The following is a 142,829-nucleotide window of genomic DNA, read 5'->3' on the forward strand; positions in this document are numbered from 1 at the left end:
CAACAAAAGAACCTGTTTGTCGAGCATTGGACATCTCTAAAGTTACGCTAGACACTCGTTTTTACGTTATGTTGCGTTGTGCCAAAGAAGTAGGTGTATCAAACGAACTAATTTCATTGTACCAGGCAAGAATTTATCCAGATGAACCTGACACGTGGTGCGTTTTTCGTTGCTTGGGAATGCGGCTCGGAATTTATGACGATACAAATGGTTTAAATGTAGATAAACAATACGAGCGAGTAAAATACATGCTGCCGATGGACGAGAAGGCGTATAAACTAGGTATAAAGAATTGTATTCGAAATGTGGAGGAAGGCAGAAGGCTTGGAGTCTGCGAAAGAGCGTTTCTTCACATCAGAAAATGTCAAGGCGATACTGTTGATAAAATTCACGAAGCGTTATTGTTTCAAATAAAAATCAATTAATTTCCATCCAATTTGTATGCATGTGCATGAACGCTAGATGAACGCATCGGAATAGTAACTGCAAGAAGCCATTTATTTTGCAGAATCACATTTGGGTGTTATTAAGGTTGTTTACCAGCCGTTAAATTGTAAATTAGGATTATCACATTAAAATTAGGAAACAATTTATAAGAGAACTGAAAATAATAAAATATTTTCCTATCAACGTAGGTTTTACAAAACTATTCCATAAAGTTAGCAAGACTTCGTACTGTATCTTTTATTTCTGATACATTGATCTGCAATATCCAACACTGTATGATTGGCAGATAACCTTGTTTCAAGATTTGTTTTATTTTGATCAATTTCCTCAGAAATTTTTATTTCAATCGTTGAAATTTACTTTTAGTTTTACTTCATTGATTTGTTGGCGTGAAGTTTAGGTAAGCTTTAATCACATTTCCACTGGGGTATATGTGAAGTTAAAGATGATCACATACTCTTGGATGAGTTCTTGATGAGTTGGAAAATATCACATATTTAAATAAACATATTGCATAAAGTTTATTTAAAATATTTTTACATGATTAGCCGGCTTACAAAAGTTTGTACTAATTTTATTTATAGAACGATAGATAAATATTTATTACTTATCGAAAATCTTTTGGGTAAAATTGTAGTAAAGCTCAGTACATTATGTGTTTATCAATCGAAACCGCCTTAAGTTTGATAGTGCTACGAGCTGTTACTAAATACGCCTGGTACGACATAGCTATTTGTACATTGCATACTTTCAGGATAACTCACTAAGTATGCCGTAGCTCGCCCTGCACAGAGTTTGAATACTCTATGTGATCTATTTTGCGGAAGTTCTATGCAACGTTTGCTCAATAAAAACCATTTAAATTATTTTGTATCCTGCTGTGGCATAACGCAAATACGTAAGATAAGCTCCACTAAAGCTGTAATTCAAGTGCATAATTTTCAGCCACATTTTGGTACTCCGAACTCATCCACCCGTAATGTAGATGACTTGCTCCCTACGTGGTTCCACAAGCCCCACTCGTCCCAGTAGCGGCATAATCCTTTCGGTAGCGTCGCCGAGCGGCACACAAAAGACGCTAGGATATTTGAATTCATCATCTCTGCTCCCTTCGGTCGGTGTTAGCAGCTGCCGATTGAACGAAACAGCATCAACAGTAAAATCCGTTCGCTTGAAGAATCGCAAATCGTACTTTTTGACTTCTTTTAGCGCCATTTAGAACCGAGCGGCCTAGACAGCAAAAGGGCGAGGGCCACGAACCTTCCCAAGAGTCGTAAAGTTATACCGTTTTCGCAAGCCGCCATCCTCGCCAGCGCAAAATGTGAGCTCTCGGGAATGAGGAAAACCCCTCCCGAACGAGCACGTAAAAGAAGGCCACTTTTCGAGGACCATCATTGGTAAGGGAAACGCTTTCTTCCGATCGTTGTTAAAAGTAAAATGACTTTTCGACCGTGCCTTTCCCTATTTGCTTCGCGTGGTTGCAAAGTAAAGTTAAAGCTTTTGAGCCCTTCGTATCGTGGGAGCGCATCGTTTCGAGAGACGCGTTGAAGCCGAAGCGGCTGTTTGAAAACGGGGTATATTTTCATTGCAAGCCATCGCGAGGGCTGCTCCCCATAGTTTCGAGCTGCAGTACGAAACGTCATAATATCAGCAAAAAGTGTCAACCCATCGAGCGGTTGGTTGGTGCGGGCGAGGGCCATCAACGACACTTTTACGGTTTGCGGAAAAAGTTACCGCACAAACACCGAGGCAATGAACGGGGCTTGGCGGTTATGGATGAAGCACAGCTTACCGTGCCCATTCCCGAGCGGGGAGGCTGTGTTTGCTCTGTGAATGGCCTTTCAACGAACGATACAGCCAATGTGATCGTTTTGCGAATGAGCTGAGTGGATTCGGTCGAACGTAAGAGGCGCAAGGGCTGGCCAAGTTTAAAATATTTTTAAGCCACACTACCCACTGCATCAATAGATCAAGGGCGTGCGTCCTGTTTAGATTTCATCGAACAGAGGGTCGTCTGCATTTGCGAGAATACCGATTGAATTCGACGCTCCAAAACGGACCGCTGAACAAGACGTCGTCGTCGAGTCGGCGTCGTGACAGTCAGGCAAATTCCGGACCGCCCATTCCGCTCGCGTATGCAGATATATGCCATTTTTCTCCAGTTGAGGAAATCGATTCGCCACCAGCTGAATGATGAAAGGATGAACAAAAAAAAAGAAGCACAACACCACACGACGCAAACGAACGTTCCCCTGCGCATTCGGAATTTCGCTCGAGAGCTGTTTAGGAACTGCGTTGCGCTGCACCGAGTGCTCGTTGCCCGAGCCCGGGCCAGGATTCTCGAGGAGACGAAATCGAATCGAACATCATTAAAATTCATTTGCGTTTAGCCATGCTCCTTTTGCTTCCGTTTTGTGGAGGTATCAGAAAAAAAATAAAGAACCGAAACAGCATGTGTGCTTGGGTGGGAGGGAGAGTTGGGCTTTTGCGTCCTTGCAAGGATCCGCCTGCAAAGTCATAGACGAAGGAGTTTCGCGGTAATCACTGGCAGGCAGGTGGTGGGTCTCGTCAAGCCAAAGCCCTACAATGCTAAGGCACAAGCCTGCCACGAAACGACTCGCATTTTTTCGGAGAAGAGTCAAGAAAAGGAGCAAGAACCCCGGTGTGGCGGGAATGAAAATGGATTTTCTTTTATTCAAATGTGTGGCCATTTGATTCAGGGCGTGGAGCAGCGCGTATATAGGCAAATACGTAGCCCCGAGGAAACCGGAAGCTCAAAAGCAGTCAGAGATAAGGCGTAAACGATCGCGATGACATTTGTACCTTTGCATTCACGAATGAGGTTACGTGGCACGTGTGTTGCGCTGCGTTCGATACGGCGTAACGATTTTGTTTGAAAAGTAAAATCCCACCCTCAGGGCGATATAAGTGAAAAAAAAATCCTGCCGATCGATTGACGTAAGCTGCGTCTTTTAGTGAATAAACAAACGCGAACTGTCTCCAACAATCGTTCGGGCTGCGTTAGGCTTTTAAGCGTTAGAGCGTTCTTTGAAAATCGGAATCGATAGGGGTAGTAAATAGTAATCAAGCTATCAACACGCATTCGATGGATGTTGATGAGAAAAAAGCGCCCCAGATTTAGTTGGAACAAAATAAAAAACAACACCAATAAAAAAGCTTGATAAAGTTTGTACGTTAAATAACAATAAGTACAATGCGTTTCAATGCGTTAGATTATGGAAAATTTACGATTGATTTTTTTTATTTTGTTGCTTTGAAATATGCCAGTTACAGTTGCTGTAAGCCACATTCAATTTTTATGATATCTTTGTCCGATCTTGAACTTTTATGAGTTAGTATAGGTTTTTGTATAACTATTTAACATGTACACTGTTGACTTGTATGTTCAATGTCGTTGAAATCTTAAAACAAATTTTAGGCGATATTTTGTATATTATAATTTTTTTTATTATCTATTCAATGCTATGCAACATCTAATAGTGGTGATTATTTCACATATAATGTACATAATACTTTCAACCATTCGTTGTACAAATTCTTTGACCAAATACACCATAAGTTGATTGTAATATAATTGTATACATTACGTAAATGTATAAAATATATTGGGAAATGAATGTTGATTGTTTGATAAAATCAATATAAAACCATCAAAAGTATTGTGTAATATCAGGCTTCTGTAGCTCACTGAAACTCACTATATAATTATATACTTTATACTTGTAAAACAAACATATTTATAGGGCATTAAATTAAGCAAAACAAATTGGATTTGGCTTGATTCATGAATTGAATCGAATTCATTGAATTCAGCTTAAAACACACGCTTTGCATTACTCAATAGATTCCCATATCTAGTATTTTTTTTAAATTTTCTATACCAAATAATCCAATGTCAAATTATAAGGAATGGAAATTCTTCTCATCAACTCGATTTATAATGCATTTCACTCATTTGCTTCATATGTTTATTTTATTAATCGCCCAACTGATCTATTTGATGTCTGCACATTTCTTCGTGATTAGAGTTATTGCTACATCCGCGCAGAGAGTGTTTCCGCGAGCCGCTTAAACTAATCGCTTATTAACAGGTCAGGCGCCCTCGCAAGCCCGCTAGCAAAAGTCCATGATTCAGCGTCGAAGATCGTTGTCTGTTGGCCATCGTCTGTTTGCTAGGCGCTGTGCTTCTTTCATTCGGGTCTGTAATCAATCTTGCACTCTTGTCGTCGACGGCAGCGCATTGCATAGTCCAGTTAACTTCCGTGTATTTTGACCACAGCGGTCGAGTTGCGCAATTCCCGATCCGTGCCCCGGCTGACCGCAGAAAGTGCGCACATCGCAATCGGTTATCTTTCTGGGTTAGCAGCGGCAGAAAGAGCACTTTGCGAAGGGATGGCATCCGGCAGCTGGGTTGATTTTTTTTTTTCAAACAAAAAGACGGCGCCCATACTCACGATGAAGACTGCTCCAAGACGATCAATCTGGAGCACGAAGCCGAGAGGGTAAACTGCCTACGCTGCTGGCTAATGATAGGAGAAGCATGATGACATGTCGAATATTCTGCTCCAAGCAACAGCGAGCGAAGTGGTCACCCGGATTAGGGCCGGTTCAGCGGGTACAAGTTTGGTTTTGAAATAATTATGATCCGCATGATCGGTGTGGCTTCCGGGTGCGTCCGGGAGCCTTCGGCAGGACTGCAAATTAATTAGCAGCATCGTCTTCCCCAGACTTCACGCCAAAAATAGAAGAGAGAGCGATAGAGTGGCTACCAGACGAGCTGACCGGTTTCGAGCGGGTTGAAATATTGTGACTTTGAGTGAACCCACGCGAGCCACAAAGCAGGATGGCCGGTGGCACGATTAGTTTCATGCGCTGCACGGGAAAGGATGAAATGATGTTTTATGCAAACGCTGCGACGCCGTGCGTCACATGTCGCAGGCTAATTGGAATTAGCCCCCACCGGAACAGCATTTTCCCTCGGACCGTCTCCGGTTCGAACCCTTTGCTAGCTGAATTTCTAATGACTCATCATCAGAAGCACGATCTTCCGCAAATAGCATACCGGTGCCGTGAGGCGTACGTCCAGTCCAAAGCCGTAGTCCCGGTCACTGGGTGAAACCTCGAGAAAGGAGCGTAAACCGACTCCGTTGTGCATAGGTAATGCATGACGGGGCCCAACTAAACGTCGCGGGCGGGCTTGATCCTGTTGCTGGGTAACCGAAAGCGGCTTATTTCCCAGAACCGCCGCTCTCGAACCGGCCACGTGTGGTGCGGCCGAAGGATGCTGTTGGCTCGCCAGTCCGAAAGCCGCAGGATGCTGTTGATGAAATGAAAATGGTCCATCGAGGCTCGGGAGGAGTCACTCACCGCGATGGGAGGCGAATAATTATGTGTCATAATAGGAAACCAACCATTCGAGAGTGGGCCCGTGTTGCCGGTGGTTGCCCTTTCAAATGGCTTCACAATTAGGCACCCATGACGACGACGACAACAACAATGAAGCCCAATGATGATGATTATGGCGCTGACGTCAAGATCCTTGCAACGGGCGTGGAGTTGATTCGTTGGCACTTGCAACATTGGTGGGTTTGAAAGGATGAATTTTGGATGTGGTCTGTTTCTGGGGGGGGGGGGAGACCTTCTATTTGCTCTGGCGGTGGTGCCAGACGTGGCGAGATGGATTTCCATCGATTTGGTGCGCTTAAGAAAGCATGCGCATGTTGGCTAGCATAAGCCAGCATAAACAGGTAGCGTGGGTTGTAAGCCGTCAACCGACGAATCGCGGGATTTTGATGAATAATAAAACTTCATTGGACGTTTTGGTGGTCGTCTGTTGCCGTTGCTTAGTGCTTAGGATAGTGTTACACAAGGTTTTATTACATCGATCTTCCATCAACTTGACGGACATACTGTCAATGGCTTTCATTTGACTTTAAAATCCACATTTTAAGAGTGTTCGGTACGATTGTGACCTCATTTCATTTAGCGCGCTTCTAACGCCAATAATTTCGACCAAATTCAACCGACCGTGACGTTTCAAATCCACCAGAAGGCGCACCTTGTAGGATGCAACTTTTGCCGTGTTATATATTCATAGCCCAGAAACTGGGTTATCAAACTTTACGTTCGCGCAGATCTGCTCATCTGCTTTTTTTTTGTTGCTGCCTTTGCTCATTCCTTCGCTGCCCCAAAAAATCATGCGCAATCATGAGCGCGGTAAAAATTAACGGTCATTACAGCAGCAAAGCGACAGGGCGGAATGATAATCTAAACCCCCCAAACGACACTCGACACGACACCGCTGACGATGTAGTAGCCACTCGCGACGTGCATGTCCCATTCTTGCCGTGTGCTTTTCGTTTTCGCCACAGCTCCATCAATTTATATTCCCCAAATGACGCCTTCGCGAAAGCATTGAAACCACCACCGATTTCGATCGCTCGGTTGCTCAGTTTTAGCCATTGGTGGCTTCCCGCCAACAGGATGCTCGTCGGCTGCCGTCCACCGGCTTGGGAAAACTTTCCCATACATCCAGGAACGCTTCCACCCACCGACCGGCGAACGAGTCCGGTGTGTGTGTGAAGCCCTTGGGAGTGATGCAGCGGGACGCGGAAAATGTGAGCGGTTCGCCACAAAAAGTCCCTCAGGGTCGATGGTGGCGCTGCGGCTGGCGGTTCGGCTCGTGCGGTCGGTGCGTAATTGATATTGAGTTTCGCGAAAAGTTTCCCCCACTGCCTTGGGGTCGAGCCACGGATCCCGCGCCTGATGGCCAAGGACACGGGGCGGGGGGGATGCAAAGAGTGGAAAGAAGCCGGACCAGAGGGAAGAAACTGCCAACTCCGGGTCGGTTTGGTGGCTTAAACGCGACGAACTCAAACGTAATTTTAATGAAGCGCCGTGTGGCCTATTATGGCAAATCGCGGCATCGGCATGATGCAGCTGCTAGATCAACGGTGGGATCAACGCAAGTTTAAAAGAGCAAAAAAGTAAAGCCACCAAGCAAATGAAATTTAATCTCTCGCGGGACGACACACACGCACATTTTGGCCTAGTGACCGATTATCTTTCAAGCGAGCAACAACAAACAAACGACACGCTATGATGCAAACTCCACTAGAATGATGCAAAGAATTGATGTTTACAAACATTCACGCCTCGGTTCAATAAGACCGACACGAGAGTTAATCGAAAGTGGTGTAAAAACGCGGTTCGATTACACAAACTCGAGCAGCGAACGACAAACAACATGAAATGCGCAAAACAAACCACTACGCATTAGAATTAGAACGGTTTTTCCGTCTTGTGCATCATCCGCCGAGCCGAGTTGATTATTTCCGTAGCCTGTGCAATTAGCCAGTCTCCGATCGCGGGGTGTAATTCTATGGCTCTGTGCGCCGAGTGCACTCTGTTTGGCGCTTATTATGAAGTTACTGAAGGGTGATTATTCATTCTCCGAACAGCTTGGTACACGGGTTGCACTATCAACGATGCTATGACTTGGAATTGTTGCAATTCGCTTTAGCTCGACAGCGTGATGCGTAGAGAAATATCCATGGTACAATGATCGACGTTTAGTCCTAGTGTTTTGCTTTACAACCAACAGTCATAACATGCAAGTGTAAACCATCGATAACCCGATTCATCGCGATTATCAATCCCGGTACCAGCGAGCACTAGAAGTCCCGCTTGTGCTGCATCTCGGGATGAAATGCATTTTACCCATTACCTTCAAGCCGAGCTAAACGGCAGTTAGGGTCATTGAGTATGCCACAGTTTGTGGGTATCGTGGTACTCTCGTGCAACCCCAAGCTACCCCGGGAGCATATGCAAACAAGTCGCTCTTTCGCTATTCATTCCGTTTTAACACTTCCTCCGGCAATCGCTTTCGTTTTCTCGCTTCTTCCCGGTGCTTATCGGCCGATCACGCTGGGAATAATTTAAACATGGAACCCCTTTTCCGGTAGCGCTGGATATGAGGCGAATGAAGAGAAATTACGGCTTCCGTGCAGAACGCAGCGAACCGAGCTTTCCCGGTGAGACTGCGAATAAATTAAGACAAAATGGCGCGCGCCCTGCTCTCGTCCTTTGGTGGATAAGCATTCACCAGTTTTTCTCACACCGGATCCAGCGGGCTCTTGGGCCGGCCGGTAGCTCGTGCAGAATGTAAGCAGTTGGGAACGGAACAACGAGGATTAATTTAATGCTTGACCACCATTTGCATCCAATCTCGCAACTTCTAACATCCCTTTATTTGTTTTAATTTGTTCCAACTTTGGGCTAATAATGGTTCCTTTTACTGTAATGTGGAAATGATTTCATCTGGTTGAGCAGGAGCTGTCTGGTGGTATCGAAGAGGAAGGTTAGATCAGCATATGAAGGCAGCTTCACAAAGCCCTTTTGCATTAAAAAAATCCAGGGCTTTTTTGAAAATTACAACCGTTCTTGTGATGTGACAGCCAACGCTCCAAAGCGCCATACAATCACTTGAATCGACAGTGCATAAAATAGTGTTTTCATCTTCTCACAAGAAGAACAGGAAGCTTCTTGTTCGTCACTTGAATCAAGTCACGCAGGAGCACCTTGCGCTGGTTGTATTTTACTTTCAACAGCTAGCAGGGACAGCTTTTCATATTCCGTTGGCATCGACGTTTGGCTGGTGGTGCGTTCCAGAAATGCTAATCATGTATGGGGCGCCCCACGACAAGCGCTCTCATCTTGCTACATACCTTCGTGGGATTAATATACAGGGCCACCAAAATGTGCAGATTGAAATGTCAAATTCTAAGCCGCAGCGTAAGACATGTGGGGGATGCTTTGCTTTACGTGAAAGGGTTCTCGAGGTTACGGCCCGTGGGATGCCAGCGCTTGTCTTACATCTTCAAAGCAACATGTATACCGCCGTCAAGGATCCCTTGATGGCGGTGAGAGAAAAGGAAAAAAAACGCAGATATTTTTTCATATAGAATATTTTTTAAAATTTCCCTCGAAACAGGAAAACTCCGCTGAGATCCATCGTAAATTCGACCGGCGCGATCCTGTCCCCCTATGCGAGTACTCTCCCACCCCGGAAGACCTGCTCGATCGACGAATGTCCCCAAAGGCTGTTCGTTATGGTCGCATAAGGTTCCTTGCCGTATCGCTTTACCCTTCTGGCTGTAAGCTAGACATTTCAATAGCTTACCTGCCACACATTGTGTCGATGCAAGCACATGACACCATTTTCATTTCCCCGCGGATTCTTTTCTATTCGCAACAACGCTTTCAATCTCGCCGCGCATATGACTCGAGACCGACGGGTCGTCGTAGGCGGGCTCGATCGGATCAAGTTTGCGAATGAACAGTCTTACCCGGACATCCAGATGGCTCCCGAAGGCTACCGCGGGGGTTGTAACAAAACACTTTTGCCGGGGTGAATATCGGAGGGAGGTTTTCTTTTTAGACCCACAGATACGTGTGTGCTGCTGGGAGATCCATCCATTCCCGGCGTGCATGATTAGCATACGGTGGAATAAATTACCAGTGAATAGGAAATTTAATAAGCAACAAGCGACGCGAACCAAAACGAGCACTCAGTGGAATGTGCTCCGCCGGGTATGGGGCGAAAATTCCCGAAGATTTTTCCCAAAGATATCCGTACGCGTCCAAAGGCACCGAGGAATTGTGGATGGGTGAAACGGTTTTCCGCAGGTGTCACCTGCTAAGGGCGACTGACGGACGGTCCGAGAAATGGGAGATCCGAGGAAATGTGCACGACTGCCAAAAAGCTCGCCCCTGGAATTCATCTCGAGAATGGACACGGTGGGTGCCGATTTTTAAAGCAACGAAATGTGCCGCGTAGGCTGTGATGTCGTGAATATTTTATGCTTTATCACCCACTGATGTCGCTGCTTCCGCATGATGAGCCGGTGACAGAGCAGAGCTTGCTTTGTTCGTGTTCCGTACGAATGATGGCTATGCTGCCACCGATTCGTTGCCAGGTGACGATAAGCTTGGAAGCTTCAGCATAGCTACTCTCTCTTATGAAAATTGGCATAATGCCCGGGACAATCCGCCGTTCGTTTCTGGCGGTGTGAATTTCGATGCGATCCAATACCACCAGTGCAGTGGACTATCATCTATTTGAGTGTTATCGATAGACGAAAACTTCCGAAAAGAAGTTTCGGATTAATTTTCCAATGCAATACAGCGTACATGGATTACACTTGTTGGTCTATTATCCTGAAACAATTGAATGAAAAAAAAATCATGCATTCAAAGCCACGCATCCCACCGGTTTACTGTTTGTTTCTTAGAGCACAAACATGTGCTTCCCATACATTATTTCAACAATTGTTGCATACATCTTTGACAATCGGAATCCCTGCTACGCATGATAAATCTTAGCGGAATTTAGTTGAAATCTGATTCGAGCTCACTGTCAGGCAGCATTATCTGCTCATGTTCGCATTAGACTCCCCGCCGAGCTCGTTCGAGATTCATATTCGTGACGCACCTGCGGGGGTTTTGTCGCGAGGAACTTTTTATTTTATGTTTTGTTTTGTTTTGTTTTCCATCGCACGCGCCTACCCGTGGAAGCGCGGCTGCTCACAGGTGTCTGATGGCATTCAGCGTTTGAAGCACGCGAAAAAAAAAAAGACTCCCACGAGCTTAACAACGGTGGAGGACCGAAACACAAGCACATGTAAGGTGTGGTTAAGTTTATTCCATTTTGACTCCTCAAAAGCATCTCCTACGGCACGGCGGCCTACGGCGCTGAAATATGGAGTGGTCTGCGCTGAGTAGGAGTGAAAAAAGAGAACACTTTTGCCAACACACCATCCCGGCGTGGAAAAGTAGACACCAACCGGGTAGGGCACAACACGTTGTGGAAGCGTCGTTGACATTGATTGAATTTCTTGTTCCGTAAAAGATAATCCTCGCGTCCGCCCAGGCGAGCTTCGGCCCACCGATTTCTATCCATCCAGCGCTCTTTCGGGTTGTCGCTATAGATTCGTTGGTCTTTTTCCGAAGGGACCAAAGATGAATCGTGTTCACTTTTCGCTCCACAACCACTTCAACACGTCCGGAAGCAAGTTGGTAGATAGATGTCTTTCTTTTTTCTTTATCTTCTTCGCTTCTCCTCCTTCGCACTCGCACTTGAGTGAAGGGGCGCAGGGAAGGAGAAAGTGTCCCCGGCCGCGGTTGTGCCGGTACAAATGGGCGTAATGTGCGTGGGGGGGAAAAGTCCGAAGTTGTTTTACGGTTTTATTAGCAAAATCGAGAAGCATGAAGAAGCCACACGCACTCCTTGCGCCTGGTGAACGTAATCATCATCGTTCTTCTTCAGCAAAGCGCGCCACCGTCAGCCGGGAAACAAAGTTTCCGTACTAATGATGCCCTAACATGTCCGTGTGCTTCGAGGACTTGATCCGATTTTCCACCACCGGCCGGCTCGTCACCCCCGAACAGGTTTTTCCGCTGTGCGGCGTTTTTTCGGCACACTTTTATTTTGTTGCATTCGAAAACAACTTTTTCGGCTTGAAATTTATATATATGTCTCTTGATATTTTTTTTTTTGCTTCTGAACCCTCAGCTTTCCCGACTTGGGGGCTAGCTTTGTGCGCTCCCTCGACGAAGGTGGCCAAGCGAGGGAAAACTGAAGCAAAGTTTAGCTGTATATTTTTCGAGTAGCTTTTGAATCACTGCCTCGTAACTTTTGCCGTCGTTGGTTTGAGTGCACCAATGAACCCCGTTAAATGTCAATTAGTTATCGAGCAAAACTCATCATGCCTCTTGTAAACTATTCATTTACTGAGCTTTTAACCGGCTGAAATGCGAGTAACACGTGAAACGCGTACGTATTAGATTGATGAGTGAGACAGGTGTGAAATAATGTCTTCTCAACGTCCCACTACAGCGTGTGATCGTGCAGTATGTCTTGTAACTTCTACATTTAGTACTTAGCGATCCTTAACGATTGATCACCATGTGCTGCAAGTTTTCGCGAAGTGATTTATCAGCTCACATTCCTCGTGTACGAAATGTATCATTATTGTCAGTCGTGAAAAGCATGATAGATTGGCTGGTTGGCAGGTAGGATGTTAATTAACAAGCCCAATAAACTGCACACCAAACAAGTACGTACAGAGCGTTCGGTTAACTTCCATAAACATTCAGAAACAAAGGGAGCTTTCAAAGCAAATTTCTAATTGGAGCAAAAACATTGTCCAGATACGAATTTCTGCTGTTCGCAGAAGCTAAATTGAAGTCATTGCGGTAAAATGTTTTGGCGAAAAGGAAGCAACGTGGCAACACACTGAGTCAACGTGGCGCGCACAAACCGATCCCAAAGACCAGTGGGCGAATAGAAACGGAAGCATACGGGCTCTCTCTCAGCTCGAAAAGCGAGAGAGATCTACTAAAACATTGCGTTACCGAACACTCACAGGCATTGCCAGGACTCTCGTGGGCGAAACTCTTCCCAACCAGCGTTGCCAGCAAGGCCAGGAATATGTCGAAAATGTTCCCTCAATTTTTAACCCACCTAACCACGCTGTCGTAGCCAGGACGACACTTTTCGTCCGTTTTTGCGCGTGCATGTGTGCGTTGTATGTTGAAACGACGGTTGCTATCGCAACGCGAGCTTCGTTTGGTTGAAGATTCGCTCGCAACCTTGTTATCATCTCGCATAGATATTCAGCACGGATGCCAGGGAAGCACTGCCATCACTAGAGTGGACTCTCACTGGAAATGTGAGTGACGGTCTGTGCCGTAGCAGCAGAGCTTTGGAGCCATGTCACCTGGAGAAGCGCGTAACACCAGCGAGCAGGTTCTTCATTTGCGGTGAAATAATATTTGCGCCTAACGTACAGATGGAGCCGCCACCATCGGCTGATTGCGCTGGAACGTGTGTGCCGCAAAAAAATAACGCCACTGCGATGTTAACTCATTCACAGCGTCGCGAAAACTATGAATAGATGGCTCAGCTGTCGCCAGTGGGGAGGAAAAACCGGGCCAACGAGCTTCCATTTACGGGCTAACACGGGGATGCCGCTCGACGCAGCAAACCGATTTGCTGCGGGAGTTTGAAACCCCGTACGGCTTCGGTACGGCGACGATGGTCGCGATCCGCCACCGGCTGGCCCTTCCATGCGTTCATGAATAAATAATTAGATTCAACAGCTTGTTTGACATGTGTTTCGCTTGTTGTGTATCTGTTTTGGGATTGTAGCTTTCTCTTTCATTGCAATTGGCCTAGAGCGTGCTTTCGTATCGGTTCGAACTAAACACCTGCTGGCGAAATGCGCATTTAAACGCTTTGAATATAATGCCAGAATAGATCGGCTTATAACATCTTGGCTTTTATGCTGTGAACGTTTTTTTTTTGGCCACACTATTCACTCATGCATTCGTATGTTGAATTTCGCGCCCTTCTCCGGAGATGGCATTTTTTTTTCAACGCCATAATGCGCTACTTGCGGCCACGTGCGGTGCGACTTGCGATTAGAAGGGCTCCTTTTTTTGTTGTTGCTCAGAAATCCCCGCGTAACTGGAACCATTTTCGCATCCGTTTAGCCGAGTCACTCAAAAGGGCCGCCCTGGAGAGCGTGTGCAAAACAGGCACACGATTCCGAGGTCCAAACGAGTGCCCGAGAGCAGCTACCGGATGGATAAGAGCACGAGAAAGTGAACAAAACCCACGAGAAAGCGCAATACAGAGCGCTCTCTTGCTGATCCAATTTCCGACAGCACACAGCGCGGTGGGTCTCTGGTGATAACGCAGCTGAGGCTTTTGGCTTTCCTCGAGGGTTTCCGTGGCAAAAGCGTACGTAGAGATTTCGCAGCCCCAACAACCACAACACGCGGTTGTGGCCCTTCGAGCGAGAACGCAAAGGGCCATCGAGGCGAGCCAAAGGGCTAGGGAGCGATGCTATCGGTGCGTGAGAGCGCTAAGTAGAGCATCGTTCTAGGATGCTGGGAGCTGCCCGGCGTGAGAGCACGCGTCCGTGAGCGCACGAGTGGGATAAGGCAGAGAAAATCGATGATAAGCGTTGTTCCTGACAGCGGGCAGCCCTTGCGGAGGCTGCCGAGATCGCCGAGGACGACTACTACTCAGTCTACTAGAGCATCTCGTGGCGTAATGACACACACAGCTTCGTTCAGCAGCAGTGGGTTTTCCGCACCGTGTGAACAACTCTGACTCGTGTGCAGCCTAGTGTCGGTGGAAAGGCCTGGAAAAGGTGCGCGCGTACCCGTGTGTTCTTCTATACTGCCCAGCTGCCCGATTGCGTGGGGTGTTTCCGGTGGAAAATTGGAGCTTTTCTCTGCTCGCCACGCGGCTTCGGAGACATTTTCCGGGGAGGGCCTATTTTTTAGCCCCGCTGAACCGTGTAAACAGCTGTGTTTGCTTGCACAGGTAGTGCGTCGAAGGATCACTCTCCTTCCCTTTCGCTTTTCGCACTGCAACGGGGAAGGAAAGCCCCGGTCGAAGTTTTCCGCCCGACACACTCGGCGACTGTCAGTTTGGCGACGTGTAGCGACTTAATTGCATCATTCGGCGGAACCGAACAAGACTAGCGCGCGCTCGCTCCAGTTGCGAAAGATTGATTAATTTTGTGAAAGTTGTCAAGCCCGCCGTTCGCCCAACGCGTGCCCACACCATTAAAGGGTCGCAAGGGTAGGGTTCGTGGTGGGGGGAAACGGTGCACCCTGGTCTGCTTCCTGTTCGCGTGTTACCACACCGCGTGGTTAGAAGGTGAAGAAGTGCGACGATAAGCACCTGTGAGGAAAAATATTGCAAATTTATTGATAACAAATCGTGCCGTTCGTTGTGCAAGCGATCTTGTTTTGGGGAATTTGTTCGCGCGCTCGCGTGTGTGCGTGTGTGTGTGGACCATTTCGACACCGCGGTGGCAAGCGTAACGAAACGCAGCGAACGCAAAACACCACCCAAAAGGGTCACCAAGGGTGACGAGAAGGTTCACGCGAGATAATTCGCGTGCCAGCGCCAGTTCATCGTCCGCGTGGCCCGCTGCCTGGGCAAAGCAGAGGACCCGTGATTTGAAGGAGCTTTAATCGAACCCAGTCATCGCTATCGCGCCATGTTGCGTTTCGCCATCGCGCTTACCCTGACCGGCATCGTGCTGGTCAGCTACGTCCAATCTGCCATCCCGATTGCACCGACTACGGCCAAAACGACGACGACGACGACAACGACGGCAAAGGGCATCGTTTTGTCGACGCCCACGGTGGTGCCGTCGGTCAGGATTTTCGGAAAATTGGCGTCCTCGAGCGAAGGTAGGTTGGCCCCGTCGACGAGTGCGAAAAAGCACTTCTTAAGGGGGGATTTTTTTCTGTTTTTTTTCTCGTGCCCATAGTAGCTGTCACTACTGTCAGTCGAGCGCGAAGAAAGAGGAGTAAAATAAAAGCAAACCTCGCTGAAGGTTGCGATGTCTTGAGGGTGTACTCGCGCGCCAACTGGGGCATAAAATATTCACTCGTTCGCTGGGGCTCGCATTCTCGCCCATCCCGTTTTGCTCGGAAAACTAATATCACTGGACGTTTCTTAACGCTGCACCGGGCGCAAATGTAGTGCTGCTAACGCTGCTGCTTAAACTGGCTGCCAGGCGTTGCTAGGGAATTCTTGCGAGTATCCAAGCAACTAGTCGAACTTTCTTATCGCCAGCGTTGGTCCGAGATCGAGCTGCTATGATCAAAAACAAACCACCACGAATTAATACCGGTCGAGAGGCAAGCTAGCAAAGGCAAACAAACAAAACATGTTCAAGCGAAAAAGCAAAACTTTGCCGTTGGCAGGCGCGACTGGCCGTCTGCCGGACTGGAAAAGCTCCAGCTCGCAGGACCATGTTGTTGTTTTATGTTTTCCCTCCGATCCATCCCTCGGCCGAGTGCTCTACAAACCCCCTTCTAATGCTTTTGGCGTAGGGAAAACGGGACCAGCAGCATTAAGGACGCGCGCGCGCGCACGCTCGCATAAAAACAACGAACATTACCTAAACTAAAACCTCGTCCTCGAGCTCCCAGACCCAGGAGCTTCGGATTCGGTTTTGTAAATGCTGCCAGCCTCCACGTGTGTTCATGTTCACTCGCGTTCACCCGCGTGTCTGCTTGACAGCAAAGCTCGGTTTTCCCTCGCTTTTCACCGCGGCAAGCTGCGCGTCCTTGTACCAGTGGCAACTTTCAACGGCACACGGGTCTCATGTCGAGGGAAAACCCAACCACCCACTCGTCCGCCGGGGTTTTTTTTTCGGTAGCCTGCCGCCCGCCTACCGAGCCGTCAAACTTCAGCAATGAATTAATTCGTCAAAATCGAAAAACTTTTTTATTAAAACAAACACACCATGCCGCCACCGTGCTGCTGCTGTTGCTGCGTTCAAATGGAGTGCTTTTCTTTGTGCTTTTTTGTGTACGTGTGTCTCGTACAATATCCCCTCGTACGTTTTTAGCTGGTGTTTCATACCGACGATGTTTATGGTGTCCTTGCGTGGGCTTTTGTCCATCCGGGGGTTTGAGTTGATATGTGGGCGCTCAGCTGCGATCAATCTTCCATCGAACCATGCTGACCTGCAGGAGGTTGGTTGCTTCCGTGCACAACGGTGCTGCCTTCGCGAGGTGGTGATTGAAAAGTTTTTCCAAGATATCCTTCCGACCTTCCGGTCACTCGTGGCAGCCCTCGAGCCTAGTTGACTTTCGCTTCCGAAGGAGACCAGCTGATGGAGGGCCATTTCGATGTCTTCGCTCTGGACGACATTTACCAACAAATCACTTCATCAAAAGCGATTAGTCATCGTTTCGATGTGCCAAGCTCGGGGACCAGCGGCCTGTTCGGCTAGCGCAGTGTCTCCCCTGCGAATGCAGATCTCCCAAACGCAATCTCCAGCATGGCTTGAAGCTCGAACTTTGTGCGATAGCTACACCGTGCCCTTTAATACCATCGATGGCCTCCGATGGCTCTTGTATCGCCTGTCTGTCTGTCTCGTAGCACGAAACAAACAAGCACTGAAAGGCCGGCGGGAGTGTGCGGTAAGCGAAAAACTTCGATATTAAGCATAATGCATGATTTGGCTTTTCGGGCGCAAAGATGGCCAGTTTCCCAGTCCAAAAAAAAAAAACACCGGCTATACACGGGCACAAGTAATGGCAAGCGCCGGTGGCGGCCAGTGGTGACCGGACACGGGAAAACTTGGGGCAATTTCGCTGCAAAACTTGCCCTGGCCGAAAGCTGTGGTGTGCGTAGTATTGGGAGGGGTTCTTTTTGCTCCCATTTCCATTACCGAGTTTTTTTTTTGCTTTCGTTGCGTTGAGCACAGCACCATAATAAGTTCCAGTGGCCCGCGCTCGCTGCTGGCAGCTTGCTTCCGGCTTCCAACCGGCAGCTCAAAAAACCGTTGCCGGTACGATGAGGATGTAAAATGAAGTCTTCTGTTGGCAAAGTCGTCAGCTCAGCGATGGTGCGAGATATGATAGCGCCCGCTCGTTCGTGGCTTTCACTTGGCTTCGGTTAGGGCGCGTAAAGCGTTCGATGCGGTAACATTTACTATCGCCGTGGATAATCTACATTTGCGAACCCGGATAGCGGATAGTATTAGCATTTAGTGGCGCTGGTAGCGCATAAAGTGTGGGGCCAATTTTTGCGCCAATCTCTCGCGAGCGCTGCTGTAACATTATACTGTGTTGGTAGAAAAATTAGATTACGGATGTGCGCAGATATTGCACGCGAAAGAACGGGAGAAGTGGCTTTCCTTGCGACTCGGAAACAAATCCCGCCCCGCCCGGAATAGGCTGTTAATTTTCCACCGAATGTTCCGTGTGCGTATGAATCGCTCACGTGAGCTTCGATTAAAACCAACCGACACAACCAACGACCGACGGGGGATCCCGGAGAGGTCAGGATGTTTTAAAGAACTAAAATAACAACCGCAAAAAAAAAACAGGCGAATGGAAGTTTTCTCATTTCATGTAGCTGTCCAATTTGATTGCGAGAGGTAACGAGTAAACTTTTGCCCTTTGACCCGTGCTAATAATGGGGCAAATCGCTGTGGGAGTGTTGTTGCGTAGCCTGCACGACGAGTGCACGATGAAAAAGTTGCTGCCGCAAACCTGTTGTTGTGCTGGAGCGGTGGAATTATCGCAACGAATCGCCGTGTGTGTGCGTGTCTGTCGCGCGAAGCTTTGAGATGCAAACGAAATCCAAACAATAAACATCCGGCTCTCTCTTGGATGCCACGCAGAATGGAACCGTGACCCCGGATGCGCCGCCGGAAGCCCGGAAGAAGCCCAATAAATCACATCAGCCCGTCATCGGTTCTACCACACGCAGTGTGGACCCAACGGATGGTGCACCAACGCTGGCCCGTGTTACAGCTTCTTTCCGTACCGGTGTGAGCCTCGAATTGATCAATTTGTTCATCCTCCACTCTTCGCGCTCGAGCTATCGCTTCGATCCGTCGTAAATCTTCACCCGGTTTGCGAATGGGGTCGCCATTGGGATGTTGAAATGTTTGCAGAAGAAACCCATTCTGTTTGCCACCCTGAAAACGGGCCGGTTGCTGTTGTTCTCGCGGGAAAACCGCAGCCTTCTCGCTACGGCTCGCAAGGTACCTGCAGGATATGTTGCATCAGACAGGCGACGCCCTTACAGGTGTGATTGGGGCAGCTGCCAGTTGTCGTTCACCTTGCAGCACTTAATCAGATTCGATTAAAAGCACAGCGAGGAGCACGGAGAGCATGCAAACCGAACGACAAGCGAATGGGTTGGAAATTGCAAGAACTTCATCGAGGTTCACCCAAGGATCGGAGGGGTTTGTGACGACCCGTTTTGTGTAAATTCATTGGACATAATTGCGGCATGGGGTTCCGTTCGCACCTGACCGATGTAGACGCAAGCCGGTGTGATAGAGAATCGGGGTAAACCCTTGACGATCGTTCAAGCGCTCGACAAGCCGCTTACGTGCAGAATGCCGGAAAATGGACTATAAGGTGCCTAAGGGACAGTGAATGGTGTAATGAGCCTCCCTCCTCCCCCCACCTCCTCTTGGAGCTTTGCCTGATGTAATTCTCGCCACCAGTTGAGTGTACTCCGGCAATCATCTTGAAGCTCCACCTTTTTTTTCTCTCTCTTTTCTGTCTGTCGTTCGCTGCACCTAGCGTAACCGGTATCGCTCAGCTCGCGGGTCCCATTCAATACGGTTCCGCTTCGGCGAGCTTGCCGAGAGTGGAAAAATGTTCAAGGACACGAGAAGCGATCGTTATTGAACTTAATTTCGCGAACCATACCGGGAGCTGTAATGGACTCGTCGCGTCGCAGGGGGACAGTACGGCAACCGTTATTAATGCCGTACTGCTGTTGCTCCTGCTGCTGCTGCTGCTGCGGGGAATTAAGTGTCGAACTGACAAAGTTTCCCCCAGACGATGCCGACGCCTGGAGCCGTAGTTACCGCTCCCGTGGTGGTTGAATCAACACACGCACACCCAAAAGAAAAATGGCAGAGGAGCTCGATAAAATTTGCTGCCCTTTTTTGTCGCGCCCAGCCAGTGACAACCATTTAGTGGTAATGGATTCATTTGTTCTCCTCTTTTTTTTTGCCACTGATCCATCGATTGCTTCGATCCATCGTAGCGTGATCTGATTGTGGACCACTTCTGGTCCATCTCTCGGCCTTCATCCTGCTCGGGGAGGTTTTGCAAAATCTACGAATCACTTCCCCGATGCGACGGTTCCGGTTGTGCTCGCGAACAGAAAACTACGAAGGTCACTATCGCTTATTGGTTGGGCGTGACTTGCGGAATGGAACTAGTCTCGACGGTGAGGACTTCCTTATTATCAGTGATATATTGCGGCGGAACCAGTCCAACGTGCCGGGCGCGCAAGGATCGATGAAGGGGAAGATGGTTTTTATTAAAAGTTTTTCGTTGCGCTCGAAAGCTTTCCGCGTTCGATTCGCTTCCGGCGATGGACTTGGTGGTACGGAGGTACGAAGTTCGATTATACGTAAATTGATTATTAACTTCCGTGCGAGGATCCGATGTAGGTGAAATGTTTTATTAACTTTTACCTCACAAAGCTGTTCAGCACATACTGGGTCGATTGTTTGAGCATGATGTTGGAAGAGCAGAAGTGTGCTTGCTTGCTTGAATAGAAAATTTAGTCAAATTTTTACGTTTTACACCATGCTTTCTATATATTTTCATGTTAATTTTTATGATAAAGTTTTTATTCGATTGCTTTTTATAACTAATATTTACTAATACTAGTATGTTTTCGAAGAAGATTATTGTACATCAATATGCAGTACTGTATCACTTTCAATTTACCTTTGCATAAAACTCATTAATATGAATGCGTCAATAAATAATGCAAATGCTGCCTAAGAACAAAAGATGCATGCTCCTTTCGACCTTTGTTTATATCTAAAGATAATACTTTGATTTCTCTCACAAAGGGATTAAGAGCAAATCCTTCTATTTCCTGTTGTGCTCTAGTGAGTGGCAATGCACGTATCTGGGCCACTTGATTAACCGTAATAGATTGGATTTCTAGCTCGAATGTTTAATCAGTGTCCGCAGAAGCGATCCATAGCAGTAAATGCATCGATAAGATGCACATAATTGTTGCAATGCTGATGGTTCCAGTAGCAAGCGAAGCAAGCTGCTTTTGACGCAACAGAGGAAAACTTTCAATGTGCATTCTACTCCCCAAGGGCTATCCCTAAGCTCTTCTGTGGGTGGAGAAACAATGTGGGTTTAAATCATTGTCGTTCTCGGCACAACCCTAACGCGAGAGACGAAAAGGACATGTTATAAAATAAACTATCGCAAGTTAGGCTCCGCTACTGTGAAGCGCATCAGGCTCAGCGTCCCGAACCCGACAATAGGGATTGGGTCGAGTGGACCACTTCGGGATACCCGGCGTGAATATCCATACCGTAAGGATTAAGCTTTTAATTTGCACAAAGCTATAGCTTGAATGCATAAATCAGAGCTTAAAGCAGTCCTATCGTGCTAGTGTCCGCACGCATCGACCAGGAGTTGGGCCCTTCACTCTCTGCACATTTGCTTCCACTGCGATGTCCTTTATCTTTTATGTATGTGTGTGTGTGTGTTTGTGTGTGTGATATTGTATGTGAAATGCGACCACAATTTGCAGGGCTCTCTGGTCGGGAAACGATTGGCCCGACGATAGGGAGGATTGTAACTATCATTTTGCTATGCGAAAGTGTTCCCATCTCAGGAGGAAGCGTAAAAATCTAGCTATCGGTCGGTGGTCAAGCTAGGACGAAACATTTATTTTTGCGTGGTTCCGAAAAGGGCAAACGAATGCATCCAGGATTCGAGCATTTAACGGCCTCCGACCGCTCCGTTTTTGTGGTGACTATTTTTGTAGCACTTCCTAACATTACGTCACACGTCCTCCGACCCAATGGGCCAAGGTATATCCTACCGTAACCACAGCGCTTCTACCCCAATTTATCATACCGCCGGCGGAGTAAGTACGGTCCGTTGTAATAAGGGCCTAAACGGGGTCGATAAAATAGAGAATGTTTGCTCGAAAATTGGCAAAGCTGGTTATGAATTCGGTGCTGGGCAGAACGTTGCGCACTGATTACTACTGTCCCGAGCATCACCAGGTTCGGTGTAGGAGCAAACTTTGAGTGGTGTTTCAACCGGTTTTCCCACATTGCTCTTTTTCATGCACATTTATTTGTACACTGAGGATGTTTGTGGTTTGTATGTGTTTATTGATGTGCACTTGCAGGCATACAATAAGCTACGGAAGCATATTTGCTGCATTCAATCAATACAGGGGAACATAGATATGACGTGTTATGCATACAAAGCAATGCTACCGCGACTAAGTAAATAAAGTTTGTTTACATACCTAGCATAATGGAAATATGTTTATGAATTATTGTTTTTTATTTTATGAGTTTTCAATGGTTTTTTTTTATTAAATTTCACACAAGCTTGAATAGTCGCTATTCTGCTGCATGCATCACTTAGTTTTTATGCGTCATTTTGTGAGGATTTCAATGTAAAGTCACTCAAAATACCAATGCGCCTCAATGGATAAACAGCAATTGATATTATTATAAACAAACACAAACGCAAGAGTCAGTTCGCCCCAAAACATAAATGTTTAGCTAGGGTAAGTTGAACAGCGAGTCATGCGCGATAAAACCACAACATCTAACACGCAGCAAACAAAGTTGTAGACCCAAAAAAGAGCAATGAAGGCAAGGTACATTGGCTTATTTTTCTGTACGCTTTTTTACGTTTGAAAAAGTTGTTTAAAGTGTTCCCAATGTGAATAAAATCACAGCTTGTCAGTAAAATTCAAAAACCTATAATACTAACCCTTTGGCTAACCGAGAGCAATGACAGTTTCATTTGAAACGCTGAATAAAACAATTAATTCGGGAAATTATCTTCCTTGTTATCTATTTCACGGAATTGAAAGGGATAACGATAAAATAGCAAGGAAATGAAAAGAAATAGTGTTAAGCCGCCAACTGATTATTTTAATTCGTCATGTTCACGTTTATGTAATAACCGATCCGCTTTTATGCTCCCGAGGCCGGCATTTTAAACAGTTCCACCCCCTGCCAACCATTTATGGTGAGATATTAGGCTCAGCTGAAAAGATTTTTGCAGGATTTTTGTGTTAGATTGATTAGATTAATAATCCTTAAAGTGTGGCTACTTTCGTCGGGTGGCGCCGGTTCGCTGACCCAAGCAAAAACTGTGCGTCGTTCGAAGCTGGCTGAAAACGGTAGTGCCCTCACAATCAGGGCCATAAATTGTATTATCATTTTTTGGATTCCCATTATGCGGGAAAGTATATTTCACCATTTTTGCTGCTTGAGTATCCATTTCGTTATTGTTATTATGTTTTTTTTTCTTCTACCCTCCGTGTTATTTCTCCGTGCAGCTCTCATCCGCTCCATTAGATTCCGCTTGGCACCGATGGCTGGTGCTTAGTGCCATAACAAGCACTGGCAAGTGGTTTGTATGGAGCCACGCAAACAAGGGAAGGAAATAATAAATGGAGCATAACGCGAATGTTTCGCTAGCAAGTGTTTGCTGGACACAAGTCCTAAAACAAACGCATACTCCGGGTTTGTGGGATTTTCGTCGGGTAAAATCCTTCTGCTGGCAAAAGGAAGGATGTTAGAAGCAGGAAAATTCTTAGAAACACAGCGAGATCGTTGAGCAAATGGTATGGTTTTCGCAGCACGTTCTGGAAAAACTAAACGAGATGCTGTCGAATAAGACGATATGCTAAGTTAGATCATTGAAAAATTCTGGTTAGGTTCAGCGCGAGACATTTCCAGGTAATCAGAGCCTCTTTTTTTTTGCCGTCAATATTTTACCGAATGTTTGCACATTGTTTCAAATAAACGGTACGGCGAAAAGGTGCGAAACAAATCGAGTCACACGGCCCCGTAGCGGCTTTCATGCGAATCGAAACATTCTGGAGGCATAAAACACGGCGCATCAAAAGTTAAGTGGACGAGGAGAAAAAAAAACAACACATAAGATGTAAGGACTGTAAGGAAAGCCCCACTCGCTGAGGTGTGGGAGGTTTCTTATGATGTGAGAAAAATATCGGACGACCAAGCTTGACCGGTACCGGCACCACCAGGGGCACGTTCGGTGCGAAAAGCAAATGCCAAATTAGATTTCCGCTGATGGCTGCGGCACCATCGTCGAGAAACGCACACGACACGAGGGCACGTGTTCCCGGGTCCACCCGGAGCTGGGTGGCATCAGCCCGACGGGCATCGAAATTGTGTCCGAGAAAATCATATTGCCCGAGACCGAGCGCGCCGGTCCAAGTGGCAGAGTGGCACGATGGAGCCTTCGCATGGCTTCGTTTATCAAAAATTCCAGCACGTGAATCGTGGCTTCCTTTTTGTTCCACTTTTTTTTTTTTTGGTTGGGTTGGGTTCGCCCTCACAGAACGGCCCAGCATACCTTTCATGGTGGAGTAGTAGGGAGGCTTTTTTCGCCACGAGACGAGGGACATTATGCCGAGAAGAAATTGACCACCGAACCCCGTACGGGCCAGCGGCCGGACAGCAACAGCTGCGTCTGCGGGAAGCTGCGTCCGGAAATAAATCAAAGTCAGTGAAAGTTCCGCACTCAATAAACATTGCCCCAACAATATGGGGTGGTGGCCGAGGTTAAACAAGACGCCCAAACACAATTGGCAAACGGAAACCCCGGCCCCGTACCGGAGCAAGCTCAGGAATGCCTTGCAACGCAAACGCCCGAGCACGGGCACAAGGATGCTTCCGCGCGCGCGCGCCGGCAAAAGAGGCCACATTGAATTGGAGCTTTTCCAACTTTGTGCAGTGTTTGCAACGGCGGAGACCGGTGGATCGCTGTGTGGGAAAAGTCAAAGAAGGAAACGAAAAAAAACCCAAGCCCACGGTCAGTTCCGATGCAGCAATTGTGCGGGGTGCATGTAAGCGAAATGCAAGCTAAAATTTTGCAATGATGTGGTTTGCACTCACTGCTGTAACCCGTGCCATTTCTCGTGCACCACGCCGTTAGCAACCGCGTGGCAGCTTGCCGAAAGAGGGACGCCTCCGAAAGACAAACATCCGGACTGGGATGTGTTTGCGACCGTGGTGCCGAGTTGGAGGTGAAAACAGAACAATGTCCCGAACGGGCCACCACCACGGGCGGCTTGGGCGAATAAACATGCCCGTCTGGTCGTCAACTGCTGGGCCGGCTCTTAGACCCGCCCGGTATAGCCTCTAAATTGAGCACGATGTGGCGTTGTACATAGTTCATCAGCACCACTGCAGCCAGCCAGCCAGCCAGCTGGCCAGTGTTACAGCAAATGGGCTCACACTCGGACCGGGCCTACTAAGCGGCCGCAGTCCTTCCAACGGGGCCACCGAAGGTCCAATTTTCGCTCATCATCGTCGTCATCGTCGGGCAGGACATGGTGGAGCGTCTATTGTGTTTCCGTTCTCGGAAGCCCCATTTTGGTGGGAGGCTCGTGTCCTTGATAGCCCAGAAAATGGTCGCAAATGAACAACGGTTCTGCCGGTGGCCAGCGTGCCATTGTGCCGAAACACAATCCCTCTCGCAGGATCAGAAGATTTCTCACCATCGTTTCCGGCGAATCGGATAAGGTGCACTGTGGGCTAAAGTAATCACACTAACTGGCGCGCGCGCGCGCGTGGTTACGTTCACCGAACCGTGGGAAGGCGGATGAGCTGCTATAAATTATTAGATGACTGCGGGTATTATGGCACAGGCTTTTATGGTCACCGGCAAACGTGCGATAGTGAAGCCCAGTTGCTGCACAGCCCCGTAAGCTGTGGTCCGAGTCGATCCTTGTCAGACATTTACGCCGAAAGTTAGTGATCCCCGTGGGAACTAGCGCGCGTGTTGGAACCTGGTAGAATGGGCTTAGTTTTTGGTTGCAGAGCTTTTCCGCGTGGTAATCGACCGACGGAAAGGCGAAAGCGACCGCCGGGGAGTGGGATGCGTGTATTTAGCCGCGAAAAATGGTAACAACATCGGTTGAGTTCGACTCGCCGGGCCATTAAAACGGGGACCGAGCACTCCAGGCGCCGTTCGACGGCGTTGGCGTCGATTTTATCGCGATGTCGACCCGCGTGTGTTGCAAAACTTTATCACCAACAATGGTGTGACATTAAACGTGTACCAAAAGCATCGCAATGGGCTCCATCTCTCGGGCAGCCATATTTGTTGTGGAAATTTCTTCAAAATTCATTTCATCTCGTTTCATAGTCAAGGACCTTCAATAGGGAACCGCTTGGTTGGTGTAACGCGAACCGGCACGCGGAAGAGTTCATTAACTTTTCGGTGACCTTTGCGCGTGTGGTTTTCCTCCTTGACCGAGACCACCCAGTTTCGCGAACGCTTGCGTACGAAAACCCAAAAGCTGCCCTCACCATCTGTGGCATTTGTTCACAGCCCGAAATGGAGCATTCCTAAACCTTGCCTCGTTTCGATGCCCGCCGGCATGATGAATGTCACGCGAATCGCTCGTGAAGGTCAACGCAGCAACCCCAGCGTCCATTGTCCATTGGACTGCAACTGCCTTTTTGCCACGATGCATTGTGTGCAGGGTGCTGCTGCAACCGTCGCAACGGTCATCAGAAGCGTACGACAGCGAAAGGAAACCAAACCAATGACGATCGATACGCGACTCGTAAGCTCTCGCTGCCGGTTTTGCGCAATTGACGCAGGACCTGTCGAACTGGACCGGTCCCGGTTGGCTGCGTGATTACATAGATTAACCGTGGTCCCGGGTCGCGCTTTGCTTGTCGCTGATGGAGCGCGCGTTTTTCGTTGCACTTTTTTCCCTCGATCACGAGTACCCATCCGGGCGCGCACAGCAAGCGGCTGTAATTATGCTGTACGGCGTACGGTGTTGCGGCTCAGGCTGCCTGCCTGGCTGACATAAGCTTCCCTTGGCCAATTCGGGATCGCTACATTGTCCGTAATTACACCGCGACAGGGCCGGCTCAAGCGAGCGCATAATGCAGCTTCGCTAATTTATCTCACGCAGCACCATCCAAACAATCCTCTCGTGGATTGGATGCGTCGTTTTTTTTTTTCTTCTTTCTCTCTTTCTCTCTCTCTTGTGTTACGTTTTGTCACAACTACCGAGTGTACCGAGAAGAAACGAAATCGATGCCAGCGGTTGGTTGATTTTTACTACTAACGGTGTTATTTTATGGAACCCTAAAAAAACCCCTGTTCCGAGAATCACTTGAAACGTTCTGGTTATCAGCAGAATTGAAGGTTTAATAGCTTCCATTGAATTTTTACTTTCATTTTAGTACCTCTCGCTTCGTTTCGGGTGGAACGCGAACAGGAGCTCCATATTTATGTCCTTTTTTTATATTGAACTGATCATTCGCTTTCTGGATGGGTGTGTTATTTATTTATTTTTAAACTTCCTCGAAAATCGATTACACCAAAACGGGGTACGGACTGTTGTTACACTGCAGTTGTGTCACTTTTACCCTCGAAACCGTCAAAGCTCATTAACGATCAATACCGTCGAGTCGGTTCGGTTTCCAATTGAAAAGAAAAAAGCGCCTAGTGCTTCTTGTGCCCCATAAGCACACACTTTCGGTGGCCATAAAGAGGCGACAATAAAAGTTCGACCCCCGGGGAACAATCACACGCTGCGTGAGTGGGTATGAAGTTCGGTTGTATTTTTTTTTTTTTGGTGTGTGTTACTTTGCCAATAGAAGTCAATTCGAGCATCATTAACTCTGGACGGCTCGTGTGGTAGATCCCGGAAACTTTCTCGATAAAAACGTGAAAAAAACCGGCCCATTAGCAGCCACATCGAGCTTGTTCTCATCTCATCGATAGTCTCATCTTCGTATCGCCTCAACAATCACGTTTCGAGTGACGGTCAATATCCTAATTAAATGTACATTAAGCTCGATGGGGTGAAGTGCAACCCCGGAACGCAGATGCAGTCATGCAGCACGAGCGATGCATCGTTCGGTAAACCGTAGTGCTGCATCTCGTTTAACGAAGGCCACCGAGGGCGCGATGGCTTTATAGGTTTTCTCGAGCATGAGTGGACGAGACAAATGAGCCTAGAGCCTGCGCCCGGAACGTCCCCGGCATCGCCGGTATCTAGTCAATCAGTCAACCATCATCTCTTCATCGTTCCGGGTGGACTACGGGACGACACGGTGGTCGTAAATGGAAGCAGCCACCTGAACTGTCGCCTTGGTGTTCTCTCGACCATGGACGTACATGGTCACCTTTCCGATCAACGGACTTGCGGTGGGTTGCTCGATGCCGGCCAGTGATCCGGTTTTCTTGCGTTATCTCAACATCCGGATGAACCGCGGCTAAACAAACTCCCGGCGCAAGGACACGAGCAGCAGAGGAAGGCATGGAGCAAAAGTGTTCCGCTCCTCGTTTCGAAGCTTATGTGGACGAGTACCTCATTTACCGGTGCTCCGGCAGCGTGGCTGCACGGTAGAAATTGTTAATTTTCTGCATGAAAAGAGAAACCAACGGTTCGCATCCAGACCACGGCCGGGTTCTAGCAACGAGAGGACATGTTCTGGGAACCATTGGAAAGCAGCCCCACCCGGTTTCGTCGTCGAGAAGTGGCAGGACGACAAATGAAAGTGCATCTGGCCGGCGAGGAAAGCCGGCAGCAGCCGGGCAAAGGAGAAACTATTATTAGTGGATTACTGGAGATCGTCGTCCTTGAGCTTGAGTTCGTGCAACGGTAACGTCGCAGTTATGATGGCCGAATCGACGCGCACCGAGAGCGATTCGAAAATATTTGCCAACCACCGATCTGGCATGGCGACCGGGTGAGAGAAAGAGACAGAGCACCCATGCGAATATAATGGCAGTTTCAAGGGGGCTCAAGAGAGCGCTAGCGTAAAGACGGAACTTGGATTTCGGTCGTAATCCTAATGACAGTTATCAGATAATGAATCGTAGATTACATCGAACAAGCGCGTCGTTCGATATCCGTGCCCCAGTGGGTTTTACCGGATGCGTCATACGGATCCGGTGGCGCATCTTTGGCAATGCATTTAAGGCTGATCCTGTGTTCCGGGTCGTTGCGATGCAAAAGCTCAGATTAAGCGAAAAGTGGCTACGACCATTAACTTGTGAAACGAAATACAAAGTGCTTGGGCTGTACGGCGAATCCGAAGATAGTTTTGGCAAAAAATAATTAAAAGGTTTTTTTCTCTCATCCCATTAGCCTTCTTAGGGGGTTGCCGGTGAAACATTTTCTTTAACGGCGCAGGTTTTTGCTAACAAACCATTATACAAAATCATTTCAAGCAGCTGCGAGTTGCGCTCGAAACGGTAATACAAAGCGCCCACTGGGAGCGTATCATCGCCGCGCTCGATGTCGATTCGATCGATTCCATCAATTTGGCTTCAGCGAAGCAACCAAAGGGCGGCATTTCATTTTCCAATACCCAGAAATCCCGCTCGTCCCATCAATCTCACCAACCACCGTTGCGTTCGTTTCTCAGATCGCACGTCTAATTGAAATCGCAAGCAACTCGACTGGTTGGTGCTTTTGCTTCTTCTGCTACCGTTCAGCATCGAAACCGTATCCTTGGAAGTGTCTGGCTGACGTTCCATCTCCTACGGCCAGATGAGATCGAATGTGTTTTGCCCTGGCGGTTGCCGTTTGGCAATGATTGGTTAACTTTACGTTTCCCGGAGGAGTCGGATCGCGGGGAGTGTTTGCGCTCGTCTTTAAATCTAACATCCGCGCCGTTGACTATTACGCCCGACTAGTTTCCTGTCTGCGGCATTGCATCACTATCAGGCTTCATGGCTCCAAAGAAAGGCAGTTTATTGTCGCCGTTTCGCGTGAACTCGTGGTGTGACTTTTCGCGGAAAATTTCCATCGGCACATTCGGGTTCTCATGTTTCGTTGAGCCTGCGAAATTGAAATTGATTCCATTTTCCAGCTAAATCGCTCAGCGAGTGAAAGCGTTTGGGAATTTTTTTTTGCTTGTTTGCATGTCGGGGTCATTATTTTTTTTTCTATAAAAAGGAGTTTAATGGTGAGCGGAATGGGTTTGGCAGTTGTCAGCCATTGAAAAGAGTGCGCTTTTTGCTAGCAACCGGCAGATGTAAGCACACAAAAATAGGTTCAATTTCATTTACTTGGAACTACTGCGCTCATCTCATCAAGAGCATCGACTCTTTTTGTCCTCGTTTTTCCGTGCATGAGTTTTTCGTTCATGTGATGTCGGTATCGCTCCATAAATCGTGCGCTACTGGTTGCTTTTGGCTGTTCTGCCTTTTGGTTGGAGCTAAACAACGTATAGGCTTCACTTTATCGTGTCTGTTCGCTCATCCCTCGTTTGATTCTTCAGCTTTGGACACGTCCGAGATGGTGGTGAATTATTGTAGACACTCGTTCGGCTGCTGCCTTTTGCAGTTTTGTGCAAATTCTAGCGCCTCTGCGCACTCATCATAAGATGAAATTGAACAAAAAAAATGGAGTGCGCGTAGAAAACCCTAGCCGCGCGTCTTTCTGGGAGCACGGGACTCACTTTGTCCACAGCCAGAGCCACCGTGCCCGTTTCCGGTCGGTAGCGAAAGTGCAGCACTCGTAAACTCGCACATCCATTTCCCTTTCCGCTTGAGCAAAGTGACAGCACGAGTGAGTGTCACGAAAAACCACCACCGCGGTGGTATTGGATACATTTCAATGATGTACCCTGAAGCGCTCCCACTGAAAGGAAACGTACCCAAAACTCAGCGGCGAATGGAACGTCGCGAAGCGCACTTTTGCATCGTCACTGCGGGGATTGGTTTGGATCACTTAAGCGATCCACCACTTCTGGCCGGATTTATCACGAGCGGCACATCAGCGAACGTCGGTCACATTTCCCTTCGGCGGAAGGAATGCATTTCACCAGAAAACCGGGACGACTGCGTCCTCGTCGTGCGTCTTTTACGCCACACCCAGCAGCCTTTTGCTGGTGGCGCGCGAATCGAGTTTTCCGCCCGTTGCTAGTGTGTCGTGTGCCGTTCGGCAGGCCGTGCTATTTGGAAGACGAATGATTGTTTGCAAACCACCTCCGGCACCGGGGTTTCCGACGGTTTTCTCGCCTCCCCACTGTGGTGTTGCCTGCCAAGGCAAGGACTTGGTGTACGACATTCCGCTCATTCTTTTTGGCCGGGGAATGTTTTCAAACCCCGAACGGTCCCGGCCGGAGGATTTAGGCCACCGTTTCGCTTGCCTGCGAGCGGCGTGATGGTAGTGAATTTGATAAATATTTGAACCCGCCCCCCGGGGTTGGGTGAGAAAAAAAATGGAAAAGAAAAGGACACACGGAAAAGGCGAACAAGGAGCCCGGTTCGCCGGCAGGTCCGTTTGCTCTCACGCGGCTGATGTCGGTACACATCGCATCTCGGTGTGGTTCGATGAGTTCGGCAACGCGCATTTTCACCATCAACGGAAAAAAAACTAGCAAAAACATTTTTCCAACACCATACGTCGTCGGCAAATGCGTATGCGTGTGTGAATTGCTTCCGGTCGATCAACTGATCACGCGTTTCGAGGTGTCGTGTGGTTGTTTTGTTTCCTTTTCGACGACATCCGCAGTTCAGCAACGGCTGGAGCGCCATCTGGTGACAGCTTGCGGCGAATTGAAACGGACTGACCTCAAGCGGCAGTTGTTGCGTTGCTGCACACAACCGCAAAGTGACAAAACAATTACTCGCAAATCGGGCGTTCAGCACTTCTTTGGTTACTCACCGCGCCGAACGTCGAATAGACAAAGTTTCTAACCAAATATTTATGTTTCGCTTTTTCGTTTCAGGTGAGAAAATCGATCGGCCTGCGAGACGGTGGCGAATTTCAAGTGATTGATAATGGCTGCATATTAAAACGCAGGATAAGACTTTTGCGAATATTACCTTTCCTTCTTTAGCAGCGCCGCCTTACGTTGAGTGTTTACAAACCTATCTGCGTAATTAAGGATCATGTTTTACGCCGGGAATTGCTTACTTCTTAGTGCTTGACAATAATTTGCATCACTGTGTACCGTACATTCGACCGAAGAATGTGTGCTTTTTGCCTCAAGAGCGGCTCAACTTCACCCACCGGTATTCTCAGGTATCCACTTGATGGGTTACGCAAATGAATTCGTAACTCGATTACGTTGCTCGGAGCACCCCAAAACGGGATCCCGCATAAAAAAGCAATTCACAAAAAGCCCTCGAAACGTGCGCGCGCGTGTGTGTGATCCGAGTAAAAGACAAACAACGGCTCGGGTGAATGCTATCAGCACAAAAAGAAAACTATTCAAATACTTTAAACGATTGCTGGTCGCAGCGGCACGCGGTGCTGCTTCGGGCGAAGGAAAATACCAAATAATCTCCCACAAATCTCTTTGATGTACCCAACGCCGCCCCACACAAGACGCACAATCTATTTCGGGTGCTTGTCCCCGCCGACGGTGGGCTTACGTGGAATTTGTCTATTATTTGTATCTGCTTATGTTGAGCCCATACCCCTACGTTTGCCATTCTTGACTTGGCGTATTTGTTTTGGCTTATAAATTTTAACCGTCTGAATCACTGAACCCCTCACCGTAAACCTGTTCGGGCGCCGAACGAAAGGTAGTAAAACGGAGCGACGCAAAACTTGCACCCCACATGCGAGCACGGAAGTCCCAATTCTGGCGAATTTATGCTACCCTTGTTGTTTGCGCACAATGAGCATGAAGGATTTACCGCTTTTCTCTTTGCTAACGAAGCGCACTGCCCGCAGATAACCCCAGATACTGTCGTTTTCGTCGAAAGACGATTCTACGTCGGGGATATGGGAACCCTCCAGACGGAACCCCACATCAAATTAATCTATTACGGTCGGAATAAATATTGTGCATTCTTTTCGGCAAATTTGCCGCGACACAAAACGGCTTGATCAAATAAGCAAAAACGTCACCGTCTCCCTCGTGAAAAAGCGCATGATAAGACGCAACGTGTGGTTGTGAGATTTTTAATCGTCCAATTTGACAGTGCCTTCGCAGCAAATGGCGGCGTTCGTGGAAGCAAGCAAACAAGACGTGTTTAAATATGCATTATCGCACACGCAGATTGTGCTTTGTCGATTACATCGAATCGTGTTGCCGCAGAGCGTTGCAAACATTTTCTAATCACCAGCGCACACATCTCGCCACCGCACGGCTACGTCAAACGCGGTTCCCTACACGCGGACGATGGAGCAGCCTGGTCGCTCATGGCAGTGTCATTTCCTTTTGTGGGTGGGCGAGAGTTTGCTGGTTTTCTCATTCCTGCCCACGGCAGTTGGCGCGTTTTGTCGATGGGAATTTGTGGCTTATGTTTCACCGCCATCGGCGCCAGTGATCTGTTTACGTATCGCAGCGTATCAGTATCCGCATGGTACACGCACACACACATACACGCCTTTGTAACTGGTCGGTCACATAAGCTCCCCGCTCTAAGGCGATATCATCTACTCCAGCACGTTCGGTTTCTGGCTTCTGATGGACGCTTTGTGCTAAATTAATTCATAAGTGACACTCTTACGTGAACACTCCGCAAGGGTGGTTCACTTTCGCTCTCTCTTTCTCTCTCACTTTCTCTCACGTGTTCTTGGGCGTTTCCCTTGGGCGTGGGTGGAGGCTAACGTTCGGTTGAGTGGAAAAATGAAACCCAACCCACGGCAGTTACCCGTGCGAAGGTGAAATTGATCTAACCAACATCAACCAAGCCATCGGAAGTGAAAGATACACGGCAAGCCAGCGGAAAAGCTCCTGCTGTACCATCCGTGTGGAGCTCCTGGAGTGCGATTGTTGCGCTGACGAAATATTCCTTCACGTGCTCGACCAGAGTGCGGTTTATCCTCTTTTTTGTGCTACCCTGCCGTACGTGCGCTGGCACACGAAACCTCCCGGAGCAAGCGGTAGTTAAAACGATGGATGAATCGATAAAACCCGCAACATGATACGCTGTGCCGACGTGTGCCGCTCATTAGCATTATCGGCTTTAGCTTTAGCGACACGATAGCCACCGCGTGCCTTTACTCGACTGTGCGCTTTTTTTTGTGTTTGTTCAAACCCGAACAACACGGAGAGTGTCCGAAATTGGTCCCATTAACAAGCGCCAATGATTTTTCACCCTTTTCAAAGGAATTAGCCCCCGACCGCAAAGTGGCCCTGCTATCAGGACGTGCTTTTGAGATGTTTTTCACTCCAGCCCCCATGGGCGTTCGGGGTCTGTCTGTCCTGTCCTGGAGCTTCGTGACCGGGGACTAATTTTGCGGTTGGCTGTAGGGGTCTCGCTTTTTTTCCTTACGGCAAAACTCCGAGCCATTGTGCCATTGTCCGGCTAGTGCATTGTCTTCTTGGCTGCTTCTGCAAAGTTTTGGTGCACTTTCTTTCTCTCTCTCGCTTTTCCCTCTCACCACGTCACATTATCTCGTGCGCCTGCAGCTTCTCGTCATCCGATCGATCGACTATCGAAAACCGCCTCTTACCGGTTTGACCCCCACCGGGACAGTTCGTCAGGAGGGATTGCGGCGAGGGCACGAAACGATAATGGACTATCATTTACCACCGGCTAATTGTTCGTCCACGGGTCCGTGTGCATGTTCCGCCATTATGCAGCGATTTTTGCGCGTCTCCATTTCGGGGTCGCCATTCTTGCGTGCCCGAGCGAACGTGTCCTCCGGACGCGCGGAAACTTACAAGGGCAACTAGTTTCGTTCTTCGCCTTGTCGCGGGCTTTGCGCTGCTGGCACGCCAGTTTGCTTTCTTTGGCAACCCCGATCTGCATCGGCGGACAGCTCGACGAGGGAAAATTTAACCACCAGTTGAAAGCCTGCTTTTGTGACGGTAAAATCGTCCCCCTGCCGGGGACGGTTTGGGACGAGCTGGCAGGATCTCGCGACCGGTATGTAAATGAGTTTTAATTAAAACATAACCCCCCACCCAAGGCGTACCAACGTGTTCCACTGGCCGAGCGTTGGTGTGTTGGCGAGGCAAAGATGAGTGGCGTGGCAGGTGCCGTGATTTTAAAACATCGAAACATTTATACACCTAATGCGCAAGAATACGCAAATTCAAAAGAAAAAAAAAACACTAACGCCGAACGTGTTGCCGATCGAAGGAAATTGCATTTCGAAACCATAGTAGCCCATGGAAACTCGTTATAAGATTGAAGCAACATGTTTCTTCGAATGCAACACATTCATTACGAAATGCGCTCGGGCGTACGTTTTCTAACGACCAGGACGTCGTTACCGAACCAATTTGATTAGGAACTCGGTATTAAAACTGGAATCTCGCATGGAATTCAATCTCATCAAACGTTTTCTCGCTCTGACCGATAGCGCCCTCATGTGTGTGTGTGGAGCGTGTCTTCGAAAGAACAACAAAACCATCGTGCTTGGAAGGTAGCACCAGCGTCTTCTAGCGAACGAATCCTTTTTCCTCCGTTGCACCACCACATGAATGTGAATCAGAATGAATTAATTTATATTTATGCGAAATATAAATCATTCACAAATGACTCCCCACCACATTGCGTCTCACGTTTTGCTTATGGTGAGACAGTTCTCGCAAAACAGCCGTAAGCCAGCATGGGCAAACCGCACCGGATACAAGTTCCATCCGCTTCAGTGCCAGGTCCTGCTTCTCCAGCAGGACGAAACTTCTTGCGGGCGAGGCTATCTGTCATCCGCACGAGCGCATTCGAAACACGATGCTTGCGTAGTTTGTCGCTTCATTCGAAACCGGCAAATACGGCAAGGGGTTTCGTTCGTTCAACTCGCCATCGTCCTGTCTAAAGAAAGGGGTGAGGAAATTGTGGGTGGGAGAGAGTTGGGGCAGGGTGGTGGTTGGCCACAGCGCATGATAGCGACCGGCCGGCGTCCGAGCAAACGTGGGCTGAAATAATTCACTTTGCGAAATAGCCCGTTCGATGAAGCTCTCGTGTCTGCTGCTCGGTATCGGTTGAGTTCATGTTTTATGACAGCCGTTTCGGCAGCGTTTGCTTGTGTTAGGCTTTTTTCTTTATTTATTTTTTTATTGCCCCCAAAGTCCGTTCGCTTCTAATTCTTGCCTCCTTCGAATCGTGCCACACTCGAGCGGGTGAAAACGAAGCGATGCTTTGCACCTTTTGTTTTTTGTCCGCCACCATTCGTTTGGCGGAATGCAATTAACGATAAACAAATAATCATAAAATCACCTACTCGTCCCCGAATGCGGGTTTCGCTTGCGCTTTTTCACATACACAAGTCGCGAAACCCGTTCGCGAACCACACGGACGTGTCATTTGCAGGATGCGATGGTGCGCGAAGGATCGATGCGCTTTTCGTGTCAAGTTTCGCCTTTTTTTGTTTTGTTTTTTGGGCATTCAGTTGGGTGGGAAATTTTCACACAATCCCGGCATCCCTTTCCTATCGTTGTTTACTGCTTCGAGAACATGAAACGCTTCGCACCGGTCGCGAGTGTTTGCCGGAAAAGCGTCACATTTGCCACTCATTATGCACGACGGATGCCGTCCGTGCGTGTCGATCATCATTCGACGATCGCACGTTTTGGAACACGCTGAGTGATGGCTCGACATGTCCGGTGTATAAACCGGCTTCGGTGGCTCACTGGATTCTATGATTATTCGCGATTTCCTGCCCGACGCAGATGTTCAATCGATGAACGTGTACTCATCGTCCGTTTTCCATCGATTGTGTTGCAAAACTCTACGGATAAGCTTGCTGACATTTTCACGATATTAAGCTTCGTCCTCCGTTCGTGGTATGTTTTTCGCATCAAAACATCTCAATCTCAAACGAGCATGGATTCCACCCGAAGGGTTTCTGTTCGAACGACGATTGTGCGTTTAGGGGAAAAATTGTTCTCTTTTCAAAAGAAGCACCATCAATCTATGAAATTCACTTTGCCGTATCTCGTTTATCGCCGATCACGTTGATCATTGTCGCAAATTGTAAGAAAATTGAATTTACCGTGAGCTAGCAGTGGACAGTGGGTTTTTTCCTGGAGCTCGAAACTCTCGAGCTTCCCGCCGTTATCTCATCCCCATATCGCGCTTCCCAATCGTGCTGACTCGATTATCGCGCGTTCAAATCGTCTCTCCTTTTCGGTAGGGTTTCGCGGTTCTATTTTCCGAAACTCCTCGAAACCGACTCGAAGAGCGCGCTTTCGAGACCTCCCAAAACAGTGCAATCCCAGAAAGGGGGCAACCCAGCCGGCCGCTTGGCCGGTGGTTTGGAAAATTGCCCCAACCAAGAGGTCATCCTGGATGGTGCTCAGTTGTAACCGCATCGCTCTCCACGGCTCGGGTGAGACTTAGAAAGGAAAGCGAATCAAACCCCCGGCGTGGAGTGGCACAAAATAGTGCTCCTCTCGAACAATCGAAAGCGGTTGTTAGTTAACTTCCGTTCGATGGTCTGGCTGGAGAAGATCACCGCCACCGAGCCACTCGACCGGGCGCTTGGTTGAGCCGCTCGAGCAAAAAATTGAAATGAAACCAATAAAAGAATTTCCCTCTTGCACAGGGACGGCAGCAAACCGACGAGACGTTGGAAGTTTTGCTCTGCGTTTGTGACACTGCTGCGGGTGGCGCTCCCGGGGACCATAAGTGGTTCTGCTCATTCCGCGCATTGCGGCTTCTTTTGGTGTGGTGGTTCAGAACCCATTGCGTGCGTACTGGTTGGTGGGAGACTTTGAAAACGCCATCATTCGGAAGCGGTCGACACTGTAAAATACTTCGTTATTCGGGTGCCGTTCTGGTCGTCGTAGAACGCTACGTGACGGGAATGAGAATGGAATCTAATGATTTTATTATTGTGCCATTCTACGTACGAACTTATGACGGTAACGCGGTATCCCCGTGAGCCTTCCGGTCGGTGGAGCGGTACTAACAAAAGCAAAAAAAGGAGAAGATTCCACCCACCAGGACATCCAGTAGCAGCTAGCACGCTTTCGGGGAAGGCGCGGTCGCGCTCTATATATGTGTAAGTAATTCACAGGAACTGCTAAAGTTGCGCCCGAAGGACAAGGGCAGCCCAAGGCTCGATGAGGTGACACCGGTGTATGTGTGTGTCCCTAACGGGGTTATTCTGTGCGCTCCCGAAACGAAATTGTTAGCACAAATTTGTCGCCCCAAAACGGCCCACGGAGAAGGAGTAACCGGTTCCCAGGGCCGTGCTGGCAAGCAAAGGGAAATAATTGACTGTGAACAGGTTAGCAAATTTACAGCGTGTGCAATGGCACAAGTGCCATCGAAAGGTGTTCCGTTTCGGTTTTATTGTAACGTCGCCTGGAGTACGGTTTGGCACTTAAGCCCTAAACCCGGCCCGATCCGAAGGTCAGGGTGTGTCTGTTGGGTTGATTTAAACTTATTTCCTTGGAGTGGTTTTTTTTCTTGTTTCCGTTGCACTCATACGCTCGCTTCTACGTAGTTGGTTGTCTCCCAGAGGGTTTTCCCTCAGTTTCTACCTCAATCAACACACACACACACACACTCATACAAACGCACACAATCGACCCTTGCGCGGACAATCCCCGGACCAACAGGGAGAAACTTTAGCACAATCGACAATCAGCAGCACCGACTGATAAGGCGAGTACCAAAGCGAGATCGCAACCCGGGGAAAATCGTTCTGCCACCCCCCCCCCCCCCCCACGGGGCGGTTGAACTTTCGCCCTCCCCCTCCGTCGAAATGCCGTCGAAATGGTGCGGTGTCGAGAATGTCATTTTAAATACACCTCTTCATACACAGTTCAGTGCCGCGCTGGGCGCCTCCACCACAATCGAGCGCCCAATCCCAAGGGTGGCTCTTAATTTACAGCAGAATTTTCCATCCTCGCAGCCCCGTCGCACAAACGAGCAACGCGGGAGACGAGAGATGAAGGCGAAGAACGCGTCAAAAATTCTTGGCCTGCGCTTTTTCCCACCGCACGCCTCGCTTTGGCAGCTTTTCCCGCCCCGAGATCGGACACGCCCGAGCGAACGTGCGTCACGAGCCCCACCGGGTGGGTGGTCGGAATATTTACGGTGAAGTTTTAATCCCGCTGACATCTTGAAAATAAGTATTTAATAATGCAACCATCACCGACCTCCGCTCCGTCACATCCATCGCGCTTCTTTTTTTTTTCTTCTTTTCTTTGCGTGTTCTTTGTGGCTGCGTTTCAATCGCTCAAGCTACCTGTGCACGGGGGAGGAATAACCAAAAAAAAGAAGCTCCCGAAACGAAGCTAAAGCTTGGCGGTTTTAGCATACGATAAGCATAATGGCCATCGAAACTGCCACGTTTGCTTTGTGCCGTTTGGGGGGAAGCTGAAAGCTGCGCGGAAAGTTGAATGATGAGAAAATCATAACGCCGCGTACCCGTACCGAGAGAGGGAAGCTATTTGAATTGAAATTATAACTTTTTCACGATCCTCCCATTGACAGACGCCACCACCGGGCAAGGTTCATTCAACCAAAAGTTGCATTCGCGAACGCGTGTCTAGCAACAGCTGTGGTGGGAAGACCTTCGCGCCAGCCCTAAAATAAACCAACGAGGCCACTTTGCATCGTTGCTCAGGTTATCGGGCTTTTGAATTCATCCATAAGCAGCGCTCATATCACAACACGCGCCTTATGGAATGATACGCTTGACCTGCGTTATCGTTTCGCAATCGCAGGGAAATACAAAACAGCGCTTTTCTTCACAGCTCGCCCGTCTGACAGGTTTGCCAAACAATCGGTGTGCCGAATGAACGCTGCAACACGATGTGATGCAACGCGAACCTTCTAGACTGGGGCTGATTAGCAAATCACGAAATCAAAACCAAGTCGGTGCGCGCAATCTCTCGCTCGAAACACAACCCAATTTAAAGCCGGCTTTATGATGTGCCGCTTCGTCGAAGCGGAGGGGGCCATTTGCAAAAGCTGCGAACCGACCGAATTGGCCGGAACTGGAAGATGGCACCGAAACCGCCTGCCAGAGGAAATGCAATCAATCATAACCCAAAACAGGCGCACGGTTTGTTTTATTTTTATTTTCTTCTGCCATTCGATGCGCCCCTACGCGATGCCCGCCGGCTCTCGGCATTGGGTGATTGTGTTGTGTTTGGTTCTGGCGCTGCCAATCGATCGACCACCTGCAATGCATTGGTTGGCAGGCGAATCGGGAGTTTGGCAGGCGATCGCCTAAGGCAAGGTAAGAGAATGCTTGATTATTACGGACACATGATGATGATGATGATGTGACCGCACGGCAATGGCTAGAAGATTGATTGGCAAACTTTTGCCCGCACGTTCGCTCGCCTTTCGACATTCCTTCGGGCAACGATAAGCCTTAACAAAACACACAAAAACACCACACCGTCGTGCCTTGCGAGATACGCGGGATGAGTCTGTTTTATCTGCAAAAGGCGAGCCAAGGCGTTCCTCGAGAAATGTCGGTGAATGCGATGATTTGTCGGCTTCGTGCTGAGGTCAAATAATATCACCCACCGCAGGGCAAACGGATGTGTTGCCAACTCTAAAGCGTTTATTTTTGTGTGTGCATCTAATATTAAACATATTGGTTCGCATTTTAATTCCCGCTTCAACGCAGCATCGTTACTAAAGCTAACAACCAGGGTTTATTTTAAATTAACGCAATCTTCATTATTCGGACACTGGCGCCACGATGCGGTACCGATGCTATCCCGCATACACGAGATAGATCATTTTCCCATAAATTTCATCAAAATATTCCCCATTATCCTGCACGCTTCCATGACTCGCAGACTCTGAAAGGGCATCATCCCATCTGCAAAATAGCAAGCTCGACTATATCGAGCACATCCCGCCCGGGTTCGGCGCGTCGTGTAACTTGCGGCGCGCGAACAACACAGTTTTTAATTAAATACGGTGTTAGTCGGGTTGTTGTCGGGGGGCATCAAAGGCTTTTGTCCGTGCGATACTGAGCTCTCGCGGATCATCGTACGGGCGAGCCGGTCCAGTGGCCAGTTTCCGAGGAGTTTCACGCTCCGGTATCGCAAAGCGCATCGCCGGGGTGGCTTTATAAATGGCGGGATGGTTGAAGCGTGTTTCACATGACTATCCCCAAAATATGGACACCATACCCTCGGCGGCACGGTACATTTTTCGTTGACGACGAGTAGTCAGCACCATTTCACCGCATGTCAGCACCCGTTAGTGCCGTTAGTGTAGAGTGTGGTCGATAATGTAGAGTGTAGATAAAAAATGTGTATCACGAAATGCAGATCCGCAGGAAAATGTATCTCTTTCGTTCCATCCGTCAGTGGCAAGGGTTTTTTTTCGGTGCCAATTTAACATCCTCCCAGTAAAACGAGAGTTGCAATTGATTCCCTGCTTCCGTGGCCGTAACCGACAGCCGTAAAATTTATAAAATGCAATAAGTAAACCGCTCTGGTCAGCTCTCGCTTCCGTCGCCACTTCAAACGCCATGGTAAATATTATATTTACCAATCCTCCGTGCTGAAACGTTAGCGTGTGTACACATCCTTCGACCCAGGCGAGTCGGAGTGAGATGGTCTACGGTGAGATGTGCGTGTCCCGTCTGATGTAAGCTCGTTAATAACTCGCGCCAATTTGTCAGCTACGAAGTGACAATTTGCCACCATTATTGCGAGAACGTGCACTTGACACACGATGCTCTGCTGTTTGCGGTTTGGTTGGACTTTCAAATCGATTTCGGTGCGGTTTTAACAACCACCGCGAAGGGGAGTCGCTACCGGGGAGTGCGTCAAATGAACGCAGCGAATTAATATCCTACCGGGAGCAGGTCCTCTCGGAGGGGTTCTAGAAAATCTTTATCGGCATGTAGTTCAACAGCTCGCTGAAAACGCTGGCTGAAACCAACCTGAGTTGCAACCAATCACTACTGCAGGCTCGAGCCGTGTACGGAGAACTGCAAATTGACTGCAATTAGTTTCTGGGAATGTGCAATTAGTTTAAAATAATCCGGCTACATTATGTTGGAACAGGATAAATGCATGTTTCAACAGTTGTTGCGTTGTTTCAAATTCAGTATCAAGTTGTAATCAATTAGTCAAATGAACCTTTAAATGATCATGGTTTAAATATACTGATACACGACAATTACAAACACAAGCTCGCGTGCTACAAATAATCAGCACAGTCGTGTTATTGAAAAAAAAAAGATCCTTTTTGCCCAACATTATCGCTCGCTTTCTACCGGGAACAGCATTTCCTGACACTCACTTCCGATTTTCGGTCGATTTTTTCTTCCGCAGAGAGTGCCTGCCCGCCGGAAAAATTCCGCTGCAAGAACGGTAGATGCATCCTGAAACGCTGGCAGTGTGACGGTGAGAAGGACTGCGCCGATGGGTCGGATGAGGATGCAGAAAAATGCCGTAAGTAGAGAACCACCACCAGCATCGCTAGCGATCGTGGAATCGGTGGAGATCAGCCATCGAAAAACGCAGCCACACAATCGGTGCCCGGAAAAGCCATCATGGTTTTCCTTCGTCACAATCAAAAACCATACCCGATTTAGTTCAATTTACGCACCAAAACCAAAACCCCTCTTTCTGTTCTCTTTACTCGCTGCAACCATTCACTGCGCTTGCTTCACGAGTATGCATTGTCTATCCTCTAGCTCGGTAGAACAATCTTTTTTTTTTTCTCCCGTGTATGATTTTGTAAATGTTGCCTTTGGTTGCGGTTAGCAGGTTTTCGTTGCATTTTTCCTCTTCGTGGTAGCGTTCGTAGACATTAATTCGCTAACTAGCCCGGTGTGGGAATTGTTGACCTTATTTTCGTGTGGTTTTGGTGCCTAATATTTTACCCTCAACACCTCGGCAATGTAGTTGTTAAAACCTGCCCAACGAACGAGATGCTTTGCAAGAGCGCCGACCGCTGCGTTCCCAAGACGTGGCGTTGCGATGGTGACGCGGACTGTCCCGACGGTTCGGATGAGCAGAATTGTGGTAAGTTTTCAATGGTCCGGGGGCGATCCAAACCAGCGCCATCCAAAACAGGTCCACAAAACGTTTCGATGTTGGCTTTTCGGTCCCCCCCCAAAAACGGGGCTCGACTACGAAGCCGCACCACACACACACACAGACAACATCGTCAATCAGCAAGAAGGTACGAAGGAAACAGGAAATCACCCGCAAAATCCCGCCCCGGATCATCCCGTTAGTAACGCGAGCTGACGTCTGCACGGTCCCGTGGGCTTCGAACGGGCTTTGGAACACACGCAACGGCCGTCCATGCGCTTCATGCCAGCTTATCCCACATCATCGCCGTTACGTACATTGCACGCACCGCATTTTCCGACAAATTGATGGAGATCAATATCCGACGCCCGGAAACGCCCGCCCGGAGAAGGGGCTCACGCGAGCACACGCGCACCATCGTCGTGCGTCTTTGCTTAGCTTAAATCACGATCATGACCGTCCTCAAATGTTCCGACACAAGCACCGGCGGCAAGTGCGAGGGATTTAGATGCTTCCCAGGACCCGAGCGGTCCGTCGTATCTGTGAAGCGCATAAATCTTGTGAATCGTCTCCTTGTGCGGTTCGTTGCGGGTGTGACGTTTATTTTACGCACGCCTGGCTGCTACCTGCGTGCCCGGGAACTATTCCTGTACCGATAACAACCCCCCCACGGGTAAGGGTCGATCGGTTAAAATTCTACCACACCATGCGCAAAAATCCCAACTTTCGCTTCCGGAAAAAGGAACCCTTAAGCCAACCTTTTGGACTACAGCATCCGACCCGAAGGTGGTGAAGGTGGCTATGACTCGTTTTTTTTTTCAGCCACCCTTCTTCGCTTACACTCCTTCCATTGGATAGTCGACGGCAATTTACCGGATGACCTTTTCCGGTAACTCCCTTCGCCAACTATCGCTTCGGGACCAAAGGGAACCCCCTAAATCGGTCAGTTGATTCGGTTCGCCGGCACGGTGACGGTACCATGAGCTAATCCATCCGGAATTTTCACACCTTTCTACCATTTCCGTGTGCGGAATTAACACCGGATGTAGCGTGGGACATTTCCCGAATCCTGCCGAATCCAAAAAAAAAAGAGAGCAACGTTGTTCAACACGCGCACAGAGGATGTGTACGTGTTGTGCTGCTGCAAAACGAAACGCTGCATTCATTCGTTCCGACTTTTCGTGACCGCAACCACGACGTTCTCAGGCTCATGCTCGAAAACGTTCGGCCGCTCGGTGGTTAGCAAGGAGCAGGAAATGCAATGAACCATCCAACTGCAACATCCCCGGCACCGGCAACGACGGTTGGTGAAGGAAAATAACTTTTAATGATGGCATGTTTCATGATTATGCTTATTATATTTACACCAGGCACAGCGTGCTGCACCCACAGCCACCCGTGCATCGGGCCAAAAGGGCTTCCGGGAAGGTTGTGGCGTGATTTTGTTTGCAAGCGGCCGGAAACCGAATCGAAGGTTAAACAACCGCAAAAGGCCGATGCCACCGATGGGGGACTAAATGAAACATTTTGCGCTCGACCGTAGGCGGCACGGGCCAAGCATCCTTTTAGTCCCTAGTTAAGCGCCATTTTCCCATCTTACGATCCGGACAAAAGAGTCATGCTGTAAAGTCGTAAAAACTGCCAACAGCTAGCAACCGTGTTCGTCTCCTATTCGCCGTTATTCGTCGTCCCAACTCGCGCGAGATGCTATGCGATAAGATGGTGAAACCTGGGGTTTGCCTAGCGTAGAGCAACGTACGCAGCAACGTCGACTGATGCTAGATTTTCGGTGCTAAAGCGCGCGCACACGCCCAAGGCGGGTTGTAAAACCCCCGGTTGGGTCATCTAAATGGCGATCCTTTTGCGTTCTCGCGTGGGCGCTCTCTCGTTCGCGTCCGCACAATCGATGTAAAGCAACCGCTTTTCCCGCACCACACCAGCATGCCGGGCGTGCTGGACGTTGGATGATAAAATTCCTTCCGGGTTTCTTAACCGGTGCTCTAGCTTTTCTTTTCATGCTTGGTCCCGTGCAGGTTTCATTTTACTTCTTTTTTTTTTTGTTTCATAATGGCCGCTCAAAAGGACGCGATCGAGCGTGGCGATGGAACATTTTAAAAGTTTGCCCCGGTTAATTCATCCGGCGACGGTTTGGTGCGTCCGGCCAGCAAGCCGCCATCGTCGTCGTTGTCGTCGTCGTTGTCCGGTCACCATGATAGCGGCAACAGACGGTCAGCAATAATGGGCCGCGAGTGGGGGATTTTCGTCCTTTCTCGTGTCCTGAACCGCCGTGGGGAAGCGCGACCCTTCGTTGACCGCGCGAGGCCGCTGTTGCCGCAGGCCGCCCTGGCTGGGTATTTGTTGATGGCTCGACATTTTTATGGTTTGTAATTAAAGTTTGAACCAACAACCGCGCCCGAAGGCCGGCAAGCGCTGAAAGTGGTAAATGGGGCTCGCTTTTCGTCTTTCTTCTCGGCTGTACTTTTAATGACGGAACACAGATTGTTGAGGCTTTCCTTGCCGCGTGGATCGGTGGCGGTTTTTCAGCTCAGATGTTGATGATTATGAAACGTACGACCGTACTTGATTTACGGTGCTGCTTTTCAAGCGCATGCTGCTGTACTTTTTTTGTGCATAAACGGTGAAACAAATGCATGGTGGCAATTTGTACGATATCCTTTATGATGTTTATTTGCTTTGTTTTTTTTTCTTCTTCGATTATCCCTCTGAAATGTGCCACCAGCAGGATGCGTCTTTTGATCTTTGTTGAAGGAGTTGCCCTCCGTCTATGAAAGCTTGAAGAATCTTCTACTTAACCACGTAGCGTTCTGTTCATTGTTATTCTGATAGCTAAATGTATCCTAAGCTTGATTCCATCCATTTAGTAGTCAACCAATAGCAATCTAGCAATTAGACTTCCTCTTCTGACTAAACTATGAATGATGCTATAAGGATCTTTTTTGTCAACCCTTTGCTTTATGCATGCCTTGTGCTACAACTTCCTTGAATGCACTGGTAGAAAACCACTGTCACAGAACATGCATAACCAACAGATAAGCTGCACACACGAAAAGATCTGACATACTTTAGTTCGTACAAGTGTGTTGATCTTATCCGGCGTCAATTCTGCAGCACGCAACGGATACGATTCTCTTAAATAAGTTAGCAATCGTCAGGATCAAATGTTTTCATTTACTGCCGCTTCGTACACATACCAATTCTAGCTAGACTCATGCAACAACCACAGCAAACGCACCGACAACTGCATCGAGGCTGCACACAGGATCTTCACCGTATCATTTATTCAAATCAGTTCAATTATTCAGCGTTCTGTAGTGAGATTAAAGATATTCTCGAACCGAACAGATAGCGTCGGCACGATAAAGGTACGTTCGTGGATGCGTGTCGCCCGTCATCATGCTGCGTAATATGCCCTGCCACATGACTTCTTCGAAATTCAGTTACACAAATTCATTTCTGTAATTGTCACATCCGACTAATAGAGTAACACTCATTCATCGTAAACACAACATTTTCATAAAAGATGAGAACGATGCTGTAAACACAAGCGATCCAACTCTTTTTCATAATGAAATTTACTGATAAAACACATATGGATGCTTGAAAATGCGAAGCCCTACGGCTCTTGAGTCTATATGGAATTCAATTAAACCAAACGGTAGTGTAGTTTTACGGAATAATGTGTACCTGTTCGATTTTCATGATTTGCCGTGTATTCGTGTTGATTTACATGCCTTGTGTATCGAGTAATCTTGCTGTAATCAATGCTCACTGCTCACCAATCACGCCTACGTCAAATTCAAAGAACGCGTTACACTGCGTTTTTGTGTAATGAATTCTTTGATGTACATTTTTTCATGTTTTATTCGGTTGGTAGTGTTTTCCTGTCGTGTTGGATGTTCTTTTTATCTCCATACTTTTCGAGAAATTGCGTGTGTTGTTTATTTTTCTTCACAAAAACTCATTTAGATTAAACATAGCTTTAATACAAGCCATAGAATGCGTTGCTTGTTGCTTTTAATTAACATACGCCCGCTTATTATTTACTATAATCTCCGGTTTATTCATGCATGCTTTAAACACTTCCATCTGCATTCAACCTCAACCCTTTCTGCCCTTGTTTTCACATTAACCATTTTTTCAAAACTTAATTCTTCATTTTTCCCCTTCAATTAACTCCTCTTCCACAAGCCATTCCGGCCGCCGATCACATCATTTTACCAGCCAAAATGCAGGTTTTTTTTGTGCTGTTGAAGTTCGTCAGCCCTGCTCTTTTTCGCATACGATGCGTTATTTTAATTACATTAACGGGGCTCCATAACATAAAATACTAATTGGGTGTTTCATTTCTCACTGCCCCGTATCTTCAATCCTCGAACCCGCATCACACCCTGACTCCCCGAAATCACCATAACCATGACGCAACCGACTTGGATCGGGTTGGAAAATGTGTATAATACGACGGTACGAACGATCGGGCCAACGATACGCACCGCTGGAACCACAGAAAGCAAAGTATGCTCGTCGGAGGAATTTACGTGTCGCAGCGGAACCGGAAACTGCATCCCGCTGGGCTGGATGTGCGACCAAAATCGCGACTGTGCCGACGGATCCGATGAAGTGTCCTGCAGTGAGTACAATTTCTTTTTCATGCTTCCAGCAGATTCCAGCCATTTACGTGTCGAGTTTCCCCGGCCACTGTTCGCCCAGAACGTGGTGCACCCACGCAAATAGAGCATGAGCCGGGGGTAGTTTGGTCTGTCAAATAAATTTATTAAGTAACACCACTCTCCTGGTGCACGTATATAGGGCCCATAATGCACTCCCACAGCATGGTGCTGTTATCTCTCGGTTCCGCTCGCACTTTGGCAGCCGGTTGTAATCAAATTAAAAATAAGGTAATTGTATTCCGCATTAAATCAATCACGCCACTGCTGGGAGACCGCTATCGAATGGTGTCACGTGTCGTTCAGCAGGAGCCCAATGTGCTAGTATGAAAACTCCCTTTCACTGCTGGGGGAAAAAAAGGAAGCAGCAATTAAAGCAAGAGACGTGTATGTGTAAAGCTCAACGAGAAATCGATCGATACTTTGCATGGTGCGAAAGATAATTTAATTGAACGGGGAAGCTATAAGTTCGTCGTTCTGTTGCGCAGCGAGAGTGCTTTGAATTGTGCGCCTATGAACTCCTCCAATCAATTCTATTCTCGGGCACTCCTTCGATGGTTCCATCCCTCAACAAAAGGGATCCAACAATGGACCCTCCGGTCAGCAGGACGAATGCCTATGGCAGGATCTATTGCCTGCTGGTGTGCCAGCAGGCCAAACCGACGGTCCGAGTGGGCCCAGCGACATCGCGCCCGTACGTGATTGGAAACTAAAAATCTCATTTACTAACCGGGGCAAACCTCTTCCACTTACAGCCCGGGCTGGCCGTTTGCGAGCCTCCGATGGTCAATCGCGTGTATTAGTCGAAATGACATCGCCAAAACAACGCCTGCTGCATCCCCGATTCGGTCGTGATCGTCTGACCGGGGCGGACGGTCGTTTGATTGCGACTGATTGAGAGCGTTTCGTTGATGAAGTCGCATCGGTGCGGGTTTTCTCGAACCCGTCCGTTGGGGTTTGGACAGCAGCTAACTGGTTGGCCTTTCGAGGCAGTTTTTGGGACCGAATCGGCGTCCCCGAGGCTCGTTAGCCTGGCTCATTACCAGAATTGGGGTAGCCTGGTGATGGGATAATTTTCCGACGAAATGCTCCTGGTGCCCTCGGACGGGTTTTGGGTTCGGCAAATTAATCACTGGGCGCATCTGCCAGCTGAACCCACTCGTAAACCTGCACGAAGGGCTGATGTCGCCGTTACTTAGCTCGGGCTCGATGAGGCAGCTGCGGCCTTGCTAATCAGTGTAAAAGTGTTAACAATGCGCAAACATCACGATCCAATCTGAACCGATCGAGTCACCGTCTCGTGACCGATGGAGGTGATGATTCGCACTCCCCAGAAGAATTACTGATTGAACAATCCCTCTCTGAATGGTTGTAACCGAATCGTGGATAAACCGCGTGCGCCAGAGTTATAGCTTCTAATTGCGATAAGCCGAGGCCGGCTAATGCTTTCATATTTCCAACGCGTCCGGATAAATTTCATATTTTTTGCAACTTTTTAGAGTATATGGATGTACGCAACGAATTTATGGCTTGCAATTAAACCTTAACGGCATAAAACGACCCCGCAATGTAGGTCCAGCCGGATTGACCTCGTTAATTGCTGTTCTACAGCCAACCCTGTGGGTTCAAGAGCTTGCGTTTGATCTCGGATGGCCGTAGCAACGTTTAATTATGTTATTCAATTTCTGCTCACCACTGAGACCCATTTCGGAGTAACATGTGAAGCAGGATTGAATGTGCCGTGTGTTATCGTTAAGTGTTGTTGGGTGTGGGCTGCGGTTGCATACTGCTTTGAAACGTGAGACGCCTGGAGTCATGTAAGTTAAGCCGTCTGTGAAAGAGCCACCCACCGACACACATTTTATTGACAGCTTTTAATAGCTCATCATCTACCCATCACCACAGTGTGCCAGGAGTGTTGGTGAATCGTGACATTCTGCTCCACCGCAGTCGAGGGTTTTTAACCGTCGATTGTGCGTCAAACCATCAAAACGATCGAGTGCATATTGTTTCAAGTGCTTGCACGCCATCTTTGGTTTTCCATTACAATTCAACAACTATCATTACCGAATGCGGTGTGACTCAACAGCATTGCTTTTGGGTTTCTCTTCAAGAGGGGATAAAATGAGTTTATAAAGCAAGCATAATAACATAAATAGGGCTTGATGTAATTGTGTCGTTTGAGGCGCCCTGGGATTAAGCATTGCAATATCTCATTTGCCACGCTACCTTAGAGCAATTCGTTGGAAACTCTGACAAGCGGTTACGCGCCTTCCTGTAATCAGACCCCGACCGGTTACAGAATAATTCCAAAACAAGATCTAACGCGCAACCTCATTGCTGGCTCGCTATGGGTGGTTCGCGGTAACGAAAGGTCAGTTTCAATTTGCAGAACATAATCCTCATGATGAGAGGAGCACGTTAAACCGTTTTGGTGTCCCTTTTGCGATGAGTTGATTGAGTTTTATTTGGGTTGCGTTTTCTTTTTTTTTTGTTACCGCTTGATCGTGTTTTTTTTTTCTTTCACTCGTCCAGCGGCCATTTTAGGTGAGGGGACGACGACCTATAGCCAATTCGTTTCTGGGGGCATAAATCCTTTGTCATGCTAATTAACTCGCTCTCCACCCAGCGCCCATCCCGGAAGAAGAGCATGATTTATGGAACTGACCGTCGGATCCGGCTCGCGAATGGTGGCTTTCACGGTGTCGCGCCTTCACGGCGAGATTAAGGACGTGCTCCCAGCCTGATAGGCCGCCGTTTTGTCCTGCTCTTATTTTTATGCGAGGGAAAAGTTCCTTCCCTCGGCGTACGGGAGGCGACGCGTTTCGAGATAAAGTGTTCCAGTGGGGAAGCTCTCAAGCGCGCCGTTTCCGTCGTCAAAGGCATGAGCCCGGGCATGAAAATGAGGATCGTAATCTTTCGCCATCAAAATGGCACCGCGATGTACGGACGCCAATGGGGAGCTTACGGTGAGGAATCAGCTGTGGCTTAGGCGTAAGATGAGCCGCCCTGAAATCGTAACTGTCAGGCCTGCAAAGCGGCCGTGGGCGGCCGTCATCGACACCATCGCGCCGTGGAGCCACCGTGGGATTGCTTTCCGGCCATAAAAGTAATGAAAAGTCATAAATTTTAAAATTTTCATATTAATGACCCCATAAAAATGTGCGCCAACTCGCTCACTCGCTGCTCGCTTTGGCACACGAAAGCGGCATTACCCGTGGGTATCCGTGGAGCCGCCCATGGAAGCCAACGTTTTGCGCTTTAGGGTGTGCCGTTCTGTGAGTTGGGTTGATTTGTTGAAGTCACCTGACAGGTGAAATGTTCAAAAACAATTCTTCTCGCGCATCGTCACCGGCGGCAGCATCTCATACGCCATTCACCGTTCGCCATGGGGCACACCGACAGCGACCCATCGAACCACACCCAACCAGCGAAGAAGGTGCTCGTGAAGATGATATAACAGACCTATAAACGGCGCAAATTGTTTTCGCATGCCTAAACCCGTGCCCGTGGTGAAGTCGACGACACCATGGTGCCTGAACGGCCGACTGCAACCGGACGGGGATGGGTATGACAAAAAAAAAGTGGAGGAAAAGGATGGTTATGAAAAATGTATGCGCCGTTTCCTCGAGCTTCAGCCACTCGCATACACACGGAAGGACACTGGAAGCTTGGAACCCAACGGACGCTTGGCAAGCAAACAGAGCGCACACGATGGAGCCGACACAGGGCGCCGAATTCAGCGTTCGAGATAGTGCGGATGAAAAACGGCAACCCGACAGATTCCGGGCATGTGTGCGCTTGTGTGTATCTGCCTACGGGCACAGGACCCCTGAAAGACAATATTTCGTATTCAGTCCGCGAGCTGAAGGAACATGCCGTCGGAAAGATGAGCGACCCTGCGAGCCGATGCCGATGGGAAGCGATGAAGTTGAATGCAGAATATGAAACCCGAACGAATATTGGGTTGTGCAATTTTCAGTCCCACACAGTGTCACACCTTCACCGTGGTGGTGTGGCCCACGCCAGATGGTACCATCGAATTCACAGCCTGCACACGGCTGCTGACGGTTCGTCCTGTATGCACTCGGTTCCGCAAGTATCAGCATACGGCGACCCGTATTAATATATCATTCATATCACACTCGCACGCGTTCCTGTCGCCGGCGGTGCTGCGGCGTTTTCTGCCAAGGGAGCACCTGTGAAACTCAGCTCCGTTTGTCTGACGAAGGGCTTTAGGGAGCTGAGAATGTGGGCACTTCTCAAGATGCAAGTGAATGATCAGACAGGGAGCGAGGAGAAAAAGCGATTCTAAAACACGCGCGATGCACATGCACTCGTTTCCCGTTCGTTTGTTACGGGGACAAAGGAAAATAATGGATCAAGCTGCGCTCTTGACCCACGGTTTCGTATTGACCGAACCGGCGGTATGCTGCGCCTGTGAGGTATGCAAAGTTTATCGTACGAAAACTGTCCGCCTGAGAGTCAGGCAACTGTTATCTCGTTTTATTAATGTTGTTGACTTACTTTTCGTGCACAAAGTATTGGGCTGTTCAAAATGCGTCTTTCTTTGTACCGTCCATAAATTCTTTCCGGCTGTATAAACTCGCATGGACCTCTTTCTGGTTGGGTGGGATCATTTGGGAATAGAAAAGTTTTACATGGAGCGAAGGTTACCGGAAATGGCAGAGCTTTTTTCCCCTTTATCTTTCACTCAACTATTGCTATTAAGAGAGACAGTCATAGCATCCGTGTGATAGTTCGAATAGAATCAGTGGAAATTTGTGACATATTTGCATTGTTCAAAGTGGCTTGTAGCATATCACCATGATGAAAACATCCGCATTGAAAAGTACGATTTGTTTCGCTTAATTTGTGTGCTATGATGGAATTTGTAGAAAGTCTACTGAGCATAAACCCCCTGCACAAAAAAGCGGTGTAATGAACCGAGCCGAACCCATATCAACTTCCGTCGAATGAGCACGTGCATGAAGCCTTTAAAAAGAACCAGTTTATGTTTGCTATCGAGAATCCGCATCAATTTTTTTTTTCCATTACGGTAACTCAAATCTTTTATCCCTCTTACCTGTAAGCACTCAGGATACGAAGTATATCCTTGCTTTTGTGCTTACCCATTCGGTGTGCATGTTCAAAACCCCATGGGCAAAATCCAGTCCAATGCTTCTTCAGCGAGTGCGCTTCTTAGCGTCAGAATTACCGAATGGCTTCTACGACTCGTACAAAATTTATTTCCACCTACCACGCACTCTACCAGGTTCGTGTACCTGTTGCTTGACACACTGAACGCTTTGAGTCGTACCTTCCCTATCCAAGCTGTAGCTCACGAGTGATTTTTCATTTACCTAATTGAGCCCACGATCGACCAGAACTAGTAGGCCGTCGCTGGTTGCTCATTTAAAATGCTTTCCTTTTTACCTCACTCATTCAGCTATGCCTTTTAGGCGAACAAGCCCCAACTGTGATGCTATGAGCTTTTTTCAACATTGAAAAGCTTCATATCGGTGGGTGGAAAGAACGACCGGCTGGCGGTGGTGTGGTGGGGTAATTGGCACCAAACACGTTCGTTCGTTATTTGTTTGAGTGAGTAGCAAAGCAGTTGCGAAAAAAAAAACAAAAATGTATCCATACAACACGTCAGAGACAGGAACGTCGATCGATGGCGGTTGTGTACATTTAGCGATTGCTATCGGCCGATAAATCTCCCCGAGATGTTATCTAACAAAACGGGATCCAGATTATCCGTGTACGCTGCACGGGCACGTGCTTTTTCTTCTCCACCATTCTTTCACAAAGCTTTGTCGTGTTTGCAAAGTCCTGCAAGGCTCGCAACACCCAAAAGTGGGTGCGATTGCACCGTACGAACAAAACCGAGCCAGCACAACAACTCATTAACGTCGCTCGGTTAGAATACTTTTTCGGATGCCTCAAAGATTTGCACAGCTCCCGGAACGACGTGTTCGGAATTGTGAACGCTCGGGTGGGGCGAACCTTGCGCAGGAATCTCAATTTCTTTTTGCCTCCCCAGGTGCCACATCCGTCAAAATTATCTCAGCATAAACACCCGCGTTCCTTTCCGGTTGGTTTGCGTACCGAACCGTACCAACCCGTACGTGTGGTTTATGTGTGTGTTTGTGTGTGAGAGTTGGGTCGAGGGCCATGAAAGTTTGTTGTGTGTGCCCCGACCTGCCATTCCCTGGTTTGCTTCTCTATGCAGATAATCGCTCCAACGCGTGAGCATACCGTAGGGAGCCTCGAGCGCAAAAGGTGTAAGATCCTTTTCCCAGCACCAGCGAAAGCGCCCCTATCACGGGTCGTCCTCGAGCCCACCACCTCGCCCACCTACCACCAAAAGGCTTACCCATGTCGGGCCAACTCTTTCGCCTATTGGCTAACCGGAACGGCCCGGTACCATGATCTGGCAAGAATAATGATGAACTGTGTGTGGTCTCGTGCCGAGAATGTAATGAGCAAACAAGATTACTCGGCTGCCAGCCAGCCGTCTAGCGGTGCGTCCATACGTCCTGGTCAAACTCTCCGCTATCCTTTGCACCATTCCTCGGGCGTTCCATTGCCCAAGGACCCGTGACGGGCCGAGGGAGCAGGGCACAGTGCCATACCATGCATTCCGAACGACGGCAGGTGACTTCATGGACGTGAAAACTTCGGCCCCAAAAACACATCGCACGGTGAGGATTTATGGTACGCCGGTGCATGATGATCCGGGCCAAATTAAATGTGGGGCTAACTTCATCAAAGCGCCGACCGGTCAATTGAGCCCCTTCGGGGACGTGGCCAGGAAGCCAGAGTTCGCCCCGAAGGCCAAGTGAAAAAGCCACCATTTTGGGCCAGCTGTCAAGTGCATTTTCCGGCATGGTGCTCGCTCTCTCGCTCTCTCTCTCTCTCTCTCTCTCTCTCTCTCTCTCTCGTTCTCGTTCTCGTTCGACAACGCGACGGTCACGGTTCGGTTCGGTGCTCTCCATCATGAACAGGTTGGATAGGTACGGTATGTGGACGATTTTATACGCCCACCGGACGTAAAATCGAACTCCAATCACTCGAGATCGTTCAGATTCGGTGTTGCTGCCGGGTGCCGGTAGAAAATCCTCTTTCCTCCCACTCAAACCTGTGAGCTTTTCCGATTTTAGCATGCTCCGTGTGCGAGGACGAGCCATTGGCATTGATTCTTCGTGTTTTTTTCTTCTTCCTGAGTTTGCCACCACCGATGGTGTCAGGGTGTAGAGAAAGTTTTTCTCTTTTTTTTTCTCTCTCTCTCTCTCTACCTTTGACATCCCAACAGTTGCCAAAAAACAGGACGAAGTTTGGCATCAAATTAAAACTTTCGAGCTCTCGTGGCGCGTTACGACGCGCGTGTGAACAGCCGGACATGGGCCGCTGTTCCTATGCATCGGCTACATTAGTTTTGAATTACTCATCTCGTGCCGGTGGACGTATTATTTTCGTTTTTGGTTTTTCGGCTTATTTTCTACCACTCACCGCGTAGATCCGATACGGGGTGCTACTGGTCCGTCGTATCACCGCAAACCCATGGCTTGCAGAAGGCAGCCAATATCAAAAGGCCGAAAAAAAAGCATGCCTGTAGGAGGAAATTTAAATTACGTTTGACACTGCCCACCGTCCAGCAGTGGTGCGTCGTACCGGCCCTCGTTGTGCATTGACTGCGTGGTCAACTTGTTGGCTACAGCGGGTCGAGAACGTCGAAAACCTCCCCGGGGTTCCGTGTTCGTCCACAACGCCCGCACAAGTTACTTTAAAATAAAAAAAATCGAGAAAACACGTCCTGGCTGCCCTCAACCAGTTGAGCTGGTCCACCGTGCTGCCGTGGGTTTGTGGAAAAGTTGGGCCTTTCCACCAGCCATCGCTAGCCATCGGTTCTGTTTTATGTTATTTTATGAGCAACTTTCACGGTACATCATCAAAGCACGACGGGCACGATTGGTTGATTGGGCTGCTATAATCTTGGCAAGTTTTCTAATTTCCTTCTGCGAAGTATAATAAGTTTCCAACAATGGCAAGGATTCCGATGAAGCTCGTGAACTTCACTTGTGAAAGAGACCCCAGTGTGTGTGTGCATCTTACGGCTTCGGGAAGTTCGAGCTTAGTTCGTCGGCTTCCAGCAGCTGTCATATTTTTGTGCGATTTCGTGCAGCTTCGAAGGTCTTACAAAATCCTTGGAAGAGAAAATCGCACTCCTAAAAAAGGTACGGGGTGCCATCGAAAAAACGGCTTGCTACGCGTAAACCGTAAAATTCATAATAAGAGATTATCATTCGCCACCAACCTGCCGACCTGCCGCTGGTTGGTTGCCGTGAAACAAATGATTTAATATTTTATCGCCCGCCGGAAGCGAACCGGAACTGTCCGTAACAGGCCACACCAAGCCATGCCACCCACGCAATCCGCGACTCACCACTGACAAATAGAGCGTATCAAGCTGATTTATAACATTTCACAGGCTTCATTTAGCGCGCAACAATGGGGGGAAGGAGGACACCCACGCCAGAGCAAATCCCTTCCGCGAAACATTCCAACGCGAAAAGTAAACCCGGTCTCTCTCCCTCCAGGACCTTCCGGTGCTTTTGCCGGGCTGGAGCTTAGGATTTCTCTGCCGTGGCGGGCGCGATTCCGATCATCAATCATCGATATTGCGTCGGGTTGGCGGCGACACACCTGAGGTCAAAATCCACCGACCAAGGGCTTCCTGGCGGAAGTCAAAACCCCACCGAAAGCCACTGCAGCAATGTCCATAGTCGTCGGGTCGGGTAGCTTCCTTCGAACCGCTCGATTCGAACCACCGATCGGAACGGAGCATTATATCGACGGATGCTTCGCTATTCGCCCGTGGCCATCAATCTTCCAAATCACCACGGAAAGGAATCCGATTTTCGGAAGATTCAATCGAACGAAACCACGAACGGCTAAGAAAAACCGGCCGATCGGGACTCTTCCGTGAAGGGTGGGTTTTCTCACCATGCGCGGCATTACCGGCGATTTTTCTCCTCGGCGAGTCTAATTGACTTCGCCTCCATACCGTCAACGGAATGGCCCTCGTGGCCACGGAGTAACTCGCTCGGAAGTTTCTAAAATTGCGGCCCAAGAAGAAAGCCAATTTAGCCACACCCCGTGGAACAGATTTCAACCCAATTGCTGCGGCAAAGGCGCTTCGAGAACCGCCCGCTCTCACAAAACCCCGACAGAGGCGGCGGTTGCGAAGCACAGGTATGAAAAATGGTTCGAACGGAGTGATTTATGGGTTCTCATTTTCCCCGCAGCGGTCAGGGCCCGCTCGGAACCGCGCTCACGGCTTTAGCAATCAGAGCTCGCGCTGGGTTTGCCCAACCGGAAACCACCCAACCACCACCGGAGGCCAGAACCGTTGCAAACAAGTGGCCGTCTCTTATCTCTTGCGCGCTGAGCAACGGAAACCTGGTGCCCGGTGCTGGAAGGGATAGCTCTTCGGGTTGCCGTTGCCAGGCCAAGGCTTCTTCAGGGGTGGGTAACCCACGCCACACCACAGGGTTGGGAAGTAAATCTTCATGAAAACACCGCCTCCGAGTGCGGGTTTGTCCACGGGCATAAGAAATCTCCATAAATTCTGGTGAATTGAAACAATTTATGATGACTTTTGGATTGCGGTTGTCGAGCCTGACGGGGTCTGTGATGCGCAAAAACCGCGGCAACGGGTTTTATTGCGGACGATCGCGTGCGAGACCGGTGGGGTGGTCCCTTCCCATGTGGTCCTGCCGGGCGCTTCGGTGTTGCTCTCGCGTGGCTAGATTTATCGCTCCTACTTACCGGTCGTGGCAAAACCGCTTTCCCGCGCGAGCTTTCAGGTGATTTTTATAGGTTCATTAGCCCGCCCGTCGGAGGTTACAGCAGCTGGCTGCCAGAGCGAGAGCGAGAAAGAGATAGGTAGAGAGAGAGAGAGAGAGAGAGAGAGAGAGAGAGCGAAACCATGCGGAAGAGTGAGAGAACAAAACAAATGGACGCTGATGGGCGTTGAGCGTCGTTTTCCATCAAACGGGCGGACCGATTGGGTGATCTACTCGCAACGATGGAGCATTCTTGTGGCCACTTCTGCTTCCCGGTTCAACGATCCACTAAATAGCTCAGCGGTGCCGCAACAACAATAGCCTTAATAGCACGTGGCATGGAAAACACTGCCACAAAGACCGCAGGATGGCGATTTCAAATCCGTCAAGATTAACCCTATTTTACGATAATGGAAATTCGCGTGGCACGTCCATTTCGCGAGCGCATACCCCGGAAAATCCCCGTCTATTGCGTTATCGTGTTCCGAATTCCCGGGATTGCCGGATTTAGAGCTAGCCTTCCCACCCACCCACCGAAGCCCAGGCTGCTGGGAAGCTGTTAATCCATTAACAGCTCACACACTGCGGTTTGTGAGTGTTTTTGCCGGCGACCAGCGGGAAAAGGCGCCACACATGTGTGCCATTTTCCGTGCCCGAGCTTTCCGGGTTCTGATCTCGTTCCGCGGGCGAATGTTTTAGTTAATTGCCCGTCGTGCAGCCTCGTGCTGATCCTTTTGAGCCCCCGACCAAGGGCGAAGGTTAAACTAGACCGGTCTGGTCTTTTCCCGGTCGCAAGATTTCAATAATCAAATCACCTCCCAGTCATGCCAATTTCGCCCCACACATCGTCCATTTTCCATCGGTAAACGAACCGGGATGGGCTGGCTCCCGATCCCGGTGGCGGGATTACGGGCCATAATGGAAAATCATCAATTAAAGTCAAAATTGGCTCGTGCTCGTCGGCTTTTCGATTAATGCCCACTGTCGAGCCCGTGGGAAAGTCCGACACGTTCGTCTGCATTTTCCCAGTGGCTTAGTGGCAGACGACTGTCGCAGCGATCGAGAAGAACGTGTGAGCTTAAAAGCCCGGTAGTCCGGGTGGACGTTTGGGACCGAGAAGAAAACAAAATCAAATTAGAACTTTCAAAGATCCGACGGACGGTCGGACAGGCTCCATTTCGGCTCGTGGGCTACGATCGGCCGTCGAACAATCGGTGAAACACACGCATCGGGAAACGGTCCACCCCACCCGATAAGGACACTAGGGTGTTTCGTACGGAATGCCGAGAACCAATTTCCACCGGTCGAACCGGTGTCTTGTCTTCGTAGACCTCGCCATCTACCGAGGCCGGTCTGGTCACCGGAGGGATGTTAATGTGGAACTTGTGGCCGAGTCTCGATCGAACCACCCGCATACGTGCGCCATTTGCAGCCGAAAGTCGTTTTCTTCACCTGCGGCTCGATCTGAGGCTAAGATGCGACGTGTGTGTGTGTGTGTGTGCGCGAAACGGTGCAAAACTTCCTACGCGATGCCGGTTGTGTGCACGCCACGCGCACGTGTTCGGCAACCCCAACGATTGCCTATTAATTTTTATTGTATTTATGGCCGCCATTATGATCCGGAATTCGATTTGCTCCCGATCGAGAACTGTCTCGAAAGCGTCCGAAGGCTTTGGCCGTCCGAAGTTTGTACTGCTGGTGTGGTGAGCACTTCGACCCGCCGGGCGTACTCTCACGTGCGTGGTCAGGGTCGTGGGCATGCTGATTGCCCGGAACCATTTGCCGTTTTGTGCATATTAGTGCAAAAATGGTTCACCGGTTCAGAATTCTGACATGTACCGGGCGCGTATTGGTCCCACGGTTCTCGGTCTCGTAATAAGACCCGAGCCACCTTTGGGGGGCCGTCGTGTGTCGGATAGAAATTCAATTTCTTCCACTTACGCCTCGATTAAGCTTCTCGGTAAGCTGCTGCTGCGGAGTAATGTGCGCTTGTTGGTGGTTGTGGTTTGAGACAGCGTATATGGCACGGTGCTCTGTGTCTCATTCGGAATGAAACGTGCTGAATAAACGTGGGTAAATGAGCGTGTCATTTCGTCTCTCTCGCGAAAGCTAATTATGCGAAGTGTTTATTTATTTCAACAGACATTACTCATTATCAACAGGTTCGGGTATCTTATCCGTAATGTGCTCATCTTCGCGAAAGGAAAAGAACGTTTTTCTTATTTTACGCCCACATCTATTCTTTTCCCCTGTGGTAGCTTTTTCTTAGTCTTCAATGCCTCAAGCGTCTCGGAAAAAAAGCATATGTTGTTCGTTGCTCGAAAAGCCCGAAGCAACATTTTCTCCCAACATCATTCAAATGGGGGGAGAAACTGTGAAAAAGGCGTCGTAAGTTGCGTTTTAAAGCACGACGGGACCAAGGTGCCATATAAAGTAAACTAACTTTACCGCCCCACTCGCAAGGAGCTTGCGTTGAGATGAAGTGGAAAATTGAATTAATAATTTGTAACGATAATTACACATAAGTGCATATTTCCAGTGGCTTAATGCCGCACGTCGTTTCGCGTATGGCCACCCCCGTACCGTTCCGCTTTAGTGCGCCATTCGCCTCGCGAATGAAGAGCCGTTTTGTGAGGCTCCATTTCACGGTGGGTTGTTTTCGCAGCGTGCCGAAGCGAGACCCTCAGCCCGAGCTGTCGCGGTTCGTCTGGTGATTGTTCGCTTCGCCTCGATAAGTCATCCCTCGACAGCCGCGCCTCGGGGTGGCAGTTAATTTTCTTCTTCTGGAAACAATTAAATTTTCCCATCCTTTCACTCGCCTCGCGGCACACTGGCGTAGCGCTCAGGCGCGTCTTCTCACGGGTTGAAACGCAAAACAAACGATTCGAGGGCAGCTGGTTGTTGAAGGATTATACGGCTAATTCCCGCGGTGCACACGCCCATTACTGATGAAACACGCCACTCATGACGGCACTCATTGTCATCTTGGGATCCCTTTTTTGATGCATTTCAGGCGGTCGCTTACACCGTCCGTGAGCTTACGATGGTGAGGTAAATTATGTTTGCGTTGATGAAATTGACTACACAAACACTTCACTCGTGACAAACGGCGGCATTGCAGACATTGAAATAGAATTAACTATGCTGTGTGATTCCGGCATTTAATCCGAGATCACAATAGTCCGTCAAAAGTACCAGGCGTCTCCATCGATGCGTATTGCTGTGAAAAAAAGGTGATTGCGAGGCGATCTAAACCATATTTGCTGTACTGATTTAGTGATGAGCGGCTCAATTCGATTCCTTGAATGGCAAGCTCGATTACTTGCGATTACCGAGAGCTTTCGAATCCGTTTGTTCGTCTGTGTACACCTCTGGTGGTCAAACGACGCAAGCATGAGCTGGAGCGAATTTTTGGAATCGATAGCATGAAACGGATGGAAAGAAAACAACACGGTACAGTGTGCTCTTTTGTCAACAACTATGGCCGCATTCTATTTCAGCCGTAGAGCCGACGATGCACTCAACGCTCAAGTCATCGTTTTTCGTGTACGGTGTAGTTGTTGAAATGCATGGATATGGAATGTTTCACCAATTGGCAAAAGGCACAAACATGCCTTGAACGAATTCTGTTCTATTGATGATGTTGTACAAGAAATCGATGATGGGGTCGGTAGAGAAAAAATGTACGATGATAAATAACAACGCAGAGCGGTTGGTTGGAAATGGACGGAGTTTAACCACCCACCTGGGCTGGGTGATCAGGCACTAAAGCAGATTAAATCGACCGCAAATTGGTCAATCTTCTGCTTTTCATTGGAACGATTTCAAAATCCTTTCCCAACCTCAACAGTAATCACGGCCTCTTTAGTTTTTCTTCCATCTCGCTTCAATAGCTGCCCAATGTTCAGTATAAAAATAAATATATATGCTTCAATGGAAATGCTTCGTTTCGCTCATTGATTCCGTATGTTGATTCAATTTTCATTTTTTTTCCAACAATCTTATGAGCTAGAAACTCTAAGTATTCATTATGCATCGTTACTGAACGGGATTTAATTCGAATTTATTTGTTAATTCGATACATCCGGTCATCAGTAGAATTAGGGCCAGGATAACTAAAGCTTGTTAGCTTTGTTACAAGCTACCAGTGCCAATGAAGTGGTGCACGACTGGGCAAATTCTTCTCTTCCTCGAATTTTCTCCCAATCGCGCTTTTACTCAATCATCCAATGCGTAGTGTGTTTGGTTGCAGAATCATTTTGAGCCTGAAAATGGGCAAAAGTTTCGATGAAGCGCATGAGTGCTCTAGTTTCCGCTCTACATATTTTTACCAAATCCAAATCGAATTAGGCAGCTAATCGATGCGGAAAAGGCTGATACGAAGAAATCGCTCCGGCTGAGTGGTTGCTCTGAATGATTCCAATGAAATGCCATTCATAGGATATGGTTCCGTCGAAAGGAAAAACGTATTGCCCGTGGAATGATAACTTTGAATAGATTTTGAAGGGCGAACTATGCATGTCCATAAAATTTCAAAGAAAATCCAAGACATTGCGCAACGCTTTAGCCTCGCATTTAGAAGAGGAGAACTATGAATAATTCTTCAAATTACGCTGTGGCATGCGTCACATGTGTCGTAGTGGATGGATATGATTTCTATGAGATTCCTTCATAGTTGTGTAGTATGAACATTTAAACATTGGACGATTCATTTGCAAACGTATGAAAATTTGCTGAAAACGATGCTGCATATAACATTATATCAGTCAGTCAAGAGCCATTCCGCGAAGGTACTTCATTTTGCCGTACACAGGCACTACTCCGAATACGAGCGCATATTGAACGAACAGAAAATGAAAGATCAGTACAAATATGTATTCAAACCCAAGCACAACTGGCTCCACCTGTACAGCTAGCATAACTGTGTTTGTATGTGCCATTTGTTGCCAGTTTATTTTCAAATGGAACGCCAATCGAAATATGTACACTGCATTGCTGGAATGGAGATCTCAATTGGTGCCAATGCGGAAAACTGCAATCCAGCTCTGATGAACGAGCATCGATGTGCTACGCTGCCGTTGTAGTGTTTTAAGCGCATGCAAATAAAACAAAATAGCTCACACAAACATAGCATGTGAAGTAAAAAAGAGTCTGGTGCAAAACGACATATCACACTGCAATCTAAACATTCCTTTGCGTTGCAATTTAAATTTATTATTACAATTTTAATTTTTTTAAACGAATGTATTTAAAATCAATTTGCAATGTTTTGATGGCTGTTTGTTCGCTTCAATCGCCATGCTACTAAAAAATAAAAGTAAAATAGTACTACTGACATGCACTATAAATGCTCCAAGTGAAATTGTATGATTCAAACGCCCCAAAGAACCAACTGTGTAAAACGCGACATTCCCCTTATCGCATGCGGTATCGCCACGTACAAGCACGGATTAATCCTCTTTCCTATCGAGAGGTCCACCGCTGCAACAGATGCAGAATATAAATGTATCGAGGTGCGTGTAAGTGTGTTTTTTTTACGTTTACAAGTTTTTTGCATATTCTACGGCTCTTCCACTTTTGTCCATCCGCTCAATGACAACGTGTGGTATTCACCTACCGCGTGTTACTGATGCGAATAACGCAACAACGGTAGAAACACGCCGGAGCCTATCGATTCGTCAAACACTTTGAAATGAAAATGCTATAGATACAACAGATCTCTCGGGTTTGCGTATGGTGAGCTAAAGTAACACATTTCTCGTTAGTCTATTCAAACCGCATTCGCTATCGGCTGTAAAATATTGCCTTCGTTTGATGCGGAATGAACCAATCAAGCTTATTCACTCACCCTGTCAGTTTTGGAAAAGTTCACTAAAGCCCATTCAGGCTTTTGAGCAATGACGGCTATTGTCAATCGATTCCGATTTTGAAACAGATCCTCCAACGTGTATCGTATCATCATCTTACTGAGAATATCACTCTAGCAGTAACTAAAATACATGTGATGCATCTCAGCACCATGTTAGTCACTTTCCAGGGATTATTTTGACACATGCTCACGTCCGCCGGACTGCTCTTTTCATTTCCTGCATCAGCTAATGGCTTGCGGTATTTGAAATATGAATTAAACGGTTCCAATCTCACAGATTGACAAAGAGCTGCCTACGGTGAGAATCTTTAGCAACAGAAACTTAGCTAGCATGCATAGATTGCTGCCAGCGCGATGGATAATGGAAAATACCGGCACGAAAGTAATTTATCATAGAGCATTTCATAGTTTGCAAAAGAATGGCTGCGTGTGCAAGAGTGAAAGGGTTTGCCAGGGACGACTTCGGTGTCATATTTTGCCACCGAACCATCCTACTTTTGTCACAGTGTGATATATCACAATTTAACTTGGAGGGGCGGAATTCATTATTCATGACTTTCATAAACAATCAGCATCCGACCTTTAGAGGCCCTGAGTGTTGTCCCATTTGCATGGGAATGGGTCCCGTTCATCGTGTTGTCTAATCGGAATCGGCTCTAGAGCAGAGCAATTCCCGGTGAGATACATTATGAGATTACGCATCTTCGAAATGAGCGAAACCTTTTATGGCTACCTGGTAACAGTTTTTTGATCTAAAAACATTGAATATAATGAAACCGCGATTAAATGTGAGCAATAACAATTTCGTAAAGCTTTTGTTAATGGTTAAAAAGGTTACAAAAACGCACCCATCGGGTTAATTGAAACCTATAAAAGTAGTTTCTCTTGTAAAACCTGTCGTTTTTCATTTCACTAGTCGGCTCTCCTGTTGATTTTTTCTTCTGCATTATCTCCGTTTCTTTTGCATTTGAAGATGCATTTTCCGCCCCATAATAAGATTCACGATTTCTCATCTGTTTCTGTGCTCCCGAAATTCTCAAGAACCGAGCCGGCTTTCTGTGTTCTTCAAGGCTTCAAATACGCTCTCTATCGAATTATGTTCGTCATTTTTCTGTTTGCTTTTTATTTCTGTTTTCCATCAAGTGCCCCTCTCGTTGTGCGAAGCACTTTTGCTCCTTTTCACCTTTTCAAAAAACTCACCTTTTTCCATCGCAAAAACCGCCCAATGCCCAACTGCGAAACGGACCGTTCGCCTGCTTCCGGATAGCATCGCTATCCTCAAGGGCAACGTCCGTGGACCTCGCGACCGCTTCACTCCCAAGTAGTGCAATCAGGAATAGTACGCGCGGCATATGCACACACCCACGGTAAGGAATGGCGAGTGAAGGCATAGACTCCGAGGATGCACTTCAATTGGTAAACAATTTATTGACGAAAATTTATGCTACCTCTCAGTGCAGCACATCTCAGTGTACGCGTCCGTCCGCCACGAGATGGCATCGTTCCGCTGAAAACTTGCTCACTCCGCCGTGTTTCATTGAAAATGGATGGCCGAAATGATGCCAAACGACCGGAAATATAACGAAGGGAAAACACGGGAAATGAATAATGTTTATGCAATGGATGAGTTTGGGGTATTTTTTTTTGTTTCGTTCTTCAGTTGCTGTTGTTGTTGTCTTCCTTACAATGTTTACTTTTGCATAAATAAAATATTCATGCCGGAATTCAGCGCATACAAGGATTAGCTTTCAGAAGCACAACATAAAGGCAAACAATACCGGCAGAAGATGGGCAGATCCGTCGAGTCCAGCCGAACATAAGCTCTCGACTGCGAGCACGTTGCTTTCTTTTCGGCTCCCACCGAGAAGGAGGCACCCGTACCGTGCTCTACGTCCGGAAGCGGACAGATTCAATATTTGCATTTGCAATTTGTTTTCCTGAAACAGAAGCAATTTCTCCCATTCTTCCGCAATCACTCCCACCGGTGGGCCACCGCTCGCCCGGGCGCACACGAAAGATGACAACGTAATGCAATTTATTCCGGATAATGCAACGATTGAACGGATCGAATTGATAATATGCACTTACCTTGGCCCGGGGAACAGGCGACCGGAACAGGCACAGGCTTGCAAATGTTCCCGAGAGCACTCTCGCTGCCGTAACAAGCAAATAACATTTCACCTTCAAAGCACTCCCATTCACCTCCTTTTGACATCCTTTTTCGTTGGTGGCAGGCTCGTCCCTTGCGGTATAAAATAAAAGTAAATCGAAAGTCGGACCAAATTTGTCACCTGCTGTCACAAACGTTCTCCCATGACGCGGAAATCGATTACGGCTGTTTGATTTAGGCGCACCGAGTGCGCCCAAATGCGCATAAAGAAACGCGCTCTCTCGCACTCGTGCTCTAATCGCACACCGATTAGAAACACCTGCTCATACATATTTGACTGCACTCGGCACGGTTCGCAGGCGTAGCGGCCGAAAAACGGCCAACACCACCCCCCTCGGTGGTTTGGTGTTGAAAAATGTTGCCATAATTTAAGCTACCCACCTCTGCGAAAAACCAATTTCACGTCCCACCGGGTCGGTGCAGGTGAACTCGGTGTGAAATAAAATCGGCTATTTCTGCGCGCGTGTATCGAACGTTGTATCCTTTCCACGTCGCCAACGTCGTCGTCGTCGTCGTCGTCGTCGTCGTCGCTATCGTCGTCATGCACAGGGAATGCGAAATTGGGCGTCGAATTTCGCGGAGCACCGCAATCGCAAGGCAAACCCATACGAACCCAAACGAATGAACAAACGCCCACCACCACGACTGGGTGGTCACTGGGGATGGAGAAGTCTAAGCGATTAAAATAACCGTAAAACTTTTCCAATATAAATTTCCCGAATGCAAAACCACCTCCCACACACGCGCGGGTGTGTGTCGCATGTTTCATGCGCCTCCCTCACGGTAGAGCGTTAAGCTAATTTTAACGATTCAACGCACTCCAAAGCGAGCCACTTTTACGGATGGCTGGCCGTGCCACGTGGCACTTTTCGAGCCGATTCCCGTGCACGGTTGTAATTACTGCCACCGTCGCCGTCGCCTAATGATGATGAACGCGTGCGCGTGCCAAGCGTGTAGCTGCGCCCGCCCAAACGTTCTTATGATTATTTGCTTTCCATGACGTGTGAACGGAACCGGCTGCAGGCATAAAGACGCGCCCGCACCACCGAAAGAGGCTGCATACTAATGACAAACGCGAAAACCACCGTGAAATTGATCCGTGGCCGATCCGTCCACCGCACAATGGATTGTTGTTCTTTCGAACGAGTCGAGCCGGGACCACGTGACCGAGGCTTTTATGCTGCACTGTGGGGGTTTTTTTTCCACCAGGCACCGTTAAAAGCACCCACACCACCACCGTGCGATGTCACGTACTTCGCCCGCCAGCTGGCTGTGGTTTTGTTTGCAGTGACAATATTACATTTATTGCTTATGCCACCAACGCTCGGTTGCATCTTTATGAGTTTGCGCCAGCTTTACTGCCGGCCTGCGGCATCCTTTTCGACCTGTTGTGCTCATAACGCGAATGAACGCAATCGATGGGGGAATTACCGCTACATCCATGCGTGCAAATATTGCGACATCTTTTTAAGAAACCCGCAAATCGCTTCGGCAACAACAAAAAAAGGCGGTGGCGTTTAGGGGTTTATTTTTGTCCTTCCGAGCACAAGAACTGTGGCCACGCGTGCGTGTGTGAGCGGAATAAATAATTTCCGCCGGCATAATACACCTCCGAAGGGTGGGAATAAATCTTTTTTCGACATCCTGTTCGACAGCCAGGATCGGTGGATCGGTGATCATAAATCAAACACCAACCAGTGCTGCCAGGATTCCCGCCAAAGTGCATGAACATGTTGGCATGGGGATTGAAAATTCTGGTCACCGAATTTATTTTCGTTACCCAAAACCACCACTACAAGCACACCCCCGATGCTTTGGACTTCGACATGCGCATCCTTTCAGCATGCCACCGGTTCCATCGACCCACCTCCCAAGGGCACAACTAAATGATTCCCGAGTGTTCTCTCGACAGCATCCTTTTCGTCTCTATTGCTCTCTCTCTCTCTCCCTGGCTCTCGTTTTCCCTTTATGAAGGTGCTTCCCTAGGTGCCTGGTGCCTGTCATCCGTCGAAGCGTCCGAGCGTCAAAATCCTATCAAGCTTGACGATGCATTAACAATCAATTTATTATTTTACGATACCGCAAGCACACCGGCGGCGGTACCTTCGAAGAGAGCCACATGGCTATGGTGTGCATGACCGAAGCCACCTCCCACCCAGGTGCCCATGGGGCTTGGGACCTCTGGCTTGACGGGACTCGCATGTATGTGTGCCTCGCACGCACGCACTCACGTGCCAGAAAATCGTACCCTCCCCCACACGTCCATCAACGTTAAGGCCGGCAAAGGACGTCCGAGCGCAACACCCACCGAAGTGGGCGATTCCGACAAGCCTTAAACGGATCAGTCTCCTCCACGAAGCCATCACGCCATGCCGAACCGCTGTATGCGAATATGCTTCACAACGCTCCAACGCCTGTCAGCTCAGAGGACAGGCCATATCACTTGGCCGGAAGCACCCCATCGGGAGTCCTCCACCCACCCAACTAATGCTGCACGCAGCAGCCATTCCTGGTGGCCTACGTGTGTTGGTTCACCTATCTATCCGATCTGTCACATGGTGCAGCGAACGAGAGAGAGAGAGGGAAAAAAGGCAGATGTTCTGCTGTCGAGGGACAGCAGCTCGAATAAGGTGCTTTTGGTGTATTTTTTTTTTGTTGCGCGTTGTTAGACGAGCACTGAAGGCCATTTTTAAGCGATAAAAAAGCTCGTTCACCAGCCTTCGATCGGTGGTGCGGCTGATTGTCCGTGTCGGATTGCGGTTCGACCGATTTACGCACCGGGCGGAACATCATCGACGTGCGTGGCCAATTGTGTTCCGGTGCGATGTGAAGTGTTTAAATTTATGCTTGGAACGAAAGCACGCAGTGCTGCTGCTGCACCCGCACGACCCGGCACGATAAGACACCACTCCCGTTCCAATTTATAGACACTTCCTAACGATTATGGACGCCTGCCTGCACGTAATAATGTCACGCCTTCTGCGGTCGAAAGGGATCTTATCGGACCAAAAATTCGGGCCAGCTTTTGGTCACTGGCCTGGGGGGGGACACACACATCGGAAAACAATTTTGAGAAAATGTGCCACCAGTACTAAACGGCGCAGTGGAGAGATGCCATCGTCGTCGGAGGCATCGAATCGAGCGGTGAGGATTTATTTTCGATTCTCATGACCAAAGCCATGAACCACTCTATTGCTGGTGGCCAACCGGTGGTCTCTAGTTTTGCATCCTTTGTTTCTCATACACCGAAAAAGCTCGGTTTTGGGTTGGTCGTATCTACGTACGCCGGCACGTTTTCGTGCACGTTAGCCAGTGGGAAAGATTCTCCGAACAAAGTACTCTCGCTTCTTAAAACGCCCGCCGTCCGGAAAAGGGCTCCGGAAGGCTGTACACTGACCTCATGCACATGGTCCCGTTTTTACTGCTTTGTGTCGCGACACACGAACCACGAAGCCTTCGTCATAAGAATGGCTCGTCGCCCTGTCACGGTGCTTCCTGTGGCGGACTTTTTGTCATCTTCAAAAGGAATTTTTGAGCGAAAAATAAATTGCTCACCGTAAGCTCGAGCCCGAGTGCGTTCCCGCTTTTCTTACAAACAATCCAGCCAGCAAACCCACCCACTGCAGCAGCCGCTCGAAGCGAGCTTTCGGTGCGAGTGGAGTGCGTCTTCGCAAACGTTTGTGTGAAGCGGATGGCCTTAGGGCTTGTCTGCATGAGCGAAAGCTTAAAAGCACATACCCGTCATGCTGTGCGGAATGTTCTGGCGGAATGTTTTTCACCCACAAACACACACACACACGCGGGGTTTTCCAGCGCAGGTTCTCACATCCAAGTACACATTGTACACACAAAACCCTCCGTCGTGTCGGGCTCTCGTACACGTCATGCTACAAAACACCACGCGGGCTGGGAAACAGTTGGAATTTTATTAGACATTTATCATAAAACTATGGCGTTGTGAGAGTGGCTCAACAAAAAACCGGGCCACCGCCATAGTGGCGCGACACGTCGTCCTCGTCACGGCGCATATACATACGAGCGCGATTCCGAGAATGCGTCGCGCCGATTGTACACATCATTTGACAATGGCTCAACAATGGCGCCGGCAGGCGACAGATTGATCGTAAATAACACACGAAAAAAAAGTGTGCTATCGTAAAGATATTCCGCTCCCGGCGGCATGCACCAAGTAAAACATCTGGTCATGTCCATTCGCATGACGCGCTGGAGCATATGTTTTCGCGAGAAAAACCCCCCCAGTATCGATGCTTTATTTGATCTGGTTTTGGTTGGAAACGGACTCGACCGTTCGCAGGGTGGTTGTGTTTATCAAACGAAACGAAACCCCTCCCAAAATTTCTGAGTGCTTTTGTAACACCTTTTGTGCGTGTCACTGTGTTACGTGTGTGTGTGTGTGTGTGTGTGTGTGTGTATGCGATATGTGTACGCCTGGTACCGGACTGGTACTCCTGGTTGTTTGAGACTCCCACACGCCTGATATGCCTTTTCTAATACACGCCTACGGGTGCACGAGGTGGGAGAAAGTCTGTAATGTCGGTTTTAAAATATGCCTCCGAACGCCTGCAGAAAAGTATCCCTTTTTGAGTGAACCCACCACAGCTCGAGCCCCGAAATACAAACACAAAGCGCCTAGCGGAGTGAGGGCTTCGGTCACCACCAAAGGCGAAGGAATCTGGCCATCTTGTAACGTGTCCTATTTTATGGAGCTGCTGTGAAGGTTATGAAAAACAAAACTCCACCTTCCAGGCGCTCCGCTTGAGAGGCTCCAAACAGCTCAACTAACACCCTTACGGCGCTTATCATACTTGGGTTGGCCTACCGCAACACCCGGGAAAAAACCCGTATCCGCCCTATCCAAACACCGTCCTATCCACCAAAAACAAGAAGAAAAAAACAAAAATGCTTACATTAGCCCGGTTACAAGTGGAAAATTGATTTGACTCCATGTGCGGGCAATATACAACAGAACCGAGTGCAAAATCGTGCCAACGGATACAAACCGGGATCGAGCGCTCGAGAGAAGGTCACACGAAGAGTGACCCGACACTTGGCACTCCCTAATCCATTTATGAATTTTATTTCGGGGTTTTGTGCCGGTGTTTCGTCTAATGCTGCCGCCGCATACAAACAATTCCTCATCCGCAGCACATGTTCTCGTGTTTTTCGATCATTTAACGTACCGAGCGGCCATCATCATCTCGACTGAAGCGAGTGAAACACTTCTCGCAACGCACCCTTTCGTAAGCACAAACCCGCACTAGCCACTGGGATCACAATGGGATCGTTTGGGTAGGGATCTGCTTATTTCTTTCGTTTTTTTTTTTCAGCTTGTTCCATTTCACTTCCACACGACCTTCTTAAGGGAGGAATACCAAAAATAGGGGTTGCGATGCAAAGAAGAGAAAAAAAAGTATAAAACACCAAAACATTACAGCCCAACAGCATTGGCCTCTAAACCCTGGAAAGTGGTTGGTGCACATGAAAAAGGGTCCAGTTTAGTTTATCCGTTTTCGATGATACTTATTTTCGTATTTTACCGAGCCTTCCAACCGAGAAGTGCGCGCTCTTTTGTTTACTTTCATTCGCGCTCAGTGAGCCGGAATAAACGCTTGGGAGCTTTTTTTTTGTGGGTTCGCTGTTTTTTCCTCCTTCGGCTTGTGCAACATATTCGGGGGTAGTAAAGCCCATTACGGTATTAATGAAAGTTGTTAACGCTGTTTTGTTGTGTAAAATCAATTAAAACCTGCCCTAGCGTGACTGGATTGGCACCCTTAAACCGTTGAGCTTTCCTTTCGCGGGCGTCTCCATGCGGGCTTTAAAAGTTTTAGCGCACAAAGCTTTAAGGCGCTAAGCTGTCAAACAAAAACAAAAAAAAAAAGGTTTGTCTCCTCGGTCCAAGCAGGCGTTGAAGCTGCAACAGCTCCAAAGATGGAGCAAATTTTACACCCATGGCACCGGTTACCCGTAACAGAGTTATCAAACAATTCGATTGTGTCAATCATTTGCCATCGCCGGTTGCGCAGCGTGGAAGGAGGGCGAACTCGCTCGTGTGCATGGTTCCGAAAATGGTGCCACCCAACTAGCGGTGAAGGAAAACATCCGCAACACGCGCTGCACAATATTTTACAAGATGTAACAAACTTTGGAACGTTTTCTTCTTTTTCTTTTCCTTCACTCCTCGATTCCGCTTGAATGGTGAAACTACTCCATCGTAGCGCTGCGTCTCGCAGACGAGGCATGATGTGCGTCGTGCTGAGCGCAAAAAAGGGGGTACATTAGGAACAACGAGTTTTGTAACGCCATAAGGAACGGACAAATTTTCTTATCGGGTTTCGCTTCTTCCGCGTGTTCGGGCGCAGCTGTATGCACACGCGGATATAAACAATCTCCCCGGCGTTTGGAGGAGTAAGCGGATGGAGGAAAAAAAGCAGCGCTGTAAATCTGCCCCAGCATATCAGCCACGAGGTGTGCAGGTCGCCGAGTAGACTGCTTCGCGGAATCTGATGGGATGACACCGCCGGGAGAATAAACTCGTTTTCGCTTGAATGCGAGCGCGCCTTCCGCCGGTCGGGAGGTCCGTTGCTTCGTTCACACATGGTGCAAACTTTACTGCAAACTTTAATAAAAAGTTATCATATTCCATTTATGCTCCACCGTCCACGGAGGAGTTTCCTGCGAAAGGTGCTTGGGTTCACCGCATGAGCGTTCTTCGCACAGTCGCTAGTTCCCGGGCGGGCATTATGATGATGTTCGGCGTCTCAAATTTCCTCCCAGCTACGGTGGAGATCATGTTCCAACGTCAAGGTGCTGCTCACCAACTGTCACCGATGGCCGTGATGCGTGGGAGCGTAAATACGTGCGAAATGCCTTCACCGGGAATTTCAGCCTTTCCGCATCGTTGCCCGACATTACTTTCCGGTAATGTGTAATGACACTGTCCAACTGGATGGCACTTATTCGCTGGTTAAATTAATGATTCACGAACGGCAAACCATTCTGTGAAATATGAACCGGTTACAATAATAAACACACACACACACGGAAATATCCTGCAATTTAGGTAGCGTTGTTGTTTTTGATTGAGCGAATTCAAAAAAAAATAAATATATAGCAATTTCATATTAGCCACAATGTTGCATACGAAAATTGTCACTTTCGTTTCTTTCCTGCAGATGCCCAATTCATCGTTCGATTTGATCTTTACATACTGGATATCTTTTTCCGTTTTCTTTCCTCTTTTTCTTTCTTGTTACGTTTTTTTTTCTTTTCTTTTTTCTTCCCCTCTGTTTTTCTTTTTCTTTCTATCTTTCTTTCATTTTCTTCTCTATCTAGATGTATCATTCCCGCCGTACCAGCATCGAAACGTTTCCCTGTTTTGTGCAGGCTTTGACATTTCATTTGTATTAAATCGCGCTTTCTTTGGTCGTCCTTTTCCCAGATGAAACTTGCCGCTCGGATGAATTCACCTGTGGTAACGGACGCTGTATCCAAAAGCGCTGGGTATGCGACCGTGATGATGACTGCGGCGATGGTAGCGACGAGCAGAACTGCCAACCGACGACGTGCGATCCGCTGAAGCAGTTTTCCTGTGCGGAGAACTACTGCATCACCAGCAAATGGCGCTGCGACGGGGAACCCGACTGCCCAGACGGTTCCGACGAGACGGTATAAATAATTCCAGCCGCATTATTTAACTCTCCCCCCACGATGGACGCCCACTAATGCGAACCCACATTGGTGTACGCTTTCACTCGCCAGGGATGTGCTAATCCACCGCCACCGACCTTCTCGACCTGTCTGCCGATGGAGTATCAATGCAATGACCGGATCACCTGCATCCATCGAAGCTGGATTTGCGACGGCGAGAAGGACTGCCCCCGAGGTGACGACGAGATGCCACCGATCTGTCAGAATGTGACCTGCCGCTCGGACCAGTTCCAGTGTAAAAAGGACAAAACCTGCATCAACGGGCACTTTTACTGCAACGGCAAGAATGACTGCACTGACGGAAGCGACGAGCAGAACTGCGATGGTGAGCACTCCACAACGGTGTCCTTTCTGCGGGAAATAGCGAATTCTTCGTGGTGGGATGCGTGGTTGACGCTTTCGATTGTTTCTCCCACAGGCAATCGACAGACTGCCAAGTGCAACCCCAAGACGGAGTTTGATTGCGGTGGTGGAATGTGCATACCGCTAGCGAAGGTTTGTGACAAGAAGCCCGATTGCCCCGAGTTCCAGGACGAACCCGCCGATAAGTGTGGCAAGAACGAGTGTCTGGAGAGTAACGGTGGCTGCTCGCAGCTATGCGTGGATACACCTGCTGGCTTCTACTGCGACTGTAAACCAGGGTATGTTGTGTCGATAAGCTTTGTGAGATTAATTTTGAACATTCGAGTGGCAATAATCGACATTTTTCCGTGACTTTCACTCCGCATAGCTTCAAGCTGGCCGACAATCGAACGTGTGTGGACATTGACGAATGCGAAGAATCCGGATCGTGCTCCCAAAACTGCACCAACGAGATCGGCACCTTCAAGTGCGAATGCATGGATGGCTATCTGCGCGATCCAAGAGATCATACGCGATGCAAGGCGACGGAAGGACACGCCTCACTGCTGTTTGCACGGCGCCACGACATTCGAAAAATCTCGCTCGATCATCGCGAGATGACATCGATCGTGAATGATACCAAATCGGCTACGGCACTGGATTTCGTTTTCCGCACCGGCATGATCTACTGGAGTGACGTAACGGAGAAACGCATTTACAAGTAAGTGTCCCTCGTGCTGGTGTCTCTCGCTAAATGTGTCCCTCATTGCTTGTTACGCCTCGTCCTAGAGCACCGATTGACGAAGGTTCGGACAAGACGGTCGTCGTGAAAGATCAACTCGTAACGTCCGACGGGTTGGCGGTGGATTGGATCTACAATCACATCTATTACACCGACATTAAAAAGTCAACCATCGAGCTGACGAACTTCGATGGCAACATGGGCAAAATTCTGATTCAGGATGATCTGGAAATCCCGCGCGCAATCGCTCTGGATCCCATCGACGGGTATGTCGCAGTGTGATCAAATGTTTGGTTGTCTAAGGTATATGGAGAGGAGAAAAAAAACGATAATTGCCCACTTTGCGTCCTTTCCAGATGGATGTACTGGACGGATTGGGGCACTAATCCGCGTATCGAACGCGCCGGCATGGACGGTACGCACCGGCAAGTGATTGTCAGCTACGAAGTGAAGTGGCCCAACGGTATCACCCTGGATTTGGTTCGCAAACGCGTGTACTGGGTACGGGCGCTCGATGAGAGCTCATTTCATCATTTTCCCATCATTTCGCCACGTGGCTAACGCGTTGTGGTTTCGCTCATCCCACGCAGGTCGACGCGAAGCTGAACGTTATATCGTCCTGCAACTACGATGGCACCAAGCGATCGGTAATACTCTACTCGGCGGACTTCCTGCGGCATCCGTTCTCGATAACCACTTTCGAGGATTACGTGTACTGGACCGACTGGGACAAGGAAGCGGTCTTCAAGGCAAACAAATTCACCGGAAAAGACATCGAACCGGTGACAGCGCTGCACATGGTAATATCTCATTTCCGGCAACAATATCCTGCGTACCGTCACTTGACCACTGAGCGGTCCGATATCTAACGCTCTGGTGACGCCAACTCCACCGCAAGATAATCTTCATTTCATTCACAATTTGTTGTCGCTCCATTAGCTGCAACACCCGATGACGATCCACGTGTACCATCCGTACCGGCAGCCGGACGGCGTAAACCACTGTCAGGCGGTGAATGGCCACTGCTCCCACCTGTGTCTACCGGCACCGCAAATCAACTCCAACAGCCCCAAGATATCCTGTGCGTGCCCGACCGGTCTGAAACTGATGAGCGACAGCTTAATGTGTGTTGAAGACGGTAAGTGTGGGATTTGTTGCTTTTTTTTCTCTCCCTCCTTTGCCTTCTTTCCCATACCCAGTAGGACTTCCGTCCTCCGAGTAGGAATCTCGTTAAAGCCGCCAGAGTAGAGAGCATATACACGTCACCCGTGGCTTGGGAAACAAACCTGGCAGGGTGAAGATTTTCGCTTACCACCCATGCGAACCCGTAACCGCCGAATCTCCAAGGGTCAGCGGAGTTGGAGCAAAAACCCCCAAATCCTACACTTGAAAGTTCTCTCTTTATCTCTCTCTCTCTCTCTTGCTCTCGCTGTCCGCTCGAGTCTCCGGTAAAATGCCATTCGCCTGTGTCCCGCTGTCGGCTGCAACGAGTTTTATTTATTCATCTTCAGTTGTTTGCTGTTTTACTGCGCTTTTTGTATGTTCGTTTTTAATGAATTTTAAATGCTTTTCCTTCGCTCGTTTTTCCGGGGCCCCGGGGGTGGCATTCGGCGGTGGATTGCCACCTGGGTCGAGCCAGTGGAGTACACGCATGGGAACCACGCAGGGCAAATGGGCTCGGTCAATAGTATTGTAGGCTCCGTCGCTCTGTGTGTGTCTGTGTTGTTGCTTTTCTCTTAGTTCGTGTGCTTTGTAGCTGGTGCTGTTTATTTGTTGATTTATTTATGAATTCATTTTATTTGCACTGTTGATTTTGCTCATTTTCTTTTTTTTTCTTTTTCTTTTCCATTTTTTTTTCTTTTTCCTTCCATTCTCGGCCTTTTGTATTCCCGATTCCACTGCTGGGCATCCGTTTGGTGTCGTCGTCACTATTCAACCGCTCGGTGCGACGTGCAATCCTTTTGCGCGCGCTTTTGTGTATTTAATTTTTCCCGATTGAATTGATATGCACGAATGCGCTCCCACGTGCGTGTGATAATCACATTTCTTTTCGCTAACCGGCCATTTTCGTGGGTCAAACGATGGCCACCCCACCGTTTACCGAACAAATAAAAAAAATGCGCACTCCATGCGAACCCATTATTTTGTTCGATGGGCCGGTTGGGCAACAACGCAAACATGCGCCGCATTTGTCGATCTTTCGACACCCTCGAAACTGGCCAGCAGAAAGCGCAGTCCAGTCTGCGGGCAGTGCAGAAGTCGGCGAAGGCGGTACCATCCCCGGTGACGTTGGCAGCAGCAACGGTATGAATAATAGCGGTGCCAACAAACACATCGAGCACCATTCGAGTAACATTTACGATAGCAATAAGGACATCATCGCTTCATCCGCCAACGTATCCTTCCCCCAATCCAATCCCTCATCTTCATCTGCATCGTCGTCGTCGTCGTCGTCTCCGGTGCAAAATGGGAAGCAAAACTGTGAGTATGGCGTTTGGTCGATGGCAACACCAAAACGTGCAATCGCCAACGATGGTACACTGTTTGACACGCAGCAAATTACACGCCACGTCACTGATGAGCGTTTTGTCAATGACTCTGATAGTGACGAAAAAGCACTGCAGTGCATTCTAATCATCGGTGAAGCTGTACACAACGGCCGCTTTGGTTCTACAAACCTTCACTAACTCCCCCAACACGGTTGCACAAGGTTCACACAACGCATTTGCAGTGGTTTAGCACGTACATTTGCCAACACACAGTGGTTTAGCACGGACATTGGTTTGCTTCACTGGATGCGGTACAGATCGAGCGACTAGATAGTGTCCTTTTAAGTTCCCATTTTGATCCCTGATTTGCGTTTACTCTCAATGCCGCTAATTAATTCCCATCATTAGTGCGATTGAGCAACAATGGCGGGCGTTAAGCAATGAAAAAAGCCACGTACCCGCGTTGCCTATAACGTGTGATTAATTCTGAGGGAATATGTCATTGCGATAATGGGCGAATTAACGCTGACTTGCATTAACACCTGCCATTTTGGAGCGCATCAAGCGGATAAGCAGGAGAACATGCTATTTAAGAGGCACCTCGTGTGCGAGCAAACTAATTACCGAAAAACTTCTTCATAACTATCGATAGAAGTAGAAAAAGTTTGCAGTTCTCTGCGTTCTGTTTGAGCAGTTAATCATTTGATCTTTCCCATCTTCTCCCGAGGACGGTGCCTTCGATTGTTCGCGATTACTACGGCGTACAGAATTAATCGAAGTAGCCTATGGATGTTGCTTGTCTTCTTTCTGATGTAACTTTTTGGGAGAGTGAAACTTTCTCCCAAACCCCGGCTAACGGCGCTTGAACGGGCGGTACCTAGAATCGTAATAGTAATTAATAACCTCGCTCGTGCCCCGTACCAAACCGACAAGTCGGTGAACCATTTCCCAAACGCCCTCCCATATCCCAAGCTTTTGCCCGGCTCGTCCGGACCTCATCCGGAGGTGCAATTTTGCGCTGCTAATTTTCCTCCCGGGACTTGTTACAGATTACGGTGTACAAGCGCACCACGCGAAGCCACGAGAGTTTGCCTTCACTACGGTGGGCGCCTTCCCGAGGCCAAAGGCTACCAAAAGATCTATACGCCCCGCCTGACCCGGCCGTGTCTCGGCCATTTTCCACGTCCACCTTGAACGGAGCCCGAGCGTCGTTTGCCAAAAGGCAAATAAATTTGAAGCCCTCGCTACGTTTAGCGCTCAACCCGGACGCCGGTTTGTTCCCGGGAACAAAGAGCAGAAAAAGCGGAAAATTGAATCATAATTCCCAGGAACGGAACGAACATGCGAAAAATGCTCAACTTCACTTAATTGCTTCAGACGTTTCTCTCCCACCCACGGGGCCTAAAACTAGCTTCCCCTCCGAAGTTGAACTAAGAAATTGCTGGCCGAACTGATTCGGAGTTATTTTAGTCTACGGAAAAGCACAGCAATGCTTCGGATGGGTGGCCCGACCAGACATGACGAGCCAGTTCTCAATTGGGTCGGGAAAATCTTGTGTCTACATCGGCCGTGGTGGGTGGGTGAGCTTCCGGAAAAGTCCGTCTCCAGTCCACGTGGGAATTGGTTTTCATGCTCCCGAGTTGAATGATTAATCATCCTCTGCCAGTGTGGGTGGGAGTTTCTCTTCCCGGGAACGGGGATTTTTCGCCTTACAAAACCTTGCAACGCTAAACAAGAGGGGTAAATTATGAAATTGTTTTTGAACGAACGCTCCACCTCCGGTGCGCGGCTGAATTTCGAGCAAATATTTGCGATCGAATTCCGTGTTGTTTACCATCCTGTAGCCAGCAGTTTATGTGTGTGTGTGGGTAAACCCATCGATAGCAAAAAGTCAACGTTTTACGTCAAGAGCCTCGCGCGGTTGTCGTGGTTGATTAGCCAAAGCAAACACATAAATACCGACGTGCCCGTAACACGTGGCATGCCCACACCAGCTCGTTTATCCGACCCTTAACACAGACAACCCGCACGAACCGATTGGTTGGAAATTATCGTTTAAATATCACCGAGACCGGGAAACTGCTCAACACACGGTTCACGCTGTCATTCGTTACAATTCAATTTGCACAGCACTTATCAGGTGCCGTCACTGTGCGTGAACTGTTTTATTTATTGTTTCAAGCACAACTGCTGGCTCGCTTTGGTCACCCGAAATGAGCTTTTAACGGCACGGCGGGTTTGGGTTCAATTTACGCAGGTTTACGGACCCCCCTACATGCAGTTGGTGGTTGGTGACCGCGCTCCCGGCGGCTGGTGCTATAAATGTTTATTTAAAACAATTTGATTTACCGTTTGCACCCTTCGCGTGGATTGGTTTCGCTTGTTTTATGTCATTTCCGAATGAAGCCGCGTGGAGGGCACACACAGAGCGGTGGTAACAAATTATGCACATCGAGTGCTGATTTTCGTGCTGTTGCACGGTTTAATTACTTTCGATCTGTTGGACAATGATCAGCCGCAAATGGGGGAAGGATGCGTGCGTGGAAAATCTGGTGCGCTCTAACGGGTGAAGGAACAAAAAAAGGATAAAAGATGAGAGCCGTTTGAAGCCAATCACCATTACAAATCGGCTGCACCGGGTTAGCCGGGAATGTTATCTCGCGACCGCACATGCATTTCCGGTGGGGTTGTATTTGGTTAAATTAACTCCCATTCCCGAGCCTCTCGGAGCCGTTCGCTGTCGAGTGAAAATGGTACAAAAACGGTCCCCGAAACGACGGTGTGCGTTGCACGGGTTGCGTGTGCTCATACCAAACAATCTGCCATTTCCTGTAACGGGCGCGGATGTTTGAATGTCCCGGAGCCGAAGCCGACGATGCGGCTGGTCGGAAAATATCGCTGATTTATTCTCGCTCATCCATCTAAACTGAGCGCCCGGAGGCGCACAAACCACCAGACCGAGCGAAAGTATAATTTATTGCATGCTATGTAACGACCTGACCAGCCATTGATACGTGATCGGACATATTGCGTGCCTAATTATACAACGCCCGCTCGTGTTCCCTTCGCCAGCACATGGCCGGAAGTGAGTGCCTTGTTTGTTGAGTTAACTTCCTGCGCTGCACTTTAATCTCAATCCAGCCGGACAAAAGGGCCACTCCACGCCCGAATCGTGTTTTCCCCGCCCGGTCGGGAAAACGGTGCATATAATTCGTGTCATTTATTGAACCGCCCGCCCGGTCTTCCCGCTTCCGGTCTTCCGTTCATAGTTTACGTGTGTCGACGAATTTCGCATCGCCAGCCAAGCCGGCTGCCGGTTGAGCCGGGTTTTGCGTTCCAATCCGATCCACTTCGCTGGAGGCGAACCCCCGGTGTTGGTTCCGGTGGTTCGGCACCAGTTCCGGTGTCAATGCAATTTGTGAATTATAGCGCAAAATTAACTTTATGTGCTGGTGGCTCACCGCACAACCGGTTCCAACCTTCCACCGGTTTCACGTGGTTGTTCGAGCCGCAGGCTAATCGAACGATTTTTCTGCAACGGTGAAACCCATTTCCGGTCATCCGGTGATTTATGGCTGCGTGCGCGGAAGGCAAATCGGGTTGGGGGAAGTAAGCGCGTGAGCAGGTTTGTTAGTTTCGAAAGTTTTAGCTAATAAATAGTTGCACCCGTGCCTCTTTGACGCGTGACCTCCAGCGAGCGGCGGCGTTTCGTCCTTTAATCAGCACTAATCACGGGTTAGCCTTCGAGCGGTGGGTGGCTTTTTGTTGGCTTACGTAACAATCCTGCTGGGAGTTGGGGATTGCATTGCATTGCCCATTTCCCAGCCGTAGTAAGCCAAGCGAATCAATTACCCACTGCCGGGGGTGGCTGATGCACATCCGCCACATGAAGTCACGAATAGGCAGAAAGAGAGGAAAAAACATAACTCACCCACTTCGACTTGCTTTGAGCGATGCCAGTAAAAACCCCCCTACCGGAGCCAGGGATTACCGTGGCAGGCATTGCACGGCACTCCAGTGACCCCAGTAGCTAGTAAGCTCGACGGATGATGGCTGCAAGCACAACTTCCAGAAATCCAAACATCATGCACCCGGAACTTTCCACCCGAGCGGCGCGTTAAGTGCATCCCCTCGGTGCAAAAAGAAACACGTCACGAACCAAACATAAATATCCTGATCCTGCTTTTTCATCCTTTCGCATCTACCACTTTGCATCATCATCACCACCACCGCCACCGCCATCATCATCATCATCATCATCCGGTTTTTCCGCATCCCGTGGCATCGCTTTTGTGGACTCGGTGTGTCTTTCGTCTCGCTCACGCACGGGTATCGATACGCGGGGGAAATCCTCAAAACGCTCGATCGGACGAACGAACGAACGAACCTTCCAACCTCACCCCAAAAAAGGGCAATCGGCCATTACTCTGCCGGGACTCAGCCCGCCGGGATTCGTCCCGAGCGCGTCCAACATCACCAACAGCTTGCACATCCACGCCATCTGCACCAACCTGACGCGGGTGGTGGCGATTATGGAAAGTTTGAAGTCGTCCACCGGTACGGTGCCGGATCGGGCGGCTCTGCACCACTCGTACATGCACCGGGCGGTGGAGAACGACACGGAAGTACGCCCGATCCGGTACTCGTACTGGGAGCAGCGCAAGCGATTCAATCTGCTCGAGAACCTATTCCCGAGGGTCCCGGTCGATGCCATCGAGCAGGCAAACGAAGCGACCGCGGCCCGCCATCGCGCGCTCTACGATAACGAGCTGTCCGCCTCCATCGAGTATGTGAGGTGGATTTGCGAACGGCACCGAGGTAACCGTGTTCGTCTCTTCATTTTCCCCCGTTTGCGTTTTCCGTGTTTCGTCCGTGGTTTTTGTCCTTTTTTTTTCATCCTTCACTTTCTCGCTGTAATGTGTTACGTTCTTATTAGTTGTACCTGTGTTGTACTGTTGTTCTGTAGCCCGTTGTGTATGGCTGTATAAGCTGTACAACAATGCTCCAGCTCCTGACTTATGTCATTGTCATTAATTCGTTTTTGTTCGTTCACGTAACGTGCACATAAAAGTGTGTTTATTTTTCTTTCTTGTTGCGTCACTTAGCGAATACTAACGTCCACCAATTGGCAGGGTTGATTTACGGGAATGAATGGAAGGAATTTCCCTTTCGAATTTATTACATTACACTACATTGATCAGTTCAACTGTGATTGGTGATTTTTTTTTGATCTACTTTCAAGTAATGTAATCGCAACAAGGTTTTCAATTCAAGGTCCCATGTTAGCAGTGGGTAATTTGAAAAACACCCAAATGAGCTCTCTTTACAATCGATTTATTTCCTCTTTTTAAATTACGTTTTTGCAATATTCCCCGATACCGATGATTGATTGCTCTTCGCGGCCATAATTTACCATCCACTGCCGTCCGTTTGAATGGGTTGATTCATTATCTGCTCTTAGAACGCTCGCACACAAAACGAATAAATCATTCGCTGTCCAGCTTGGACGGGGAGATCAAAATAAAATTTCACTAGCTCTCCCGCCCATGGCCCGGCGGGTTTAGTTTACCGTAGAATATAGCATCTGCTAAGTAGGTCCTCTTTCTCTCTTCACCGGTCAGTCAATGTGCAGCGTGTCGATCGGACGCACGTTTTGCGCTACGTTTCGCGTCGAGAAACACACCCCACTATCGATCACGGTGCGAGTGAACCACCAGGCGCCTCCATGGGCGCAGCAAAATCGCATTATCTATTTTTGGCTTTCGTCCGCGCGCACGCGTTAGTGTAGTGGGTGATCGTTTTGCAAGTTTACGGTTCCATCGGGACGGTTTGTTTGCGATTTGCCGTTCTGAGCTGACCTTCGGTGTTGCGGCGTCATGCGTCTTACAAACATCACATGGGTTATGTTGAGGCATACACACGAACGAAAAGGTAGGAGAGCTATTCGCTTTCTGAAGTGCGTGTATCGCATGTTTACACAAATGAAAATTCAGGCTCGGTTTCATTCTATGGAAATACATCGTACAAAAAGACTACCAATGCGTGGTATTCATTCGCTAGACCCAAACCCTCAACCCTTCGCAGATGAGTGGCAATTTTATTAGCCGTATAATGTTTGTTCTTTATAAATTAATGTACTGTGCATGGTTGTGCGCCTGAACAAGTAGCACACACGAAAAAAAAAAGAAACAAGCACTCGTACGCACAAAGCTACCGAGGGTGTTATCGAAACACATTTCCGCATCAGCTTTCCATCCGGAAAAGTGCGGGACCTGTGGCCTACTTCCGCGAAGTAGCACTCGCTTTTTAATCGATTACGAAACCAGGCACGTAATCCGTGAGTGAAGTTTTTTTTTCTTCCCTTTTTTGTTTTGCACCCGTTGAAGTTCGTTTGCCCGGTGCGGCAATGCAAAATAAAAACCACTTCACGAGATCGCGGAAAAAAGGGCGGGATTTTGTGTTTGCAAAGTGTGGCATGAATTTTTTTTTTGTTATGCGCGTGACGCCGTGCCCACCTGATGTGCGACGTGCTCGAGAATGGAGCGTTTGGGATTGGTGTAATAATAGTACAAGAGAGCAACAACAACAAAAAACGCACAGAAAACAACGGCCCGAAATCGGCACGCCGAAGTAGTGTGTGACACGTTAATAAATTAATCGTGATTTTCCACCCCCGGGGCAGCACTGCAAGGGCTGTCCTTTTTTTTTAATTGAATGAACAGCGAAATTACCATGGATTTCCCACCACCGGGCCACTTCACTGGTGGTGGAACGTATCGACGCACTGGCAAGAGTGCTGCGTGCAGCCGGAATTAAGCCAACCGGTACGGGTGGCTCTGGCGAACCAATTGAATGACCGCTCGGTGTGAGCAGAATATTAATTAAAAGATTAAAAACCAGCTTTTCGGCCACATGCAGCAAAAACAAAAACCCAAACGGCTGACCAAACGGGCTCCATACGCTACCGGCGGTTCACTTTCGGTAGCGTAAAGGTGATGAAAAGGGTGCCCCTAGGGCGTGGATGATGGTTTGTGTTGTCCTTTTTTTATTTTTTATTTTTTTGGTTGGCACTGTAAATTGATACCGCGTTTTTTTTTGTTTTTGTTTTGTGACGAACCGAACAACAGCACCCTTTTCAATTAGCAAGAAAAGAAGTGTTCAATAAATCCGCAAATTAACGCCATAATCCAGCAGCATGCTATCCGGCGGGGGGTTTTTTGGGAGTACTTTTAGCAGGATGTAAAGCACACACCATTATCGAAAAGAAATCCTCTCTCGTGGGAAATGCTCCGGTTGCTGGAAGCGTTGCTACATCGCACTGCAAACCATTCGCTAGTCATTTGCAGTACGTGGGAATAGAATTGAAACGTTCCATCGAACCCAGCACACTGTGATGAGAAACGAAAAACAAATTTCGAATTTCAATTGCACAGTTGCGCCAGTGTACGCTCGATTTTGCCGGCTTGAAAGGGCAAACTAAACGCCATCACAATGTGCTGCAGTAATTGGAATTGAAAAAAGAGGTAAGGGGAAGTCGATTAAGTGCACACACACACACACACGCCCACACATTTTCACACACAAAACATCGGCTCGGAATTGCTTCCAACTTTCAGCGGCAACCGGTGGCAAACCCCAACCGCACAGCCAGCTTGTGGAATATTTATCATTTCTCTGCCGTTTATTAATTAAAACTTTTCCCACGCGAACATCCTCCGCGCTGGTGAACGATGCAATTCAGGATTATTACAGTGGCTTCCAGCGGGCGTGCTTGGAAATCCGTTTGGGATTCCAGTAATTCACAAAACGCCACCCCTCGGTCGATCAATGCGGAATACCGAAAAATCCAATTACCAACAAAATAGGTGCAACACCTCAAAACCTGTCCGGTACCGATCCCGCCAAACGGGCAATTATTGTGCCTGCAAACGAAGCAACTGGAAGCGGAATGTGGCACCACGAACCGGCCAGCCAATAGAACCACTCCATATATCATTCGGAGGGACAGTTCTATTTGTTACCACACCGACGCCACCGATTGCAATTCACAGCCACACAAAAGAGGAAATCCTTTGGTTCCGTGCCTCGCGAAATGCCATCCGTTCCGTGCCGATGGGTGCGTTTTTTTTTTTCAGCCACCGACGACCCTCGACATCCGACAATCGCAGGGATGTGTGACCGAAGATGAAATGATTTTTGTCCGCACCGTCGGGAGTGCCATTCTTTTATCAAACCCGGGAAAACCCACTCCCCCGCCGGAAAGAAGTTCTCGCCGCGTTCTTTAGCTGTGTTGCGAGTTTCACTTCCTGGCTTGAGCGGGCTTTTAGTTTTGGCCGAGGTCAAACGGTGCGGTTGGGGTGAAACAATGCACGGGGTTGAAGCGATAAGACGCAAGTGTCCCGTTGTCTGAGACAATGGCCGACGAGCATTGTCTTAGCAGCTTGGGTCAGCTTATTTGCTGCTTAAAAGTGTGCTCGTGTCGCTAACAGCGCTCGTGGTGACTTGTTTTGTTCAGCCATATCACCTCCGTGCATGGGACGCATTTGAGGCCAAAGCGCACCAGGCGCCTCCATTATGCGCATGCAACGGAACTGGACTGTGCTGTTTTTTTTTCTATTTTTAATTTATCCTACAGTGCACAGGGAGCGGAAAAAACGTGCACGTTCGTTGCATTAGAACGGCAAAAATGGCATTACTCGTGCGAATCTTAGATGCCTTTTTTGTTTGCCCCAACCGAGCGGCTCGCTGCAAAATGTGTATTCATTCATTCACAAATTGCATTTGCTTTTTTGCATACAACGTTGTTTTACCATTTCATCGAAATGCAAACGTGTTTCAGCGAGCGAAGACGTCCCGCTCGGGCCGACATTTGCATCGCGAGCGTTTCCTTTTTTCGTTTTTCGTTTCTCTTGTATGTTACGATTTCTGGGAGCTTTCTGTGTGCTTTTACTCGCATCAGGTGTTTTTTTTTTCGTTTTTGCACTTCTCCATTTGCACATTGACCGTTTGTAGCTCGGTGGCAACACGAGAAGCATTTTTACGTTCAGTAGTAGCAAAGCAATACCCGGGAAATAACGTAATTCACCGGGCGCTTTGTAGTTCGCTCAGCATCATCGTGCTCTCGTTTAGGTTTCTTCGTTGCCTTTTCGTTTCGTCAACCAGACACAAAAATGCAAATCCTTCACAGCGCGCTCAACCGCGCGATAATTCCCGTGCAGACGAAATAGAAGAAGCTAAAAATCACACGAAAAAGGGAACAAACCCGGGGGCGGCGGTCTCTGCTTCGGTGCGAAAACCTCAACAGGAACTCCCAAAAGCCACGGTTCCACGGACGCACTCAGCGGCTATCAAATTGTGGTGCCTTGTGCCCTACGATCATCCCAACCTCTCGGAGATTGGGCGCTAGGTGTAAGAACCCGGTAAAAGAAAAGGCAAAAGGGCGCCAAAATCGAGTTAAAAAAGAAGTTGCACCGCCCCCATCAGCAAAAAAACCAGGACGACCGTGAGCGAAACGCAAACCAGCGCCCGCGATGATGAAAAAAAAAAAAAAAAGGACTTTCGTTCGTGCATGCGCTGCCCAATTTTCCGCTACTATCCCGCTGGCTTTAATTTCCGGTCGTATTCGGATGAAATCGAGGGTGACTAACGAGTACCGGAACCCGGGAAGACGGTGGAAAGCCACGTAAAAACCCATCCACCAACCAACCCAACCACCGCGATATGGAGGGACGATTCCAACGACCGGCCGAAATGGCACAATCTACCCGCCCGCCGAAAAGTTTACTTCCCAAAAGCCGGAAACCGCTGCCATCGCTGCTACCACCTACTCTCTCCCCCAGGGAAGGAAACCCGAGGAGAGTTTCTTTGAATGTTAAATGTTGAGCAAAGAAACCTCCGAACACACGGGAGATTCGCCCGTTTGCCTTTGCTTCCCGGGATGCTTCCAATCCATTTGGCATTGGTGCAGGCCGGCAGATCGAGAAGAGAACCAGACGTCGCCCGGCCAGCGAATGCAAATGTGCAAATGTGCAATCCGACCGCATCCGGTTCCGTCTGTGCTGCCGGTGTTGGCGCTGCCACACGAAAACTGCGACCCGTGTTGCATTTCCTTCGAGTTTTCCCGTTTGGCACCGAAGCGTTCGGCCAGAAATTTCCTTAACGCATTTCCCAAAAGGTAGGATCTGTTCGAACGCGCTGAACGAAATAAAAAAACAGCATCACTCCTATCGAAAAAAGAAAAAAAAAATACCTGCCTCCCAGCGTGGTTGCATCGCGTTGCATCGATGCACTGCGGAACGGAACGGAGCAGTAAAAATAATAACGAAATAGTTCCCCCATCACACCGCACAGCAACAGCGTTCCGGTTGTTCCGGGGCGGAAGTTTGGACTTTTTAGTGATGCTATTTTGCGAACGCGCAAAACTGGGAAGCGGAAAAACGGCCAGCTTTTCTTTGCTTTGTTGCAACTTTCAGCAGCAGAACCAATTGACGCAACAGCAGACCGGGGAATTAGGCTGCAACTCGTCCACCGCGTCTGGTGCTTGCCGTGATTGGCGTGATTTCGAACGGCGAGCTGTGTTGTGAACCAACGCCCGTCGTTAAAACCGTCGGTCGCGACGAGCCATGGGAGTAGCATAACTTTTGATGTAACTTTTACGGCGGTGAATCGACGAACCAGCACCGGCGAGTTGTGCGCTTTTTGCATACATAATGGCGTCTACCGTTGGTGCCTCCGATCTAACCGTGAGTTACCCGGGTACCCGGATGGAGAAGCGAAAAACTTTCATAATCGAAGCGTCACCGAAGGAGGACATTTTTCGCTCTCGCTCTCTGTGCGTTTCATGACTTATCCCTATCCATCAGGCGCATAAAGGCGCGTTGACGTCCTTGACGCGGAAGCACCCGTTGAATACGGGACAAGGACGCCAAGACGCTTAGACCCGGGTGGGGGATCAGGCGTTATTTATGAGCACAGCATAAGGCACCCAAGTGGGAGTGGTATTGCGATATTGCGATGGGTAAATAATACGCTCTCGTGTGTTGGGTGTGGAAATCACAACCCATCCTAGCAACCGGCTGACGGTGTAGAGCGCCCTCTAGTGGTGGCGCCCCGTAAGTGTTTAAGTGTTACAATAAATTGTTACCAAATTGTTTTCCACTCGCCGACCGACCGACCGACCGGGTGCGGAAGCTATTGAGTCTTTTTTCCCTCTCGCGTTTTTCCGCCCAGTTTAGTCAGGATGGTGTAACTAAAAAAAAAAGCACCCGGGACCGAATGAAAACACCCGGGACCGCGGAGAAGTTGCCATTTTCCGTACGGGTTGGGTTGCTTATTGCCCGCCTGCAGCTGTTATCTCTTGCGGATGCGAAACTACATCAGGCACACCATCTTCTCGTGGAGCTCGGTGGGTTTTCTCGATTTCCTTGCATTTCCGTACCGACCAACGGTACGGATAGTGTGGCGTTTCACAGCCCTCGTCGTTAACTTCCAACCGGTGGCTGGGAAGTTTGCGATAATATGGATAATTTTGTGTCTCTCACTGTTGGTCCCTGGCTCAACACGCCTCAGGACACGCTGGGAGGGTTGCCAAACCATGGCGAACGGCATCAAAGCCGTGTCGCCGTCGACTTGACCGTGACGCGAACCTGTGCACCCGTAATTGACGAGCTTATTTTACGCCACGACAATCCGGAAATTATGTCGCCGTGAATACGGCCAAATCTCGTAATTGCATTATGGAATCGTGCTATTAATCATAGCACGCTGTTTCCCACCGATTTCGGGCTGTCGCTCAGGGACGAGCCAGAGGTTGTTTTGGACTTACGTGCAAGTGAATAATTTCTTTGCGAAAATTCGCCTTCTTGCGGTCGCGAAACGGTTCCTGCGTGTGTGGTTTATCATTTTAGCACAGTTTTTTTTTCCCCATCGTTCCCGTTCACCCGGCCCGGTTCCGATGGTTCTTGCGTTGGCGAAACGGACGAATAAATACTTGGTGCGCATCCAACGGCAACTAAATGGCTGAAATTGGCACATCGCTGCGGCGGCCACTACACGCAGCGACGGACCGGCCGTTATCGGCCAAACGAACCGATCAGGCGTATCGAAACGACGATGATGGTGGCGGTGATGATGATGATGATGATGATGGTGTCAGGAGGCGTTGACGGACCCCACGGCCAATCGTTTGGTGACCGCGGGAAACTCCAACCACCGACCGGTGCCGAAATAACACCGTGAAAGTCCATCATGCGTAGAATTGCTTTTGGCGTGTTGGTTTCTCTCTATTTTTTTTTTTGTATTCCTTCTGCAACCCAACACCATCTCCGATGGTGCCGCGATGGTTGGTGGGAGAAAAAAAAAGAAAGTAAATTCATTTCGATATTATTGATGGTTGCGGAATGAGATGTCCATTTTTTTGTATGTACCTGTGTGTGTGTGGGTGTAGCTTTGCTCCACGCTTTGCAGGAGTTTTCCATTTTTAATTTTTACCACACTCCACCGACCATGCATGGCGGCTCGCTCGTTCGACCTATGGTTCGTTGGCATGGTCCGCCAAGCATTCATCGGTCACGCCGTAAAGTTTTGCGTTCTTCACGCTGCCAGGAAGAGCGCAATCGAGCGCGAAAGAAAGCACAAATCATAATGCTTCCCCCGAAGCTGGGTGCGCTTTTGATCGATGCTCAAAATTACGACCATATTTACTCTATTTTTCTTAATTTTTGTCATCGATTTTCCTGTAACGACCGGCGGCAGAAACGAAAATAGAAGAAGAAAAACGCTAGACCTCGTCAAAGATTATCGCCTTCGAAGAGTCGAACGCTTACAACGAGCGTGCGGGCTCCTTGTCAGGACTCGTCGTCGTCGTGCTCGAGCTCGTCAAGCCGCCGGAAGAATTTGGCGGCTTCCGGCGAGAAATGGCCGTTTCGTTCGAATCGGGTCTCATTTCGGTTTTAATTAAAATTCCTCAAATAACATACGGCCACCGCCTGCTGCACATCGGAAAAGTCTCCGTCCCGTTTCGCACGAATCGTGTTCAATGCCGGCAGGCAAACCAATTCATCTATCACTTTGTCAGCTTGGTTTGAATTTCATCGCTGTCGTCGGCAGCTTGCTGTGCGAGTTGGGAAGCCGATTCGATGCCGCTCGGGGAGGCGTTTTTCCCTTGCGATATGTTAACATTCAGAAGCCGTCCGAATACTTGGAATAGTTCAACCGTCAGGTTCCGGCTGCCAAATGGCCGAACGGTCTTTTATCTATCAGCTACGAGTGCAAGGGGATTTTTCGGTTGGGTTTCCTTCATTTCGAATGCTCATGATAAATCTCTCTGAAAGATTGGACTTTAGGCTCATTGTTCTATTAAAATTCAGCGTTAAAACGTGTTCCACGAGGAGTAGCAAAACCGCTACCGAATAATGAAATTGTTAATGTCATTACACCGGACACGGTTTTGGTTGATGAATAAATAAAATCTCCCATAATCCATAACAGCGCCTGGGTGCCAATTATGCCGCACCAACAACGCGTTGATTAATGGGCACGATCTAATAGCGAAAATTTCAAAACGAACCCCATACACCCATTAGATCGCGCCCAAGCCACGATGGATGGTTGGTGGCGAACAAAAAGTGAAGGCAAACCAACGAAACAAAAAAAAAATAAACTCTATACATTTCTCGCCACTAATTGAACCTAATTATGATCTATATATATATACACAGCCACCGGACAGCAGCACAGCAATTTCACCTTCACGCTCCACAGAAACCCCTGCTGGCGTTCGCTGCTCCTGTAGCCCGTATTTTAGTTATTAACATTTCATCCAAACCACCACTATTACTTCCCTGCGGTTCACGACGGGTGTGCCCCGCGGCGAACCAGCTCCCTGGCGGCAGCCCTGACCTGCGGCGCTAATGGTTTCCATTACTGTCGTTATTTATGCCGCTTTTTAATATCCCGAACCCGCCATCGCCCAAGATAATGCAACCGGCCGGTCTCGGACGTGGGCGTTCCGCCCAACGCAACACTTAAGAATTTCCAGCGCGCAAAAGACGCCCAGCCCTAATCTCCCGCCGCGGGTTTCCGAGTCCGAGTCCGAGCCCTCGGTCACGATCCCTTTGGCGCAAATGCATTGCCACATTCCAACCAAACTGCCGCCCATTCTCTCACAACGCTCGTGCCATCTTCCTGATTGCGTGGGCTACTAACTTCCGGTGTTGGGTTGGTTGGGTTTCGCTTCTCCCTTCATGTGGTGCTCGTGTTCGTGCTCTCGTGCTCGTCCTACCATCCTCACCGTATCATCCTTCCACACCCGGTGGCGACCCTAATCGAGAGGGTCGAACCGCGCTTTGGTGGTGTGTTTGTAATTGTTCTAACAACCCGACCGTTCATCAGGACCTTCTCCTATCATACCACCCACGATCGGGCGGCAAGATATTGCAACCGGTTTTAATCAAGACATTTCTAACATTTTCCCTTCTTTTTTTTCTCACCCTGCTCCCCTTGGCCACTCTCTGTTTTTGTTTCTCAATTTCCACCTGCTTGTCTAATAAATGGATATTTATAATAGCAACGATGCGCAATGGCACCGACGGTACGATCATCCATCCGGGCGTGGTCGAGAATGACTCGGGCCAGGTGGCCCTCATCGCTATCGTTGTCATCCTGGCGGGAGTCAGCGCCTTAGCAATGGTAAGTGAATTTCGCACATTATAAACACGAAGCTGTCGTAGAGTGGACGAGACCCCCCCGGTCAGTGTCTCGAATGTCTTGGCGCTGATGGGAAATTTTCAATTATCAATTTCAATGCAATGCAATTCAATTTCCATTCTTTTTGCCCACCTCATTTTCCGTTCACTTGAGGTAGCTGTTTTAATTTTAAATAACTTTCTTCTATTGTCACTTTCTCGGGCTTTAGTTGAAAGTCTTGTTTTTTTTTCTGAAGCTAGTTCGGCTGAGTTTCACGTTGGATTGAGTGGAGCGTTACTCCATTCAATAACCTTAACAAACATTTCTGCGGAACCATGTGGCTTATGCGTGCCTTTTTTTTTTGTTCCTATTTTCCCAGATCGCGTACTGCATATACCGCCACTACACGAAAGGACGCTCGACGGCGATAAACTTCGACAATCCCGTGTACAGAAAAACCACCGAGGACCAGTTCAGCCTGGAGAAGAACATGCAAAGCCGCATGTACCCGAGCACCGTGGGCGAAGAGGTAAGAGCGTTAGCCCGAGACTACTCCGTCAGCATAAGATAAAGCGGTGTTGTTGCCACCGACGTGTGCCCAATAAGGGGCAAAGCAAACACCGGCAGCACAGCACACAGCAATTTGCGCTGTAAAACAAAGCCCCGATCGTGAGGCTATCCGCGATCATCCTACAAATTTGCGCGGCAAAACTGATCGACGTTAAGATGCCGTTAAATTAAGCAGCAATCCGCCAAAGCAAACCCAAGCGCCAAAGTCAACAAATTGGACAGAAAATGTGTCCCGAACATTACGAAATGAACATAGTATCAGTGTTAGGTGGATGTAGGATCGAAACACGTCGATAACGCTGGTACATGGCAATGCTATCGATAGTATACAAATAGTATATATAGTGTCTTCGAAAGGAGCTATGATTTTCGTACACCTCCCTAAGCTTGTTAACAACACTCCGGAAGTGTTCTATTTTGCACGCTAAATACTGATCCCGTCGAATTTTGAAACTCTGATTGTGTGCACAAGCAAGCTATCAAGAAAATGTTGTCTGTTGAACGGCATTAATGGGACGTTTCCGCGCTCATAATTGCTTCATGATCTCGTTTAAGGCTAAGGTACATCATTTTCTGTTCACAAACGAAAAACAAGCTCAGTAACTGCGCCGATGGGCAATCTACCACACAGTTGTTTGCACATAAGCTGGCCCCCTTAGTTGCTAAGCTTTTATACTTTCATAATGAATTGGAGCCATTTTTAATACAAGCACCATTTTTCATGCGCTCAAAGTGTTGCACTTCGTTGAAGAATGTTGAATTGGTGTGAGAGAGTTAAAAAAAAAATACAAGGCTCCAATTAAATAGCGATTCCTACGCCCTGTGTCAACCGTCGTCTACTACCACATAAGGCTCGTTCGGGCGTTTGGTCCCTTAAGGTCTTTTAATGATTTTTTTTTTTGCACCCAACTCATCACCGGGCTTCTTTCAGCGTTACGAAGCTGCCGGTGGCTGTGCTTGGAACTTTCATTGGGACTGGCCCAAGGGCGCCGTGAGTGTGAAATGAAAACGCAAAGGATGCATATGAGTGAATATGAGCGGATATTAACCTGATTAAATCCTTGTGCCACTCGTCCCGTTTGTAGCGTATATTTGTGTGTGTGTGTGTGTGTGTGCGCGCCCAAGGCATCCGAACGCCGGGTGTTCGGAACTGTAAAGCAGAGGACGGCACATAAGGACAACTAAAACACTAACTAAAAGTTTTTTCTTCGACGCTGCAAAAAATAAAAACGCTCCCCTATTCATTTGCCCGTTTTTATCAGTGTGCCTCAGTAAACATAAAGGCCAGCTCGGGGATCCCGGGTGTAGCATGTTCGTTTTTCCCCGAGCTCTCCCTCACGCCCGCGTTCCGATTCCGGGATCCATCTGTCTGTGTGAAAAGCGACACCGAAGGCACCATTCCACCGGCGTATAAGTGTTTGGGGTCAGCGCTGCTCGGAATTATCCTTCCTCCTCCTTCCCACGCCGGTTCTCGCCGGGATGCTGGGACAGAAAACCCCTAACTGATCCTTATTCTCCGCACCTTCGCAAGCTGGACGCAAACTTTTATCCACCATAATGAATCTACCCTGCGTGCGGGCCAGGGAGAGCGCCGTGTGTTAGTGTGTAAGCGAAAGCTTTTTAGTTTGTGTTCCGTATCCTAGCGAGCTGTCCTCACCCCGTCGAGCGCATGAATTATTCACAACCGTGCGGCGCACAGATGGATAATAAAATAAGCTAACATACGGGCTGCAAGTTTTAAGCAAACACAGTCACACCGCTTTCGATGGAAGTTTTTCGAAGCTTTCCATTTTCTGCCCTCTTTTGCTTGTTTGCTTTTGTTTTCTCGTTTGTTTGTTTTTTTTTTGTAGTTTTCCTGCCCTCACACACTAGTCGCGCGAGGCACCCAGGTCAATTAGGTGGAAAACTTTGCATTCGAAGCATATCGGCTAACTTTATCGAGCCTTAAAGCAACAGGCCGGAATCGGTCGCTCGGTCTGGCCGGACCTAAAGAGGCAGCAGACCCGCAGGGCGGTCCTAAAAGACAACAAAACAGCTTAATGATGAGCCATGCGAAAGCAGGTGTTTGCAAGTGATTTGTGATTTGCAAACTCTGTTGAGCGTTGCTTTCTCGTTTTTTTTTGTTTTGATTTGCAAATCCGCATGCCGTAAAGAAGCGTTTGCTCGGGACACAAAATTACCCGTTTGGGACCCAAAACGGGCTGGTGCCACTGGTGTTCCTGGCTGTTGTCCGTTGCATCGCACACGTGATCGCTGTTTTTTTTTGTTGGTGCTTTTCCTATCAGCACGCAATCTGCACTAAAGGACGCTGCTGTACGGGCTTTTCTACGAAGCCGGTGGAAAGCACGACATTTCCCGCAAGGATGCTCTCTGCAGACGCAATCCCGTAACCGAGTGTCGTCTAGCTTCTAATGCTGCATCCGCCACCGGCGACTGAAAAGGAAAACAAGGCTGATGTGCAACCAAATGCCTCCCAGCGAAAGTCTGTGTGCTCTATTTTTTTCTCCTGCACTTTCTTTTCACATGCACATCGCACAAAGGCGGCCCGTGCGCCTGGAACTGGCACTAAGAAAGGATTAAGCAGCATTTTTTTGTGTCCTTCTGCTTGCTCAGCTGCCCCGTGTTCACGGTGCATTCTTGTTGCCCCACGGGAACGAGCCAAAGAAAACTGACTCACGCTGACTGACGCTGCATCCATCGAGCGAAAAAGTCCGGACTGACTATACGAACGGTCACGAGGATTAGCCGCTCCGGAGTGGTGGAGAAGAGAAGCAAAATAAATACTTTAAACCAACGGTCGTCCCCTTGGTGATTCACGCTGTTAGATCAAGATTAACGAATGAAAAGCACGCGATACAAAATCCCCCCGTAGCAAAAGTCCGTCCAACAGTCCAAGGCGCAGTCAGAGCTCAGAGAAAAATCCATGCAAGATTCAACCGATGCATGTCTAAGCCGAGTCCGTCGTAGATAAGGAACGAAATCATTTTGTTCGAATCTGTTTGCGTACTTTCTACGGTTGAAAGGATTAAATATCCATTCTTATGGGGGGGAGTGTAAAATAAACCCCCACCTAAACTCGCTGGCTAATGTACATGCTCCACTCAGCACGGCCACAGACACACTGTGCTGAGCACTGGCACAGCCTGCTGTGTTATGCAGTGCCAACCTGCGCCGTAGTAGGCCATCACACATGCTAACGCCGTTTACATCTGTTTTTATCTGCTCTCTTTTCTTCTTTTTTCTCCATTCTTTCTTCCACTGTTTCTGTCGCTTCGCAAAATGTGTAAACCGTGGCCAAACCGCTCCCCTTTTTTCCTATCCCGCTACCCAACGCGGCACGAATATTTCGTCAAAATTTATTCCACCATCGCAAATCCTTGGGGGGCGACAAAACTCTGATCCCGATTCGGTGTTATCATTCGCGCGCTCTCCGCTAGATCAACACCTTTCACTATCGCACATGAAGCGTTTGTCGAGTAGTGCAGCAGAGAGCCAGAGGGATTTAGAGGAAAGAGAGAGCAAGTGAGTGAGAGAGACAGAGAGAGCGAAGTGACACGCAAGCGAAGAGAGAGAGAGAAAGAGAGAGAGAGAGAGAGAGAGAGAGAAGAGAAAGGATTTATAGCAGGAAATGTAAAACAAAACAAAACAGAAATCATTGAAACCATAAAGCGAGCAGTGATCATCACTAGGGACCTCCGTTTGGCAGCACTGGCTCTGTCAGATGGTCAATGCAGCAGGAGTTCTCGCGGTCTCGGTCATCCACCATACCACCAAACCTCTACTAACCGCTCTCTCAGACCAAACCTGCCCGTCACCAAGTCCATCCCTTCGTCGGCCAGTCTTATCCGAGTGTTCATCATTTTCACCATCGCTTTTCACCGACACACACACCCACACACGCCCACGTGCGCTCACTTCCTTCACGCGGGAGCAAACCACAAGGACTCAAGGCGGGTGTCCTACCATCTCGACAGCCCTTAGAGCCTGCTGCCGTGCATTGAGCGCAGCAAAATCGCACAAGAAAGGGAACTCGCAAACACCATGCGCCTCCATATCCGGGCCAGTGTTGCCCAGCGTTCCGCGAGCGCTATTCAACCATTCACCGTGGGAAGGTAAGAACGGAGCCTGGTTCCGGTTCAATTCGCTCGTTCGTCCACTCGTTGGAATGCAGTAGATCCGGCTGGGCGGGCGTGAGCCCTTCCGGCATGCATGACTCTTCGTTCGTAGCTGTTGTTTTCTCGTTGTGATTCCAATGCATTATGTTCTGCATGTGCTTTTTTTTGCTGGTTTCATTTTGCCTTTATGTGTAAGAATAAAAAAGCTTTCAAATGGGTACAGGCCGTTCGAATCGATATATGGAGCGGGATGATCGCGTTACACCTTTTTCGATCCGTTACTATAAACACATCGACCAACAGCTCCTTGGATGCCCTTGAATACTTTGACCTCCACAGTCTGCTAAAAAGCGCCCCTACTAGTAAAAATAGTGAAAGATTGCTTCTATTCGTAATTCGCATGCCGATGTCAGTTGGCTTATGAAATTTCAGGTTTTTAATTGATAATATGGCAAAAGTGCAGTACGATGTTTACAACATTCCGCATTTCTTTCTCTTTCTATTTTTCACTGTCTCTTTGAATTTTGCAGATGTTTCGCATGAGTGTCAGTAATTTTATATTCTCTTACAATTGGATGTTATAGACAGATTTTTTTCAATTTTCTTTTTTACCTATAGCTTGTTGGACTTTTACTCTAGTTACCGTCACGTTTTGCACATTTGTTAATACAACGTCGTATCTCTTTCTCTCACCACCTGCCAGGCACAGGAACCACTCACTCGACCCGCCACGAACGACTTTGTCTAGCTGCCCCCAAAAAGGACTCCCATCGATCGCAATCCACCCCAATCGGCAATCGATGCCCAGCAGCAGCAGCAGCAGCAATGTGCGGTAATGGATGCTGAGAAGTTGGAAACCACCAGCGCGATCGTAACGATGGGAGTCACTAACGGATGATGGAAAAACTCACCAGCTTCGTCAGCAGGTCGAAACTCCAGCTGATCGGAGGGCAACACTACTAGGCGAACGATGGGAAGAATAGAAAAGTAATTGAAGCGTACGGTTTAGGTTCAGATTCACTCACCGTCTCGATGCGGGGTTTCGTTTTCGGGGTTTGCTTTGCGCCATTGAAACAAACTCTTCAAATCGCAAAACATCAAACCTCGTTATGTGCAATAATAAGTTTAGGCGACAGTTTGCTCTTTTTCTTTGTGTTGTTTTTGGCCACCTGTGTGTCATAGTAAAATATTGATTATTATTTGTTCAGTAGTACGAAGGGAACGGGCAGGTTTCGGATTACGGTGTAGAGGGTTCGTTTCTGTTTTTGTAGTAATTGTGATTGTAAATCGACGCGCTACGGCAACAGCTACGAGCACCATTCGTACTTTTTGGTTTTTGTTTCGTTTCCAATTAAGTTAGACTAGGCACTGAAACGGAGAGTTTAAAATCGCAGGCAACCGGTCGGCGGTCTCGCCACTCCTTGCCGTAAAGTGTTAGGAATTGAGTGAGTGTGTGCGTAGGCAAGAGGCGGCAAAATTTAACGGCTGTAGAACCGAGTACTCTAAGGACGAGCAGTTCCGGCGGAAGAGCGTAGTGGCGCATTGAAGTAGACGGTGATAATTGAGATTATTATTTTTTTTTTTTTTGTTCTTTCTCCTGTATGTGCTAGGGAACTGGGGTAGGCGGAGGACCTGCCAAAAAAGTGAAACTTTAGTGCAAAAAAAAACCATGAATGCAGTTGTAAATACATAGTCTTCCCTCATTTCCTTAAGCCACAACGCTTAGTTTCGTTATTCTTTCGTTTTTTGTTCTTGGGGGGATACATTTCTTGCCTGTTCCATTCGGGGCTGTCCGGGATCGTGACGGTGATCGGAGGATCGGTGTTCCGATTGTTTTGTTGCCTCCTCTCACAAGTTCTCTTCACGCGAATTAATAGCACAATTTCTGCGTAGATAGATACAATTTACCCATTCCGAAAAAAAAGAAACAACGCTCTCTCGACGTTCCTGTTCGACAATTAGCACCCAGCAGTGGGAAGAAAGTTGCAATCTTTAGCTCCGTTAGACGCGACAGGCCATCCCTTCGTTGTTGGGCGCAAAACCAAGCACGAGGACGGGTCGGTAGCGCAGAAATAGAGAAAAACCTTCCCAATTTTACACTTGTTCCCGTGATCTTTGCGTCCGTTTAGCAGAGTAGTTTTATTATTAGCATGTACAAGTTTATGCGGTGGAGCAGGAAATAACAGATTTCTTCCTTATGAGAAAGAGCGAGAGATAGAGAGAGTGCGAACGAGGTTACTGCTAGCAAAATAGTTTAAAGCAGGAAAAAGCGCGAAAGCGAATCAGAGATATTAAAAAATATATGGAAAAGCTAAAAAATACTCTAAAAATCAATTAAAACGGTGAGGGCAAGATAATTTGTAAAGGTATGCGGTTCTTTTGCTCAAGCATTTGCCTGTCCTTCCTTCCCTAAAGCGGGCATGGCACATTTGCTCAACGACTGGAAAACGCAAACTGTAAACCAACCCCAACGGTGGCTCAACTGTGCGGAAAAAGGGGCAAGAGGGACTCACAAGCACACCCAAACAAAACAAAACCCCAAGCCAAGCCAACGCGTGTGTGCGGTAGCAGTAGCGACCGAACCAACCCAGGAACAGAGGAACTCTTGCCAAACGTATCCTATAACACGGTAAGGCCAAATATTTTGTAAACCTCATTCACTCATCAACCGCTGGCGCCAAGGATCGCCAGAAACTAATCCATCCACCTGCGGCAGGGCATCGTCTCGCCGAGGTCTTTCGTGGTTTGTAGGAACGCATGAGCTCGAACAAAGAGCTCAACATGCACGTGAATGCCAATTTTAGAACACTTTTCTAGAACGATCGGGCCACTAAAACACGTCCTATCGATCATCGGTAGTCGGCAGGGGTGGAGTAAACATGTTTGGCCCTGGTACGATGAACCACACGAGAAAGCTAGTGTTACTCCCCTCAAATAGTACATTCAGTGTTCATAGTATCACACCATAGCTTGTTGCGCTATCGTTCCTTTCTTCTTTTTTCATCGATCCATCCACACATCAACACAAACGAGAGGGAATGAAGAGAAAAAAAACAGCGCACGAGTCATGCAACAAAACCATTACGAGTTCAAGATAACTAAATTTACACCTTTACAGATTTAATATAAATACACCGTAAGCTAAGCATAGAGAAGTCTAACTCACAAAGCAAATGTTACAAACAGCAAAAACGCCCACGGCTGGCGGTAGGGAAATGAGAAGGAGAAGAACGGCGATTGACGCGAAAACTGTACATAAAATACACTTTACAATGATGATGGGGTGCAGGACGACATATGAGAACGATGGAGAAGTTCGTGCAGTTCTGAGCAATGGTAAGGGATATATCTAAAAAACAAAAAACAAGGAAAACGATAAAATTATGCAGACAAAACACTACATTTCACAGAGAGAAGAAGAAGAAAAAACACATACACATTCGTGCATGTACTATGGGAGGATGTTTTGGGCTTCTTCTTTTCGGTAGCCATGGGAGAAAATGTTAATTGTATAAAAAGGGGATGTAACAAAAAGAAAGAAACCTAAAGCTACGAACACCTAGGCCAAATGGACAAATTGGGCTACGAAAGCACACCCCGAAACAGTAAATGTTTTGATGTTTTTGATGGAACAATTCGGCAAATGAAACGAAACTGCTCAATCTGCTCAAAGCAGCTAACAGAGGTAACAGCAGGAGAGTGAAAGAGCATTTAAAAAACAAACACACACACACAGAGATAAGATAAATTACGTTTACGGTACGATGCAACTGCAGTTAATTATGGGGTTTTTTTTTGTATATACAGGTATAAATATTGGCTCATAGCAAAGGAAAGGAAACGAAGATTAAATCTTAGTTATAAATACTTCTTAACGCTTAAGGTCACAAAGACGAAAAAAAGAGCAAGTCAACTAGAGAACCGATCGGAAGGTGAGATGCATCTTCCTTGCAGGATGCAGTGGAGCTAGGCAATCTATGCCGCAAACAACAAACGCTAGAGTAAATTTGGAATGTGCTAAGAAATCGTAAAAAAAACCGAAACTATGTACTATAATAAATAAATAATAAAAAAAACACACACACACAACACTGGGTGTTTTATTTATTTATTTTTGTGTTGGGATTCATGCACGAAGCTAGCCACTGCAACTCAGGTTTCCAGGCTGAAACTTGCGAATTGCTTTGCTGGAGAACGGTGCTCAAATATGTTAGGTGACCACACCAAAATTAGAAGCGGCGCTGCTGCTGCAATTAAGAAGTATTATACAAAGTTAATTAGTAAGTAGCTTATGTTGTCTTTAACTTGATTAATTGACGATTGACGAAATTTTAATTTTAGGTGTTTATTATTAATGAATGTCCGGTTTTTCGCAAGCAAATTTAATTCCTCGATAAAGGGCCGAAAGAAATACTTCCTGATTATTTTGTCACCAATAAAGAGTCATGATTATAACTGGTACTTTCGGCGTATGTAACACCCCTTCACAGTTCTTCAATTTTGAAAGAAAAAAACCTATTTTTATTTTGAAAATAAAAACCTTTTTTATTTGTGGTTTGGAAAAAATGTGCTCTATCTAAAATTCATAAAATTTAAAGAAAACCTTTCCAAACCCCCCACAAAAGGCACACGAATCCGTCAATCCGAAAGATTTCAGTCATGCCAAACGCCGGCCGAGTTGCAACAAATGCACAAAAATCAAGCCCACATGGCTCTCGTCGCTAAACAGCTTCGATTCGGCGTCGGATTTTGAACGCCAAAATCGGCAAGGTTGAATTCGCTAGTAACAAGAGATCATGCGTCGAGGAGGATACATGTACCAGCTGGTTTTCGATCCGAACATTTCCCCTCTTTTTGTTATCAGTACATATCGTCGATCTTTCTGGCGCATGATAATCAGCATCCCATCTCGTTCACTATCGTTTGTTATCGATCGCATCTACGCACACTGTAGGATCTTATTGAGCGTCTTATCTTGCCGGTCATAATTCGGTCGCATTATTTTGTCGGTCATAATAAATTGTGTGGCTATGTACATAAAATGATTTTTTATACAAGACAAACCAGCAAACGGTGTACAATTAATTTCTGTTGCTTAAACCACTGATCTCCATATCATTGAGCATCTTTTTATCACTAAACTATATGAAAATAGCGGGATGGTCAAACGCGGTGTCCAACTAGCACGCATCACTCCATAGTCCAGGCAATGGTCACCTCCGAAGCTCGCCTGGTACAAAATATAGTAGCTTGTCCTTTTTGCGCTCACGTGCTGCTCCCGTTATCGGAAATAGTAATCTTTAAGCCCATGGCGCACGATTTTAATCACCAGTGCCAAATCTGACGTCGTTGCGCGTAGTTTCTGCGCACGTGAATTTCAGATTATGTGGCGCACGCTGTCAGTCGAGAGGATTTCGAGGACGGATTTTGAACGCGAAAAGCGACAAATTTGATGTCGTGAGTAACAAGAGATCATGCGTCGAGGAGGATGCGTGTATCAGCTGGATTTCGGTCCGAACATTTCCCCTCTTTTTGTTATCAGTACATATCGTCGTTCTTTCTGGCACATGATTATCAGCATCCCATCTCATTTGCTCTCGTTTGCTATCGATCGCATCGTTCTAAGCACACTGTAGGATTTTGTTGAGCGTCTTATCTTACTGGTCATAATTCGGTCGCAGTATTTTGCTGATTTAAATAAATAATGTGGCAGCATATATTAAATCCTTTTTGACTACAAAACAAAGCAGAAAACTGTGTGCGATAAATTTCTGTTTATTAAACCTCTGCTCCCAATATTATTGGGCATCTTTTTATGACAAAACTATATGAAATTGCGGGAAGGTCAAACACGGTGTCTAACTAGCACGCATCACTCCATAGTCCAGGCAATGGTCACCTCCTACGGTCGCCTGGTACAAAATATAGTACCTTTGTCCTTGTTGCGCTCACGTGCTGCTCCCGTTATCGGAAATAGTAATCTTTAAGCCCATGGCGCACGATTTTTATCAGCAGTGCCAAATCTGGCGTCGTTGCGCGTGGTTTCTTGCACACGTGGATTCCACAAAATTCTATCGAAAATTATGCGATCGGGAGGATTTCGACGACGGATTTTGAACGCTAAAAGCGACAAATTTCATATCGTGAGTAACAAGAGATCATGCATCGAAGAGGTTGCGTGAACCAGCTGGATTTCGGTCCGAACATTTCACCTTCGTTTTTTATCAGTACATATCGTCGTTCTTTCTGGCACATGATAATCAGCATCCCATCTCATTTGCTCTCGTTTGCTATCGATCGCATCGTTCTAAGCACACTGTAGGATTTTGTTGAGCGTCTTATCTTACTGGTCATAATTCGGTCGCAGTATTTTGCTGATTTAAATAAATAATGTGGCAGCATATATTAAATCCTTTTTGACTACAAAACAAAGCAGAAAACTGTGTGCGATAAATTTCTGTTTATTAAACCTCTGCTCCCAATATTATTGGGCATCTTTTTATGACAAAACTATATGAAATTGCGGGAAGGTCAAACACGGTGTCTAACTAGCACGCATCACTCCATAGTCCAGGCAATGGTCACCTCCTACGGTCGCCTGGTACAAAATATAGTAGCTTGTCCTTTTTGCGCTCACGTGCTGCTCCCGTTATCGGAAATAGTAATCTTTAAGCCCATGACGCACGATTTTAATCACCAGTGCCAAATCTGACGTCGTTGCGCGTAGTTTCTGCGCACGTGAATTTCAGATTATGTGGCGCACGCTGTCAGTCGAGAGGATTTCGAGGACGGATTTTGAACGCGGAAAGCGACAAATTTGATGTCGTGAGTAACAAGAGATCATGCGTCGAGGAGGATGCGTGTATCAGCTGGATTTCGGTCCGAACATTTCCCCTCTTTTTGTTATCAGTACATATCGTCGTTCTTTCTGGCACATGATAATCAGCATCCCATCTCATTTGCTCTCGTTTGCTATCGATCGCATCGTTCTAAGCACACTGTAGGATTTTGTTGAGCGTCTTATCTTACTGGTCATAATTCGGTCGCAGTATTTTGCTGATTTAAATAAATAATGTGGCAGCATATATTAAATCCTTTTTGACTACAAAACAAAGCAGAAAACTGTGTGCGATAAATTTCTGTTTATTAAACCTCTGCTCCCAATATTATTGGGCATCTTTTTATGACAAAACTATATGAAATTGCGGGAAGGTCAAACACGGTGTCTAACTAGCACGCATCACTCCATAGTCCAGGCAATGGTCACCTCCGAAGCTCGCCTGGTACAAAATATAGTACCTTTGTCCTTGTTGCGCTCACGTGCTGCTCTTGTTATCCGAAAAAATAATCTTTAAGCCCATGGCGCACGTTTTTTATCAGCAGTGCCAAATCTGGCGTCGTTACGCGTGTTTCTGTCACACGTGAATTCTACAAAATTCTTTCGATTGATATATCCAACCGCTAACCGAGAGGATTTCGGCGTCGGATTTTGAACGCCAAAATCGCCAAATTTGAATTCGCTAGTAACGAGAGATCATGCGTCGAAGAGGTTACATGCACCAGCCGGATTACCACACTACATTTGATGGATTTCCCCTCCTAATGTTATCAGTACATATCGTCGATCTTTCCGGCGCATGATAATCAGCATCCCATCTCATTTGCTCTCGTTTGCTATCGATCGCAATGTTCTAAGCACACTGTAGGATCTTATTGAGCGTCTTATCTTACCGGTCATAATTCGGTCGCAGTATTTTGCCGGTCATAATAAATTGTGTAGCAGCATACATTTAATCCTTTTTCGATACAAAACCAAGCATTAAACTGTGTGCGATGTATTTATGTTACTTAAACCACTGCATTCCATATCATTGAGCATTTTTTTACCATAAAACTATATGAAAATAGCGGGTTGATCAAACACGTTGTCCATCCAACTAGCACGCAGTACTCCATAGTGCAAGCAATGGTCACCTCCTACGGTCGCCTGGTACAAAATATAGTACCTTTGTCCTTGTTGCGCTCACGTGCTGCTCCTGTTATCCGAAATAGTAATCATTAAGCTCTTGTCGCACGATTTTTATCAACAGTGCCGAATCTGGCGTCCTCACGCGTGGATTTGTTAACTTTATCGGTCTGATAACTTTGGATTTAGACCAATTACTCACTATCAATAAACTTAATTGGAATTTATCATAAATTTGTGATAAACCTACTAAAAAACTGTTAAAACGACTTTTCTCGCCAGTTTTCCAAATAGAAAACGCTTGCTTTTAGTAGCCGAATGTCACGTCGTTTCTACGTGCTGTCAACTGTCATGACGTTTCAAATGGTGCAACCTGATTGCGGCTGCGAAACTTGCGGCGATAATTCTCGCAGAAATCGCCCCACGAAACATAAATAAATCAACGCTGCCACATTTTGTTGATTTCACCTGCACCCACCATCGGGCTGGACGGTTTGCCATCGTTCCGGTTGTGCAATAGTAAACACTAGATATCCACTGCCCGAACGATAGCCGCGGAACCGACAGCCAACCAGAAATCCCATCTCCCACATCACCATGGGCATCCTGGAAAAAATCTCCGACATCGAGAAGGAAATCGCTAAAACACAGAAAAACAAAGGTAAGCGGTACGTGTTTCTGTGTGTCTAGCTACTTATGTCCTAATGGTTTGTGTGCTTTTCTTCCTTTCGGCAGCTACCGAGTACCATTTGGGTTTGCTGAAGGCGAAGCTAGCAAAGTACCGGTCACAGCTGCTCGAACCGTCGAAAAAGGGTGAAAAGGGCGATGGATTCGACGTACTCAAGTCGGGTGATGCGCGCATTGCCCTAATCGGATTCCCGTCGGTGGGTAAATCCACGCTTTTGTCCACGCTAACGAAAACCGAGAGCGAAGCGGCCAACTACGAGTTCACGACGCTCACCTGCATCCCGGGTGTGATCGAGTACAAGGGTGCCAATATACAGTTGCTCGATCTGCCCGGTATTATCGAGGGTGCCGCGCAGGGCAAGGGCCGTGGTCGGCAGGTGATTGCGGTGGCCCGCACGGCCGACCTGGTGCTGATGATGTTGGACGCGACGAAACCAAACGTGCACCGGGATCTGCTCGAGTACGAGCTGGAGTCGGTTGGGTTGCGGCTGAACAAGCGCAAACCGAACATCTACTTCAAGATCAAGAAGGGTGGTGGTGTAAGCTTTAATGCCACCTGTCCGCTGACGCGCTGCAACGAGAAGATGGTGCAAACCATCCTGCACTCGTTCAAGATCTTCAATGCGGAGGTGCTGTTCCGGGAGGACTGCACCGAGGATGAGTTCATCGACGTAGTGACCGGCAACCGGATCTATCTACCGTGCATCTACGTGTACAACAAGATCGATCAGATCTCGATCGAAGAGGTGGACCGTCTGGCCCGGCAACCGTACTCGGTGGTCGTCAGCTGTAACATGCATCTCAACTTGGACTATCTGCTGGAAGTACTTTGGGAGCACCTGCAGCTGATACGCGTGTATACGAAGAAACCGGGTGCGCCACCAGACTTCGACGATGGCCTTATTTTGCGAAGGGTGAGTTAATCCTTGAAGTGGACGGGACGACAAATCTTACCAGCTTTCTCTCTCGCCTTAGGGTGTCACGGTGGAGCACGTATGTCACGCAATTCACCGCACGCTAGCAGCCCAGTTTAAGTACGGGCTTGTGTGGGGCACGTCGACAAAATACTCGCCCCAGCGGGTTGGCATATCGCACGTCATGAACGACGAGGACGTCATTCAGGTCGTGAAAAAGTAATCCTCTTCCTAGGACACGCGTGGAAAGCTGCACTTTGGCTCGAGTCGTGCTTCCGACCCGGTGATCAACCTTCCCAGGGCCACGGTGGGGCCGCGCAAACTTCCACATCTGGAGACGCTAAAAACGTACTGATATACGCCTCGTTTTCACGTTCTTTCGTTGGTTATCCATTATGATAATATTAAAAAAAACACACGTTGAACTTGCTGCTCACCGACAGCTCGTAGACACACGAAAGGCTCTGTTACTCGCTTTCTTTCCGCATACACACCCACACACCAGGTATTCCAGCACCTTTCTTTCGCCCAATCCTGATTTTATTTACAGACATTTTCGATCCAAGCGTCCCGCACCTTTCGATGATCACGCTCCTCCACCCCAAGTACATTGCATGATTTTGTCTCATTTTTTGTGTAAATATTCCCTCCCTTAGTTTGGGCAACCTTCTTCTTGCCTTTTCTCTCTCTCTCTCTGAATTAGCGTTTTAAAGTGTTTTTCTTGTATAATACTTTAGATCGATTATGAATGATATTAGTATGCAATAGAGTCTCCCAGGTTCGATTATCGAACAATCCAAAGCCCACTAACCAGCAGCCCGGCCAGCAAAGGCTGGGTTCGCTCCAAGGATTTGTCCATTCGCTTTGTGCTGTCCCTTCGGCATGCTAGTGTGCCTATTTTTAAATGTGCAGCGCTCGTTCGCATATTACAACACTCCATTTATCATCGAGATCGAGAGATCGTACCTTCCTCGTATCTCTCCATTCCCGTTAGCCTACTATACACCAAGGAAAGGAAAGAAAAGAAAGCACCACAGTGTGGTTAGTATGATTGTGCCTTAAAAACTGACCACCACCTTTGGGCCACCGCTTAGTTACCAGCTCCCCATAGCAACGGAACGTTTCGCGCGCGATTTTGTACGACAGATTTGTCTGATCCTCTCGCTGCGATCCTCTTGCTCTGGGAGAGTCAAACAAGTGAATTGATCGCCGTAGTGTGGCGTGTGTTTTTTGGCAAAAAACGACGGAAAAAGGACATCATCCGATCATCGGTTGATGTCGGTTAGAGTCAAAGATTTTTTGTTGAAAAAAATCGCAGCCCACACACTCAACGTTAGAGAAAGCTGTGCTCGGAACGGAAGTAGTCGCTCAGTAGATCCGTTCCTTCTCACCGGCGCAGTTTCAGTATCGTCCGTGCCCTTCGTTACCCATGTACTGCGTCCATCGCTGCTGATCGTAACTGTGCAGCTTCGAGCAAACTTCACGTGTCGGATTTAGATCCGGACTGCAGGCGCAACCAATTTCCAGCCGCGTGATAATGATCTGTGTCTCGAACCGTTGGTACGGCGGTGACATGTCCGGTAGCCGCGCCTTCAGACACTGCCCCAGGAACTTCTTCTCGAGCTGCAGCATGTCCTCACTGCGATAAGTCCGGTACGCCTGCAGCTTCTCCTGTATGCAGCTCAAGTCGGAGTCCAGAAACAGTGGCGGATACCGTTCGGACTCTCGGATGTTCATCACAAACACGTAGTCGATGGTCGGATTGGCGTTGAGTGTGGAAGCCGTCGTCGAGGAAGTGGCCGCACCGGGGCTACTGACCGATTTCAGTAACAAGCCAGTCGACGAGATTGAGGGCAGAATGTTCTCGTTCGGAAGTGCCATCGGGCGTTGTCCGGTTGGGCGGGTTGTTGTCGTTATTGGGCTGGACATTGTTACAACCGTATTTGCCATCGATCCAGTTGTTGACACAATCTGTCGCTTTGCCTTGTTGCCGTACTCGTAATTCATCGCGTTAACGTCTGGAAACGAAAGCCGGGAAAATCAAACAACTCTTAACACCGTAGCAACACGCCTTACCATTCATCGCTTCCTTGGCTTCCTTTTCCATCTCCAAATCCCAGAGCGTCTCCTTCGATCCTTTGCTGCCCGGGTCGGCGTTCTTCAGGTCGTCAATGATCTCGTCGTTCAACAGCACCTTCTTCACGATCTGCGAGTTTGGGTTGGACTCGTTGAGAACTTGCTCCTCTAGTGAACGATCGTGCAGCTCGATGTCGTCTGCGGAATGGAAAAGGATATGAAGGAATTACGGAACACAACACGGACTGCTGGAGATGGTTTAAGTCATTACCGAAAACACCAAACTTGCTTCTGACGTCACGTCCGCTGGATCGATAGCGTGGTCGCTTGTAGGGTGGTGGAACTGGCCGTCCATCTTCCTCCAAAACCGGTGCTCCGTACTCATAATCAAGACTTCCCCCTGGAGCCGGTGGCAGTTGATTCGTCATGAAGGGATTGCGCTTAAAATGAAATCAAGAACATCGATGGTTGTAATTAGGCAAGCAGAGATGGGATTTAAATGATTCAAAATGAGGAACAAAACGGAAATTGGCCAGGTTTTATTCGGACCTATTTGATGAAGAGGTTATGAAAAGCATAAGGTTAAAAAAGAACACGCGCCTCTAGCACCCAACTCCAGCTTCCTAACCACCTCGATTACTCACCGTGTCCTGTTCCAGCTGTTCGTAAGGCAGATAAATGTACGGTTTCCGATCGTCCGGCCTACCCGCCGGTTCCTCCAACCCAGAAGCACCTCCGAGGTCCCTTTCGGCGTCCTCATCATTCGAATTGTAGATGTACTTTTTGTACACGTTGTTCAATGCCAGCTTTTCCTGTCGTTTCACTTCCTCCTCCGCGAGCGTATCGATCGACTGAGCCAACGCCGGTTGAGCCACGTGGAACGAGTCCTTTCTCCTTCCACCGTGTGACACAGACGCAGCCTGTCCGGGACTATCCATCACCACCCCCACAGGAACACCTGTCTGCGGTGGTGAAGCCAGCTTTTTGTCCATATGCACATCGGTCACTTGCCCAGTCGATTGACTTCCGATGGCTGGTGCCTCGACCGAGCTTTTGCGCATTGCAGCACTACTCTGGCCATCGTTGCGACTCTTCAGCTTCATCTTTGGGTGTTTCATTGGGGCCACATAACCCGGGGCCGGTGGTTGTTCCGACACACCCGTTTCGTTCAACCGGATCGTAAGGTCATCCGTGGTGAAAATAATGGCTCCCGGTGGTTCCACGTGGCGCGTGATCGCGTACAGCTTCAACACCGACGATTGATTGTACCGTAGGGCGCAGGTGTCCGCTCTCGATTGCTGGATGACGTCACTTTCGGGCAGAAATTGGTACTCATCCGTGGTGTCCGTGGTGTGATTGTGACATTGCATTTGCCAGTGCAGGAAAAAATCTCCCCCACCGGTTTGCGAAATGCTAATTCCACCGAGCAGTCCATTAGGTCCACCAGCATCCTTGATGGAGTTGTCGAGGAACGGTTTCCCGTTCGTACCGTTGATGATCGCCGTTTGCGAGTAGTAGTAGATCGGAAAGCCAGGCCCTGTGTTGTACTTCACCATAAAATCCGTCACGTTGTCATGATCAAAGTGCCCAGGGACGATCGAACTCACACTCTCCGAGTCCGCGATCGTGAAGGACCACAGTAGCGTCTTATTTGCGCCATCAAACGCAAACACGGTCGAGTTGAACGAGCTGACCGTAATGTCCTCAACGCCGTCCCCATTCAAATCAGCCAACACCGCCGGTACCATAAACCCGGAAGATTCCAACCGCACGATCGGTTCGAACGCACTCTCCCCGGGATACTTCATGAGGTGTTCCTGTGCCAACACGTAAACACCTCCGGGCGAATTCTGCCCACCGGTAATCACCAGAAACGCTTCCGTACCATCCGGTCGCGCCAACACCTGTATAGGCACGAACATCTCCTCTCGGTAGGGTGTGGGAATGCTGCGCAGGATCGCACCGGTTGCACCCGAAATCAGCTTAATGTGGCCACCGTGGGCACGCTGGGTCTCTTCCACATGCACCGCAATAATGTCCGACACACCGTCACTGTTCAGGTCACGCACCACGTTGATCGTGTACAGATCGATGCTGATCTCCGCGTAACTCTCGAGATCCGAGTAATCCTTTAGCTCCCACAGGATACGCCCGGTGTGTCCGTCGATGGCCAGAATCAATCCACCCCGGCCCGCGGCCACACAATCCTGCCCACCATCCCCGTTGATGTCGATGTTACACTTCAACGAGAAGATCGTAAACGAAGTCCACCGTTGCCAGAGTGTGTCACCGTTGATGCCGTTCAGGGCCAACAGGCCACCACCACAGAGATCCGTTATGCCAGTTTTCCGGGACGTGCACTGGGGGATGTAACCACGCACCCCTTCATCGAGCATTTCGTCGATTCCGTAACCAACGATGACGTCTTCTACACCGTCTCCGTTGGCGTCCAACATCCGGAGGGGACTTTCGCTGTTCACACGGGCTACGACACGTGTCCAGACGTTCTGTACGGTGATCTGTGTGCACGGGACCATCTCTAAGGATCCGTTAGCGAAGGATGAACCATCCGCGGTGTACATCAGGCTGGAGAATTTGTCCCGGATGACGGCACTGCTGAAGGCGGACTCTTTGTGGAACCACACCTTGATCTTCTGCAGTGGTTGAGGGAACGCTGTCAGCAGAAGAGCGGCCAGTACGATTAGTCCTGTGGGAATTGAATAGTGTGTTAATACCGAGTAGTGACCGTCATGAGTTCCCTTAACCTGTGATCGAACCAGACTGAAGGTGTAGTTGAGGGTATCAAAGTAGGCATGCTCCAACGTTTAACCTCACAAAACCTGAAGGAGTCCTTACGCATTCGAGCTTTCAGGTTGCCTCATTACCTAAACATTCCCACAAACTACATATGGCTTATCGAACGCAAGTCCTTAGATGTCCTTACTCTAATGCCTCCAAGGCTCCACCAGTTTTTGCGTCTTAAGTATCCTCTACTGTTGCACGGAAATAACACACACACACACACTTACCGATAAGAACCGTCACCGCGGCCAACCCGTAGCAGAAGGGTTCGCAACACTTCCAGCACTTCCGGCGGCGATACTTCTTCAGGATGGGGCTTGCGGAGCGACCACCATTCGCCCCGGCCCCACCCGTACTCCCGTTGCCACTTGTTGCTTTGCCGTACTTGCGTCTCGGTGCCATCAGTGGCCGCTTGGCGCCTCGGTCCTCGTACGTCCGGCAGGTGCGCCCATCCCGGATGAACACTTCGTCCTCCACGTCATCGCTTAGGTCCTCGTCCATGCTGAGACTGACGCTGTCACGCACCACCAGCTGTTCCGACGGTTGGTAGGGTTTCATTTTTTTGCGTATCAACTCCATGGTGGCCGCTTGCACTGCCCGGCCTCCTTCTGTCTTCCGTCGCGCCGCTAGTGTCGTCACTAAACGGCGCACCACCTTCAGGCGGCTGGCCGGAATGGCGGTTCTCTATCCGTTCGCCAAGGAGTCAACGAGGCACGAGAAGCGAGCGAAAGCGCGAGTGAGAGAGATAGTGAACACCCGCGCACGAAGAAAGGGAAAGCGAAGCTTTTTTCACAACGTTCAACAGATTTTCCGCTCCAGTTCTGACTGCACGCTGTCCTGCCAGAAAGCGACCCCGCCACCGAATGTGACTTTTCCGACGCACGGTGTGTCACGCTATTTCCGGATCCTTAGCGAGCCTTTGCGACACCATCGCGAGAAGAGCCCACCCGTAGCCGCCTGTCGATGACGCTTTTCGCTAACATATGTGACGGTATGTGCGCCCTTCCGAATGAGACCTTTGTTTTTTGGTTACGGCAATTTTCACCTCAAATCTCACGGCACACTGCGTTCAAGCTCAAGGAGCTGGATTCCTGCTGGAGTTGACACCGAGGTGCTGCTAATGGCCTCGAAATGGCCCTTTTTTCTTCTTCATACACTGCTCTAACTGCCCAGCAAGCTCGAACAACACGCCGATCCACACCAGTGCACTGTCTGTGACCGATTGCTTAGGAAGGGAAAAAATCGTCACCACCGAGAAAGCTTTTACCGTCAATCTCGCGAAGCGCGCATACACGTTGCGTACCATTCATCGGTGGCTCGATGGCAGCAGGCGCAAAAAAAAAAACATCGTGGTCACCACGAAGTTTTCTGTTGATAGATGCACACGTACACGCACACACCATTGGGTGGCCATGGCCCTGCAAACGGCAAGGGCGCATTAGGGACAGATGACACATTTTGTGGGAGCCATTCGGAGCGCGAACTGCGCATGTGACCACCGACGTTTCGGTTTCGGGAGGAGAAAGCGCATCGAAAGCATCGCATCCTTCGCGTGGGCCGATCTCGGATGCAGACGAGGAGAGCGGCATCATCATCATTCGGATTGTTGTCCTCACCCGGTCAAGTGAGCAACATGTTTTAACATACGTGGATATCGTTATTTATTGATAGTTCGCTTCAACCACGCCAGGATACTATTGTGGTGTGAGTAATTAAAAAAAAGGAAAAAAAACAAAGTCCAACGAAAACAAATAAGGCAACCTTCCCCTCACTGGGCTGCATTACTTGCCGGCGCCTCCGCCCCAACCGAAAAGCCCTTTCACGAAACCGGACATTCCCGCCGTCGCACCCTTGCCGGCGACCTTCTGCTCTATCTTGTCCTCGAGCGACGGAAACTCGACAAAGTTGAGCGCCAAATCGAAGAACAACGGTTTGGCTGGAATCGGTTCCATCTCGGGGATCAGCTTGAACACGTTCGGGTTGCGCGAATTCAGCGACGCGTCCTCCTTGTAGTGGGAAAGCCGCTCGTACAGTGGCTTCGAGGATTTCTGGCTCTTGCCGAACAGCACCGTATCGTCCGCGTTGTCGTCCTCCAGCACGCTGTACGCATGGGCGGAGAACTTGCAACCCTCGATCGTGGCGACGAGCTGTTTTAGTTCCGGGCGCAGATCGAAATCACTGCTGGCCACCTTGGCGCTGGCGGCCTCGTTGGCGTACTTTTTCGAGCGCTCGTACATGGCCACGGCTTCGCGCCAGCGCTTCATGGCGACAAGCGTGATCGCGATGTAATAGCAACGGAACGCACGGAACGACAGCGAGATGGTCTCCATTTCCGACTGGTACGATGCATCGCTTTCCATGCCAGTGAGTTGCTGCATTTCTGTCACGTTCTGCAGAATGATCTCGTACAAGCGCGACAGGTCCTGGGGTTTCGTTTTCTTACCCCCACCGGCGGCCAGCTGGCTCTTCTCGGCCACGTTTGGGTCGTCAAGTGTCAACTTCGCCTGGCCTACGAGCAACAAATTGCGCTCAAGGGTCAGCTTCAACCGCGTGTACGACATGTACGCCAACAGATACTGAATTCCGATCAATGCACCCGTACCGCCCTCGGCCGGGTTCTGACGCAGCTTCGGGTCCTGTTTGATCTCCTCCTTAATGGCAGCGATCGCGTCCTTGCAGTCGAGCAGCACGTTCTCCAGCAGCTCGATTTTGGCCGGGAAATCTTTCGCCTTTTCGATGCTCTTGCTCAGCTCCTGGATGCTGAGCAGGAACAGCCGGACCTTCTCTGGGCGTACTGTCACGCTGCGGCCTCGCCATTCGGTCATCTGGAACGCTTCCATGCTTTCCGCCTTCGTCTGCGCGACCAGATGGCTCAGGTCGCCCAGCAGTCCCGCCTGGCCACGCATCTCCAGCAAATCGTTCACCGACGCGTTCTCACCCACGTTGTACGCGCAGTAGCGCAGACTCGGCTTCAATTCTTCCACCTTCGCCCGGTAAACGGTCTGCTCCTCTTCCGGCATGGCTTGGGCGAGGTTTTCGTAGATTACCTGCGCTTTCTTCAGGTTCTCGGCGGCTGACTTCCACAACGCCAGCTCGAAATGCAACGAACCGTGAATCCAGGCGGAGTATGCTTCAGCCTCCAGCTTCGTGCGTGCGTCACAGCGATCCGAAGTGCACAAGTCCTGCAGCTGCAACGCATACGAGCATGACTTGCGGAGCTTCTCGATCAAATGGAACCGCTTGCGCGGTTCGGTGTTCGACTCCTGCCTCAGCTGCATCGCGTACGACCACGTGCGTTCGGCCAGCATGAGCGGAATGTGCAGGAACCGTTCGTCGGAATCCGGCTTTTCCAGGTGTGCAGCCGACACGTTGCGCTTTTTGTAGTGCCGGCGGTCTCCTTGGGGCAGATTGAGCGTCTTGCGGAGTCGCTTGACACGCCGCGAGCAATAGCCACGGTACCGTTGGTAGTCTCCATGCCGAAGCCCATGCTGAAGCTGCATGTCCTTAATGACACGCAGTACTACGAGAGACAAAAAAACGGAAACAGTTAATTAGGCGCGGCTCCAAGAAGGTAACTTATTGTTCTTCTTCTCCCTTAGGCCCAGACGTACTTTCCACCGTAAACACTTTCACTGGAGCCTCGCCCGTTTCGTCCACTTCCATATCGTCCTTGCGGGAATCAGCATCTTCGCGGCCAACGTCCGCCTTCTCTGCTTTCGACTCAACCATTTTCGTATTGATTGTGGTACAATTTTTCGGGGATTTGTACGATTTCCCGAATATTTCCACGGCACTATTAGTTGTTTTTTTGACACGAAGTCAAAAAGTGGTGTTCTCTTGACAGTTGGTTGTCGTGTTGACCATATTGTCCAAATGTGTAGCGAATGAGGGTTAGCTCGTTTGACATTTGGCAGCTGAATTGCCTACACAATAAGTGTACAAAAAGCTTCCAAAATCTATGAAATCAACTAGAACTTTTTAATATTGCACATTTTAAGAGAGAAAGCATTTGATAAATCACAAATCTACTACAACTCAACATGCGATATATTGTAGAAACCTTGATTTTATTTGGCATTCCTCAATTTACATCGTGCTCTGACGTGGGCTAACCTCGCCCATTGGATTCACGATTGGTACCTTTTTTCTTTTATCTTTGCCTTTTTCTTTCCGCAAAGAAACCCGTCTGACACGCACGAACTTTCTTTTCGTTTCTGTCCGAAATCACAAATTTCGACAGGTAAGCATGCATTTTTCCACTGCATACGGTGCGATTTTGCTTTATTTCCAGGTGCCCTACGAAGAAGATAGTGAAAGACACCTTTTGGACATAAGTAAACAACAGCCCAGCCCAGCCCAGCTGGTCCCGTTGGCTGGCGCTTTGAGGTTAATCACGGTTGAAAGGGAAATCCCACGGTCTTCATCCTGCTTGCGGACTCCTCATCGATGTTTGTCCACATCGTCGATCCACATCGTCTCGCACTACGGATTGTATCAACACAACGCTTTTAACGGATTGCTTTTCTGTTCTTTCGATTTGTAGAAAATGTCTCGAAACCGTGCGGCCGAGGAGACGGACAAGCAGACGCGTATCGCGATCGTAAGCTCGGACAAGTGCAAACCGAAACGATGCCGCCAGGAGTGCAAAAAGTCCTGCCCCGTCGTGCGGATGGGCAAGCTCTGCATCGAGGTGGCGATAGATTCGAAGATCGCTACGCTGTCCGAGGAGCTGTGCATCGGATGTGGTATCTGCGTGAAGAAGTGTCCCTTCGAGGCGATCACCATCATCAACATCCCGAGCAACCTGGATAAACACACGACGCATCGGTACTCGAAGAACTCGTTCAAGCTGCATCGCCTGCCCATTCCGCGGCCCGGTGAGGTGCTCGGGCTGGTCGGCCAGAACGGTATCGGTAAATCGACCGCACTCAAGATTCTGGCCGGTAAGCTGAAACCGAACCTCGGTCGCTACTCGGAGCCACCGGACTGGACCGACATTTTGGCGTACTTCCGGGGCAACGAGCTGCAGAACTATTTCACCAAGATCCTCGAGGACAGCCTGCGGGCGTTGATCAAGCCGCAGTACGTCGACCAGATCCCGAAGGCCATCAAGGGTACGGTAGGTGCGCTGCTGGACAAGAAGGATGAACGCAAGAACCAGATGGAGATTTGCGATCTGCTCGATCTGACGCACATCCGTGATCGCGAGATTCAAGCCCTGTCCGGTGGGGAGTTGCAGCGTTTCGCTTGCGCCATGGTGTGCATACAGGACGGGGACATCTTCATGTTCGACGAGCCGTCGTCGTATCTGGACGTGAAGCAGCGTCTCAACTGCGCCATGACGATCCGGTCGCTAATCCACCCGGACAAGTTCATCATCGTGGTGGAGCACGATCTGTCCGTGCTGGACTACCTGTCCGACTTTATCTGCTGCCTGTACGGTGTGCCCGGTTGTTACGGTGTCGTGACGATGCCGTTCTCGGTGCGCGAAGGCATCAACATCTTCCTCGACGGTTACGTCCACACGGAGAACATGCGCTTCCGGACGGAGTCGCTCACGTTCAAGGTGTCCGAGTCGGCTTCGGAGGAGGAGATTAAGCGCACCTGCCACTACGTCTATCCGACGATGAAGAAAAAGCTCGGTTCGTTCACGCTCACCGTCAACGACGGGCAGTTTAGTGATTCCGAGATCATCGTGCTGCTGGGCGAGAACGGTACGGGCAAGACCACGTTCATTCGCATGCTCGCTGGTAACCTCGAACCAGACGAAGAATCGGAACCGCTGCCGGTGCTGAACATCTCCTACAAACCGCAGAAGATCTCACCCAAGAGCCAATCGACGGTGCGCTATTTGCTCCACGAGAAGATCCGCGACGCCTACATCCACCCGCAGTTCGTGGCCGACGTGATGAAGCCGCTCAAGATCGAAGAGATCATGGATCAGGAGGTGCAGAACCTGTCCGGAGGTGAGTTGCAGCGCGTGGCGTTGGTACTCTGCCTGGGCAAGCCGGCCGACGTTTATCTGATCGACGAACCGTCCGCCTATCTGGACTCCGAGCAGCGTCTCATCGCGGCCAAGGTCATCAAGAGGTAAGCACTCGTGGCCCACGTCGTGATCCCTGTCCACTTTGACCGTTAATAAATACACGCACGCACGCACTCCTTGCAGATACATTCTACACGCCAAGAAGACCGGGTTCGTGGTGGAGCACGATTTCATCATGGCAACCTACCTAGCCGATCGGGTGATCGTGTTCGAGGGTCAACCATCGGTCGATACGACGGCTCACACCCCGCAATCGCTGTTGAACGGCATGAACAGGTTCCTGGAGCTGCTGGAAATCACATTCCGACGCGATCCGAACAACTTCCGGCCACGAATCAACAAGCTACACTCGGTGAAGGTAAGCCAGACGGGTGGCGGGGGTGTGTGTAAGTGTTTTCCTTCGCACGATGTAATTCATTGGCGTTTTTCTCGCTTCTCTCGTTCACAGGATGTAGAGCAAAAGCGCGCGGGACAGTACTTCTTCTACGAAGAATCCTAGGCGACCCCCAGTTCCCCCCAGCCATCGTTTTAAAGTGCATTCTATGGCACGTGGCAGCAAACAAACAAACAAAAGAAAAACGAACAGACGCAGCAGCTAACCGTGGCTTTTTCGTGTATATCGGAACGGTTTTTTTTGGTTCTTTTGTTGCAATTTGATTACAATTTTGGGTGTGTGTGTGTCGCCCAACGACCCACGGGCGAGGCAGGAGTGGAACGACGAAAAACCGTCCAGCGTTTCGGAGGAGCGTGCGGCGTTAATATTCACACGTTATAGGTACGTGCCTGCGTGCCGGACGGTTGTTGCCTTTTTTTTTAATTTCATACACAATTTTTTCGTTCGAAGTGACTTTTTTTTTGTCTTACAAAATAAAAAAAAAACAACCAACCAACTGATTGTAGTTACGTGGGAGAACAAAACCCAAAACAAAACAAAAACACCAAAGCGTTGTGGCGTTGTATTGCGTTTCGAAATCCTCCCATCTCCCCGAAACAAAGTGCTGGCTCAGCGTAGGGCAACAGCAGCACACCGGACCAAGGAAAGACCAGTCGACAACGCGGAAACGCGGGATCACTTAATCGAATCGAGGCTCCAATCCCGGGCCCCCGGACAGATGTTTATTTAGTTGAACAAAAACAGATCCTCATCTGGCCGGTACCGGCTTATCGCATTCAACAGGTTAAAATGGTAACATGAACGATCACCGTCGATCGGTTGCGCAATCGCCACGCCATTACGCAGTCCGAGCACATACGCGCGGCCACGGTGCCGGTTCGTCGTAAAGCGGATGCATTATGGCCTCCACCGCGCGCGCCATCTCTCTCTCTCTCTCTCGCTCTCTCGGACGAACGGGTTTAACGTGCGCCAATGCGCATTAACGCAATAACACCTACACCTACTACTGTACAGCTTGGGTTGGGCTGAGCGAGTCCTTGAACCCAATCCCGGGGGTGACGACGTTCCGTGGCGTCCTAGTGGCACGGATCAGCGAGCCGTTGCAGTACACCAAGCTCGTGCATTTCCAGCGCAATGTCACGCATGCGCGTGTGATAATCCCCCGACACCATCTGGGCGATCTTCTTCTCCTGGCTCTGCGTCTTGAAGTCGTTCAGCGTGACCGCATCCAGGTCGGGTATCTGGTCCGGATTGAAGGTGACGGCCGGCAGCAACCACATCGCAATCCCGAGCCCATACGCCAGACATCGCTCGTACTCCGCGCGCAACCGCACCAGGGAAAACTCTTCCTCAGCACGGCGCAACATGCCCGCCGCCGATCCGGCATCCGCACAGGACCGGAAGTGTTCGTCCAGCGCCTCAAGTAGCGTGTGCCGGTACTGCTGCAGCAGGTCGGCCGTGTGCTGCCGACGCATCTCAAGCTCCGTGCTCGTGTACAGCAGATGCAGGATGTCGAAAACGGGCGTGGTGCATCGCATGGTTTGCAGATCCAGCAACCGGACGTGCCGGTGGTCGCTGCTGAACATCAGATTGTTCACCCACGTGTCACCGTGGCAGATGACGCGCCACGCCTCGTCCACGCCATCACACACCAACCCGGACATGATGCGGTACAGCCGCCCGGTCAGCCCTTCGAGGGCCGCAATCGGTGCGTCCAGCTCCGTACCGGCCCGGTTGCTGTACCGCAGACTGTCCAGGGCGCCCCGGAGCGATGACTCGAGCGAATGCGTGTAGAACTCGGCCGCCTCCGCGCAGTACACGATCTCGCGCACCTTCCCGCACACGCCCTCGAACTCGGCCGGATCCGTGCGCTTGAGGGCCAGCGAGACCGCGTGCAATTTGGCCAGCTCCTGTAATGCCAGTGGGAGGAGAATATTAACACCCGGATACGCTCGTCTCGCTGGCGTTGGCGCTTACCTTCATGACGGCGCAACACTGCTCGTAGGTGAGACCAACTCGCCGGTCAACCATACCGTACCCACTGGTCGTGAGGTCCTCCAGCACGATCCGGTCCCCGTGGTCATCGCTGCCCGCTGTCAGACACTTGGGATACGGCAGATCGTACGGTGATATCCGCTGCATCACCGGAACGATGCTTGCGTACGCCGTAATCTCATTCTCGAATGCCGCATCACACCGGAACAACCTCCGGCGGTTTGGGTTCGTCAGTTGCCGCTTGAAGATCAGCGAAATCGTGAACACTGGCCGGGGGTGTTTTTTTTGGGTTTATTGTGTTGGGAAAGGATTCCAATCGGAGAGGAAAAGATCATACACACAGAGAACATCGATTAGAAAAAGCGCGTCAGCGCGATCGGTCAGGTTCGCGCGGGTGTGTGACGTGGCGTTGTAACCTATTTACAGTGGCGGTTTGTTTCGCTCGTAGCTGATACCACGCTTATGTGGGTTATTATTTCAGCGGCGATTGGAAACCTTGAATTGAATTTGTCGATTACATCGCACGCGCCACAAACTAATCTATGACGGTGTTCAGCAGCACAATCGCTTCGAAAGGCAGCCCCAACTCGGCCTCATTCGATCAATAAATCGCCCGCTTCCGTTGGCGCACGCGGGAGCGTTTTTGGGATGGAAAACGGAACATCGGAAGTGGCCCGGAAGTGGAGCTCTTCCGCAAGGAAGGGTGCATGTGCATAGGTCAAGGTTTTGTAGGCGAGCGAGGAATAAAGAAAAGAAGAAAGCACCCGTACGTACTGTGGGCATGGAAGCTTTCTCATTCACACGCACACTCTCTCTCTCGCTCTGTCTCGCTTGCTTTTCCCGGATGGGGAAGGTTTCGTTTATCGACCGGTGGCTTTTGTTCCCACGGCGTTCGCTTGCTCCCAGCCCGAGGGAAAGCAAAGGCTTTCCAGCGTTCTTGCGAGCGCCATTTAGCGGTGGGAGCGAAAAACTTCGAGAGCAAAACAAAAAAAAAAGACCAAACAAACAGCGGGAAAAACGAAAGCCAGCCCGAAAAACGAAAAAGCTGCACACTGGCGCCGGTTCGAGGTCGGTGCATTTCTCCTCGAGCGTATGTGTGAGTACGCGTGCGTGTGTGTTCGTGAATGCATTGTTTGCGCGCGCTATTTCGCCGTTTTGCTTCCGTGCAACCGAACTTGACATTGAAACGAAATTTCTCCGCTCTAAGAATAATCGATTTCACATCGGCGGGCTGGGTTTCCGTTGCACTCCCCGAATGCATTGTGTGAGTGAGGTTTTTTTTCCTCCCCAGGATTCACAAACCGTTAAGCTGTGTTTGCCTTTTTCAACCCTACATGCCCTACATTTCCACTCTCACATTCCCACGTGTGCGCGCTCTCTCTCTCTCTCGCTCGCTCGCTTGCTCTAAAGTGACTGGGCGTCTCCATCAAAGAAGTATGAGCTGCATTATGCACGTCACCTTCTCCAGAGCGAGTGAGATTGCATCCGGGTAATTAGGACAAGACAAGCAAAGACCGGGTTGCACCGAGTTTCGATACACCCGCGGCGAAAAAAAGGGGCTTACATATTTTATCCCCACGACGAAGGTCGGTCATTGCACATGCAAACTCACGAGAAGGTCCTTTTGCGGGAACAACTTACCGTGGTTACGGCCGTCGAAGGATTTCGCCTTACAGTGCGCCACCACGCGCTTGATAACCGACATGTAGTTATCGCCCTCCCGGCTGCCGGGACCGCAATCGACGAGATCGACGGCCAGCGTCTGCCAGAGGGCGGCCTGCTGCTGCATCCGGATGATGTCCGCGATCGTGTCCTTCCGCTCGATCATGTACACATCCCGGTCGTCCTCCACGAACATGCCCACCGCGAGGTCCTGCTTCATGGTGCCACTAAATCGGGATCGGTCGATGCCGCTTTGCACTCACTTTTTCTCCGCTTCCGCGTGGCTGATGGCGTTACACCTGAGGGAGGGGATCGGAGCCACCTTGTGCATGAGGGGAAGGGTAGTTCACTAGCACCCACACACACACACACACACACACACCAAGCGGCACGAGGCTCGTCCTTGACACAAACGTCACACGCACGCGACCCACTGGGTCATCATCATTTCACCTGTCGCGTCGCATTGTTTTGTTTATTTTTTTTTTTGCTTCTCTCGATCTCGATTGCACGCGCGATTGTTGTTCTATTCGCTCGCCGTTGTTGTTGTGTATGCCCACCCACCCCACCCCGGCGTGTGTTCTTTTGTCTTTTCCCAGGCGCCCTTTGCTAGCACGCGTCTCGAAAGCAAACCACTCGCGCGAGTCGCAAAAAACAAAACACACATCAGCACGGTACGAGCGAGCGGCACGAAATGGCACGAAATGGCTGCGATGGAAGCGCTTACAGCAGTACAGCACGCCCCGGAGGCTGACAGCGAAGTGTTGGAGCTTTTGTTGGATTTGTTTTGTTGCATCCAACGCAACGCACGACCACCGGCCACGGACGGTGGTCGCGCACCGATCGCAACACGCACGCACACTCGTGCACTCGTGCTGCGGTCGTGCAACGCCCCGTGGGAGGGGGGGGGGGGGGACTTAGTGCAAACTGGTGTAGTGTGTGCCAGCACAGCGCTTAGTGGAGCCTTAGTGTGTTCTAACCTAGTTTTTTTCTTTCTTTTTTTTTTGCGCGTCGGTTTGTTTTTGTTTTAATCGCTCTCTCTCTCACTCTCTCTCTCGCTCACTCACACTCTCTTTTTTGTTTTATCTGCTGGCGGGATAAGCTTTTTTTGCTGCACGGTTTTGATGCATTCTGCATCGCACCATCTAAGCAGGCTGAGCTTAGACGACACCGAAAGCAACGTCACTTGGACGGCGACCATCGGCGTGTGTGCGTGTGTGTGTGTGTGGGGTGGGATCTAAACCAAAAGCCGTGCGTCCTTGAAAACGCTCATCGGAGGGCATCGAACGAAACGGTGCGCGAGTGCGTTGCCTCTTCGTGCGGTTTTTGCCCCCCTCAATCTCTCACACCCCCCCTCCCTCCCTCCCCTTCCCTCCCACACCCTCCTACCTCCCTTCTCAGGGGTTCACGCTGCCGTTAAGTTGCGCCCGGTGGTTTGTGTGCATCAAATGCACTTGACTTCGTTCGGCAGCCACATTCTTTCTACGTGGCGCGCTCTCGAACTGACCGATCCGAGAGTTCACCTTCGCCATTGTCGACGAGACGCACGCACGCACGCACGCACGCCAGTGTGTATCGGTGTGTACGTGTCGTCGCAGCTTTCGCACACGATCATCACCCGATCGTAGTGTGCTTTTTTCTCGCGCTTAAATTCTGCGTTCGTTTGCGTTCCGTTCGTACGTGAGAGCTTTTTTGGGGCGTGATTGATCGGTGATCGTTAGGACTTCCTGTTGCGCCGTGTCCTTGAGATCACAAACAGTGAAAAAAAAAGGGATGGCCCATTTGGATGGTCGGTCAGGGAGCTTTTGGGGGGATGTTTTGGGAAGAAAAGCTTCCACCGGTTTGCTTGCTGCTCGATCGATCGACGATTTGCCCACCAAAAAATGCACTCGCCATCATGAACCGGTCACCGATGCGCTCTTTTTTTGTTGTTTTATTTGCCCTCCGAAATTGGTGTCACCTGGAGACTTTTGCATGCACCGTACAGCAAATGGATGTTCGCTTTCCGTTTCGCACGAAACGGCCCATCGCCGAAAGTGTTCACGCCCGGGGGAGGATTTTATTATTCATATGCAGTATATTGGCACACGTGATGCAACCCTTACGCCGGGGTAAGATTGATTGAACGGGAAAGAAAGCTTACGTGACACCATAATGGCGCGCGTCGGAACGCAGGCGATGGAGAGAAGAAAAAAAAAGAGAAGAAAATTGTGTCACCCACTCCTGGCCCCTCGGTATCCCTCTCGCCCTCTCTCTCTCTCATCCTACAACCTTCCAGACGGCACGCCCCGGCCACGAGGTTGCATAAATCGAACGTTTGGCAATGCTGGGGTGCGTATTTAATCGGTACAGGGCCCGGATCGGGAACACGCGCCGAATTTATGCTCTGGGAATGTGCAAACCGCGCGTGTTACGTCGACCGATCAGGTGCGTAAGGTAGCACTCGAGAAAGGACGAATATCTCATCACCCCCATGGAGAGGTTGAACTACTGCTGTCCCCCAGACTCACCAGTAACACAAAGCCGCCAAACAAATAAGCCAAACTCGCACGCAGGACACCCTGGGGGATTTTTGTTGTTGCCGTTTGGCAGCGAAAGAGTTGAAATGTCTTCGAGGAAAGCACACGAAAGCTCAGAACAGAACGTCCGGTTCCGGAAAATGCACTCGCTAGATTGACTGAGTGCGCCGGAGTTGCAGCGGGCAAATATAAGGGGCGATCTGAGCGAACATGTCTCGGCTGGTTTGCGGCGTAACTAAACGGTTGATTTGTAAATGTACGCGGTAAACGATGTGGCCAATAGTTGTTTTGCACAAACAGCGCCATTTCATCGCGATTAATTACTGAACGTAACATTTTTACTGACCTATAACGCGCCTGATGCGCTATTATTTCTACGTGTGCGCGAGCAAACTGTTACATCGGCCTGCTAGAATACACCGGGGTCTCCTGCCGTTCTGTGGAGCAGAATCTCACCGGGAAGCTGTTCGGTAGAAGCATAATGAGGATGTCTCGGCTCACACCTGACATGTGAGGCCCATGATTGGCCGCAGTTTATAGGCCCTTAAAATGTGCATATTTTACTCAATAAAATCGTTGTCGTGAAACGCCAACGCCGTTTGCTAGCTTTCCACTCATTCAACTGGCACTTTTGGGCACTTTTTAGCGATAGTAAGTGCGTTGGAGAATTATTTACAAAATAACTAATTTGCATCCACTGCGCCAACATGTGCACACTGTTGTTTACGATGCACATGCATGATTAGGCTTGAAGCATACAGTTAGAGTAGCTGAATGTAAGGGTCAACGACCTTACGGAGCTGAGACGAAATAGAGGTAGAACGTATTCGTTTATTTTCGTTCGCTCTATGCACGCTGGTGCGTAGTAGCGTTACTAACTGAAACATCGAGCTTGTGAATAAAAACATAAGTGGACTTTTGTGTGGCTAATGCGTTACGGAATGCCTAGCTAAACCAATGCATTGAAATAATAAAACGAACAGGAATAATAAACGATCTGAGTGTAAATTTTAGCGTTTTTTTTTCTTTCGCATCTCATTCAGTGTTTCACGTTATTGCCATTTTGAATATTTTTCTCTTGAATTTATTTATTTCCATTTCATTGTTGATTTTAAACTCACCGTACATGAAAATCTAAGCAGCTTTCATTGGTTACTGATCCTTTTTGTGGCATTTTTAAATCGTAGCTTTCACTATGAGATCTTTCTCATCAGTGTGAAGCGAGTAGTGAGTCGGCACCAGTGAAATAGGAGCACGCAAGGGATACACGTGGATTGCAAGCAAACTTGTGCACATCATCTTGCTTGAGCCCGATTGCGTGCAAGCTGAAGTCATGCTGCTAGCAAAATAATGATTTATTCAGTGTTACTCAACACTCGCAGTACAATAGTCGGAATTGTATTGGATGATACCTCTTTTGACGAGGTTTGTACTTATCTTAATGATCTAAAACATTGTATGGAAATAAAGAAGTAAACAAAATTTTTCATTAAAAACAATGCAATATAATCTCATAATTTGTGTTGAGTTGGTAAATATTTATGCGAGATAAGATTTACGGCTAGTAGTCTTTAGATAATATGAATTATGGTTTGCCATTATGATTATAGAGAATTTTCGAGACACAGTTGTTTGTTAATGAAAAAAATGGTTTCGGGGGATTGCATATGGAGTATCAAGACTAAAAACGGATCAACACCATAGATCAGAAACTATATTTGTTTTATTGGGCCTTATTTGTGTTGACTCGACTCACATAGAATTTTCTACCCATCGTCCCATTTAATGTCAATAAAAGTTTAACCAAAGTCAACCGATGTCCGAGTTCTACATTTTGATTCGATAAAACAACAAAACAGAGATCAATAGTGTATTAAATAATACACCATTCAAATCGTACCCGTGGAGAGGATGAGTGCAAAAAAATCTACAGCGAATGAATTATATCGAGGTTTACGAATAAGTAAAATCACTGTATAACGGACGAAGGTGGATGGAAAGCATCAATCGTAAAACAAACATTGGTTGTAAGACTTAGCATGCCAATTAATTGCTCGCATATTTCCTTTCTGTTGTTCTGCTGTTGAAAGCCTAAATTAGATGGTTTAATTGCTTATGAATAGAAGCTGAATGGTGAAGAGCTAATTTCATGCAGCCTATGCTTACCATCACCATCAACATTTTCAAATGTTGCAGCATACCATTAAACTGGCTCTAATAAAACGAGTCAGAATTAGTTTTGTTTGTTTTGCCATTTTTTCTCTCTCTCTCGAGAAAAGCTGCAACACTTCACGTGAGAAATTAGCTACCGGGTGCAAAAAGAAAACGCTCCGGACGTGAATATCATCATTCTAATCCAGTTTTAGATGCCAACAAACCGTTAAGAGATGCATTGTCTGGGTCACTTTATCTGCGATTTGTGAAAGCACGCGACTATTCGGAACACCAGCTCATTATCTTCAGTGGCTCGAGTGGCGTAGGAAATTGGAATGGAATCAGCTGCACAAAAAAAAACTCGTTAGTAGCGCAAAGCATGAACGGTCCAGGCTTTGGGGAACACATCGAAGCACACACAAGCTAGTAGTAGCCCAGGCACCGAGATGTCTATCACAGATTCTTCCAGCTGATTAGATGAAACAAACAGCCATAATAAGTTCGCCCTTTTCCGCGTGGATGATCCACCACAAACGCCATTGAGCCGTTGTCTAGCCGTTGGGGGATGGGGTTTTTTTTTTCAAAATTAAAATTCAAAGCTCTCCGTTCAAAGCCGTTCATCAAAATTCAGCCGGCCGTCTTGGTAGAGCTCTGCAATTCGCTACGCCCTTGGAACCGGCTTGACATCTCGGCCGAATTGTGCGATCCGTGGTGAATTCACGCATCATATTAAGGGAACATGCGAGCCACGGACAATCCAGGAGGGAAAACCTGGCCGACAAGAAGCGTGGAGAGATTGAAAACCCATGACAAAGCCGATAATCTGCCTTTTGTCGGGCTACGCATGCCGATGCGGTTCTATTTCCCGATCGCTTCACGGTGGGGTGGTTTTTCGTGTGTAAATGTTGGTGGAACAATAGATTTGAGCGTTTGTGGTAGGGAAAAATGTCGATTAGGTTGTTTGTCAAATATTTGTGTGTTTTTTTTACAAACGAAACAACGTGGTTTTTCTTTCAAATTTACAGGAAGGCTTTTGATTGACTCAGTAATGAATTTTCATCATCCATTTCACGACAGTTTATTTTACAACAATTAAAAAGAAAAACGAACCGAAAATATTGTTCCCGAACACTAGAAAACCATGCACTTGAACATTGCTCCAGTAATCTTTTTTTAAAAGAATTTCATCTCCTTTTTATCCCCAATAAGTCAAGATCATATCGGGTCCCACAGCCTACTAGATCACGTGTCAAATGTCAACGTTCTACATGCTGGTGACATGTGAGTTCGAATCTAGTTGACCCCATTCGAACGCTAGCTTTTTCACGATAATTTCTATTCCCCCCTGATCGTTCAATTGACGCCTTCGGTTGAACCTGAAATAGATCAAATTGCACCATCCTGTCCCGGATAGCAGTTGATGCGGCACTTCATCAGCTAACGAAAAAAAAAGCTATAATTACGATCACACAGCAATTTTGCTGCATTAGCTCCTGTAAAAACCGTTAATCCTTCATTAATAACAGCCAATTTCGCCGCCGCTTACACATGGTGCGGATGAAAATTTTAGGGATACTGTGTTGAATTAATTTAAACACACCAGTGGCACGTGTTGGCTTTGCGTTTGCCTTTTTCTCCACACTGGATCGCTTTTATTCATTCGCGACGAGCTGATGTTATAATTTCGCTGTTATTACACATGCTATTCCTGTGTTTTTTTCCCTGCTGCTGCTGCTGCTGCTTCGTACCTGAATAAATTCGACCCGTCCGTTGGTTGAAGGGACACGCAGACACGCAGGCAGCTGGGAGGCACAGGCGTCCGCGCAGGCTTTCCGGTGGCCGGGTTTGGGCGTTTCATCTCTTTCGACCACAGCAAAACAGAGAGCGCTTGCGGTGGTTGTCGGATGTCAATCAAGAACTTATCATTGAAATTGCTCGAAATAATGAAACCACTGCACGACAACGCGTCCGCGATGGCTGCCGGGTAATTTTATGCATTTAAAGTAATTCTGCTGGAAAATTGTTCGTAATAAAAATGGGAAATGTGAGCATACACACACACACACGCGCGCCTCGCATTCTCCCCCACAGCGTGTGCATGTGCAGGCCCGTTTGATTGATTGCGCAGTTCGAGTGAAGGGCACAACTCTAGGCACAATCACGCGCCAAAGAAGGGTTGTAAGGAATGGCGCGGGCTCGGCTCGAGGGATTTGCATGCGAAAGGGACCACGAAGGGATCGTGAGGCAGGGCAGGGATCGGACGATTATTCCGGCGAATTGATGCGAAATAATTTGCTTAGAAATTCCGACCGGAATTAGATTGTTAGCTGGCCGGAGCAGGGCTTTGTCTCGTCGGTTGCACGATCGTGGCCCCCCGATGGTCGCCCATGCGGGAGAGTATTCACTCGTGCCCTATCATTACGCTTATTGCGCTTATTGCATCGTTCCTTGGACCGTCCTAGGGCGCCTAGGCGATGGCGACAGCGCCTGGACGATCGAGAACGCGATCGGTGAAGCTGTCGCCTTGAACAATTTTCCCTTCGCCTGGGAACTGGCCAGGGCGCCTGCCCTCCATCGGGGTCGTTTGGCGGGGAAACTGGTGATGCAGGTGGGGGAAATTGCATTTTGTTGCACTCGCGGAAGGAAGCGTGGCGTGCGTGCAAGGTGCATCCATCGAAATGCGCACCCTGGGTTTGACCAATCAAACCCGTTCGCGCCAGGTTGATCGAGTTAGGGGGCGTGGCTTATTGGCGATAGTTTCGAGGATAAAAAAAGCTCGAAAAATGCAGCCAACGGGGTCTTAACGGTGGACGGTTTGTTGCATGAAACCGTGGTTAAGAATGCGTTTCGAGAGTGGTTCTGCACGTGCTTGGCTGAATGTCCATTATGTTTAACATCAAACTGAGCTGAGGGAGCGTTAAAACCTGTTAACCACTTGCGATATATTACCTGAGAATGGGTGGATTATAATAAAGTGTATCTGATATTGGTTGCTAATAGAAGAGAGGATCGTCAAAACTCAATTGCATCGGATTATCAGCGATTTTACACTACCTTGTAGAGTTTCCGAGAGTGCATAGAAGTTGTTTTGTTTTATATTCCATAAAATTCGGTAATGTTACATTGAAGCAAGAATTGCATTTTAAACTTTCAGGATAGGGTTAAGGGGCTATGATAACACCAACGCTTGAGAAAAAAGCTGACTAAATAAATGATTTCAACATCTACAACACGATATTCGTACATAGTTTGGTTACGTTTTATTATGTTGCATTATTATTGCAACTTTACTTTAGGTTTACTATAGGGCACGATGTTCAAAATAGGATCGAATTGAAGCCAAATCTGACAAATAAACATATTATCCTACAATACTTGGTGAATGTTTCTCCTGCGTGCCCTTTTTTATTATATTTCGTTGAATTTGTATACCTTGAACGCAGCCATTGCACTCAAACTTGTGCGCAATCGCACGTGGTTGACTAAAAACTTGCACACCACCCAGCCGTTTGTGGTGTGCAATGTTTCATGTAAACCGTTTCAAATTTACCGTCGTCTGCGCCGTGTGCGTAAAAAATGTGCTTGTTTATTTATTACCATGTATATCCTTTTTTAACCAAAAGCCAAGTAATGAAAAAGCGCGGAATCATCGCGCGCGCGTGCTCTGTTGCGCCGAATCAGCGAAACGTACGAGACGTAATTTAAAACCAAATGCAATATCGATACAATAGAACAGACGGATTTACGGCAAGTGCACTCAACGAGCCCATCAGGAAGACATTTTTCTCGCGTTTCCCAGAAGAACGCTTTGCAGAAGAGAACGTCACGAGCGGCTTAGCACCGGCTCATAGCCGTCGTTTGTAGGCTCAGCATTTGCTGCTTGATTACATACAATTTATTTGCCGGCCTATTGGAAAGCCCGCTTCTACCCGGACGTATCGATGGGAAATTATACGCTGCGTGGCACCGCTGGCGGAAGGATTAGCGAGTGCAGTACGGAGCATCATTATTACATTAGCATGCTGCATTATTAGCGCAGTGTATCGCTTATCTTACGCGCCGTTTCCCGACAAATGTAAACTGCAATTGCCGCTGGCCGGTGCGCTAGATCAGCGCAAACGAAGCACGATCAGCGCGGTATCGTATTTGAAAATTGCGCCCGGCTGACATGGAGCTTGCAATTATCCAATCAATCAAGCCATTTCACCATCTACGTGTTCCTGTTCCTTGTAACGTCGTTATAGTAGGCATTGCCTGTCGTTACGCAAGCGTTACTTCACTGCAGTATAACGGGTCGATTGAATCGAGGCATTATTTATTGATTTACCCTGTGTGTGGAAAAGGTTTGGTACGTAATATTTGGCAATCATAAGCCACCCTTCATCTAGTTTAAGACATCTGAGACACCTGAACAGTGCCCGAAAAATCGACAGCATTTGATGACATAATCATCGTAGAAACGAACCATTTTCAGTGCACCAATAAAGATTCATTCGATTTGCGAATATGCCACGAAACAAAAAAAAACCGATCACACTTTAATTTGATTCCTACGTACGATAGCAGCTACGTATGCGCGCCCCAGTCCCGTTGTACGCAGCAAAACACTGGTTGCTGCTGAACGCGTTAGACCATTTTCCATCATTCTAATTTCGTTCCGGGGGCGTTCAAACGGCGTTCCATTTTAGCGGGCAATTGTTGCCGCAGCTTGTACCTTTTTGCATGTGGTGATCCGTCAGAACCGCGACAAACGATTCCCTCTCTCTTTCTCTCTCTCTCGGACGCATGATCGGTGTTGGCGACCTTTTCGACGCAAAGAAACGACCCCATCCATCCGATCGAAGCCAAATCGAAACGCAACCCCGCATTGTCAGCGAAAAACCCCGGGCGATGGCGATGGAGCGAATCGCCGAACGCCGAGAGGACATTATCTTTCGAACACAGCATGCCCCCCCGCTCTCTCCTCCCCCAACCTTACCCTTTGCCAGGACCCCTCTCCCCCCCCCTTTTCGCCCCCACCAGCGTTCACACTTCGTCCGCTTTATTATCCAGAAATTTATGTTTTAAATGCTAATTGCTCACTCTTTTAATCCGGCATTTCCACGAGACCTTCGCGGCCCGTCACCGTGGTGGTGTGTGTGGGAGAGAGGGGGGTTCTGGTGGGTGGGTGGAGAGGGGTGGTGAGTCTGAGGGAGGACCTCAATAGTGGGGGATGAGTACGATATATATGGGATTGCCCGGTTGGCTGGCCAAAGGCGAAATTTATAATCCAGCTCGTTCGTTAATGTTCGCATCAGCTCTCTCTCTCTCTCTCTCTCTCTCTCTCTCTCTCTCTCTCTCCCTCACACACACAAACACACTTTTCCGTTGCATTTCCGTGGTTGCAACCCGTTGCCGTGCTTGATGATGTGACGATTGCGAACCGTTTCTCGTCGGGGCTTTGTGCGAATTGTCGTCCTTTCGCAACAAACCGATCCCGGCCGCCCGACCGGTTGATGGTTGATTTGGCAGCTCACTTTTCAAAATGGCAGCCCCGCGGGAAATTACGGGGGGGGGGGGGGGTTGACCGCGCGAGCTCCAACAAGTGTTGCTGCCGTGTCGCAAAATGGTTTCCTCGCGTCTTTCCCGAACGCGGCGTTGCGTGCAAACAAGCGCATCCTTCGGTGCGTCCTGGCGTCGCGACCAATCCGCGAATGCGCCCCATATCGTGCGTGTGCGTTTTTCTGCTGAACTCTCTGTGTGTGTGTTTTTTTTTCCTCTTCATCCTTTTGTGTGCCCACCATCCCCCCAGCGACTGGGAAGACGGTGTTGCGTACCGCGCAATCAATGGCGGTCGAGATGGCGAGTCGAAAATACGATTTATACGCAAAACCATGGTCGCGCAGCACACGCAAAACGCTCGCTTCTTTCGCACAAAAACCCCGAGGCCGGAGATGATTGGCGCACCACTGGCGACGTCCTGCCACCTTCCCGCCGATGACGATGACGGTAATGATGATGACGCTCATCGCGGCTCATTGGGGGCCTCACAACGGTGGGGTGGGACGGAGGGGGGTAAAAAAATGAAAAAATAAATGCAAATGCAAACTTATTGCCGACAGTCCCGAAGCCTTGGGCGAACGAGCGCACCAAAGGGAAATGGGCGAAATAAAAATTTTTCTACCCTCTTGGGGTTGGGGATCCCCCGTCCTTCTGGGGGGGGGGGGGAGGGTGCATCTGCATACCCCGCTGCCTTTCTGCTCTTTATATGCACACACAAACGCTGGCGCGCTCGCGCGCTCGCAAGCACACGCAGAAGGATGCACTTTTTGCGCTTGACGCGACAGTCGATAATCCGCCTCTCCGATCCGAAATGCCCTTTTCGCAAAAGGGTGATGGAACCTGCCAATGGGGGGTTTAAGGAGTCCCCCTTTTCACCCTCCTCGCCCCCCCCGCTTTACCCCACAGAGTGAAGATTCGATTGAAAAGATCTCCTGCAGATCGGGGCGATGCGATGCGAGCCTGCGCGGAAGATTTAGCGAGATGAGATATTGCTGCATTCTTATTATACGTTTTCGGTTTCGGTTTTCGGTCCCCGCGGGTTTTGTACTACCTTTCCCCCCCCCCCCCCCTACTCTCTCGCCCCAGCGGTGGAAGGAAAGCAACAACAACACCAACGAAAAAAGCACACATCCCGACCAACCTGACGGACACCACAAACCGTCCTGGGTGATGGTTTTGTTTCGCATCCATCCAGGTCCTGGAGCTACAAAGGGGTGCGGGGGAGAGGAGGGCAAAAGGAAAAAAAACCCACCCAACGAAGAAGAAGAAGAAAAGCTCACAAATAACAGCCAGCAAAAAAAGACGGCCCTCCAGCAGCATCCAGGAGGAGGAGCAGGAAGGACACACACACGAAAAAAAAAATGCACAAGAAACGAGATTGGTGCAGATAGCCTTTAGGACTTATTTTTCCCCGACCGGCTTGCACCCTTTTTTTGCACACCCCCTCTACTGCCCCAAGGGGAACTGGACGGCCGTAGCCGTGATGAAGCCCCCCGTGAATGCCGGTGGTGCATATTTTGCCCGCGACGACGCGACGGTGACGGTCGTTTTCGGTTTCCCGAGCCCAGCCCCAACCATTAATCGCCAATTAATTGCAATTGGAATTATTAATCGAACATTAAACCCTGTGGCTCTCTGGTGGATAAGGGGGGGGGAGCAGAGGGTGGACGCCGGTGATGGGAGGGAGTAATAAACGTAAGCGAAACACACACAAAGAAAAAAAAGTGCACCAGCACAAAAGGACACACCGTAGATCGACGGAACCGATCGCCGGCGCTGCTGGAAAATCAAGCCCGATCAGCAAAAAGGGCGCTCGATCTCGTCATCGGTGAAAGGGTTGGGTTGGGCAAAAAAAAAAAATCGGCGCAAAAAAGACCCAGTTCCCACATAAATCAGCATTAGTACACCGCTTTGCATTTATGCATAAACAATGGGCTCGGTCCCGGTCACAAACGCTCGCTAATCAGATGCCCGTACTAAGCGGTTCCGAGTTCCGTTTTGTGCATTTTCTTGCCCGGTTTTATCGGATCGGGGGGCTTTCTTTTTTGCGCCATTTTAATTCGCACATCTCCGCGGCACACTCCGCAGCGCGTACTTAATCTTTCCCGCGTGGGTCATAACTCATGCCATGCTGCAAGTGCACCAAAATGCGCTACCGAGCTGCGCGCGCACAGGCAAACAGAGTGGCACCATCTCGCACCAGGCAGGTGTGAAGAAAAACGGCTGTCCTGCCGGCTTTCGGGAGGGAAAACCCTCGCTTTCCACACGCCGAAGCAGCGTGGAAATGTGGCCCAACTATCCGAACCTTTCCCCTCATTTCCGAGACGTGCGGCGTGTCGTGACTTAATGCAATAGATAATTTGGTCTTATGAGTGATGAATTATTATCATTTCATTAGGAAAGGCTGTGAGCTGGTGCGTGTGGTGCTGGCAAGCTCGAGTCACGCAGCCTGGAACGCCTGTGGATGCTGCCTCGGATGGTGGTTGTTAGTTTTAATTCTCCCGTTTATGCGGCGCTATTAATATTGATGGAGCTGGTGCGTTAATTGCTTGTGTGCATTGCGGACGTCTCGCGAGCGTGCGATCGCTCAGGTGTTATGTGGTGCCAGGCTTTGGCATCGCCCTTTTGATTGATGGATCACAATTTGCGATCAAGCGAGAGACCCTATGTGTTTGTTTTTTGTTTTTTTTTGCAGAAAGATGAAAGGACGCCACACGCAAGGACACATTTTCCAGGTGCCAACGGAACACCCAGCGATTCGATAAAGACGTCAGTTGTGTGAAGCTGTGACTCGTTTTTGTTGTTCCTGAGGAGCTAGAGATTACCGATGGTCGAATGCACGCGTGCACAAACTCCTTTTGGGTGGCGTTTTGTTGCAATTCCGAGTCTCACGGTCTCCTGACCTGGCTTATTCCGCCCGGATGCACCTTCAGCGATGCATTCGTCCGGGCTTGGGGGAAAACGTTACAAACATCCTAAAGGACGACCTTTTCCCTGGCCTCGTCGTCGTCGTCGTCGTCGTCGGGGAAGAATTATAACTCATTCACAAGTCAACTGTTGTGCCTCTTGGTGCCGGTGGAAAACGGGCCTGGCGGGAAAATCCCTTACGTTTGGTCGCGCGAGTCGTCGTCAAACCGCGCGGAACGGCTAATCGGCTAATTGAAACAAACGAACCTTACAATTTTTATGCCCATCCCGCACGTCGCTGTCAGTCGTCCTGACTGCGGTGCTATTCGAGTTCCCGTACGAAACGGGAATGCCACTATCGGTCTAATGATGGGTTCGGTAGCTCTATTCCCTGGTGTTTCGCGGCGAGAAGGACAACGCCTCGAGCATCTCGAGCAGCACAAGGCGACAATCAAATCGGCCAGCCGTAAGGGGCGGTGTTGACTTTTTCCCTGGTGTGGAATGAGCCCAAAAAAAAGGAAAAAAAAGAAAGAAAGGAAAGAAACCCAACGCGAAAACGTCCTCCGTAGGGTCCCGCCTCGAGAGCCCCGGGAATGGGAAAACCTGCCTGATGAGCCTTTGCAGGAGGGCGCTTCTCTCGTGTGTCGAGCGCATCAAAAAAAGGGGTTCCCAAAATGAAATCGTTTCGAGAGCTCGAGTCTGAAAGAAAATTAACACCCAAGAGGGTGAATGTCGGGAAACGCAAAAAAAAAACAAAACTAACGACGACTTTGAAACCCCCTCGCAGGATCGAAAGCACTGCGAAAAAACAGAAAGAACAGAGAAAAAAAAACTAAACCGAAACCCAAACGCGAACGCCGGCGTTGTGCCAAATGCATAAATGGTGTTTGGTTAACAATTTTTTTTTCTGTTCTTCTCATCTAATGCTGGTGCCTTGCACAATGCACGCGCGGGAAAAATGCGTCCGGCCGTTTCGAGAGGGGACCCGGAAAAAGGACGCACCATTTGCGCGACACGCGGAATTTAAACTACTTTGCGTGCGTGTGTGGTGCAGATTAGAATCAGAGAGCGAGAGAGAGAGAGAAACGATACCAAACTACACGCATTATCCCGATCGAACCCGCGGTGGCTTTGGTGGATGGATAATCGCCCGTTAAAGTTTAATTCAAAACGTCACAATAAATGCAAATCCACTCGACTCCCGGGGACACTATCGTCGTTGTGGGTTTTCCCGAAAAGGGTGTTTAACCGCTCGCTTCCCAGAGGGTCCTAGATCACACACACGCACACAAATTCCCGGCCAATTGGCCCGGTTGAAGCAGATGGCCATCGTCGAGGTGTGTGCGCTTCATTAAAAACTCCAACTCCGAGCCTGGCCGATCATGGCGAGGATCACGGCGAGTGTTTCCGGGAAATGGGGCCACCGCTCGAATCGCTGACTCCTTGCCCGAAGCGGGTCCCGCGTGGTTCCAGCAACCGCATGAATGTGAATTAAAATCCCACTCATCAAACTGCACACCGCAGTCGGCAGGACTTCCCAAAACCCAGCCCCCGGACGTCAGCGGACGGACAGCGGCGGGCGAGTATGATTAATGGGAAATCAAAAGCCTCCCCCACCCCCCCTTTCGTGTAGGTGTAGGGGGCCAGAACACGACGGGGGAGGGTGGAAAACCGCAGACAGGCGAAAACTCGCTCGTGTGTGTGTGTGGGTTTCCTGAAAATGAGCGAATTAAACCGTACCTTCCAAGGCCCGGCCCGACCAGACCAGACCAGAAATTATCTCTCGCTCGGAAGAAAATCGCCCCCCCCCCAACGATCGTTGCCCATTTTCCCGACCATCCGCGTCGGAAGGATGCGCCCGGGGTTTGTGGTTTTTCGAGCAAAGGCAAACGTCCGTGCACGATCGTGTGCACGATCGCGAAGAAAACCGCCCTTTCCACAGAGGGCGGAGTGAGACTTCGGAAACAGCAACAACATTATAATAAACGGCCAGGCAGAAGGGCTGACCGGAGGGAAAGATCGACCGATCGAGCCTACAAGGCACAGGACGACGATGAGCTGTTGACGGTGTTCCGGCGGTTTGCTTGTGGTTTCATCCCGTGTGTGTGTGTGGGGACTTGAGCTCGAAGCTGCACCGCAACAAAAACCATGTATTTAAGCATGAAAACAGTAACAAGTTTGACACTAGAAATTAAGCCCACAACCGGGCGGGTGTGTGCAAGAGAGAGAGAGAGAGAGAGAGTAAACCCGAATAAAAAAAGAATAAAAAGAAAAACCAACGCGCTCCCCAGCCGGGGTATCGCTTGAACCGAGAGAGAAAAAAAAAAGCATAACTAAAAATGATGGATAATTATAGGTGATCAAGTGGCGAGAAGCGAAGAAGCATTCCAAAAGGGGCCCCAACTCGGGCAGGGCCAGGGTGAAAAGTGAACGAAATAAACAAAAAAAAAAAGAACGGAGAAAAACGAAGCCAAACCCACCGGTCGCGCGGATAAGGAACGCTCCGAATCCATCCGCTCGAGACAAGACAAGCCTACAGAGATCCCGCAAAACAGAACGCGCGGCACGTACTCATTATCGGTTTCCCCCGGCCACAAATCGACTCGACGGGCCAAACAAAAAAAAATAAAACTAAAACTGAAATACACATTGCAAAAACCAAAAAATAAACCGTCCGCTCGTGTGTTGGGATTCCGCTTGGACCGCTTGGATAATTGTCCGCCGAGACGCCCTTGTCGCACTGTTGCAAGGGATGGAGTTTTTCTTTCTTGCGCTCGGTTTTCGGCGGGGGGGCTTTTAATTTAACACAGCAAAATTTGCCAAACCCGCCAAGGGAACCACGATGTCTGGTCGGAAAACCGCCGGTGTGGCGCGCGCGCGCGCGCGCCCCATCGAAAGGATTTCGCCTTAATCGCTGGGTTATCCTGTGCCCCCACGGTCCTCAAATCGCCTTCCATTCCTATCTCGTCGATTTGTTAATAGCCAGCCACGGTTTTCGAATTTTTGGAGGCAGTTGTTTTTTTTTTTTTGGTGGGGCCTTTTGTGGCTCCGAGCACGGTGATTATGAATTTATCGGCCACAACCCCCGATTTTTGGATCGAGCGCGAATGGGACGGGAAGCCCAATTATTACCGGCCGCTTTTCCGGCCGGCGTTTTTTTGTTTTTCTTAGGGGGTTCTGAGCAGATGCAAAAAGGTTAGGTTGGCTAATCAAGCGCCAAAAGAAGCGAAAAGCATCCGATCGAACCCGAAAGGGGTACGCATTCCGTCGGGCTTGTTTGTGGTGGGAAATTACCCTTGCGGATGGGCGGCCCATTTTCCGGCGCATTTCCGGCGCACGAGAGTCGAACGGAGCATATGAAGCCAATTCCACACCACCAACCGGTCAAGGTGGACACAACGTACAGCGAGTAGGAAATGAGAAATCGCTCCGACTCCGAAACTGCATTCGATAATTCGATCGGCGCACGGCAAATCGCATCGACCGACACAGCGTTCCACCCACGCGAAAGTGCAAAGGTCAAGCTATTTTGTGCCGTCTCAGCAATCAATGGGAAGCGAAAGCATGCACGCGCCCAAGCGCTATATCAACCCCGGCTCAAAAACTTCCTTTTTGCACACATAACAAAAATGTCCATAAATCACTCGCTCGTCCGCGGTGTGATCCTTTCGACTGGGTTGGGTGGTTTGCACAAAGCGCCCGCTCCGGAACGTTGGAAACCGGATCAATTTGAGTTTGTGTACGTGTGTGTGTGTGCTTTTGCCCCACCCACACATCGATGGTTCGCCTTCTTTCGTTGGGTTGGTGCGGGAGAGTAAAGTGAAGCTAGCACTAATTGAAAGAACGCGCATCGTCCGTCGTATCGGTGGATGACTTTTTCCCCGGCTTTTCAGCATGCATTTTCCGCACGGGGCAGCGGTTGCGAAAACACACCGAACTTTCGTCCCGACGACACGCGCAATGGCCAACGGGGAAGTAATAAACATTTGCGCGATCGCCAAACAGCTTCGGTCCATCCTGTGGAAAATGGTGAATTTGGGAGGACGCTTTATTGCTCCCGGGCTGGAAGCTGCGCAACAGTTGGCGAAGGATGCGTTTAGCTTTTTTCTAAGGACGACGAGCGAAACGACGAGCGGCATTTGTTTGACTAATATCGAGCTGGGAAGCGGAGGTCGCGCTGGAAAAATAGATAAATTTTACACACCGAAAACCGACAAAACGTGGTTGGGAAGCGAGCACCACCATTTGGACGCGATCCAACAGATCCAAAGATTTATCTACCGGGCGAAAAGTTTCCATCGAAATCAGAGCTCGTAAATGCGTTTTAATGCTACCGGGGTCAATGGGGGTGATTTTTCTTCTTTTTCTTTTTCATTTCATCCCCCGCCATTCGGCTGACATTGCGCAAACAACTTCGGTGCGCTTGGGGCTTGGGTTTGGGCGTTTCGAACTAATAATCAAGCTTTCTGCACCTTTTGCCTGGGAAACCGGAGCGCTCCATAAAACCGTCCGTTAACGATCGGTTTTGTGCAACTGCGAGCTGGCAAACAAACAGCCGGAGCTTTAGAGGACAAAAAGAAAAAAAAACGCTAATGCCGGTGGTGCCGAAAAGGGACCCCGATTCGTTTTGTTTGCTTGTTTAGATGGTCCTGGACCGATAACTGACCCTTGAGTTTTCTTAAGTGCGTTTCGTCCCAGCGAAACCATAAATAAGGAACAGAAGCGCGCGGCGACACACGGCGTTGTATGACGAATTTTTTTTTCTGTATTTATTGCGCTCGCCGGTCTTTAAGCTCGAAGAGCACTTTCGTCTAATTTTCGGTGTCAATCGCCACTCGGCGGTAATCGTTAATGCAGCCGTTAGTGTAATTTTATCGCCTTTTAAAACTTGTGCTGTCGTAAATTACACGAAAGGTTATGTTTTCTCTCGCTCTCTCTCTCTCTCTCTTAATAAATAAATTTTAGCATGTTTACAAACCGATGATTTTGAGCCGTTTTTGATAACGAACCGAACGTACCGATCCGCCGAGAGCTTACACATTTTATTGCGCTTGCTATCTGCCAACCACAGAGACTGCGATGAGACCAATGTCGGGCATGAATTGCCAGCATAGCGCTATGCTGTGTGACGCCATTAATATTAACCGCATTTGTACGCACGTAGGCAAACCCCGAAATAAGCGCCTTTTAAAGTGCCTCTAAATGGCACGCATTTCGTGCGCTACCATTCAACACTCGCATTGAACACTTCATGCGCTATTATTGATGCATTTTTTGTTTTGTTTTGCAGTAAAGGGCTTCTTATGCAAGGGTTGTTCGATTTCTCTCCAGCGCTCATAAATTAGATAGCGCACAATGCGCAGCTTATGCGCACCGTTGTCGCTCATATCCGATACACGGCTCATTACAACAACCGAACAACCGAAACAAAAAGCCCGCGTGACGGTAATAAAACAAAATACTTCAGTGCGTGCGGCGTTTAATTTGACATCCGCTGGGAGCGAGCGTTTACAAACATTTAGCCTCGGGGTTAAATTTTATAGCGTCGTAAAATCAAGGCCGCTTTCGGTGGTGTTATTTCCACCACGCGGTAAATGCCACTGCCGAATGCAGCATCCCAGAGCCCAGGAGACGGAGAGAGAGAGAGAGAGAGAGAGAGAGAGAGAGAGCGAGAGAGTGTCCTGGCTGGGTCCTGGATGGGTCCTGGCCGTTCCATTTCCTGCCGATAAGTGACATTTCCCAGCAATCTCCGCGCGGGGTCTCGCGGTTCGTTTCGATTTCAAAGTCGAGCCGGGGATTTGTAACCATTTTCGTTTATCGATCGCAATCCTCGCCGGAGGATGTCACCGACGAAGGACTATTGACAGACGGAGGACGAAAAAATGCCGAAGATCCTGCCGTGGGTCAGCCGCCGCGCTGCTTTCGCTTTCGGTTTTTGGGGTTCTTCCATTTGTTGCCCGTTTGCCTTTTTGGTGATTATGTCCCCTGTCTGAGCGCCCGTCGCCTGATTCCCTTCCCAGGTTCTGTGTGCATGTGCGCGTGTGTGTGTGTGTTTTTGTGTAGTCTTCTTCTTGTTCGTCCTCCTTTCTCCTCACGCTCTGTTGTATTAAACATTTAATGAAACAAATGTTTCCCATACGGCGGTTCCCTGCGAGCGGTCCTAGATTTTCCTTTCTTTTTTTTTCTCTCTCTCTCTCTCTCTTTTTTGGGTACTTGTCCTTTTTCCGTTTGCCCCTCGGCCCTCTACCCGCACCCGTCAGACGTCCGGGAAGATGAAGGATGGTGGCATTCGGGACTCGTATCGGTGTGGTTTCGAAAGAAGACACACTCATACACGAAAAAAAAAAGGCCAGCCTTTTTCCTCCCAATTTTCAAGCCCGACCCGTTTGACGCTACGGTTTGACAACGGTCACCGGGGGCAGAACGTTTGGCCAGACCAGCCAAAGGCCCATTTACATCGGCCATCGGATCGGATCCCGGGGATCGGTCGATTTTTCCCCGGGATTTCAACTCCGAGTTGCGAGTGCGGGGCGTACCATCGAGAGCTTTTACAATAATCCCCTGCACAACCGGGTACGCAGCCGGTGCGAGCGATGAATAGATTTCAATCAAACGATACCGAAAGTCACGGAAACAAAAAAAGAAGGCCCAGAGAGAACCTGGCCGCCCTGATCCTTGCGCAGGTGCAACCGGTTTAATGCACCGGGGGCCGGGGATTATCTCGTTGACTTTCACGCCAACCCATCTCCCGGGGACCAGCGTCCCGGGCGTCAATTAAAGCCAAACGTCACGAAACGCTTGATTTCCAGCGCAGCGGGGATTGGTTTTCTTTTTTTTTCTTTGGGCCAAAAAAAAGCGCGAGGGTGCTGGAAGGTGCCTGCACTCCGGCGTACGTCATGTAAACGTCCAATTAAGCGATAGGCCGCCGATAAGTGCCGCTTACGGGTTGGATAATGCTCTCCAAATGCCATCCGTTTTGCAAGGGCTCACAGTCCGATCGCGGAAGGGAATAATTCACCGACGATCGGCTTTTTCCCAGCGGCCACACAGGGAAAGAAAAAAAAACCCACCACGCTCTAGATGAAAATGCACCACCAAACGATATAATGATACAGGCGCGTCCCAGGGCGTCCGATATATCTAAATCAATGAACGCTGGGAAAAATCGCCATGTTCGACCCTAATTTTGAGCGCACGGTCTCGCGATCCCATTTAGCCTCGATCAGCACCTAGAAGCCGTAATTATTTCGATCACCGGTTCTCTCCCTCCCAAAAAAACAAAAAAAAAACTCGATCACATCAGACCTCGACACACACACACGGTGAAGCACACTAATGACACTCCAAAACCAACTCACGGGGGGCTCGTCGTGCGAGTCGATAAAGCCACAGCAAATAAACAAATGCCCACTGCTCGAAGCTGCTGCCATCGATTAGAAGGTTATTAAAATGGCGGCCCGCGCCGAGGAAGTAACCTGTCGAATGGGGAGGGAGTCTAGGAGGGAGGGGTCGATCGGAACCCAGGACACCGGGGGCCCGGTCATTTTAGTTGGGTTTTGTGTATTTCTTTCAACGGGTCATTTCGTTGTTGTCTTTTAAAACGTATAATTTGGCATGTTTTATCGATGTAATTTATCACTTCATTAATTCGTTTACGGGTCTCCGCGCGCCGTCCGGGTGGCTGGGAAGTGCGGGAGTGCGGGAGTGCACCCCTTTCCCCGAGGGTCCACCTCCCTCGAGACCTCCCTCGAGAGCCGGGGTGGGGTTTGGCCCTTTTTTGCGGGAGGCCCAGACCGACGTTATCTAGCGCTGGGCGTGAGCCGGAGTAATTTCTAGCATTTAAATAGGGCTGGTACGATGTCATTTCGATCATTCCGGAGTTCCGGTTTCGGAATGATGTGCTACAGGGCGATGTTCGTCCGACTCGTCCAACTCCGTCCGAAACGGTTTTGATGGGGTTTTGCGAAATGGGTCGATGCCGAAGTCGAAGGAATTTAATTGGAAAATGCGGTAAGAGCCCAGGTCCCGCCGTAATTTATGTTTTTCGTTTGCGATATCTATGCATTAAGAATTACCGAGGGCGAGCGGCACGTGACGCGTTGTTGGAAACTGCGTGTGTTTCTTTTTTTGCTGTGTTGTTTTTTTGTTTTTGCCAGCTGCTGCCAGGCTTTGTCTTAATGCTGGCTGGCGTATGCGCGCCACTCGCGCGAGAGCTCATCCACGCTGCCGATGCGATTGTTGTTGCGCACTTTTCAATCGATTCATCGCCACGTTAATCCACCCAACGTCTCGTTCTTTTTTTTGCCATTGCACTTTTCCTTCGCAAGGGTTAGTTGGCTTTGTTTAATTAGCGAGCCCCAAAGCCGGCCCGGCTGGAGGATGGGAGGTCCGTAAAGGTCCATGACACGAATGCATACCTAAGAGGGTGATTATTTGTGCATAAGTTATTACACACCAGCGTCGCTAGGCTGGCCGCCTGTTTGCGCTTATCGAGAATCGGCAGGCAACGAAAAGCAAGAAAAAAACTGTAATTCCAGATATAATTTACCCCTACCAACGAACGAAACCATCCCGCGTCGGGGTGCGACAGAGCGATTATAGGATTTTCCAACGCCTCCAATGCGCGGTGGGGAGGGAAAAAGACACCCCCGAGCAGACAAATGTCTTGGCTGCAGTTTTGCTGCACTTTTCTCGCGGCTCGGCTGCATTCGCTGCAGGCACCCGAAATTGCAACGGCACCGGTAGCAACGGCGGCCGATCGCCAGCTGTGTGGGAATGTGTCGCTTTTCTTTGCATTATTTTTCCTTTTATTTTTGTCATATTTCGCCCCGTTAAGCCCCTCGCGATGAGTTACGCCCCTTCACCCGTGCGGCGCATCCTGGAGGGGTTCGGATAAAACGGAAAGATATGATAATATTTTTGCGGGAGCATAAGCCCAGAGCTGCACCCAGGAAAATGCGCACC

General features: G+C 48.8%; 6 protein-coding genes across 6 annotated transcripts; 3 read left to right on the top strand and 3 right to left on the bottom strand.

Moving 5' to 3' along the window:
• The first annotated feature begins 42,835 nt into the window (after positions 1–42,835).
• On the top strand, positions 42,836–97,863 carry LOC128732041 (low-density lipoprotein receptor 2-like). The gene is made up of 14 exons (XM_053825203.1): positions 42,836–42,944; positions 47,482–47,604; positions 72,991–73,217; positions 73,311–73,581; positions 73,648–73,900; positions 73,990–74,322; positions 74,391–74,609; positions 74,700–74,844; positions 74,934–75,143; positions 75,283–75,481; positions 76,570–76,647; positions 91,399–91,520; positions 91,897–92,046; positions 96,906–97,863. The coding sequence occupies exons 1-14, from the start codon at positions 42,851–42,853 to the stop codon at positions 96,948–96,950; spliced, it is 2,469 nt and encodes an 822-aa protein (XP_053681178.1). The 5' UTR covers positions 42,836–42,850; the 3' UTR covers positions 96,951–97,863.
• Positions 97,864–104,654: 6,791 nt separating this feature from the next.
• On the top strand, positions 104,655–106,223 carry LOC128731017 (developmentally-regulated GTP-binding protein 2). Its single transcript, XM_053824111.1, has 3 exons — positions 104,655–104,829; positions 104,904–105,769; positions 105,831–106,223. The coding sequence occupies exons 1-3, from the start codon at positions 104,766–104,768 to the stop codon at positions 105,990–105,992; spliced, it is 1,092 nt and encodes a 363-aa protein (XP_053680086.1). The 5' UTR covers positions 104,655–104,765; the 3' UTR covers positions 105,993–106,223.
• A 915-nt stretch (positions 106,224–107,138) lies between these two features.
• On the bottom strand, positions 107,139–111,226 carry LOC128732052 (uncharacterized). Its single transcript, XM_053825214.1, has 5 exons — positions 110,875–111,226; positions 108,490–110,552; positions 108,117–108,285; positions 107,846–108,043; positions 107,139–107,787 (listed from the first exon to the last, which is right to left on the bottom strand). The coding sequence occupies exons 1-5, from the start codon at positions 111,224–111,226 to the stop codon at positions 107,171–107,173; spliced, it is 3,399 nt and encodes a 1,132-aa protein (XP_053681189.1). The 3' UTR covers positions 107,139–107,170.
• A 1,066-nt stretch (positions 111,227–112,292) lies between these two features.
• On the bottom strand, positions 112,293–114,376 carry LOC128720559 (signal recognition particle subunit SRP68). The gene is made up of 2 exons (XM_053814233.1): positions 114,259–114,376; positions 112,293–114,167 (listed from the first exon to the last, which is right to left on the bottom strand). Exons 1-2 carry the CDS (start codon positions 114,374–114,376, stop codon positions 112,429–112,431), a joined length of 1,857 nt encoding a protein of 618 aa, XP_053670208.1. The 3' UTR covers positions 112,293–112,428.
• A 452-nt stretch (positions 114,377–114,828) lies between these two features.
• LOC128720560 (protein Pixie) lies at positions 114,829–117,618 on the top strand. The gene is made up of 4 exons (XM_053814234.1): positions 114,829–114,887; positions 115,191–116,737; positions 116,817–117,051; positions 117,142–117,618. The coding sequence occupies exons 2-4, from the start codon at positions 115,194–115,196 to the stop codon at positions 117,190–117,192; spliced, it is 1,830 nt and encodes a 609-aa protein (XP_053670209.1). The 5' UTR covers positions 114,829–114,887; positions 115,191–115,193; the 3' UTR covers positions 117,193–117,618.
• Positions 117,619–117,770: 152 nt separating this feature from the next.
• On the bottom strand, positions 117,771–121,122 carry LOC128731356 (uncharacterized). Its single transcript, XM_053824471.1, has 3 exons — positions 120,724–121,122; positions 119,065–119,348; positions 117,771–118,997 (listed from the first exon to the last, which is right to left on the bottom strand). The coding sequence occupies exons 1-3, from the start codon at positions 120,962–120,964 to the stop codon at positions 118,164–118,166; spliced, it is 1,359 nt and encodes a 452-aa protein (XP_053680446.1). The 5' UTR covers positions 120,965–121,122; the 3' UTR covers positions 117,771–118,163.
• Positions 121,123–142,829: the final 21,707 nt, after the last annotated feature.

This window comes from Anopheles nili, chromosome 2, assembly GCF_943737925.1.
Source record: "Anopheles nili chromosome 2, idAnoNiliSN_F5_01, whole genome shotgun sequence".
NCBI lineage: Eukaryota > Metazoa > Arthropoda > Insecta > Diptera > Culicidae > Anopheles > Anopheles nili.

What these genes read in the sequence shown, in the direction of transcription:
- LOC128732041 (XM_053825203.1), top strand. Translation starts at nt 42,851, where the DNA reads ATGCTTTGCAAGAGCGCCGACCGCTGCGTTCCCAAGACGTGGCGTTGC. An exon ending in AAGCGACGAGCAGAACTGCG is followed by an intron (nt 73,582 to 73,647) that starts ATGGTGAGCACT and finishes GGTGGGATGCGT; the next exon opens with GGTTGACGCTTTCGATTGTT. An exon ending in TTCGCAAACGCGTGTACTGG is followed by an intron (nt 74,845 to 74,933) that starts GTACGGGCGCTC and finishes CATCCCACGCAG; the next exon opens with GTCGACGCGAAGCTGAACGT.
- LOC128731017 (XM_053824111.1), top strand. Translation starts at nt 104,766, where the DNA reads ATGGGCATCCTGGAAAAAATCTCCGACATCGAGAAGGAAATCGCTAAA. An exon ending in TAAAACACAGAAAAACAAAG is followed by an intron (nt 104,830 to 104,903) that starts GTAAGCGGTACG and finishes TCCTTTCGGCAG; the next exon opens with CTACCGAGTACCATTTGGGT. An exon ending in ATGGCCTTATTTTGCGAAGG is followed by an intron (nt 105,770 to 105,830) that starts GTGAGTTAATCC and finishes CTCTCGCCTTAG; the next exon opens with GGTGTCACGGTGGAGCACGT.
- LOC128732052 (XM_053825214.1), bottom strand. Translation starts at nt 111,226, where the DNA reads ATGGAGTTGATACGCAAAAAAATGAAACCCTACCAACCGTCGGAACAG. An exon ending in AACAGCTGGAACAGGACACG is followed by an intron (nt 108,286 to 108,489) that starts GTGAGTAATCGA and finishes TTTCATTTTAAG; the next exon opens with CGCAATCCCTTCATGACGAA. An exon ending in AAGCAAGTTTGGTGTTTTCG is followed by an intron (nt 108,044 to 108,116) that starts GTAATGACTTAA and finishes TCCATTCCGCAG; the next exon opens with ACGACATCGAGCTGCACGAT.
- LOC128720559 (XM_053814233.1), bottom strand. Translation starts at nt 114,376, where the DNA reads ATGGTTGAGTCGAAAGCAGAGAAGGCGGACGTTGGCCGCGAAGATGCT. An exon ending in GAAAGTGTTTACGGTGGAAA is followed by an intron (nt 114,168 to 114,258) that starts GTACGTCTGGGC and finishes TGTCTCTCGTAG; the next exon opens with TACTGCGTGTCATTAAGGAC.
- LOC128720560 (XM_053814234.1), top strand. Translation starts at nt 115,194, where the DNA reads ATGTCTCGAAACCGTGCGGCCGAGGAGACGGACAAGCAGACGCGTATC. An exon ending in GCGGCCAAGGTCATCAAGAG is followed by an intron (nt 116,738 to 116,816) that starts GTAAGCACTCGT and finishes CACTCCTTGCAG; the next exon opens with ATACATTCTACACGCCAAGA. An exon ending in ACAAGCTACACTCGGTGAAG is followed by an intron (nt 117,052 to 117,141) that starts GTAAGCCAGACG and finishes TCTCGTTCACAG; the next exon opens with GATGTAGAGCAAAAGCGCGC.
- LOC128731356 (XM_053824471.1), bottom strand. Translation starts at nt 120,964, where the DNA reads ATGAAGCAGGACCTCGCGGTGGGCATGTTCGTGGAGGACGACCGGGAT. An exon ending in CTTCGACGGCCGTAACCACG is followed by an intron (nt 119,349 to 120,723) that starts GTAAGTTGTTCC and finishes ACCCCCGGCCAG; the next exon opens with TGTTCACGATTTCGCTGATC. An exon ending in AGTGTTGCGCCGTCATGAAG is followed by an intron (nt 118,998 to 119,064) that starts GTAAGCGCCAAC and finishes CTGGCATTACAG; the next exon opens with GAGCTGGCCAAATTGCACGC.